This window comes from Syngnathoides biaculeatus, chromosome 3, assembly GCF_019802595.1.
Source record: "Syngnathoides biaculeatus isolate LvHL_M chromosome 3, ASM1980259v1, whole genome shotgun sequence".
Classification (NCBI taxonomy): domain Eukaryota; kingdom Metazoa; phylum Chordata; class Actinopteri; order Syngnathiformes; family Syngnathidae; genus Syngnathoides; species Syngnathoides biaculeatus.
The window spans coordinates 30,019,178-30,124,965 of record NC_084642.1 but is presented as its reverse complement, the minus strand read 5'-3'; the positions used below and the strand labels follow the sequence as shown (position 1 = coordinate 30,124,965).

The window sequence follows — 105,788 nt, the reverse complement described above, 5'->3', positions numbered from 1 at the left end:
AAAGGTGCTGTTGCTTTGGTCTACAATGTAGACTTTACATCCTTTATTTCTGAAAAGAAAATTCAATTTATTAATGTTGCACTTACCTAAAAGGAAAAGTTCAATGACAAAATATTAATTTTTCAATATGGGGTTGCCATGTTGATTCTCAATTTACAATAAGGTTCCCTGAAAAGCACTTTGAACATCTAAGTGTATTTAGTTACAGTTAAAATGTTTTCAAAGACCGTTTTTGGGTACTTTATCATTCTTTATTCCTGTAAAAGTGGGACAACAGGAAACGTGAGGGTGACCACAATAGTATCAAATATTGATTGTGCACTCGCATCCAAAGCCCTGCATCCAAGAGAGCAGGTGGAAAGGTAGTAAGGCTAGAAGTTTGGGAGCAGGGTTTAAATTATTCTACCACGGAGTAGATGGGAAGAGAAATGGAGTAAGGGTTATTTTAAAGGAAGAGCTGGCTAAGAATGTCTTGGAGGTGAGAAGAGTATCAGATCGAGTGATGAGACTAAAATTTGAAATTGAGGGTGTTATGTATAATGTGGTTAGCGGCTATGCACCACAGGTAGGATGTGACCAAGAGTTGAAAGAGAAATTCTGGAAGGAACTAGATGAAGTAGTTCTGAGCATCCCAGACAGCGAGAGAGTTGTGATTGGTGCAGATTGTAATGGACATATTGGTAAAGGAAATAGGGGCGATGAAGAAGTGATGGGTAAGTACGGCATCCAGGAAAGGAACTTTGAAGGGCAGATGGTGGTGGACTTTGCAAAAAGGATGGAGATGGCTGTAGTGAACACTTATTTCCAGAAGAGGGAGGAACATATAGTGACCTACAAGAGCGGAGGTAGAACCACGCAGGTAGATTATATTTTGTGCAGACGATGTAATCTGAAGGAGGTTACTGACTGTAAAGTAGTGGTAGGGGAGAGTGTAGCTCGACAGCATAGGATGGTAGTATGTAGGATGATTCTGGTGGTGGGTAGGAAGATTAAGAAGACAAAGGTAGAGGAGAGAACCATGTGGTGGAAGCTGAGAAAGGAAGAATGTTGTGCGGCCTTCCGGAAAGAGGTGAGACAGGCTCTCGATGGACAACCGAAGCTCCCGGAAGACTGGACGACGATAGCCAAGGTGATCAGAGAGACAGGCAGGAGAGTACTTGGTGTGTCATCTGGTAGGAAAGGGGAGAAGGAGACTTGGTGGTGGAACCCCAAAATACAGGGAGTCATACAAGGAAAGAGATTAGCGAAGAAGAAGTGGGATACTGAGAGGACTGAGGAGAGGCGAAAGGAGTACATCGAGATGCGACGTAGGGCAAAGGTAGAGGTGGCAAAGGCTAAACAAGAGGCATATGAAGACATGTACACCAGGTTGGACACGAAAGAAGGAGAAAAGGATCTCTACAGGTTGGCCAGACAGAGGGATAGAGATGGGAAGGATGTGCAGCAGGTAAGGGTGATTAAGGATAGAGATGGAAATGTGTTGACTGGTGCCGGTAGTGTACTAAATAGATGGAAAGAATACTTTGAGAAGTTGATGAATGAAGAAAATGAGAGAGAAGGAAGAGTTGAAGAGGCAAGAGTGAAGGACCAGGAAGTGGAAATGATTACTAAGGGGGAAGTCAGAAAGGCACTACAAAGGATGAAAAATGGAAAGGCAGTTGGTCCTGATGACATACCGGTAGAGGTATGGAAGCAATTTAGAGAGATGGCTGTGGAGTTTTTGACCAACTTATTCAACAGAATACTAGCGGGCGAAAAGATGCCTGAAGAATGGAGGAAAAGTGTTCTAGTTCCCATTTTTAAGAACAAAGGGGATGTTCAGAGCTGTGGGAACTATAGAGGAATAAAGTTGATGAGCCACACAATGAAGTTATGGGAAAGAGTAGTGGAGGCTAGACTCAGGACAGAAGTAAGTATCTGCGAGCAACAGTATGGTTTCATGCCTAGAAAGAGTACCACAGATGCATTATTTGCCTTGAGGATGCTCGTGGAAAAGTACAGAGAAGGTCAGAAGGAGCTACATTGTGTCTTTGTGGATCTAGAGAAAGCCTATGACAGAGTACCAAGAGAGGAACTGTGGTACTGCATGCGTAAGTCTGGTGTGGCAGAGAAGTATGTTAAAATAGTACAGGACATGTATGATGGTAGCAGAACAATGGTGAGGTGTGCCTTAGGTGTGACAGAGGAATTTAAGGTGGAGGTGGGACTGCATCAGGGATCAGCTCTGAGCCCCTTCCTGTTTGCAGTGGTAATGGATAGGCTGACAGATGAGGTTAGACTGGAATCCCCTTGGACCATGATGTTCGCAGATGATATTGTCATATGCAGTGAAAGCAGGGAGCATGCAGAGGAACAATTGGAAAGATGGAGACATGCACTGGAAAGGAGAGGAATGAAGATTAGCCGAAGTAAAACAGAATATATGTGCGTGAATGAGAAAAGTAGAGGGGGAAGAGTGAGGCTACAGGGAGAAGAGATAGCGAGGGTGGACGACTTCAAATACTTGGGGTCAACAATACAGAGCAATGGAGAGTGTGGTCAGGAAGTGAAGAAACGGGTCCAAGCAGGTTGGAACAGCTGGCGAAAGGTGTCTGGTGTGTTATGTGACAGAAGAGTGTCTGCTAGGATGAAGGGCAAAGTTTACAAAACAGCGGTGAGGCCGGCCATGATGTACGGATTAGAGACAGTGGCACTGAAGAAACAACAGGAAGCTGAACTGGAGGTGGCAGAAATGAAGATGTTGAGGTTCTCGCTCGGAGTGACCAGGTTGGATAGGATTAGAAATGAGCTCATTCGAGGGACGGCCAAAGCTGGATGTTTTGGAGACAAGATTCGAGAGAGCAGACTTCGATGGTTTGGACATGTTCAGAGGCGAGAGAGTGAGTATATTGGTAGAAGGATGCTGAGGATGGAGCTCCCAGGCAAAAGAGCGAGAGGAAGACCAAAGAGAAGGTTTATGGATGTGGTGAGGGAAGACATGAGGGCAGTTGGGGTTAGAGAGGAAGATGCAGGAGATAGGCTAAGATGGCAAAAGATGACACGCTGTGGCGACCCCTAACGGGACAAGCCGAAAGGAAAAGAAGAAGAAGAAGAAGACTCGCATCCAAAGCCCTGGAGCCTCACAAAAACTTAAACTAGAAACTGATAACATTGAATGTTTAATGTAACACTCCATTATGAATTGGGTGCCTTTCTGGGTTAATAGGATAACCAGTAAGCACGAGGCCACAGAGTGTGCCTGCGCTGTGGACTGGGCTGCCAGGGGTTAATACACGAAGAATGAAAAAGACCAATAGTGAAAGCAGTAAAAGTAAAATGAGGTGTGCACTGCTTGACATCTACGCGGTACAACTATTACTTCTACAAGTGAATGAATTCTCAAACGGCTTTTTAGAGCAGAAAGACGTGAAAATCCCATCCCAGAAATGAAAGTACAGAATTGCCTCATGAGCAACAGAGGGCGCTGCAGCCGGTCGTCACATTGCTGTTTTTCCTTCCTCGGTGACGTCTCGGCCCTGACAGCAAAGGAAAATGGCGTCCGACTCTTTCTGTAATCCTCCTCCTTTCCCTGCAAACGAGTCAGGAGACGGATTGACTGACTTGGCGTGTGGAGACAGCGACGAGGGAGAAGACATTTTTGTCAGCAATGTAAGTTTGCTTTTACTTTTCTACTTGCATTCTCCATTCCATGTTTGCGATGTAGCTTCTTTAGCTAGCAGGGAAATCACTCTGACTGAAACAAAAGAATGCTAGAAAATAGGGTTTCCATAAATGGAAGTTGTGGACTAAATCCAAGTTATATGATGCGCCTCGCTCTTAACTCAAGCTCGGAGTGAGTCGGCCAGCCGCTGGCCATTTGCTGTGCATCTGACAGTCTCAGAGGTGAACTTCACATAAAAGGATCGACCCATAACTTTGCTTAAGAGACCTGTGCAAGATATAATTTTATGCTATTGCTGACAGGACACGCAGACACAAACAACGTTTTGAGTAATGACCTGGTTACACTTTGAGTGTGGGCCAAGGTAAGCTTCTTGCTTCCAGATGTAAAAAGCAATTGTTCCTCACTGCCTCGTGAGCGCCATCATCTGGTAGTTTACATGCATGCTAACAACGTAACTAGTGTGTTCAAGTGTATTTCATTGGACAAGTCACACAAAAACATTTTCAGATCTTGGACCTCAGTCTACACCTAAGGCGCCCCCTCTTTTTAGGTTAGGATTTAAAATCTCTAAGTGCACCTTATGAACGAGAAAATATAATACATTATGAAAAAAAAAAAGGCAAAATCTGCGAATATGCGGGACGGTGAATGGTGAACAGCAAATGGGCAAGGGCACACTGTACAGTGCACACAAGTGCAGAGAACTCCCAGGTTCAGTCAGCAGCATTAGGCCCCCCAAAAATGGGTACCGATTTCCTACATTTCATAACTAGCGTTGGTAGTTTTTTTTTTTTATACACAAAATATTTTTACTCCGTCTCCAGTCCATGGTGACGCCATTTTCACGTCTGTTCTCGTTAATTCACACGCTCTTGTGTATAATGAGATAAAAATTCATGATTGTGTCTCGCCTTGCGAAACTTTGAAGTAATATACTTGATCACGAACAAGGCGGAGGTAGGACCCAGATAAAGGAAGGAGAGATGTAAGCAGGGATTTTAAGAAGGTTTATAGAGCTCGTGCACCTACGTCACCGAAATCACGTGACTAGTCATGTTGCCAGTAAAGTAAAACATTGTTCAGTCATAAGTACATTGAGACGAAACGAAAATACATCTCTCAGCGTTTTGTCCCATACCGTTAAATATTTAGAAAATGATAATAAACGAAGGTACGTGTAAAAATTAGAGACACTTGGCATAGAGGACCCATATTTAATGCCGAAGTCAATGTTTTCGCCGATAAGCAATTGGACCGTTAACCTGCTTCCGATTGTCTTGGACAACTGAATCTACACATGTATCTGGTGATTAAGACGTCGAGATTTACACAGAAGAGTTTGTAAGCATATAAAAGTCTGAAAGCATACAAATACATCGTTGCTGGATCTGTTCTCAATCAAGTATAAATCCCACATCGTGATGGAGCCACTCAGATTTTTTTCAATACAAATACCAATATTTAAAGCTCCACTGTCATGCCTATAAACGTTCTAAAATGTATATTGTAATGAAAAATACATATAACATTAGTCACTTCAATGTCTACGCGAAAAAATAAATATGAGCGGATAGCGTGTCATCCATCTGCAAAGTTGCGGAAGTCTCACTTGACATCGAAGTGGTAGCCACTCTGGTTCAATCCTGGCCCACCTATGTGGAGTTTGCATGTTCTCCCTCTGCCTGTGTGTGTTTTCTCTGGGATGTCCAGTCGGGCTTGATGACAGCTGGAATAGGTTCCAGCACTCCTGTGACCCTTGTGGGAACAAGCGATGAAGAAAATGGATGGATGAATGTAAATGGCAAAAAGCTGGGCTGATTAGGAGAGAAACTTGAACCTATTTTAAACGGATTTTGTTCATTGAAATCCTTACTTGTGATATTGTACCTGCTTAGACTGTGGACTACGTTATCATCTTCTGTGTTTGTTTTTTTTTTTGGTATGATAATAAATGAGCCTAGTATACGCAAAATAGTGACACACATCGTACTGCTGATAGTTCTTTATACAAGCACAGGCAGACCTATCGCGCTGTACAATGAACGGCTGGCAAGTCGCGTCACTATTTGCAGCGTTTGCATATTTTTAAAACAAGGCCGAAAACTTCGTATATACATTCAGGATATCGAAGCCTTTACTAGTTATCAGTTTATGACTAACTAAACCGAACAAAAACTTCCCAAATGCTTACCAGTCTTTGTTTCCAACACGAGCCATATGGTGCTCCCTGGGTTTGACTGCTACTTCATGGCCAGCCATTTCATCTCCATTCGAACGTGTGTACTGTCCAACTGGCTCAAATTGGTGACCTTTAACACCTTTTATGAAGCTCATATTCTTCACCGTCTTCATGGGACCCTTCAGAATAGTGTTCATCGCTTGAAATATCAGAAAATTGATTGTCGTTCTCACAATGTAATCCAATGGTCGCCATGTTGACACCTTTATTGATATATCGCTTCTAGTCGTCTAATTCTGCTGTGTTGCTGTGTTATTCTGGCGGATTAAGCAATGTGCAATCATTTGTTGCCAATAATCGAAAAATAGAAATGTTTTCTTCATAACGAATTTCAGATTCGAATTCTGAATAAAAAAAACTATAATATTAACAAAAAGGTGCATTGGGTGCTGACATACACTAAATACGCATTAGACTCATTTGAAAACAATACATATTAAAAGGAAAAAAAAGTCTGTCAGGGAGAGGTTTACCGAAGTTTCACGTGTGGCTGCAACACGCTTCCGTGTACGTTGGAGACGACTCCGTCTTTTTTTTTTTTTTAAACACATTGTTCTCAAATGTGCCAACTTGGCATTATAAATAGTTCTTGGGAATTTGAGACTGAAAAGAATAATTCCTACATGAAATGAAGTAATCACTACATAGTCGTGTGTATTTGGTTGGGCACCATCAATCACATTTAATTGCTGAAATCCTTCGATCTTTTCTTGTCTTTTCAGCTGGTATTCTATAGAATGACCTCTTCGTATATCTGTCTTGCCTGTTGTAACAACTAACAGCACAACAAGTCTTGGGCATTGTGAATATTCTGCTCCAGTTCAATGTCCCCCACACTGTCGAGCAGCTCTTTTTGACCGGCAATATGGCGCCATGAAAATGGTGACATCACGTGCATGAGGTCTATTGCCAGGCAGAGGTCAGACATTGGAAGGCAGTCCAACTGGGCAACGGGGGAAAAATCACAAGGCAAAAGGCTTGGTCCGAAAAACAAAACTAGCAAAAATCGGACATGGCAAACATGAAAACGTAACTTGAGTTGATATGGCTCAGTAACGCTATGATGTGGGATGAAGCAGGTACACAAGTTGACTCTCGTGAACACACATGCATATTCACTACATATCCATACGGCCATGCCACTGCCCGGTGCTGTCAAACACTTGACTTAACTGTGCTAGCTCACTGAGCACGGGGCCAAGGAGAACCACGCCACTGACACATTTATGACGTGGTGTAAAAATGTTAGGGTCGGTGGGAGTTTTTAGGGTTGTTTGGGAAATCTAAATCACAAGCTTTTTTTTTTTATGCTTTATGTAAAAGTCAAATAAATAACTCCCTGAAGTTTATATATATATTTTTTTTTAATAATTTAAAAAAATTATTTCAAAAAAAGGCCTGTGCCATATCTGTCAAAATGCAATATATTGAATCTGATACTAGTCCCTGCTGATAATCTATCCGTACTCTGAGCCAGTCTCAACTCCTTATTTCAGCTTCAATTGTTTTCTGTGCTTCATAAAAGTGAATTTTTATTTTTTTTTATGGATAGAGTAAGTCAGTGAGTAAAGGAGTGTCTCAGACTGCGCGAGGAGAGGATCTCCCCTGTGGCGATGCGAGCAGCCGGACGAGCACCCAATCCAATGGCGTCCACTCTGACGATGACAATGACCTCTTTGCCGGTGAGCTCTCACTATCCTTAACCAGGTAGAATTTTTCAGTGGTACTCTTTAGGAAAAACTGGTATCTTGTGAGGTCATACGACACATTTCATTGCATATCTTAAAGGGACATGTTTCTGATTTCACAAATTAAAACTGTGACAAGGCTGATGCAATTAGACTTTTTCAATTAGTCTATTTTGTTTAACAGTCAAGCATAAGGTAAAGAGACACATGCATGTCATCCAAGCTACTTAAGAGATGGTGCAAGGACAACAGAACAAAACTGAGGTGTCTGAACCTATGGGAGCTGCACAAAAGATGGCTGGATTATGGCTACATTGGAGATAGATTTGGGATGTTTTGTTGAAAGAGGTGAGGAGACAAAAATAGTCATATCACATTTTAGAATAATCTCTGTATACGTTGCTAATTCCCTTGATTTTGATTTACGTAAAATAAATGCAATTCAGACACAATCACTCTCTTGAGATTAAGTTTTTTAATAATTTCAGTGGATTCACTGGCGACATAGTCATTTTGTCATGAGTCCCATCATGCTTGGGACTTTTCTCGGAGGGCCTTTATGACTGAATCCTTAAACAGAAATGATCACCACACATAATCACGTATTTTCCACACTGTAAGGCACACCCAAGAGCCTATAATTTCCCCAAAAAACAATGGTTTAGATTATATTATATAATATATGAATCAATATTTAGCCGCAACAGGTCTTGCAACTACAGTAAGCAGCCGACGATTCCATTTTCCCCTGTAGAAGAAGTAGCACGCGTTGCAAGATGGGATATATGACTGCGAGAAGCGTGCCATTTGATTTCCATTTGTGCACTTGTGTAAAGACTCCCAAAATGACTCCTATACTACTACACCAATACTACGTCACTGACTTTACCTCAGGAAAATAATGAAACTGTTTATTCATTTGGGAAATAAATGGAGTTGTAATCTATTAATAAAGTTTGGCTGACATTCCCTATAGCGCAGCTCCATCTAATGGATCCATAACGTAATCCCAGCCTCTACTGTAGCCTCTATTCTATGCCCGTTATAATGCGGTGCGCTTTATGTATGGAAAAGGTTTTAAAATGAGCAATTCATTAGGGGTGTGCCTTGTAATCCAGTGCGCTTTTTAATGCAGAAACTACGGTCCATACACATGACAAATTTATGATTAACTAGTAGTAAAATCAGAAGCCTATAAAAACATTTTGTAACTACATTTCTTTGCAAAACAGTATTGGTAACAAAAATACTTGCAATATCTCCTTAAATTTGAACACTAGCAATTTTGAGTTGAATTGACGGGCCACATGAAATGATGTAGTGGGCCAGATCTGGCCCCCGGGCTACCAGTATGACATCTTTGAAACACTGTAGTGTACAATTAACTCCACCCGACTGACTTGTTGAATTGTACGAACATGTCAGCACTGCCGGTATGTGGGCGAATAAAGGTGTTCAGTTTTTAACTGTTCCAGTTTTAAGTCAAATCTGCACATATTGCAGGATTTGGATCAGTATACAAATCATCATGTCAATAGAGCACAATTGTTTTGTTATGTATATTTCTGTGACACAAGCATTGTTTTATTATTATTATTATTAATTATTTTTTATTTTGTGCTGTTTTCACTTATCTACTCCAGTTTACTTGGTGTTTTCCCCCTCATATTTGTATGTATTCTACCCTTCCTAAAAGTGCAGTTTGTAGTTCAGCACATAGCTAATTATCCAAGTCAGAAGCAAAATGTTCCTGCTTCAAGCTGTTTGTTGTAAATACCGTTTCAAGTTGCTACAGTGTCTTGAATAACAGCGCCACTATCTTTATTCTAAGTTAAAGTTATTGGCAATGTACAATGGAAAGTGCCACAGACGGGCTAATGTGCCATTAGCATCACCCGTGCGGTCATTGGAAAGCATCAAACTGTTTCTTAAGCATAAAACTGCAGTTGTTGTGGCGATTTGGCTTGTCCCATCAGTGGCTGCCAAAGCAAGTCACTCGGATGATTTGTTTGGCATAGTTTTTATGCCGATTGCTCCTCCCAGCGCAACCCAATCTTTTTTTTTTTTTTTTTTTTTTAAAAGCTATGGATCGGTATTTCGAGGACTGGCCAGGAATTGATCCCGCACCATAGAACATCACAAAGGACTCTCAGCCATATTATAGGGCTATGTTAGTCTGAAATCATGTTGTACCTATCCCACCTTGCCTGTGATGACAGTGCCGTCTATTCAGACGTGTTTGCTGTCGCATGACAGTGTGTGTGGTTGTTGTGCCACAGCAGCACATGCAGAATGAATGGGTTGGCACCTTGCCCTATGCTAAGTGCAGTGTGAAAAGGCCTTAAGGTGAACACACCAGGTGGGGCAGCACAGAAGTGTGGTAATGTGGTTGCACTCAATAGACCTTGTGTAAGATTCCTTTTCTTTCCACAGAGGCCCAGCTAAGCACAGACAAATCTGGCAGTTCTGCCCAGAAAACGCTCTCCAGCTCTTCTGGCTCACGTCCCACCATCTCATTTTCTCCGAGTCCTGCTGTCATGCCAGCCACTTCATTGGAACAGGTACAGCCCTGCAGGGTTGTGAACACAATTAATTGTTGACACAATTTCCTAGTCCCTCTCCATGGTTATGTACTTAAAACACTAAATGTGTTTGGAGAGCTGAAAACTGTTGTGTTGTCACCAATTACAGTTGGAGGAGCAAGAGGACAGAGATACTTTTGATGTGGATGTTGCTGTCACCAACCCAGAGAAAGTTGGTCTGTGTCTTTTTAGCATCTTATTCTCTTTCTGCATATTTAATGTAAAGTTTTACTTTGTATTTCTGTCTTTCCATCTTCCCAGGTGATGGCATGAATGCTTATGTGGCCTACAGAGTATCCACAAGGGTTTGTAATCTTGTATAACTACATCTGTGACTTACTGTAGAGTTTTTAATGACTTCATTTAGGTATCTTTTGTGTCACTCCAGACCTCCTTGCCAATGTTCAGGAATAAGACCTTCACTGTGAAGAGGCGCTTCAGTGACTTCCTGGGACTCTATGAGAAGCTATCAGTCAAACAGTCACTCAACGGCTGCATCATTCCACTGCCACCAGAGAAAAGTGTTGTTGGTTGGTCTAGAGCTGTCAAATGTTATGGATCATCCTTATTTTGTGATGCAATCACGGAACGGTAACTCGTTACTCCCATAACAGAATGTTTTGGATAATTATTTTTAAGAAAAACTGCATCAGTTAAGTTATTAACAGTTACCCATGGCACGTACATTGCTGTATTTGGAAACAAAGATGCCTCAGACACTGGCCACCACTAATTTCATCAACAAATTTGATGAAATAAACACTTTTGAAAAAAGTGCGTGTGGGGGTGGGCATGCATCCACATTGAACATTGTCCTTTGGGAGGTGCTCTGGGAGAATGGGGTACCGGACCCCCTGATTTGGCTGTTTGGTCTCTATGACTGATGTCAGAGTTTGTCTGCATTGCTGGTAGTAAATTGAGTCCATTTCCACGGAGGGACCTTTATGGACATAACTTCTACACACTGCCAAGGTTTTGAAAGAGTCTCCGGTTTGGTGACATCAGTATTACAGCCTTGAATTTTGAAGATGTGGTTCTTATGGCTTCATCTTCAACTCTCATGAGAACGCTTCGCAGTGACTGAAGCAGCAGGGATGAAAATCTGCACCTCCAAATTTGAGACCATGACCCTCTGTTAGAAAAGCATGAAGTTGTCATCTGGGTTCAGAAAAAGATCCTGCCTTAAGTGCACGAGTTAAAGTATCTCAGGGTCATGTTCACGAATGAAAGAAAAATGGCACGGGAGATCAATAGACAGATTGGTGCAGCGTCTGCAGTAATGCGGACTGTATTGGTCTGTCACAGTGAAATCTTAGCAGAGTCGATAGGCTAAGCTCTCAATTTAATGATTGAGCTATGTTCCAACACTTACTCATGGTCACAAGCTGTGGTTCGTGAGCTAAAGAACAAGATTGTAGACATGAGTTTGGTACGTAGGGTGTCTGTACTCTCCCTTAGAGAGAAGGTGAGAAGCTTAGTCATCTGGGAGGGGCTCAGAGTTGAGCCGCAGCTCCTACACATTGAGAAGAGCAAGAGGAAGTGGCTTTTACATGGATGGGTGGATGCCCCCTGGAGTTGGGACTTGACTCAGGACTTGATCGACTTGTGACTTGCCAAGCAATGACTTGGTCCATATCTCAGGTACAAGAGATGGATTCCACAAAATAAAAACCTAAACTGTTAGTTCTTCAACAATCCAATGAGCTCTATCAGAAATCTTGATTGGTGACAAAATAGAGTCCATCTTTCTATCCATTTTGTGAGTCGGTTATCCTCACAATCGCCAGAGTCTATTCCAGCTATCCTCGGGCAGGAGGCTTGGCACACCCTGAACTGGTTGCCAGACAATCGCAAGAAAAATACAGGCCAGAGTTTCAATTCTGGCTTTCTCAAACATTTCGATTCAGGCGGCAACTGTCGCCTATTACAATGTTGATGCAACAAATATTGAAGTCATACTTTATTAACTACCATGATTATACCTTAATGGTCATGTGGTCCAATTGAAGAGTATGCAGAATTCTTTTTATCCAATGACGTACTGCAAAAACATGTGGTAATGTTCTATGGCAGATTTTGAAAAATATGGAAACTCCGAAAAAATGTTCTGGAATTGTGTGAATTTCGATAGGTTGGTCGCCCTGGCCGTCCAACAGACCATTCTGTTCACTACTGCAGTAGGTTGCTGAATTTGTATCAATTTCGTTCATCCTTTATTTCCCTTAAATGAGCGTCTTCGATGTCCACCTTTATCAGGGATCCCAGATGGTTAGGGTTAGGGTTTTTTTTTTTCTAGGCAACAATTTTAAGTTTGCTAATTCACTGCCAGCCTTCCCAGTTGACATACAAATTGTCACATTTGACATACAGGGATTATGTCTCTGTTAGTGCCAGTAAAATCCTCCTGTGTCCAGTACCCAATGTTGCAGTTACAAGGACCCCATTTGGAAAATGGAATTGTTTAAAGTTGCAGTTTATTAAAAAAAAAAAACCTCAAGTATCACACAGCCATAAGTGTTCAGACCCTCTGCTTATTATTTACTAGGTGCAACCCATTTGTGCTAACACGTCTGTCTTTTTGGGAAATATAAATAATAAGTATTTCACACCCGGATTTGTGGATCCTCAGTCATTCCTGATCTCCACTTCTGGCAGGTTGGATGGTGAACATTGGTGGACAGCCATTTTCACGTTTCTCCAGAGATGGTCAATTGGATTTAAGCCAGAGTTCTGGATGGGCCATTCTAAGACCAGTCACAAGTTGTTCTAAAGCCACTCCTTTATTGTGTTTATTGTTGTGTGCTTAGGGTCATTGTCTTGTTGGAAGGAGAGCTTTTGGCCTAGTTTGAGGTCCTAAGCACTTTAGAAAAAGTTTTCCTCCAAGATATCCTTGTACTTGGTTACTTGTGTCTGCAGCTGAAAAATGCCTCCACAGCCTGATGCTGTCACCACCATGCTTCACTGTAGGAACTGTATTGTACAGGTGATGAGCAGCGCCTGATTTTCTCCACACATAGGGCTTAGAATTAAGGTCTTTTTCTTATCTTGGTCTCATCAGACTAGAGAATCCTATTTCTCACCATCTTGGAGTCCTTTAAGTGTTTTTTTTTTTTTTTTTTTTTTTTTTTTTTGCCAATTCCATGCTGGCTTTCATGTCTTGCACTGATGAGATGCTTCCTTCCTCTGTCATAAAGCCTGACTGGTGGAGTGATGGTTGATTTACTATATCTTTTTCCCATCTCCCAGCTGCATCTCTGAGGCTCAGCTACAGTGATCTTTGGGTTTTTATTCACCCCTCTCACCAGGGCTCTTCTCCCCCAATACTCAGTTTGTTCTGGACGGACAGCTGTTGGAAGGGTTCTGGTTGTCCCAAACGTCTTCCATTTAAGGATTATGGAGGCCACTGCTCTTAGGAACCTTAAGTGCTTCAGAATTTTTTTGGTAACATTGGTCAAATATGTGTCTTGCCACAATTCTGTCTCAGCGCTTTACACAGTTCCTATGACTTCATGATTCTCATTTGATCTGACTTGTGCTTTGAGCTCTAAGGGTCTTATATACAGTGCCATCAAAATGTATTTGCCCCCTTCCTGTTTTTTTTTTTTGCATATATATCACACATAGGTTTCAAATCATCAAATCAATTTTAATATCACTGAGACAATCCAGGAAAATACAAAATGCAGTTTTCAAATGACAATTAAATTTTTAAAGGCACCCAAAAAATCTACACCTTTCTGACCCTCTGTGAAAATGTGATTGCCCCCTCGTTAAATCAAACTAACAAACCAAAAATTTGGGGAAAGTGAGTTCAATTTCATAAGCTACACCCAAACCTGATCACCACCATACTTGTTGATTCGAGAAATCTCTTAAATAGAATCTGTTAGAGAACGTGAAGTATGCTACAAGCACTCAAGAACCACTGTATCATACCAATTCAACAAGAAATGAGGAAAAAAAGTGATTGAAATCCAACAGTCTGAATAAGTTTATGAAGCCATTTCCAAGGCTTTGTGGCTCCAACAAACCACTGTCAGAGCCATTATCCACAATTGGAGAAAACTGGGAACACTGGCAAGCGTTCTCAGGAGTAGACGACCAACTAAAATTACTCCCAAGAGTACGACAATGACTGTTCCAAGAGGTCACAAAAGAACCTCGAACAACATCTAAAAACCTGCAGGCCTCGCTGGCCTCATTTAAGGTTAGTGTTCATGACTACCATAAGAAAGATCCATGGGAGAGTTCCCAGGCAAAGCCCCCTGCTGTCAGGAAAGAATACAAAAGCTTGTCCCACATTTGCTAAAAAGCCTCTTGATGATCCTCAAGACTTGGAGAAACATTCTCTGGACAGAGCAGTCAAAATTTTGGAATGTGTGCGGCCAGTTACATCTGTTGTAAAAATGGCAGAGCATTTGATAAAAAGAACATTATGCCAACAGTGAAGCATGGTGGTGGCAATGTGATAGTCTTGGGCTGCTCTGTTGCCTCAGGATCCGGACAATTTGGTGCGATTGATGGAACAATGAATTCTGCTGAGTACCTGTAAATCCTGAAGGAGAACGTCCAGCCATCAGTTCGTTCGGGCCCTCAACTTCAAGCACTCTTAGATCATGCTGCAGGACAATGATCCAAAGCACACTAGCAAGTCCACCTCTAAATGGCTCACACAAAAAAAAGTAAAATTTGAGATTTTGGAGTGGCCAAGTCAAAACCCGGATTTAAATCCAATTGAGATGCTCTGGTGTGATTTTTAAATGCGCAGCTCATGCTTGAAAACCCTCTAATATGGCAGAGTTGAAACAATTATGAAAAGAAGAGTAGGAGAAAATTTCTCCAGAGCCATGTGAAATCTTCATCACCAATTATTGCAAACAAACCTGTTATTCGTGTCTGGGGGTAATTACATTTTCACAGAGGGTCAAGAAGGTTTGGATTTTTTTTGTGCCTTAATAAATTGAATTGTCATTTGAAAATTTTGTATTTCCTTGGGTTGTCTCTGAGTGATATTAAAATTGGTTAAATGATCTGAAACCTTTGTTTGATAGATATGGCAGTGTTCAAAATAATACCAGTCCAATGTGACTAACCAGATGAAGCCACGTTTTCTGTATGTTTTTATTGCTACTTGCCAAACAAGTTACCGTCGGTTCAGTACATTCTCCGAAAACCAACAAGACCCAGCATTCATGATATACACACTCTTAAAGGCTATGCAATTGGACTTTTTTTTAAGGGGGTGTGTTAAAAATAAATAGCAGCATTGCCGTTGACTTAAACTCAAAACTATTTGGACAAACTTTTTTTGTTTCTGTGATTTACCAATCTGTTGAATCATTAATATTTAGTTGTATGACCACTTTTTTTTTTTTTTTTTTTTTTAATAAGAGCTTCACATCTTTGTGACATGGAGTCAACCAACTTGGGACCTTTCAGGTGTTATTCCACTCCAAGATTCCTTAATGACATTCCACAACTCATTTACATTTCTTGGATTTTCTTTAGAAAAAACATTTTTGTGGCACCCCACAAGTTCTCGATTCGATTAAATTCACTGGATTGGGCTGGCCACTGCATGACATTATCTTTGTTGGTTTGTAACCAAGACTTTGCATGTTGAATAGTGTGTTTGGGGTCATTGTCTTCTTGAAACGCCCATTTCAAGGGCATGTCCTCTTCAGCAAAAGGCAACATGACCTCTTCAAGTATTTTGACATATGTAAATCGATCATTGATCCCTAGTATCCTATAAATGGTCCCAATACCATAGTAGGAGAAACATGACCATATCATGATGCTTGCACCACCTTGCTTCACTGTCTTCACTGTGTACTGTGGCTTGAATTCAGACTTACGAGGTCATCTCACAAATGCAGCCCCTGTAACCAAAAAGAACAACTTTACTCTCATCAGTCCACAAAAAGTGTCTCCATTTCTCTTTAGGGCAGTTGATCTGTTGTTTGGCAAATTGTAGGCTCTTCTGCACATGCCATTTTTTAACACAGGGACTTTGCGGAGGCTTTTTATAAATAGCTTAACGCAGAAGTCTGATCATCTTGGAGCTGATCATTAGCTGAGCCTTTGCCATTCTGGTTATTCCGTTATGTATTTTGTTTATTTTTTTAATTAGTATTCTTTTTCTTGAGTCACATTTTTGGTATAGAGAATTTATTCATGTGCAGTATTAAGACCTGTATATATCGGTGTTTATTTCATTTAGCGGCTAATATATTGGATATTGTCCTTTTTTTTTCTCTTCCAATATCAGCATCGACATCTAAAATCACATATCATTCTGGCACCTTATTTACGCTATAATGCCAAAAGTATTAGATCACCTCCCTTGATCCACTTATATGTTAACAAGTAATATTAAGATTTAAGTTATATTGCTCGCACGGTGGTTGACTGGTTAGCACATTCACTTCCCAGATCTGAGGATCCAGGTTCGAATCCAGCTTTTCCCTGCGTGCAATTTGCATGTTATCCTCATGTCTATCTGGGTTGTCTCCTGTTTTTCCGGTTTTCTCCAACGTTCCAAAAACATGCATGGTTAATTTAAGACTAAATTGCCCATAGTGCATAGGATGGGTTGTTATTATGTGCCCAGTGATTTGGCTGGCGACAAGTTCTGTCGCCTCGTGGTGCTCAACTCCAATACATCCCTTGGGGGGATAAACGGTATGGGTGATGCTGGTCTAACCTTTGCAGCTGTAATAGCTTTAATTATTGTGGGAAGACTTTCAACAAGGTTTAGGAGTGGGTTCATGGAAATGTTTGTGAATTCTTCCAGGACCGTACTTGTGAAGTCACACTGCTGTTGGACAAGAAGGTCTGCCTCACTGTCTACTTGAAGTCAACCCTAAGGTGCTCTATTGGGATGAGGGTAGAGTTTGTGTGGGCCAGACAAGTTCATCAATACTAAATGTTCTCATCCATATCTTTATGGACCTTGCTTTGTGCACTGGTGCACAGACATTTTGGAACAGGATTGGGTAATCCCCCAAAACTTTGGCCATCCAAAATCTCTCTGTATGCTAATGTATTATATAATTAGAATTATACTATTATATAATAGTTCCTTACACTGGAGCTCAAGGACTCACATTTTGACATTTCAAACTTTGTGGGAACAATTTGCTAATGGTCCTTTCCTGTTCCACTATGACTATACATCAGTGCACAAATCACAGTTAACAATGACATAGATGAGAAATTTTGATATGGATGAACTTGACTGCCCTGTGCAATCCTGACCTTAACCCTATAGAACATTTTTGGATGCACTTATAGGGAAAAAAAACTAATTCCCATAAGCACACTCCTAAACCTTGTGGAAAACCTTCCCAGAAGAGTTTCAGATGTTATAAATGCAGAAGTTGGACCAGTGTCATTAATCCCCATGGATTAAGAACAGGAAGCTCCTTAAATTTGTGTCTGAGTCAAGGCAGGTGAATACTCTTGACTATATATTTCACATTAATTTTTTTCTTTGTCGTCAATGCTGGGTTCCCCATATCATTTAGTAAACAACACTTTTCATATGATAGATTTTAAAATTAAAATATGAAATGTTAAAATCAAGTTATTTAGCCTTTTAAAACATCCCAGCCAAATGTAGGAATATGAAAGCTAACCATAGTTGGTGTAACCAGTTTGGCTTGTACCTTCAATTGACTGAGAATTCCACTAACAGGAATGACCAAAGTGAAAGTGGGAATGGATGATCCATCGTCAGTGGAATTTGTGGAGAGACGAAGAGCCGCTCTAGAGAGGCAAGACGCAGCAGCATTTTTTGTATAGTGCTTTTAAAGAGATGCTAGTTAGCATATAAATGTGTGCTCTCTGTGGTTTATTCATTTTCACACGTGTGCGCGCGTGCCTGTCTATATAAATATATAAATGTATTTTTTGCAGGTATCTGCAGAGAGTTGTGTCTCACCATTTGCTGATACAAGATCCTGATGTGCGAGAATTCTTAGAAAGAGAAGATGTGGGGGATTCTCTGGCAGTTTTTTTTTAATGGTGGAATTTGAATCAAAATGGTAAATCTGAGTGCTTGTCTTTTCAGTTACCCAGAGCATCAAACACTCAGGCACTGAGTGGCGCTGGCTTTCTTAAAATGATCAATAAGGCATCGGAAGCTGTCAACAAGATGACCATCAAGATGAACGAGTCTGACACTGTAAGAGCATGTGGCTTGGAGATGTGAATAGCTTTATTTAGAGATGAAAGCACCAAGAAACTTGACTTGTGATCTTAAAACAATGTTAGAATCCACAAGTGATGGATTACTTAGTTACTGGAATTAGTAAAAGCAGATTTTTTTTCCATATAGCACTTCCTGAATCAGTAAATTGTGCACGTTTCAAATGGAGTGGTTGGTGATACGTACACTGTCACGCATTCCTTCAGGAGTATACTATGCCCTACACTAAAAATGTATTACGAATATAAAAGAGGTTGGGCATGCTGTGCTCCAATGTACAAACACCTGCAGATTGTGACAACTTTAACAGAGACCAATAGGAGCCCATTTAATGTTCTATGCATCTAGATGACAGAACCCTCAAAAAGGAATAGGGTCTTACAAGGCCAGTGCATTTTGGAGTGTTTGTCAAGAACACTTTTGCTACAATAAACCAGCAGGAATCCTTATCTATATATTTTGTATAAACACTTAGTCTGTTCAAGGTTGTGGGGAGCTGGACCCTATCCTAGCTGACTTTAGGGAAACTACAGCTTTGATTGGTTGTTAAGTCAATCACAAGGCATATAGTCACAGACAGCTATTCACAATCACATTCACGCCACCATTAAGATTTAGCTGAATCTACGCCCTCTGCATGGAAGTCAGGCAAACGAACTAAAACTTTTTTTTGTCACGCCTCTAAATCACAGCAAAATATGACTACAGTAATCTAGCAATGCATTCTTTACCTTGGTGTATAAAAAGGCTATCTGTAATTTTTCACACAGTAGGTTGTCTAATAAGTGCGTTGAATGGCAGTAACGACAGGAAGCAAGACGGAGTTTTGTATTATGTATGTTTTTTGCTTGCCTAAGTCTGTCACCTTCCTCCCATTCCAAAAACAGGTTTATTGAAGATTCAAAATTCTCCATAGGTGTGAATAGTTGTATACCTTCATGTCCCCTGTCCTCGGCTGGTCACCAATTAGAGTTGTGCCCCACCTCTTGCCTAGTCTGCTGAGATAGGCCCACAGATGAACACTATTGAGGATATACGGTTTAGAAAATAGATACTGTATATGGACATAAGTAGCATATCAATTTTGAGTAAGATGGGACTGGAAGTGTATACTTAATTTGAAATTGTTTTGCATCCACTAAACAATGATGGTCATTTTTATAAGAGATTCATTTATGGTTGGTTGGAATGCTTGAGACTTGAGGCGTCTCCTTTCTTTTCAGTGGTTTGAAGATAAGTTGCAGGACGTGGAGAATGAAGAGCAGCAGTTGAGGAAGCTTCATGCTGTGGTAGACTCGTTGGTCAATCACAGGAAGGGTGAGTCACATCTCCATTTCTTGTCGGGAATTTAAGAAAAGGGTCAAGAGTTTAATTTTTTTTTTTATATATATATATATAAAGTGTGCCCAGATGTTTCACATAAGTCATGAGAATAACACTATGTTCTCACCTACCAACACCAGAGCTATGCGGAAACACAGCAGTATTTGCCAAAAGTATGGCCATGCTGGGGAACTCTGAAGACAACACTGCTCTGTCCAGGGCACTGTCCCAGCTGGCAGAGGTAGAGGACAAGATGGAGCAGCTGCACCAGGAGCAGGCCTCCAGTGACTTCTTCATCTTTGCCGAGGTCCTGGCTGACTACATCCGTTTGCTGGGTGCTGTGAGGGTAAGACAATTGTGCAATGTGTAAACATGGATCTTTTTACACTGAGACAATGTGAATCCCAGAATGCACATGTCTGGAAACAATGAGTCCCAAACATGGAACCATTAGTCCAATGTTCCCTCAAATGTTTTGTCTGAGCAAACACACTAAGCCCCCGAGCAATCACTTTGACCACGATGAGCGACATCAGTCGTGTTATCCATTAAAGTTACATGGCTTATTAAAAGAATCAGCATTTACATTCCCGACATAACATTTTTATTAAGAACAATTTTATTTAGGTATTTGCAAACATATTTTCTTCTAATTCCACACAAAAATACATTGCTAACCAAACAAAGCCAAAAATAAACCATTTGAAAGCCCGCTTCCAAATTTATTTCACTTATTTTTTCATATCCTCATCCATTTTTGTCGGTGTAAAACTGAATTATTGCTTGCACAATATATTTTGCAGTGACAAGGTGACAGCTGAATTATGTTCCCAAATAGTTTAGATTTTTTTGCTACCTGTATTTAAAATACAGAATTAGTTTTTTGTGCAGTGTATTCTGTGCTTTCATCAATTGTCACCCTCTGCCAAGATGGAACTTTAACATTACTAATTGATCGATTACATTGACTGATTGAATTAAAAAATTCAAAGGCATAGCTTTTACTGCATTAGCTTTCTGGTATACTCAGATATTTTGCCATGTGATAGTGAATTTGTTAAACTGACAGCAGAGATATTTTCCTGTTGGTGGCTAGCAGAATATTGTCAAGAATTTTAACTTGTTCTGGGTTTGATTTGTTTACGTACATTGTCCGCTAGTTCCTTTTCTCTTTAGCGCTCTCAACAATGAAGTACCAATGCCAGTTTCCAACTGACAGATGCGTATAATTCTAATTGCTTTCAAATGACAAACGCGACGATTGATGTAGCCCATCTTTCATCCCATCCACATGTTTCCTTTTGTAAACTTTTACTACTTGGGCTTCGCACCACATTTTTCAGACCAGACCTTTCAAGCTTGAAAAAGAAAATCTGGTTCTGCTTTTTCTTCTATTTGGACACACTCCAGCAGTCATTGCATCTTAAAATAGGAGCATTTATTTTTTTACTTCTTTACTTTCACAACAAGGGTAAACAAGTAGTGTCTCGCTCATTTTTGTTTTACGATGCCCAGACCGCTTTGTTAACTTAACACGGCTTGTGAGTGGTGCATAAGGGCACGGTTATTGTAAACTTTGGCTGCATAGGTACATAAGTGAATTGGATGTAGCCAGTCATCCCTGTTGTGTGACTCGTCCAATTAATTACACTTGAACACACTTGTTACGTTGTTAGCATGCATGTTAGCATGCATTTTAATGTTTATGTAAGCTACCATATTATGAGGCCCCATAGCTCAGTGGTTAGAGCATTGGTCTGGTAAACCAGGGGTCATGAGTTCGTATCTCACTGGAGCCTCAACTCCACAAGTGGGGTTGCGTGAGGAAGGGCATCTGGTGTAAAAGAAAAATGTGCCAAACAAATATGAGCGTTCATCTGAGATGTCCCCACTTCGAGCCGTCACCTTATCTTGGTGATGATCCTATTAGCTAAGTTGTCTGGGGCTTCATGCCCCTGGTAGGGTCACCCACAGCAAACAGGTCCTAGGTGAGGGAGCAGACAAAGTACGACTCCAAAACCCCTATGATGACTCCAAAAATAGGATCTTGGTTTCCCTTGCCCTGCCGGACTCCCAATTTACCAGTCGATCTACGAGCCAGGCCTGGAGGTTGGACTCGAAGGCGGTGCACCCATGGGGCACAGCCTGAAAGGGTAACCATCTCACCATCTTTGAGAGGGGCCATAGGGGTCGGGTGGAATGTGAGCTGGGCGGTGGCCAAAGGCGGGGACCTTAGTGATCCAATCCTCGGCTACAGAAACTAGCTTTAGGGACATGGAATGTCACCTCTTTAGCAGGGAAGGAGCCCAAGGTGTGTGAGGTTCCGACTAGATATAGTCAAACTCGCCTCTCTGGCACCACTCCTCTTGAGAGGGGTTGGACTCTGTTCCACTCTGGAGTTGCCCACGGGAAGAGACGCTGAGCAGGTGTGGGTATACTTATTGGTGAGTCTGGGTGCTATGAGGTGGGCTCTTCGATCTCTGGGGTTGAGGTCACCGAGGTGGTTAAAAACCTCCTTGTTGGCAGGGCCCCGGTGTGGATGACATTCACCCGGAGTTCCTGAAGGCTCTGGATGTTGTGGGGCTGTCCTGGTTGACACGCCTCTACAACATTGCATGGACATTAGGGACAATGCCTGAATTGGGAGACTGGGGGGGTGTTCCCCCTTTTCAAGAAAGGTGACCGGAGGGTGTGTTCCAACTATAGAGGATCACACTCCTCAGCCTCCCTGGTAAGGTTTATTCATGGGTACTGGAAAGGAGGGTCCGTTGGGAAGTCGAGTCTCGGATTCAGGAGGAGCAATGTGGTTTTCCTCCTGTCCGTGGAACTGTGGACCAGCTCTACACCCTCGGCAGGACAATTGCATTTTACATCTGTAAGCAAAAGAAACTTAGATTGCCCCATCCTCTTAACAGTGTAGCCAGGTCATTACTCAAAATGTTGTTCACACTCACATGTGTTCAAACATGCGCTTTATACGCTATTTACATTCCCCCAGCACGCTGGGAGTGCCACAAATCATGCTGGGAGAATGTAAATAGCATTTAAAGTGCATCTTTTGTGTCAATTATTTCTGTAGTCATTCTTTTGTTTTATTATTTGCTAGTTATGCTATTCTCTTTGCTGTGGTATGATAATTTTAGTTTTGATGTTACACTGAGTTTGAACATGTACTGGCATGCATGTTATCAACATAAACAGTGTTTTCAAGTCTACTTCAGTGGACAAGTCATGCAACAATATTTATAGATATTGGAACTCATTGTGCACATTAGGTGTGCTGCCAATCTTGCAGAACATTTAAGACTTAAGTGGATTCAATGGTTGAAAAAAATGTTTTTTCTTTTTGTGGAGAATGCAGAATGTCTGTGCACAGAGGCCATATCAACAATGCAGAATTGCACACGCCCGCAGCTTAGAGGCAACATTGGATGAATCCCTGTAAGTTTTCATCAAGGAATACAAATACAGCATTACTCCACTTTTGTTGCTTTACGGTCCAGATTTTTATTTGTGCATTTTAGGACAATATTTTTGTGTTACTCATTGCTCTTGCTCTCTCAATGTATTATTATGTTTCGGCCTGGGATGGTAGCACATTTTGTTTGGATGATACATTTTCCCCAAAAGTATCACGATAAACGGTATCGTGGTTTTTTAGCTTTTTTGTGTCATTGATTCAAATCAAATTTATTTATGTACTGCATTTCATATACTAGGTAACTCAATGTGTGTTACACGATTAAAAGAATTTGGATACAAAAATAAAACATTTAAAATGGGAAAAAAAACAATAAAAATGACTATAAATGAAAAATAGTTATTAAGAACAGTTTACAGTGCAAGAAATTACAAGTACAAACACTCTCAAAAGTATGAGAAATTATTTTCAACCTGGATTTAAAAACATTCACACTAGGGGCTGACATCGCTTCTGATGGCAACTTATTCCATGTGTGAGCAGCATAATAGCTAAATGCTGCTTCACCATATTTGCTTTTGACTCTACACTCCATTATTTGACCTGAGTCAGTTGATGTCAGACTCCTACTGGGTTTATTCTCCATTAGCATTTCTTTCATCTATTTGGGACTTAAACCATTTTGTCATTTATAGACGAGTAACAAAACTTTAAGATCTATTCTAAAGATGACTGGAAGCCAGTGCAAGGACTTTAGGATTGGCGTTATATGCTCTGACCTCTTTGTTCCGGTCAGAACCCGAGCTGCAGCATTCAGAATAAGCTGCCGCTGTTTAGTGCTCTTTTTGGGGAGCAAAGTCAGAAGACCATTACAGTAGTCAAGTCTACTTGAGCTAAAAGCATGGTTGAGCTTTTCCTCGTCTGCTAAAGTATTGCAGCTATACACATACTTGCCTTCAATTTAGCTGTGTTTTTCAAATGGTAAAAGGCACATTTTGTGATTGATTTGAAATGACTGTTGAAAATCAAGTCAGAATCTATCAGAACACTGTTTCGGACTTGGTCTGTTTTTTTTTTTTTTTTTTTTTTTCAAGATATTGAGTGCAGGTATTTACTAACTGCAATCCCTCTTTCTTTATTGCCCAAAACAAATATCTGTTTTCTTGGGGTTTAGTTGAAGAAAATTTTGGGTCATGCAGTTACTTATCTGCTTTAGACAGTGACACAACACCTCAATTAAACTGTAGTCATCTCGGGACACTGATAGAAATAACTGTGTCATCTGCATAGCTATGATGGTCAAAAATAAAGTTTTGAAATATTTTAACCAAGGGTAGCATATACAAGCTGAACTGATATTATTATGCACAATAGTTAAATGACATCAAATTAACTTTCTAAAGAATATTGAACATTGACACTGTAATGTAGAACAAATAAAGTAACTTGACTAAATAAACGTAACTAAATTAGGCTCAGGATCTCTTCATAAAAGCTACAGTAGAACAAATTAAATACTTGCCATATCGTTATAGCAGGGGTCAGAAACCTTTTTGACTGAGTGAGCCATAAATGCTAAATATTTTAAAATGTATTTTCAAAAGAGCCATACAGTATTTTAAAAACTAAATACAGGTGTATTTGCACATTTATGTACAATCAACAATTTTAGAGTACAATAAGTCTCTGAATTCTTTTAAATATTGTTACGCTGTTGCTAACGAATGATGACAAAAGTACTTCTTTCCATGAATGCGACTTGTAGTGCTGCCTTGTTTTGGTTTCATGCATCGTTATATTAAGCTTTGTGCATTGAGACTTCCATCCGTTAATTGTGTACGTAATTTGCCATCATGCTGGTACGACGGTGAACAGTTCTTGCCGACAAAGGCGTGTCTTTTATTCGTTTGATTATCTTGTCTTGCAATGCAAAGTTGTCAAAATATTTGGCAACATCAATTACGAATGCTTTGGCATACTCTTTCTTATGTGAATGTAGACACACAGCAGAACCCTATCTTTCTCCACAAAGGTTGTCCATTCTAAACTTTGGTACACCTCATCTTTTTTTCTTTGACCGACCTTTGTCAAAAACGTTTCCGTAATTAGTTGTTTGGACCCGATGGACAATCCACCCTTTTGCACCTGCGCACATCAACTGCCTGCCACAGCTAACTAAGGCAACCCCACTCGGACAAACTATCTCTACGTCATTTGCGTTGCCTGCACGACCGAAATCACATGTACAGTATGTCGTTATTAGGGCTCTGCGAGCAATATGCAACCATCAAAAGAGCCAGGTACGGCTCATGAGCCATAGGTTCGCGACCCCTGAGTTGTATATGGCATCATTCACCCACTAATGACACTGCAAAGATATCTTACACCCTGCCAAATTTGAATTTAAAAAAAAAAACACCATGTACAGTCCTCACCCAAAGTATTACAGCAAGGTCTTTTTTTGTTTTTGTTGTATGCTGGAGACAGTTGTGCTTTGGATCAAAAGATGAATAAGACAAAAGTTTGGAATTCCATCTTTTATTTCATGGTGTTTACATCTGGATTAAACCTGGACTGAGCAAATTTCATTTGAACCCACCCATTTTTCAAGTGAGAAAAAGTTTTGGAATGGATATGGTTAAATGAACTTGGTGAATACCATTTAATCTTTACATTTGTGCCATAACCCTTACTTAAAATAACTATCAATCCATTTACTTCACCAGATTGTTGCATTCTTCATTTGAAATGTCTCTTTCAGTTCATGTTTTCTGGAGGTTTCTCCCTTCAGTCTTCTTTTCAGGAGATAAAATCCTGTATTGGGTTAAGGTTTGGTGCTTGACTTAACCATTCTAATTCTTGACCATTTAGCAATCCATATGCATATGCTCTCCTTACAGATATAAATATAGTAGACAGTGAATGGGAAGTGTTTGTTGAAGCTACGATTCACAGTGACTGGTCAATGCCTTAAAAGAGTAAAGAAATGCATAATTTCACTATTGCCACACTATTTTTATTTTCCTTTGTAAAGAGTGTATTTTTGCTGTTAATTCTTTAATTTACACAAATAATAGCTTTGATGTGGTAAGCGTGCAGTGCAATGTGGGTCATTCCGCCACATGCAGTCATAAATTGGTCATGGAGGTTAAGGACTGTCTCACTGAAGGATTCACGATACCTTATATAATATTTACAATGAAAAGTGAGAAATTTAAACTTCATTGTATTCCGAACGGCGGCATGGTAGATCAGCTGGTAAAGTGTTGGCCTCACAGCTCTGAGGACCCGGGTTCAATCTCTGCCCACCTTTGTGGAGTTTGCATGTTCTCCCCATGCCTGCTTGGGTTTTCTCCGGGCACTCCGGTTTCCTCCCACATCACATAAACATGCTACATTAATTAGACACTCTAAATTGCCCCTACATGTGATTGTGCGTGCAGCTGTTATCTGTCTCCATGTGACCTGCGATTGGCTGGCAACCAGTGCAGGGTGTCCCCCGCCTCCTGCCCGTTGAAGGTTGGGATAGGCTCCAGCACTCCCTGCGACCCTCGTGAGGATAAGCGGCAAAGAATATGGATGGGTGGTTGTATTCCGAACTGTGAGCTGGTTTAATGCCCTGCACAGCTAACATCACCTCACGTGCTTTTCACCCCCTAAAATCACCCAGGTTTGCCTGTTAAACACTTGTGTAAATTTGTCACTTTTTCTTGCTCTTCACCTCAAAATTACAGTGGTACATTTTTTTTTTTTTCTATTCCAGCTTATCAAGTTTTGGGAGGCTTTCCTTCCTGAAGCAAAGGCAATTGCTTAACAAATGAGGAGAGACACTTTTTACAACCCATCTGCCTTTTCTGAACATTTTACCTCAACCACCAACTGCGAGAGGAACATTTTGAAACAAAAAAAGATTTTCGGCCAATTGCGGTTGAGTTCTGGATTCTGAAATCTTGTACAGTTATTTCATATTGATGCACCGCATACATCCTTCTTTATATTCCCTATGACAGTGTGTGTGTGTGTGTGTGTTGTGTGTGTGTGTGTGTGTGTGGTGTGTGTGTGTGTGTGGTGTGTGTGTGTGTGTGTGTGTGTGTGCGTGCGTGCGTGTGCGTGTGCCCCCTTGATATCAAACCCCCACTTTCTGTTTTCAGAAATGCACGCACACACAAAGTTGCCTTCATGGGGCACAATTGGCATCAATCTATCTCTGTCAGTTGAGTCTTTTGAGAAGTCTACCGGGAATAGTGTGTTTGTTTATGTTTAGGAACTGAATGTACTGTGTTGTCAGTCAATTCTGCACTAGGTTGCTGCTTTAACACTAAAATGTAAGTTATTAGTTCATGTTGACCTAACTGTAACTCGTGTGGCGTACATTACCAAGTGATGGGTACAGTTTAGCTAAAGCTTTTTTGGGGGGCAGTAGATAAGTGATATTCCTGCCACTTGGCAGCTGCTGTCCTGAGAATTGAAGAAGTGGTTAAAAAAAGTGATCAATAAAACAGCCCTGTGTATATCCACAGGGCTGTTTTGACCAGCGTATGCGGGCGTGGCAGCGATGGCAGGAGGCCCAGAGTACACTCCAGAAGAAGAGAGAGTTGGAGGCCAAGCTGCTGTGGGCCAATAAGCCGGACAAACTGCAGCAGGCGAAAGAGGAGATCGCCGAGGTAATACGCATGCGCCACTTGGCACGCCCTTTTCTGTTATTTTTGATGATGATGTACTAACACCTTGGCAAAATTGTGCTCCTTGTGTTCTAAAGTAACTACTATCATATGTAACATTTACTGTACATGCTATGTTTGATTGTTTACTTAACGTTCAGTAAGTTCATACTATGTTGTTTGTACGTGTGCAGTGGGAGGCTAAAGTTACACAGTACGAGAGAGATTTTGACAGAGTTGGCATGACAGTTCGCAAGGAGGTTCTCAGGTTTGAGGTGAGTTTTTGCTTCATGAATGTACATAGCTTTCTTGTGTACCCGATTGCCGGCAATGTCGAAATTGAAATTTTTAATTTGCAAGAAAGACAAAAAATAATATCATATTTGTATTTTTAGAAAGAAAAAGCCAAGGACTTGAAGAGCCAGATTATCAAATATTTGGAATCAGTGCTTCAGTCCCAGCAAAGGGTAACGACATTAGTCCTTGTTCATAAATTGGTCAAATTTATATGACTGCATTTTACTTTCATGTCGTTGGCAGTTGTGTTTTTTTGATTGATGATAATTTTTTTAGTCTTGTCATTCTTCTCATCCTTTTTCTATTCCAGCTTATCAAGTTTTGGGAGGCTTTCCTTCCTGAAGCAAAGGCAATAGCTTAACAAATGAGGAGAGACACTTTTTACAACCCATCTGCCTTTTCTGAACACTTGACCTCTACCACCAACTGTGAGAGGAACATTTTGAAACAAAAAAAAGACTTTCGTCCAATTGCGCTTTAGTTCTGGATTCTGAAATCTTGTACAGTTATTTGATACTGATGCACTGCATACATCCTTGTTTATATTCCCTATGATAGAATGCAATGAATGTTATTCGGGACAAATTAGCCAGAAAGTAGAATTTTGTTTTTTTTTTTTTTTTTAAAAAAAAAAAAATCAGGGTTGAGGGAGCATATACAATGTATTTTTTCCTGGTTGAAACCATGCAAAAGTTTACACTAAGGTACAGACCTAGCGTAACACTTTATAGTTTACTTTTGAGGTCAGACATTCCAGCGTACTCATGGATGGATGTCAGATTGTTTTGATGCAATTAAATGCATTACACGGGTAGAAAATCATTTCTTTTGAAATACATTGCCACTATTATTGACAAGAATCTTCAGTAAAAAATCCTAGTGCATTCTTACGCTGTATCGTGCGCTACGTATAACAACTTTAAATGTGATAATAACAGGGTGACAAGCTTGTCAATGTAGTTACCATTATGAACAGCAAATTTCTTTAGGTTTTAAAGGCACACTACTTTTTTTGCATTATGATGATGAATTCTGAGTCATTATCCTTTTTAACAGTTGTCACTCTCTTTTTTTGTCAGCAATTCAAGTCATTTGAAGCTGGTGCAAAGGCTGCTAAATTAGTGCCGAGCAACATACACAATTTATACAATGTATCATCCAGCCAAAATTGCTTGATTTTAGACAAAAGAAAAAAAGCATTGATCAAAGCATTAAAGTTAGTTTTGTTTTTTCATTTGTGGGTTTAGTTTTTCTGTCATATTTCCATAAAAATGTGATTAACTTTGGTAACCAATTTACATTACTGCACACATATTCTTGGAAATGTTATTTTGGTTGATATGGATAAATAAATGTTTTGTTTACACTTTGTAAGTTGTTTTTCCTTTTTACTAGATACTTTGCACAAATAAAATTTCAATAAAGTTGCGACATTCTGTTAAAGGGAACTCTACTATGCAAGGCCATTTATTAACACCCCCCAGAAACACCGCCGGGTCCGAGCTCATAAGTGATGGATCGATGAAAAGTGTTCTGTGGTCCTCCGAGTCCAGTTATCAAATTGTTTTGGGAAATCGTGGATTTTGTGTCCTCTGGCCCAAAGAGGAAAAGAACCATTTGGACTTTAATGGATTAAAAACTTCAACAGCCAACATCTGTGATGGTATGAGCCTGTGTTAGTGCCAATGGCATAGGTAATTTACACATCTGTGAACGTCCCAACTTCATTGGTATTGGGTTTATAGATACCTTAATCTAACTGGATAATTTTTTTTTTGTTAGTTTTAATTTGGCAGCACTTTTTCCTGACAGAGTTACCATTCTGTATGAATTGTGTGAGTAATCATTTGTCTATGTATTGGCTGCCAACCAATCCGAGGTGTACCCTGCCTCTCATTCGGGGTAGGTGCCAGTTCACCTGCAAGCACAATGACAAGTTTAAATGAATGGCTGACGGATATTATGAATTGTTTTGTTTTTTTTCGTTGCTGATGTTTAAATGATTACATATAGATCTCTTGGGGTATAGGTCCACCAAGAACCAGAATACTTGATTGCACATTACTGCCAAAGTTAAACAACAGAGCAGCTCCTAAAGCCATCCATTTTCTTTCATTTATCTGGAGCCAGGTCACAGGGGTACCAACCTAAGCAGAGAAGCCCAGACTTTTTCCCCCAGGAACTTCATCCAGCTCTTCCAAGGCGCGAATGTAAGCAGAGGAGCAAGGACCTCGTAAACTTCAGGGAGAAATGAGATGGGTGGGATGTGTCCGGAACACCTCACCAGGGAGGCCTCCGAGAGTTATGCCAAACATATCCCCGAGTCACTTCATTTCGCTCCTCTTGATGCGGAGGAGCGGTGACTCCACTTTAACCCCTTCCAGATGCACGAGCAGTTAAGGCCTTACATAACCCCTCCCCATTAGGCAAGAAAAGGGATTCAAAACCCAATGTTTTTTTTCCCAAATACTAAAATTGATGCCACTTTGAATTATGTTCTAGCTTGGTCTGTCCAAAATGGTGCTTGTTTGCAATAGAAAGATATTACAAATCTTGGTAGTTATTAAACATATGTTAGTTATTTGATGAAGGATATCTTAGCCTATCAGTTGTTCTGGTTTTGTTTGTGTGTGGTCTTTCCTGCTGTCATCCATGCTATATGAGATACATTAACTCAAAACTAAACAGGTAAGGAACTGTGACTTTGAATGCTGAGTCAGCGCCCTTGGCAAATAGTACCTGTGTATACAGTACATTAGTCTATTTCAGGCCAACGTGGAAGTTCTAGGGTTTGATCAAGAAACCTGAGTCAAAGCTATGCCCAAATCACATGTATTTTCTCAAGTCAGGTTACGTTGGGTTATTTATATTTCCTTTGCGCCCCTTTAACCACTTGACCTCAAACAGTCGGTGAAAAGTGGACGGTTTTTTTTTTTTTTTTTTTGGGAGCAAAGTCAAATATTACTCCATAAGGTTTGGAGCGGCTACATTACTACATGCCTCCTCCATATCTTTCTGTCAGCTTGTCATGTTAGGGGCATGCTTTTTACACCGGATGCCCTTCCTGACACATCAAGTAAATATGTGCCACCAGGATTTGAATTAAAAATACCACTGAAAATTGTAGGTTGTGAAATTCACATTATTTCAAAGTGATCACATTTTCAATAGCTGTATTTCAGTTTAGCTTTTCAATGTTAACAAATTCACAATATAAAAAATCAACCTTTAAAGGAGAAGTCCGGTCATTTGGATTGATAATGTATTCAATAAATCATGTCATATGTACTGTACTTGGAAATTTGAGGTTAATCCTCAATCATTTAATGGTGTTTTAAAAAGATTTTTTATCAGCAATTACGAATTTTCATGGGTGCCGCCATTCTGGTGAGTCACATGACCTACGTGCACGGATGTGACGTATTATTTTTACGTGCCACAACTAAGGCTCGCTTACGTTGGTAAACAATTATGGCCAGCACTGATTTCTCGGATTTAGCCTCATCTGATGAAGAAATAGCAGTATCGGTTGATCGGGAAGATGGAGGAATAAATCCATAGAGATTTGAACCTGCGGCTGTAAATGTTGAATATTTGGATGGTTCTTTGGACGGGAATGACAAGAGTTTGACTATGCGGAGGCCGACGCGCTGGACACACCATCCAACCATCCTATCAATTTTGGAGTGTGTTAAGGCCAGCCAGCGGAGAGGACAGCACTCATGGCCATGAAGGATGGTAGAACCATCAGTGAAAGGCAGGTGTTATAGAGCTTGTGCATCTACGCCACTGAAATTACTTGACTGGCCATATTGCCGGTGAAACAAAGCATTGTTCATTGCTAAGTCCGTTGAGACGAAACGAAAATATGTCTTACAGCACGATGTCCAGAGTTTTGTCCGATAAACATTTAGAAGGTGATAATAAACAGAGGTATGCGTAAAAATGAGAGACGCTTCGCATAGAGGACCCATAATTAATGCCGAAGTCAATGTTTTCGGCGATAAGAAATTGGACTGTTAATTTGCTTCCGATTGTCTTGGATATACACGTGTATCTGGTAAGTTGTCAAGATTTACAAAGAAAAGTTTGAAAGCGTATAAAAGTCTTGACCCATACAAATACTTGAATAAATCCGACATAGTGACGGGTTGACGGCTTCTGAATGTGGAAGCGTATTCGGCTACACGTTAACCTTTGCCAGAATCCAGCGATCGTTTCAGTTAGTATTCAATACATAAACCAATATTTAAATAAATGACCCCTGGTTTTACACAAACAAAATTCATTAACGATGATTGGGAAAAAAAGGATGGGGAGTCGGCTCATCTGCACACGGAAGCGTATTGTGGCCACATGCACACACACACACCTCTAAACCTCTCTGTGACAGATGTTTTTTTTTTGTTTTTTTCAAGTCGCATTGTTCTCAAATGAGTCAATTTGGCATTATAAATACTTTGTAATTTGAGATTAAGAATAATTCTTACATGCAATGAAGTGATCGCTACATAGGCGTGTGTATTTGGTTGGGTACCAGCAATCACGTTTAATTGTTGAAATCCATTGATCTTTTCTGGTCTTTTCAGATGGTATGCTATAGAATGATATATTTGAATATCTGTCTCGTCTGTTGTGACAACCAACAGGACAACAGGTCTCAGGTATTGTAAATATTCTCCTCCGGTTCAATGTCTCCCACAATGTCGAGCAGCTGTTTTACTGGCAATATGGTGGCGTGAAAATGTTGACGTCACGTGCATGAGCTCTATATTGTGGGAAAGGTTGATTTAGCCAACAGGCAGGCTGGCTGATAATTAAATGATCTTTGGCTTGGTGCAAGTTTATACTGCCTCCACAATAGTGACACGGTAGCTCAGCTGGTAAAGCGTTGCCCTTACAGTTCTGAGGACCTGGGTTTGATTTTTGTGGGGTTTTATTTTATTTTTTGTGTGTGGAGTTTTGTGGTTGTGTGTGCGTGTTGAAGACTATTTTACTTTTATTGCACTTTCATTATTTGTTTAAATGTGACCTTATACATTTAATCAACGGATAAAGTGTTGCCCATTTGCTAATCAGACAAGGATGTGTTGTGGAGCTGGTGGTTGTCCTTGATCTTTGTACGCAGAAAACCGGTTGGCGCCATCCTCCTCTCCCAGGCGTTGCTGTAGAGACAAACGACACCAGATAAGGAGCGGAAAGTTACCATCCCACCCCAGGACCAGACTTTGGGGGGGGGGGGGTAGCCACCTTTACCATGGACCCATACATATAAAAACCTTGTGTTACTGGGCAGCTTTTGTCTTCTTCTTTGGCTATCCTGCCAGAAGACGCACATCTCGTGTGCGGCAGATACCTAGATAAGACCCGGACGTCTGTACTACACATTCCTTTGTAATGAATCCATTTGCTGTTAACTTTTTCTAATCATTGGTCATATCTTCCTCGACTCGTGAACACGTGTAGGGTCCAAACTCGCAAATCCCTGCAATGTGTGTGTGTGTGTGTGTAGAATTATGGCGTTTGCATGTTCTCCCCGTGCCTGCGTAGGTTTTCTGCGGTCACTCCAGTTTCCGCTCTTTAAATGATTCTTTTTCTTACTGGTCAGAACATGCCACCAAACATTCCGCAAATTATTTCTATCCGAATTATGGCAAAATTTCGCAATACAGTAAGGCATTTTACCATGTCCGATTGTGGTGGTACCACATGTGAAGACGCTACAAACCGGCTATAATTTCTTTGTTGCTGCACATAATACGTCGTAGCCGCGCAAGTAGGTCATGTGACTTGCCAAAATGGCGGTACCCGTGAAAAGTTGTAGTTGCCTATAAAAATCTTCTCAAAACACCATTAAATGATAGAGGATTAATTTCAAATTTTCACAGTACAGTACATACGACATGACCTCTTCGATAAATTGTTAATCCAAACGACCGGAGTTCTCCTTTAAAAGTTCAGACGCAAGATTTTCAAACTGGCTACAATAGTCACGTGACATCACATACTAAAGAAAGCCTAACTGGATTGGCTGGGTGTTGGGTTCTTACCCGAAGCAACCGTGCCTTCTTAACACAGAATTTAGACTGAATTTCAGACAGCAATTTGTCGCCAGTTGAATCTCAGGTCAGTGAAAATATTGCGTTTGAATTTTTTTACATGGCGAATTTGTTAACATTGAAAAGTTAAACTGAAATACAGTACAACTATTGAAAATGTGATCACCTTGAAATAACAATGTCAATTTTACAACATTAAATTTTCTGTGGGATTTTTAATTAAAATCATGGTGGCAAATATTTACTTCCATAGCCCCACTCGACTTTGAGAACTCATAACACTGACGAGTCATTTATTAAACCCACAATAATATATCTGTGTTATTGGAGGAGAGGTGCAGTATATTCCACTCCGTGTGTACTGTACTGACTGGTCACGATTGTGTGACCTGGAAGTGTGCGTGTGGAAGCGGGCGGTGCCGTTCTTCTACATCCGGTGTGTTCAAACCTAGCACCAGGCAGCAGCCGACTGAAAAAGAAGAAGAAGAAGAAGAAGAACGGAGAGGGCTGCCACCATGAAACATCCCTAAAGATAGAAAGCCTAAAGTCAAGACTCAGCCTAACATTGCGAGTCTAGCGGTAACACACCCAGGGCGCGGGTCCTTATCATGTGGATGTAGCCCAGCGAAGGTGAGTCTGTTGTGAGTGTTCGCGATCAGACACAAATCCGGAATTTGTGTGGGCTTCTGCTTGTTAGCTCCTGTTTTCATAGCTGACGGGGCTAATTTCCTTGTTGTGCTGCGTCCAGTTGTCACTCAGCCATCACTAGCTGTTAGCAAAAGGGGCTTATTCGATTGTTTTTCCTAAACCGCGTGTGCTAATAGACGTGACTTAAAATGTGTGCGGTTCCCCATATTTCCAGTTTTTCAGTCAATATTTCCAGGACACCTGGCTGGCTGTTGTGGCTAACGTTAGCTTTGCGGCAGGTTTGTCAGGTTTTCTGCTGCCTGGCGAACTCCGCTAATTGTGTGTTCGTCCACCAATGGATGTGACCACCACGCGATAGAGCTTGGACTCCCTCGGCTGGCCTGCCGACTTGCTTTGTTCACGAAACATTTGGCAATGTTTTTAACTCTCTTCAGACCTTGTCTCGTTACCACTTATTTGAAGATTAACCTTCGGTGTTTCAACAAAGCGCTACACCTCCAAGTGTTGTCTCGGTCGGTTTGTCCGTACATTGCAAAGACAGGATAGCACACAGTTTCATTCGGTCACACCAAGGTCTCTGCTTTTTGTGGAGTTGAATAGTTCCGACGGTTCGAATTTTCGTGGTTCTCTAATGAAAATACTAATGTCAATGAACAGCTCACCTCCCAGTTAAACTTTTACAAATCGATAGTCACCATTAACCATAATGATACACAGTATTTCCTCTTACGCAGACTTATTGGAGATAAGATACCCCGTGGTTTACAACTAAAGTGATAGAATTGGAGCTCACCTAAAACAAGATTTCCATTTCCACTCAGTTATACTGGCAATGGTTGCTGAGGCTGTCACAGCAGGAGCGTGAACTATTGGCAGCCCCCCTCTCAGGCTGCTCTTTCCACTGAAGGTTAACTCACGTCACTCGCAGCCTTTATTTCTCTGTGACAATCAAATGATGCAAATATTCCGTTCCTAGCTCCTGTTTGTCATTGAAGGCGTTCAAGATTAGGTATACTTTCGTGTAGGATTTTACTGGAGTATAAATTATGCTAATAAATTACCAATATTGATGCTGTAACCTTTTTTTTTCTGGCATTTAATTTTTCCTTCACCAAAAAAACAAAAAACTGGAATTAATCTGTTCCACAGTCAAACTGGATTTTTAAATTCATTTATGTATTTTCTCTTTACAATAATTATCACGTTCTTAATGACCATAAAAGTGTAATGTTAAAACAATACAACAGTGTCTGAATGATGACAAATGAGGAAAATATCATAAATTGTGTAACTCAGGCACCTGATGTCACCCTCCTCCCTTTTTGTTTGATATATTGTCACAAGTGCAAAAGGATACCTTTTTAATAATCAAGAAAATGCCATTTTGTTCAGTAATAATGTTAGCTGTCCCCTTCACTCTTTGAGTAGCCCTAGCCATTTTGACATTAAATGCGGATGATATTATTGGTGATGTGTGGCGAGATCATGATTTACACAGGAATAAGAATTTTCCGCTGATCGGCGGATTTCCGACTTTTTCAGACCAAAATGACCATTCTCGAGATAAGCGCAAATCCGTTGAGAAAATTTCAGGGGGGTAGGGTATTGTGCGCCTGCCTCTCGGTAGTGGGCTCCGAGCTGCAAGTTCAGCTTAGTGCTAGCACAAGCACGACTACCATAGGCCGTTCTAACTTGGTCGGTAGTGTAAATATTTTCATTTTGCGACATAAACATTAAAACTTGTTTGCGGCAGATTATTCGATTGAACAACAGAGTTATACAGTATAACGATCCAATCGTGTTAGTGGTTAATCGAGTTTTACTATTACCATGTACATGTGTCCTCGGTTCTCAGAAATCGCAGTGTAACTTGTTTCTTAGCCAAGTAATGGTGTGTGGGACTTAGCGCGAACTGAGCGACGGTGTGTTCCAAGTTTTACGATGGCGAAAGTGTTGGAAAAAAAGGATGAAGATTGAGCGAGGGCAATTGACAAGGATGCTGGAATCAAAAACTGTTTTAGATGGGCATGGCTGGAAAATATCAGTGACATATGTAAATTATTGTATATAAACTATTCATTGAAATACTAAAAACTTTTAATTGATTAAATTCTTGAAGAAAAATATGGATAAAGCAGCCTACAGCACATATGTGGTAAGGTATTTTTTATTCATATTGTTCTAAAAACTTGTGCTTCATCTCTACACTATACTAATTCTATGAATATCTGACTGCATATGAAAAAGAAAATGTAATGGTGGATCCATATTAAACAGTGAAAGAGATTGAAAATTCATTCTGAAGTTTGGCAAATGGTGAAACTCTATGTAATGTGCTTCAAATAAGTACAATAATTCAAGCATTAAAGAAATGAAACTGATATTTCAATTTTTCCTGTACTGGTAGGGAAATTTTTTCCACAAATTCAGTTAAATTCAGTTTTGAAATTAATGGTTTTGGGGCTAACAAATTGCTAAAATCGCTTAGCTCCGGTGGCTTCACCCCCTTGGCCCACGACGGGGCGCTGCCCCCACACTCCAGGCTACTTTTCAGACTTTTTTCTCATTTGGCATTCTCGTTCCTGTCTACAGCATCATGCAGCTTGTTCCATCTGCCCCCCAAAAAAGAAAGAACAACTGATTTGTGATCTCTAATCGAGTGTGTATATATTTTTTTAATCATGATGTTTTTATTGGTACTTGTGGTATTGTAATTTTGTGGGAATTTAAGTAAATAAGTAAACAAATTATGTATAACTATACAAAAGAAAATACTACATTGGGTGTAAGGATGAGCATTGAGAACCGATTGGAACCTGGATCAACATTCCAGTTCTTCCAGAATCATTAAAATAAAAAATGAAAAAATTGGTTCCCTATTTCAATGCCTCCAGCCCTATGACACTGAAGGAGGAAGTGGTAAAAAAAGATCTGAAAATCAACAAAGAACATGTATGAAGATGTGCCTGTGCCAACCGAACAAAAGTCTTAAAATGAATGACTAGCATTATATTGTGCAAAATGAGGCTTTTAAAACCCGTAGAAGTTCGACGTGCTCACTCCCGGTCCAAGCCTCAGCACACGAGTTAAACATTGTGCTGTCCTCTTGGACTGATGATTGTACCATTCATTTTAGTCTTCAAGCCACTATAAGGCTTGATGATAACCACAAAAATAAATTATACTGTAAATATCCATCTGTCTGAGAAAGTTGCGTTCCTAACTTAACATTGCGTTAAAACTTCACCAAAAGTCAAACTAGCAACTTTGCATCACAATGAATTGGGCCAATATTCATAAAAATCCATGAAAGAAAGTCACATCCATCCTCATGAGAGTTGTAGGAGTGCTGGAGCCAATCCCTGCTGTCATCGGGCAGGAGGCGGGATACACCCTGAACTAGTTTCCAGCCAATTGCAGGGCACATACAAACAAACAACAATTCACATTCACACCTAGGGGCAATTCAGAAGTCCAGTTAATGTTGCATGTTTTTTGGGGAGATGTGGGAGGAAACTGGAGTTGCCTGGAGAAAACCCAAGCATGCACGGGGAAAACATGCAAACGCCGCACAGCTGGGGCCGGGATTTGAACCCCAGTTCTCAGAACTGTGAAGCAAGTTTGGCACACACCAGTTTCACTGGTTTCTCTTGGCAGCAGTGTTGTTGTACCACCCTTTTCAGATTTCTCAGGAGATATTAATCATATTCAAGTCTGGTCTCTGGCTGGGTCACTCAAGGACATTCAGAGTAGTCTAGAAGTCACTTTATACAAATAATCGGCTTTGTGTTTCGGGTCGTTGCTTAAAGATGAAGTCGCAGTCCCAGACTGAGGTAAAGACTGCGCTTAATGGAGGTTATCATCCAGGAAATGTTCAGTCATTGCATATGTTTTCCCCTCAAACCTAACTAGTCTCTAGTTACAGCTGAGTCGTAGAGCAGGGGCAATGTTTGTTTTTTGTTTTGACATGGCTGAGATGGCGAAAATGGTCCCAAGTTGTGTCAAGTGTCAGAGCATTTTTCTTTATTCAATGCTAGAAAGTGTGTTGCTTGCAAGCTTTGCAACAGCGAGATAAATGGCATGGCACGGAAGCACCACGGCGATGACACCGCTTGAAATAAAAACACGTTTTTGTTTTACTCTGCTGCCAGGTCAGCTTTGCAAATAAGAATCTGTTATTAATTGCCTTACCTAGAAAAATAATTTAAAAAAAATTTGGGCTGCACAATTAAAAAGAGTTTGGGTTGCACAAATATGACAAAAATAATAATCATGATTTGTCTTTATCAATATTGTCATCATGAGTATTCTTCATGTTTGGGAAGAATATTTATTTTTAATGCATCCAGTTTTCAGGACAAAAATAATCTCTAAACCATAATAAATAAGGGATAAAGAGAAAAAAATCCATCGAAATAAAACATTTTCCAAGGCCCAACTGACTAAAAGTGGAATCATAAATTGCAACCTAATGGAAGCAGATGCCAGCAAGTCAATAGGTTGCTCAATATGAAAATCCCTTTTAGTTCACAGTGAATTGTGTCCATTGTTCTGCTGACCAGTCATGGCCCCTGTTAGGGTTGTTAGTAAACTGATTTCCCAGTGTATTTACTCAGCGTTTTTCACTACATCAGGCAAGCCTCAAGTTGCAGTAAGGCAGACGCTACAATGATTAATAGTATGCATTACGGAAACAGTTCACCAACATGCTTCAAAGGCCAACTTCAAAATAAAAGCCTCATACATTAATACTGTAGAATGGACATCAATGCCCTTTTAAGCTTTTATTTTAACAGCAAGTTGGCACCAGGGCATCTGTTGCTGTAATGCTTGTTCTCAGTATGAACAGTCGTTCTGCGGGCTATCTTAATTTAAACTTTTTGAGTGCAGGCTGGCCTAACCACAGTCATTGCACTTACTGTTGTATTTAATGCCACATAGGAGAAACAATTGTGTGAAGCGATCACATTCCCTTTTTGGCTGTTTTTTCACATGGCTGAACAGTTGTTACCCACCTCACTCTTAATGTATAGCTTCTCGTTTAAAGTGCTATGAATTAAAACTGATGTCTATCCATTTCTTTATTGTACTTGCTTCTGTACGCATGATTCACTTTCCCAATGCTACCAAGAGTGTCCGAGTGTCCCCTTTTATGACTTCTATTTCACAAGACCGATATAACTCAAATCTGTATGAGTATTTGGTAAAATACTCTGTAGTCTCTATAAGTTACTTGTTTATGCACTGGTGACGTTATACTTTGAAAACTAACAAAAGAGAACCTCATTACCTATACTCGTATGGTTGACTTGCATACAGGAAGGGGGGGAAAGTGGTTTACTGTCTGCCGTTTGTTGAAGGTCAAGACTGCTGTACTGAGGACCCTTTGTGGTGTAAAGACTATAATTACTATTAAACCATGCTCTTGTTGATTCAGAAACTTTTATATATCCAAAGGTGGTTTCTCCCCCAAAACCATGCCCAAAGTGATGTTGGAAAAAAAATCTGGGGAATCGCTTCCTTAAATCCACTGAATATTTTTGACGACAACCACATAGTTTTTATTTGCTTGCTTTTTTGAGGTTGACCTAATTAAAACCATAAGTATAAGCTCGTTAGCATGCAGTTAGTGCAATAAAGAAATGAAACAAAGACTGGAGGCGGAGTCTGACTGAGGCTAGGCTGCAGCCTCTGTGCACATGGACTTATGTGGAATTTAATTTAGAAATTAAAAACAATTCGATCTTCTCAAACATTTTTTTTAAAACACAAAATAAGATGAAGAAGGACGCTGGTGTTTACAACTTGTGTGTAAAACTTCTTTGGCAATGCTGCTTTAAGTTTCTTTCATTGAAAATTGTTTCTCTGCTTGCATCAAGCCCAGCCAATGTCACATGCCCGATAGCCATCTACCCCACCGTGATTGGTCAGCTTTACAGCTCCACACACAACACTGTAAAAGTGCCATCCTTATAAAACTCAAGGGCCACACTACCATTATACTTTCATACTAAGGTGGGGGCCACAAAATGTATTGCAGGCCATGAATGGCCTGCAGGCCGCCAGTTTGAGACCCCTGATGTAAACTAACATTCCCAACAACATTTATTGTATTGTCATATGTATTGTAACAGTATTGTACCAGGAAGCCATTGTAATGCTTACACTCAAGGCCCACAGAAATAGAAAGTAGTCATTCATATTAAAATGCACCTGCATGTTTCCATACATGTCAAAATATTATCTTTGAAACATCTTGTAGTCTTTCCTTCTAGCTTTACATCATTGTGTCATGTAAATGAGGACGGCCCAGTTTGCTCCATGTGACCTCAACTCAGTGCCTGATCTGGGAGTGACTTAGCTTGGTATCTTAGCCTGGCAGTGCACTCTGATCAGTGTCCGTGAAGCTTTCTATACTTTTTCAGAAAGAGAATTATTCTATTTACCAATAGGTAGGTGCTGCACAGTTAGTCAAACTTTAATCGGGATCAAGATTTTGGCTACCACATTTAAATAAGCCTGATTGTTGCCGATTATTTTCTTTAGGTTTATTTTTTCACATTTAAAATGCGGGTCCTGCTGCTTATGCTTCAAATGCAACAATGCCCGCAACCTAGTTAGCTTTCCACAAGGGGGCGAAAATATTTAAAGTTTAATTGATCACCGACAACGCACGACATGACCTACTTTAAAAAAAGGAAAATTAAAACGGCATCCATCCATTTTCCGAGCTCCTTATCGTCACATTGATTTCCAAATATACAAGTCTCTTATTTTGCAGATGGGCCTCTCAGCTTATGCTGGCTGAGAGGCAACGTGTCATGTTAACATTCTATCAACAATCATTGCAGTGACAGTCATTAATTGTGGGTCATGACCAAAAGAACAAGATCCTGGATACAAGCAGACGAAATGAGTTTCCTTCGCATCTCCCTTTAAGATATGGTGAGAATTTAGATCATCTGGGAGGGATGCAGATTAGAGCTGTTGCTCCTCCGCATTGAAAGGAGCCAAATGAGATGGCTCTGGCATCTGTTTAGGATATCTCTTGGATGCTTTCCTGATGAGGTGATACGTTCATCTCCCACTGGAAGGAGACCCCGGGGACAACCCAGGACACACTGGAGGGACTACGTCTCAGCTGGCTTGGGAACACCTCGGGATCCCTCCGGAATAGCTGGAAGAAGTGGCTGGGCAAAGGGAAGTCTGGGTAAACCTGCTAAAACTACTTCCCCCGTGACTTGATCTCGGATAAGGGGTAGAAGATGTTGTAGCCAAGTACGACGGTCGTTATTCCGTAGCGAGGTCCAGAAAGTGATCCCCATCGGCCGGGGCGCTCCACAGTTGTTCCACCGTCAATGTGGTTGTTTTTTGAGCACAGTTGAAGAGATGACTCGTATCGTGGGCGATGACTCATATCGTGGGGGGTGATGTCACACAATAGGGATTTATCAACGATGTTGTTGTCGAGTTGATCTCGATAGTTGTTGAGCACCAGCCTGAACATAGTTGTATGAATGGTCAGCGGTAGAAGATGTGTGGATTTAGCGGCTGCCTTCACCTTCTCACTTGGCCTCAGTGCAATGAAAGAATGCCAGGTGGAAATAGAGAGGGAAAGCAAAACTGTGGAGTTCTTTGGAGTTTGTGACTGTGGTCAAGGAGGACAGAAACGTACCATCCTTTACAATTCATTATATTGACGATAGGGTTTTCCAAATGAAAAGTCGGTGTTTAGATCTTAATGTGACTGTATTAGCTTCCATTAAAATGCACTTTGTAATAGCTCATTTATTCAGTTAAGCCCTGGTAAAGTGCAAATTTCCGGGGTCCATTTGTATCTCATTGTTGCAGTGTTTATCATTTCTGATTTGAAGGTTCAATTTGCAATGAAAACTATGACTTATTGTTTGTTGGGATGTGGTGCAATAATAGATGATTCCCTAACTAATAATTAAATAATTAGGACTAGCAATCATGATGACAGTATTGATCAAAATATAATTTTGGCCTTAATCGTGCAGCCCTACAATGGGTATGTAATAGAACTTCTTTTCCAGTGACGCATTTTATACTTGAGCTTATCCTCATGCGGCCTTGTCTCATTTTGTATTTATTGAATGAACACTTACATTGCACTTGGATTTTATTTCCAGTGATTCCTGAGTTCAGGCATGTCGAAACATGGCGTTGCAATGATGCAATATAACTGGAAGAACAAAAGTTGAAAAAAAAAAAAAACATTTTTACCAAACTTCCCCACTTGTGTAACTTGCACCGATAAAGCAGATTCACCACCAGTATGTCATTACAATGTTTTGCAGCTATTTGTGGAGAGGACATTTTTCGTGGAAAAAAAAAGGCTCTGATTTCACTGTTTTATATTATTAGAGCTTGTCAATTTGTGTGTTTTTTTTTTTTTATATTTAACATTTTAAATACACTTTTGGCACCTTGGTCAGCAATCACGTACAGTAATTATTAATTGATTTGTTTTCTTCCTCAATTAGGGTGTTTACCGTTAAAGTGAAGCCAATCTGCAGATAAAAAATGATACACCCACGTTTGACGAAATCTTTTGTCAAAATACAGTAAAGATTAAATACAAAGAGGAATGATTTTATGATGTACACTATAATGCTGTTTGGAAGACACTGATGGCAGATTGGGTAAAGATTAAAATGACATTTTCAGTTTTTCAACGGTGCACAGTACAATTTCTTTTGTATGGTTTATTTAGTTGGAAAATATTTAACAAATATAAATATTAATTATTTTTAAATTTAGTGAAATCATTATTGCATCTGCCCAATATTATTCTTTAATTCATTTTATTAGATTTTTAGGACCGGATGTTTGAAATTATTTGGAATCCTTGATGAACATGCAGGGTCTCGCATGTTTGGATTTGTAGTTATTTTTTATTTTTTAAACATCAGAGCAATAAATAAGTCAACATGAGCATGGAAGAAGTCAATGTGTGTAATTTTATTGTAGTCATCTGTTTGATGTTTGGATATGTGTGGTTTGGTCATTGTCAGTCCAGCTCTAATCCTTTTTTTTTTAATGGGGCAGTGTATTTTCCTAATGATAGTTTACACAGCAGGATGCACTCCAGCTTGCCAGCAGTTTTTACTGTCACCCTATTTTATAGCCATTAAGTATGGCTCCTACATTTTTGTAGAGTAATAGTAAATAGTGCATGGTCCCCTTTAAGAGCAATTGAGCTGTCTTTGATGTTGAAAACTGTGCAGGCAATATTGAGCATGAGTCAGCCGGATGCACGCACGCATGTTTACACACACACGTCTGGAGCACCATGAGCAGGAATTACATTATCATCAACCTTCTAGACAGGTTGACATGAAGGCTTTTTTTGGTGGAAGTAATAACATGTACTGTAGTAATCTCAGATTTACATTATATCAACATTTAGTGTGCTAGAAACAAACAGTGGATGATGTTCGAATTTGCTTAATGATTGGCTTTTTTTTGTTTTGGTTTTTTTTGTGCGTCCCAATGGTCTCATTTAATCCAGAATGTGCATGTTTGTGGTATGTACTTGTACACTAGATATGAACAGACTAGCTTCCATCAATGTCCTTGGAGTGCACAGCTTTTATAGAATTGTTTGCATAATATTCCCCACAAACATGGTCCATTTGGCCAAGGTTGTGGGCGGAAGATAATCTTGATAGTCAACTGTTGACTCTCTTTCTTGCAGTCATCTCAGCGGCACTTTGACTGTAAACTATCATGTCCTGATCACGCATTGTCCTCTTGTAAACACAGATTTTGGGGGGAAAAATCCCACTGCAAAACATTGATAATGCTGGCTTTACAAAGAAATTCAAGTTGAAGTACTAAGGGTTTCATGATCACCAAACTGTTGGAAGGATGGGAAATAATTTCCCTTGCATATTATGAAAAAATATGGTTTCCCTTCATTTGTCTGTGTGACAAATATCCAAAATGAAAACAAATATTATGTCTGCATGAAACTGATAGCGTAGTATATTTATTTTGTAATTCCTGGAAAACCCCTAGTTTCACACATTATTCTCGCCATTGTAGTGCTAGCCACAAGTACATGAGGTGCCCCTCATACAACATGTATTTTAATCATGGTCTAGAATAATTACAACAGCAAAAAGGCAGGTTGCATTCAATGATCATATATGAACCTGTTGGACCAAGGTGACTTCAGCTGTTGTCAAAATTTGCACCAGTAGACAAAAAAAAAAAAAAGACACTATAAATAACAGACATGTCAAGCTATACATAATACACATTGATGTAAATTTATTTTTAATGGGACCTGAGAATATCGCTCTTTATATTCAGTAATGTTTCCTGATCACATTAAGCGAGATCTCTTGTCATTGAATATTCGTGTTTTTTTTAGTTGCATTTTGTCATCATTTTAATCTTTTGTCTGTCTTCTGTGTCAGGGTTTCCACCTTCCTCTCTCCTGGGGCACATTTTGAGGACAGAAGAGTGTCCAAACCAGCTTTTGTCTTATGAGTGTGTGTGTGTGCTAGCGAGGCACTGCCAGTGACCAGGGCTGTGGCTGTGGTGGGCCCAGCCCAGAGGTCTTTGTGCACATCATTCCTGGCCCTGGTTGACCTGTGCTGCTCACACCATGGATCCACAGAGGGACAAATATGGGGAGCGGCCTGCGAGGAACACGAAGGTTTCCCAGGGAAGTCGCTCGTCTCGACCGTCAGGCTCCTCTAGTTCTTCTGGTGTTCTCATGGTGGGCCCAAATTTTCGTGTTGGCAAGAAGATTGGCTGTGGAAACTTTGGTGAATTAAAGCTAGGTAAGTGGATAAAAGGGGCAGTAGCAATCTCTGATGTTTTTTAATTGATAATACATGTAGAAGCACCAGATACAGTATGAACCAACAGTCTTTTCTGGTCTTCATGTTTATGTCTGAAGATGTAAAACAGGTTTAACAAATTTTATATGCTGTGTGGATATTCCAGGTGTGGTCAATTTCATTTTATACAAGACATGCAGCAGAACTTTAATTATTACCATTCTTTCTTTATGTGGACATGGATACTTTCTTTTCCCTATAATGCAGCAAAGCAGAATATATGAATCAAATATGATATTTGATTGAATTACAAAATTATTTTCATTGTAATCCATTGCATTACTGGGACAAAATGTGTAATTAAATTGCATTTGCTTTTGGAAGTTTCCATTACTACAATTTTAGCTACATTTGTGTGGTGGTGATGTTTTTCCTCCCCCCTTTTACTGCATCACTTCCTCATCCTGAAACTAATGCTAGTCTCCACCATGAAATATTTTTCCAAATATGATCTCAACCCTAATTGGGCTTAGAGTTTGAAAAGGTTAGATTCTTTGTTACATTTTTGAACAAAATAAAGGGCACAGGTTTCTGAACAGTGTCCTCTTTATAATTTTGCATTTTTTTTTTTTTTTGTGGAATATTGATTGACGTATTGTCTAAATTGTGCACTTTTGTCATTAGGTCGAGGTGGTATGGTATTATTTTTAACATTTCAACAAATTGTATGGGTTTATTATATGTGGAAAGAACATATGTAGTTAATTCTGACTATCAATAGTTTTTAATTCCACTTTATTGGGGGGACATCCAAGGGATCTCTTGATCCATACAGTCAACATTAAAGGTCAAGTGTCGTCATATGGATGATTTTTGGTATATTATTAATGAAAAACGCACAGCCAATATGGTCCCATGTGTTTTTTCATCACAAAACGTGATTTTGACGTATACAGCTTTGTGTAACTCCCGCCATGAAAATCGTCTCAGGGATTTGTTGTCTAGAATAAGCAGGAAGTGACGTAAAGGACAGCGGCTCCCCCTCGTGGATTCGTTTGTTTCCATTAGTTTTACCTCCGGGAAGGGAGCTCGTTGTTCTTTTGTGTTAGCCAAAATGCCGGTTCCCTGCATTCCTGGACATTGCTTGAACACTCGGTAGAACGGAATTACCCTTCATAAGTTTGAAAGAGACCCTGTTCGTTGTGAAAAAATTGATTGCACGGGTGCAGAGGACGAGAGCTTCGTGGGTTCCAAATAACAGGTAGGTGTGTATACAACTCTTAAAAAAAAAAAAAAAAAAAAAAAAAGTTTGGGGCAGACCACGTAATCGGTCTATCTCATAACGTAGCAAAAGATCCGTGTATGAAATGGGTCGATGTGCGCGTCGCCCAGCCAACAATGTCTCGATAGTGTTCATCACGTACTGCGGTGACTTTGAACATACCCCTAAAAGCAACATAGCTCAGCTCCACCTCCTTCTTATATTCCACCACAGGGCCTAAACTCAGCCACACCGGCTGAGGCGCCGCGTTCAGCGGTCACAGCTTCTGTGAAGGCTGCGCGTCGGGCTTTGCGACAGGGGCGGCTCTGAAGAAGAATGCGTTACTCTGTTGCGTGCACGCATAAAGCGCCCCGGCTCGACTGCGAGCACCCCCCTAAAGTAGCACCGCTCGACTCTGTCATAAACCACACGGGCCGGCTGAGCTGAGCCATCGCAGGAGTGGATCGGACGGGATGTGGTTTGGCCGTGATCGAATATCATCTGAATATGGCTTGCAACAATAGTGTAATATTGCCCTGAGGGCTCAACAATAGTGTAATATTTCCCCGGTAACTTCACTCGGTTGTGTGGTGTTGTCCTTTTCGAAAAGAGCTTTGGTGTCAGAAGGGGCGTCCGAAAAATGCGAATATCTCTGTTGTTCGGCTTCCATAGTAGCAGGCACTGCGCGTTTTCAACGGCGGAAGTGACAATGACGTCAAGGACAGAGGACGCGACTAATATGCCGACCACTTGGATGTGGAGGGACACTCAATTGCGCAACTTTGTGCATGGACGATGCGCTCTCCTCTCCCTTTTTTTTCCTGTAGACATTGAAGTGAATACTGTTTTATGTATTTTTCATTACAATATCTATTTTAGAATGTTTATAGGGATGTCAGATGCCACTTTAAATACCCGTAATGAAAATGTAATCAAATGTAATAAGGTATATTATTTTGAGACGGTAATTGAAATTGCTGCTGTTGCATTTTCAATAGGGTAACTTGTAATCAACTGCGTTTCAAAAGTAGTCTCCTCAAATGTTTTGTTCGCATGTAATAAGGTATATTATTTTGAGACGGTAATTGAAATTGCTGCTGTTGCATTTTCAATAGGGTAACTTGTAATCAACTGCGTTTCAAAAGTAGTCTCCTCAAATGTTTTGTTCGCATGAAAATATAAACAAAATAGCATGGCAAACTATGCTTCTGGTGTCAGCGTGATTTTTGAGTTTGTTTTTTTTTTTCCCCCTCTTTCAGGTAAAAATCTCTACACCAATGAGTATGTAGCTATTAAACTGGTAAGTTAACATTCTCTCTCCTCTTGAAACTTAACTTCTAGGTTTAAATGGTTGTAAATAAAACACAGCTTCGTCATGTTCTGGTGAACATCTCACCACCAGTAGTGATAATTAGCAAGTATTAGTACTGGAAAGTTCATTAGTGGAAAAGCAAAGTCATCCTTTCTCCTGCTCCACCTTAGGTACTTGGTCACACAAATACTGTTGCTAATTTTAGACTGCCATTGTTGCAAGACAGGAAACATATTTCATTAGACAAAGGGACAGGTTAATATATACACAGATGTTGCCAGCCTGCATGTTTAGTGACCGGTATTGTCATATGCAAGAAAAAACGGAGGTGGTATGGTAGGTAAGCTGTTATGAACCCTCATTGCAGGCAAACTGACTCATGTCTCTACTGTATTATTCCAGTCTGGCTGAAGAAACATTGTTATTGTTCTGCTCACCTAGTGAAGCAATTGCAGCTACATATTGCGCAGTGTGTTGTCTTTTGAAACATAAATGAACAGTCAAATCCTGTTTTGGTAGACAAAATCTGACGCTTTATTGGTCAATTGTCAGATTAATTAAAAATCTTTGTTCACAAAAGCATTTGAAGCACAAATTATAAAATAAAATGTTTTTTTTTTTTTATAGACAGGTTTAGTTGGTGCAGTTTCTGATGTTGAGTATTTATACTGACGGTATATTTTGCAGATTATCTTTTAAGTCAATTTGATCGTCGTATATTATAATCTTAACCTCCATTTTGTGTCAGATCAAACACATACTCCAGTCACGCTGGACACACGGTCACCCAACTGTCCTGTATCAGGCTAAAGTATGGTCGCCCTTCTCCAGCTGCTGGCCCGCACTCTCACCTTTTTGCTGTCCTGCACATTTACTATAGATTTATTTTGATTATACAATGAAGTAGTAAATCTATATTGAAAATAAATATTAATGGGGGAACAAAAGTCGTAATACCAAAAGGAGAGTCCGAGTTGTCAAATTTCCTTTACTGGTATAATTCCTGTAGTTTGAGAGTCTCTGTCCTGCCACACTGAGCAATATACAGTGTTTGTTTGAAACACTTCTGGTTGATGATTTAACAAAGTCAAGAAAAAAATTTTGTTTCAGTCTGGGTACTTCTTTACTGAGCAGATAAAAAAAAAAAAGTGTTTGTACAGTCACATTAAATCACAAGTATATCAAGTGTTGTACTGTTTTTTTTTTTTTCATTAAATTACTTTATACTCCTAATTCTTTTCTTGCTTTTGTACAGTTTTATTATTCAGTGTGGCCTAAATAATATATTGATACATGCAAGTCAGGTGCCTGTCTGCAAAATTCGCGGATTTGAACGCAAAATATGCCATTTACGTGAATAGTATAGAGTCGATACGTTTATCCTGGGTGGGGTCCCTGTTGTCATCCTTTGTTTCGTACTCCTTAAGTGCTGGCAGTTAGATTAATTCTGCACCGCCACCATCCACACGTAATTTTTTAATATTACTTTACAACGGACGAAAAATTTTAGTGCAATAGCCAGTGGTTCTGCCTGTGTGCTTGGGATGTTTTGTGATTAAGTCGCAGGAGATAATGACACCAGAAAAAAACACTTCCGCTGCTTCTGTTAAGAGGTAACGGTAATTTTACGCCGTTATAATTATCAAAATGCCTTTTTTTTACAGAACTTATTTAGTGAGTCAACATTTTACTGCCTTTAGTGTTTTTTTGTCTGTATGTAGAATTATGCCAGGTGTTGGTGATAAAAGCAACAAAAGCGAGCGAGATACATGAGGTATTCCCTCCAGTCAAATTATCCAAGTGTGCTTATGTTCTATACGTATTGCCGAGTGTGAGTCAGCCCTTAATGCCCATTTCCAGGTAGATCTTTTGAAAATATATTTCTTGGTTAGTTTCTTTTATATGTGGCTGTCTATTTGTTTTGCATTGTCTCAGAATTGCTGTTACTATGTCTTTTGTTTTTGCACAGGAACCAGTGAAGTCAAGGGCACCGCAGTTGCATTTAGAGTACCGGTTCTACAAAACACTGGGAACTACAGGTAAGGTCACAGTGACATATACTTGGCTTGTGTTTTGGTGTCACTGGTTTATTTTTCATCACTTGTTGAGCTCATTGTATCATTTACACAGATGGTGATTACCCTTAATTCAATGTTGCGCTATTTTAAACAGGTTTAGCATCTTATCTTTGTCTTCAGGAATCTGTGTGTATTGCAGTATACCCTCGTGTGCCTAATGAATGTCTTTGGCGCAACATAGACAGCAGATGAGTAGACCCAAAAACAAAAAAAGATGGAATCCTATCAGGCCTTTTTGGCCTGTGGGACTCCTGAGGCAGCTGATAAGTACCGGCTGGCCAAGCGGAATGCAGCATTGGTGGTCATTGAGGCAAAAACCCGGGCGTGGCAGGAGGGAGAAGCAGTGCACCGTCACTGTTGCGGAAAGTCTCTGGTGTGAGGCATTGTAGCAAAAGCTATCTTTTATTTGGATTAACTCTCACGGGGGATCCAACGATTATAACTCCATTGTAGTTGGGTAAGGTGAAAAGCTATTTGGAGAGTCACTTTTACACGTCCCCCTGGCGCTTGAAATTACCTTCTGTCATGAACCCCCACCCCCCAGCCCCCGCTTTGGAAAACACTGCTTTTACCCAACAAATTTTAAAATCTGCCTTGATTTAGTCACACTGATAAATGATGCCATCTTTTAAAGTTAACCAAAATGTACAAGTGTATTTTAGTTTTGGGACATTGCATGATAGCTATAACGCAGGAGTCTCAAACTGACTTTACCTTGGGGCCGCTAGAGCCTCGGTGCACATGCACGTGCCCACAATTTACGTTAGAAATGTTATAAAAATCCAATCTTCTCAAATGGCTTTTTAATTTTCTTAACCCAAAAAAACAGATAATTAAGCTGGTGTAAAAAAAAAAAAAAGTTGTGTGCAAAACTAATAAAACACTTCATGGGAACACTGCTGTAACGTTCACTCAATGAAAAAATTTGTTTTCAAAACACGACATAGGCATTTTTTCAGATTTATGAAACTCGCGCCAAAATTATCCAGCTCCGAATGGTAGTTATCGGGATACTCTGATTTTTGTTAAAAGTGCGACATATCGTTCTATATCAGCCAAGGAAGATCGCGTTTTATTTAAAAATGCAACATATTGAGATCTTATTTAGAGCAAAATGCGACACAATTTCGTTCAATCAGCGTGCGCTGCTGAAGCAAGCAGCATCCAATCAGAATTCGTCTAGAGGGAAGTTCCAGTATCTTCCACATCATCATCCAAAATGGCTGCGCCCACGTTTGAGAGAGATGCTAATGCCGAGTTTGATTTTACAGCTATAAATAAAATCAAAAGAAAGCAGACTCGAGTCAGATTTCAAACAGTGAATTTGTGAGTTTGAAACTGATTTCATTTTGGAGATGTGTGTATGAGATTGACTACCTATTTTTTTTCTGCTGGTATCCCTCGCAACCCATATTAACCTTGGTAGACTGGTTTGAAGCAGTTTACTTTCTTAATGATCTCACATCAACTTATAAACAAAATTAATCAACTGAGTGACACAATGCCTGCAGATGTCAGATTGCAGAATCGCATACAGATACACAAAATTACAATGATGTAAACTCAGCCTTTCCAAGACCTCATACTGAACAAGCAGTTTCCAAATAAATGAAAAACACCTTTTTAAAAGAAATTCCCATTTTTTCATCTCCTTTTTCAACATCTGACATTAGTGAGCTAATTGTGAAAATTGTGACTGGTGACTGATACCCAACTTTCTAAATGTGGTGGTCAGGGTCTTAAATATTATTTTAAAATGCTTGAAATGTTGAAAGGCAAATAGTTTTCATGATTGCCTATCAAAAGCTACTGATTTAAAAAAAAAAAAAAAAAAAATACAGCTGCTCCTGAAGGTTTAAGTCGAAATTTGGATATGTCTCACTTTGCCAAGAATAGAATGTTTGGATATGTCTCATTTTGGAGAAAAAATGAAATTTGTCATCAAAAAAACTCGGTGAATATTAAAGCCAATATTTTTTTGTAGTATGGTGTCTAGTTACTTTTTAGCATCTCTTTCCATCCCCCAATAGTTAGAAACATAAATTGAGTTCGTTTTCACTTCAATACCAAGCCCTTTTCTCAAAATGAAAAAAACGGATGTCTCATTTTGAAAACAAACTCTTCAAATGTTTTTCTACTTTCATCAACCCTGGTTGTTGTCACGCCCCCAAGAGCCATACACCTCTCTGTGATTGGTAGATACGTCAGATCTGAATACAACATTGCAAAAGTGGCATTCATATAAAATTTGAGGGCCGCACTAACAAACTTTCATAGTAAGGTGGGGTCCACAAAATATCTTGGAGGCCGCAAATGCCCCGTGGACCACCAGTGTGAGACTCCTAAGTTTTTTTGGATTACTTATTTTAAAGACTCAAATGGACCCACTGGTGAAAAGCAGGGTCCGAAAGTAACTCTCAGCAATTGCCAAATGCGAGTACATTTTCCGAATGGCGTGTACATCTCAGGGCTATCTCCCACATGGTGAGTTCGTTTGTACCCGTTTACACGTGCCATACAAGATGTAGAGACTTTTAGCAGGAGGCACACTGCCGCCCACAAGAGTCCCAGCCCATGAACAAACTAAAGTTCATTGTGCACAAATAACTCTTATGAGAAAACTCTCTAAACTCGGCATCAAAGACACATTTAGTGGACACTGTGGTATGGACAAATCAGCCATCTATTTTCTGAGCCCCTTATCCTCACAAGGGTCACAGGAGTGCTGGAGCCTATCCCAGCTATCCTTGGGCAGGATGTGGGGTACGCCCCAAACTGGTTGCCAGCCAATTGTAGGGCACATATAAACAAACAACCATTCATGCTCACATTCATACATACAGGGAATGTAAAGTCGTCAATTAGCCTAGCATGCAAGTTTTTGTGATGTAGGAGGAAATCGGCATGCCCAAAGCAAACCTGCGCATGACTGGCATGTGCCAGGACTATGATTCCTCTCAGGCTGTTATACTGTGGTGCAAGGATTGTGTCAGGAGCTAGAGCAAGACTGTATGAAAGCCAGTGGTGTCGATAGACGTCCTTCAACATGGGGCTTCGGCGCCCCTAAAGGATTCTTAAAATTGTGTGGGGGGTGGGGTTAACACCCAAATCCCCCCCCCCCCCCCATCCCACCCTAATATACCAGTCACAGGCAAAAAAAGTTAATTTCAGATAAGGTGACTTTTTTTTTCTTTTTAAACGAACATTTTAGGTAGACGTGTTTCAAAATGTTGTCATTGAGTATTTAAAGACAAGGGTTTAATGGTTTGGGTTTCTTTTAATCTGGTCCCACAACTATCTCTCTGTAAAAGATTAAAGCTCTGCTGCCTCATTCCTTTTCCTGTGACGCCTCTGAAAAATCATGTAATATTAACTTTGCTTTTATAGAAAATGTTTGGGAAGTCCCAGCTTTTAAAGGTTGGGTGGAAAGTCATTTTTTTGTATTTTATAAAAGTCTGAAAATCCACTTTCAATTGATATACTTTCATCCAAATATCGTGTTGGAACAGGAAATCAGGGATATTCTTTTACGTCCTGCAACTCGTAGTGTATATTCTCTGTTTTGTAAAGACGACAGCTTGAAAAGGGCAAGTGCGGAAATTATTAAATATTTAGTGTCTCCCTTAGTACTAATCTGACTCACGTCTTCTCCAGATGGGCTAATGTGACATCATTGGAGCACTTCAATCCCCACTATCAATGCTGTTGTCATAGTGCCTGTGGATTTTTCAGAATTAATGTGCATTGACTCATGTCCAATCAGGTGTTGTTTTCTATCTGTGACCAACTGTCATTGGATACTAATGAGAATTATTCAGTCAGGGATTGTGCAAGGCCTTTTGAAATGTGAATCGTATCTGTCCATACAATCTGTAAGAAGTAATTTTGCTAAAGTGTTTTTTGAAGAGTGCGCAATTTCAGTATACTGTATATCAGTGGTACCGTGAGACCGAGCAAGGCTTTCCCTGCTGGCTTGAAACGGTACCAGAAACACTGACCTACATTTATAACTTAAAGCTACAATCCACCAAAAAAATGTTTGTTTTTCAAGCCAATACTAGAAGGGATAACACAATGCCAATCAAGCCATTCAGCTCCTCTAACCTCTTGCTGTATTTGTCAGTCTTTTTTTACATTTTATTTACATATATGTATATGTGTGTGTGTGTGTGTGTGTGTGTGTGTATACACAGTGAAGAAAATAAATATTTGAACACCCTGCTATATTGCAAGTTCTCCCACTTAGAAATCATAGAGGGGTCTGAAATTTTCATCGTAAGTGCATGTCCACTGTGAGAGACATAATCTAAAAAGAAAACTCCAGAAATTACACTGTATGATTTTGTTTCACTATTTATTTGTGTGATACAGCTGCAAATAAGAATTTGAACACCTGTGTATTAGCTAGAATTCTAACCCTCAAAGACCTGTTAGTCCGCCTTTAAAAGTCCACCTCCACTTCATGTATTATCCTGAATCAGATGCACCTGTGTGAGGTCGTAAGCTGCATAAAGACACCTGTCCACCCCATACAATCAGTAAGACTCGAACTTGTAACATGGACAAGACCAAAGAGCTATCTAAAGACATCAGAGACAAAATTGTAAATCTCCACACAGCTGGAAAGGGCTCCGGAGAAATAGCCAAGCAGCTTGGTGAAACAAGGTCCACTGTTGGAGCAATCATTAGAAAATGGAAGAAGCTAGATCCTGTGATCAGCCCAGGACTACACGACATGACTTGGTCAATGACCTGAAAAGAGCTGGGACCACCGTTTCCAAGGTGACAGTTGGTAATACACTAAAACGTCATGGTTTGAAATCATGCATGCACAGAACGTTCCCCCTGCTTAAACCAGCACATGTCTAAGACCATTTTAAGTTTGCCAATGACCATTTGGATTATACAGAGGAGTCATGGGAGAACGTTTTGTGGTCAGATGAGACCAAAATGGAACTTTTTGGTCATAATTCCACTAACCGTGTTTGGAGGAAGATGAATGAAGAGTTCCATCCCAAGAACACCATCCCTACTGTGAAGCATGGTGTGGGAGCATCGTGCTTTGGGAGTGTTTTTCTGCACACGGAACAGGACGACTGCACTGTATTAAGGAGAGGATGACCACAGCCATGTATAGTGAGATTTTGGGGAACAACCTCTTTCCCTCAGTCAGAGCATTAAAGATGGGTCATGGCTGGGTCTTTCAACATTACAATGACCCGAAGCACACAGCCAGGAAAACCAAGGAGTGGCTCCGTAAGAAGCATATCAAAGTTCTGGCTTGACCTACCCAGTCTCCAGACCTAAACCCAATAGAAACTTTTTGGAGGGAGCTGAAACTCCGTGTTACTCAGCGACACCCCAGAAACCTGTCTGATCTAGAGAAGATCTGTGTGGAGGAGTGGGACAAAATCCCTCCTGCTGTGTGTGCTAACTTGGTGAACAACTACAGGAAACATTTGATCTCTGTAATTGTAAACAAAGGCTACTGTACCAAATATTAACATTGGAGTACACAGGTGTTCAAATACTTATTTGCAGTTGTATCACACAAATCATTAAAAAAAATCATACATTGTGATTTCTGGATTTTTCTTTTAAGATTATCTCTCTCACAGTGGACATGCACCCACAATGAAAATTTCAGACCCCTCCATGATTTCTAAGTGGGAGAACTTGAATGGCTTGATTGCCATTGTGTCATCCCTTCTCGTATTGGCTTGAAAAACGTAAAAAATTTTTGGTGGATATATATATAAAAAGGGAACACACAGTAGAGTGACCTTAAGGGGCACAATCATTCACATATTGAGGCTACAGTGAGGTTCTTTTGTTCTAATGCAGAATTCAAAATAAGCGTGTGTGGGGGTGGGAGTTTACATACTATAAATGTACAGTAATAGTACAGTGTATCCTTGCCCATTCGCGGCCCTGCATATCTGCGGGTTTTGTTCTCCCAAGTTTATTTTATTTCAATTTAACACATTTTCACGATCATAGAGGTCTTAAATTGTCTTCACAATAGACAAGGCACGACGTTAGAAATGGCACCTTTTAATGTGACGGACCTTAAGTGAAGAGTTCCAACATCAACAAAGTACAGTTAAACACACTGGTTACACTGTTAGCATGCACGCCAGCAAATGTTTTAGCATGTACGTAAGCTACCATATGATGGCGGCATTGAGGAACAATTGCAATTTTACATTTGTAAACAGAAAAAGCTTACATTGCCCCACACACTGCCTGTATAGGCAGGTCATTACTGATCGTATTATACACATTCACGGCGTCACATTGAAACTGAAATTATCACACCACAGCAAACAGAATAGCATAACTAGCAAATAAAGTAAAAGAATGACTCGAGAAATAATTGAGACAAAACATGCACATTAAAGGTTATTTACATCCAGCATTTCTTGTCATTATTTGTTTTATTATTTGCTAGTTATACTCCTTTTTGCTGTTAGTTTTTTTTCCATTGTATATTCTGTCTGTTGCAGTGTCAATTAAATCTTCTCAGGGCCTGTAGAACCGAGGGGTATATTTTTAACAGATCACTTTTTTCAAACAAGCCCAGCTAGGGTCACAGTGGAGTAAGTACTTTTCCATCCTCTGCTTAGATGATCAGGAATTAGGAATCAGTTTTTTGCAAATAATAATAATGAAAATAGCTTATTTAGTTGGAGTTGGTAATGCCACACATTGTTGTATTGGGTTTTTGTTTATTATTTTTATAAAATTGTGATGGGATAGTAGTGGAATTCAGGGGTGGATTAAGTCACTTAAGTCCCAACTGAAGGCACAGGGTCAAAATAGACCTCCCGCCACTGGTGTAAACACTTTTTCCGAAAGGCCCCACAGGCAACACCAAACTGGTCCAGATGCCAAGAGACCCCGCTATTCAAACACAGGCATGCAGACAAAGGACCACACCAAAAAATTCAAAAGGGGGAAAAAAAAGTCAATGTTGGGTTGAAAATGAATACATAATTTCAAAATCGAATTTCTATGTGCCCTGTGATTGGATGGCAACCTGTTTAGGGTGTAACCCGCCTCCTGCCTGGAGTTAGCTGGGATAGGCTCCACCATTCCTGCAGCCTTTGTGAGGATGAGTGACTCAAAAAATGGATAGAGGGATGAAATTCTTTGATCCCAAGGCACCACAACAAACCTGCTAAGAGAGTACTGCCCACCAAAACTCATACACCATGCAAGGACTGCATTAATCGGAGAGGCAGCACAAAGATCAAAATTAACTAACACTGGGGGAGCTCCAGAGCTCACCAGCAGAGGGTTGACTGTCTATCCATAGGACCACAAGAGCCGGCCGGTACAGTCCAGAAAGTTGGGCTTTTTAGGAGTGATCTGAAAAAAGACGACGTTTTAAGATTGGTTAAAGGCATGTGGCAGAATCCTAAATGGTATGGCGGAAAGGACTCTGCCAAGATGAGACTAAAACCAGTCCATTCGGCCATCAAAGAAAACTATGGCTGGTGTATACCCAACACATATCATCACTCCAAGAAACCACCCCTATCGGGAAACAAGGTAATAGCAGTATTATTCTGTGGATAAGTTTATCAACAGGAGTCAGAGGAAATTTGGTCAGAGTAGAGGGGAACAATGTTTGTGCTAAGTAGGTATATAGTCTGTTATATTCTTGAGCATAACCTATACCAATCCGTAAGTGACCGTCAAACTTGAAGAAGCTAGAGGTTTTCCCTCGAGGGATGGGCAAGCTCATAAGAGACTTCAAAAATGACTCAGAGCTGTGATTTCCACAAAGGTGGCTGTACAATTTTGATGCCTTTATTTTTTAGAAATTATTTATATACTGCTCATTTCACTTCAATATTTATTCGACTATTTTGTTCAGATATATCAAATGCAGAAAACAAAAAAAAAAATTGAGGTTGCAATGTATAAAATATGTACTACACTAGGGGGGGTGAATAATTTTGCAAGGAATTGTATACTGGATCAAAACATCATTATATCATCCAAGGTATTTATTCAAGACTAAGAAAAACACATGAACTATTAATTTTCTTCTTTTATTAAAAATGTAGTCATGCTATTGTCTCATAAGATTTGAGTCTTCGTGCACTATCTCAGTAAATAAAGGAGGCACTGGGTTTTCTTTTGTGGGTAATAATGGGTCTACTCTCCTAATTTTTCCATTATATTCACTTGAATGACCAGTCGTCCATTTATTTACACCATCTCCAAACTGACACATTTCAGGCCTCCCACAGACGTGAGGTGCCTTTTCTACAATTAGCAACCCACAGCAATAGATATTGATTTCCAGAATTACAGGATGGAGCATGCCCTGTCCATATGCTGGCAAGAGCACGTAATACGACCTCCTTTATTGCCGCAAAGCTTGCTGGGAGGATGTAAAGAGCGTTTCAAGCACCTGTTTTTTGTTAATTACTTCTGCTGTTGTTGTATTTGTTCAATTATTTGCCAGTTATGATATGTCTGTTTTGGTGTGATAATTTTAGTTTTGATGTGACACCGTGACTGTGAACATCTAGAGGAATGATTACTCACAGTATGTGGGGCAATGTAACCTGCTTCTGCTTACAAGTGTAAAATTGCAATTGTTCCTCACTGCCTTGTAAGCGTGATCATATTGTAGCTTACAGGCTGAAATACATGTTAGCATGCATGCTAACAATGTGAGCTTTGCGTTCAGGTTTACTTCATTTGTCAAGTCATTGGTCAGATTTTGGAACTCATTGTGAAATTAAGATGTGCTGTCCATTTTGGAGAAAATTTGAGACTTCCAAGTATGCCTTATGATTGCAAAACTATGGTACATATCATCCATAGGTGTTTTAATACAGCATCCATTATTCATAGATTTTCTTTATTTGCACCTTTTTTTGTGCCTTAATAAATTGAATTGTCATTTGAAAACTTCATTTTGTATTTCTTTGGGTTGTCTGAGTGATATTAGAATTAGTTTAGTTTAATGATTTGAAACCTTTGTTCTTCACATAAAAAGGCAATTTTAGTAATTGATTTGATATGACTATTGAAGGTCAGAACACCAAAGTTTGACCTGGTCTTTGTTTTTTAAAGATAGTGACTCCAGGTATTTATGAACACCAATTCTTTTTTCTTTATTGCCAAAAACAATTCTCACTTTTGTTACGGGTAGTTGAAGGAAATTGTTGTCTCATCCAGTTATCTGCTTTAAACTGGCACAACACCTCAATTGCACTATAGTCATCTGGAGACACTGCTGCATGCGTCATCTGCGTAACTATGATAGTCAAAACTAAGCAAATAGAGTGTAAGTATTGTTGAGGTTCTTACTGAGGACTTCAGAAAACTGTTGCTGTCTACCCCTGATTGACTCTTGGTTAAAATTACAAAGAAACTGCCTGTAGAGGTCGTAGTCAAGTTGAAGTTTAGTTTTTCTCCACTTACGTTCTGCTTTCATACACTTTGATTTAGAACTCTTGACCGTCATTGTGCTCTTTCATGGTGTTTTAGACACCTTAAGATGGTCTTAGTTTTAACAGGAGTGACAGCATTCATGGCATTTCAGATTTTCAGGGAGAAATTGTCCAAAGTTCAACTGTCTCAGCATTCACAGTTTGTGGCACAACTACACTCTCCATAAATGTATTGCTAGTCCTATCATTTATTTACCTTTTATTAATACACATTGAGGTAGACTGAACTTTTGGAAGAATCTGTAGTTACAAAAATATATATAAAAATGGTCAGAAATAGCCATATCCTTAATATCAATTGATAGAATTTCGACATCCTTTGAGATGAGCAGTTTTAAGATGTGTCCTTGAGTGTGAGTTAGACTGTGTGTAGTATGGGCAAGAGTTCTTTGGGGTTTTTTTTTTTTTTCATATTGTCAACATGAATGTTAATCTCCCCTTATGAGAAAATAGTTGTAGTCGCATTCATAAATTATTACAATAATAATCTTTGAATCACCTTTAACTTATTCTGACCTTCTCTGTGGCTTTCTAACATCAAGGCAAACAATGCATCAGTGGTACTCTTTCTAGGCATGAAACCTGACTGTTGCTCACAAATACTTCTGTCTGGAGTCTAGCCTCCAGTTCTCTTTTCCATAACGTCACTGTGTGGCTCATCAACTTAATTCCCAATAGTTCCCACAGTTAAGCCCATTACCTTTATTTTTAAAAATGTGCACCAGCACATATTTCCTCTATTCCTAAGGCATCTTCTCACTCGCTAGAATTCTGTTGAACAAGTCAAAAACTCCACAGCCACCTCTCCAAAATGCTTCCATGTGTCCATAGGTAGGTCATCAGGACCAATTACCTGTCCATTTTTCATCATCATTTTTTCATCATTAGCCATTTTTAAAAAAAGGAATCATAAAAATTTTAATAAATAATTAAATAACTTTTCATTTCGCACTTTTCCGTAATCATACCCAAAAAATTGCCAATCATATTCCGGTCAAACTGCGGTCAACTAACATGACTAATTGACTAACAACTCTTTCTTGTTCTACAGGTTACGTGCATACAAATAACTTTCAGACATAAATGAGATACAAGGAATTTTATTTTTATTGGTAACTGAATCTAATAAACATTAAGAATGACAGATTTGTTATAAAAATAAATAGGTTTCTCAATCCTCTTCTATATTCTTGACTGTAGAAAGTAACATCCCTGTTCAACAGTTTTTGCATGATTCCTGGCATAAAGATTCTCGTGTTTTTATGCCTGCTGAAGCCACGTTCTACGTCTATGCAGTTGCAACAAACTTGTGATCAGCTGTCTGCTGATGCTTCATAAAGTCATCCAACTTCAGCGCCACCGATTATTTTACACAGAACATTTTTTTTCCACTGTCAATACAACATCGGCAGAAAAAAGTCGAGTCCCTCAATTTGAGCCACTTGAATTTAGAAAACCATTCCTGGCGAATCTTTCTCCTTTGCCCTGCAGTGACAGGAAGTATATTTTCCGACAGCAGACAAAGTTGTGTTGGGGGTCTTTCCCACCTAAAGGGCATCCGTCAAAGTTGGCAGCTGAAAAGATGCATTTATACCACTACCATCCATTGTTTTTCAGAAGATAATCCCAAAGGCTTATAAATTTTCTGTAGCATGAACCAATGGTGAGAAAGCGTGGGTTTGACGTGGAATCTGGATGCAATTGTCTCCGATGTAAAGAATTATTCGCTCAACTTCTGGTATACCTTCCGACAAAACTTTCATCACGCTAAAGCCAGGAATCCAATACAAATTCTTGTAATATACATAAAAGTATATAACAGTACATAATCGTATGCTAGGAAAAGCAGCCAATTTACATGTTCACCAATTTTTTTCACCATTCTAGAACTTTACTCACCAGACTCAGTATGTGTTCGCATGTGGCGAATTGGCAAGTGGGTAGCGAGGGCCCTGCTTTCTAACTTCCTCCTAAGTAATCATTGACACTTCCTGGACCACCACACTTGCCTTTTACTCCTTCCCAGATTCTTCACTCATCAACTCTTCAAAGTATTTTTCCATCCAGCTACCACACTACTGGCACAGCACTTGCATCTCTATCTTCCATCAGCCTAACCTGCTGCACTTCCTACCCATCTCTCACCCTCTGTCTGAGCAACCTGTAGAGGTCCTTTTCACCTTTAGTGTCCAGCCTAGCATACATGTCCTCACATGCCTCTTTTTTAGCCTTCACCACGTCTACTATTCCCCTACATCACATCTCCCGTGTATTTCTCTCTCCTCTCCTCAGTCCTCTATCTTTCACTTCTTCACTAACCTCCTTCCTTTTATGATTTCCTGTACTTTGAGGTTGTACCTCCAAGTCTCCTCCCCCCACCTACCAGAAGATACACCCAAGTACTCTTCTTCTCCCTGTCGCTCTGATCACCTTGTCTGTAGTATTCCAGTCTTCTGGAAGATCCTCTTGTCAACTGAGAACCTCTCTCATCTGCTTTCTCAGCTTCCACCACATAGTTCTGTGCTCTATCTTTGTCATCTTAATCTTCCCCCTCACCACCAGTCATCCTACACACCACCATCCTGTGTTGTCTAGCAACACTCTCCCCTACCACTCTCTTGCAGCCCGTAACCTCCTTCAGGTTACATCGTCTGCACAAAATAATCCACCTGTGTTTTTAACTCGACTTTTTTAGGTTACCCTTTGTTTCTTCCTTTTGTGGGGGGAAAAGTGTTCACTACAGGCATATCCATCCTTTATGCAAAGGCCACCATCCTTCCCTCGGTTCCTTTCCTGGATGTCGTACATACCCATCACTTCTTCATCACCCGTTTCCTTCACCAACATGCCCTTTACAATCTGAACCAATCACAACTCTCTCTGTCTAGGATGCTCAGAACTACTTAATCTCTTGCAAAATTTCTCTTTCACCTCTAGGTCACATCCTTCCTGTCGGGCATAGCTGCTACTCACATTATAGATAGATTCAAGTTTCAGCCTCATCACGCAATCTGATACTCTTTTCACCTCGAAGATATTTTTAGCTAACTCATCCTTTAAAATAACCCCAACTACATTTCTCTTCCATTAACACCATGGTAAAATAATTTTAACCCAGTCACTAAACTTCTAGTCTTACTGCCTTTCCACCTGTTCTTCTGGAGACACATTATATCAACCTTTTTCCTAATCATCATATCAACCAACTCTAAAGGTTTTCCTGTCATAGTCCCAACATTCAAAGTCTCCACACTCAGTTGTAGGATCTGTGCTTTTCACTTCTCTTTCTGCCGAAGAACCCACTTTCCACCTCTTCTTCATCTTTGACCCTCGGTAGCTGAATTTCCACTGGCACACTCAAACGGTGCCGATGGCGGTCGTTTTTAACCCGGGCCCAACTGATCTGGAATGGGACTCTTTCGATTAATGCTCATATTTGTTTGGCAAAGTTTTAAGACTGATGCCCTTTCTGACACAATCCTCTACATTTACTTAGCATATGGACTGGCCTACAGAATGCACTGGCTTGTACCCCCCATAGGGCCGCATTGATTGAACCCTGCTGCTCATTGACTAAATCCATCCATACATTTTCTTCACCACTTATCCTTACTAGGGTCACAGGTTTCCTACAGGCTATCACCGCTACCTCTGGGCAGGAGGCGGGCTAGACCCCGAAGTGCTTCCCAGCCTTCTCCCCGCTGTCCAATAAAGTTCCTAGAATCAGGATGAAAGGGGAAAAAAAAGTAGTGAATCATTTGGGGACGACTGGTTGGTGGTCTGTCTATCTAGTGTTTCCCCTGCTTTTTCCCCAAATATCAGCAGCGATTGAGGCTACAGCTGACCCATCCATCTGCCCATCCGTTTTCTGTTGTGCTCATGAAGGGTGAGGTGGAGCCTATGCCAATTGTTTTTCATCAAGAGGCAGAAAACACCCTAGACAGGTTGCCAGCTAATCGCAGCGCCTGCTCATTTACTCATAACCCTAATTATAGTATGTAGAAAATGGATGAATGCATAGGCAGCACAGTGGTGCAGCGTTACGAGTGTCAGCAACCAGTTCAGGGTGTACCCCGTCTCCTGCCTGACGACCACTCGGATTGGCTCAAGTACTCCCGGGACCCTTGTGAGGATAAGCGGCTCAGAAAATGGATGTATGGATGGATGCATATATGCATTGCACTTGTGTGGTGTTGTCATGAGTTGATACCTTTCATCTGATTGAACATTGTGCATGAAATGTACTATAGAAATAAATTTCACTTGCTTTGCGTTTGTCCGATGTTTTCTATCCCATGCTACTGCTGTTTTTTTTTCTTTGACTTTTGACCATCAGATATTTACAGTACTGCATCAAAAGACAAAAAAATATAATACTACCAAATAAAAATAAAGTTACTTTTGGATTCAGATATACTGTGCACGATGGCATCGCAGAGTAAATCTTTTTTGCAGAGCGGGTCGGCAAATTATTATATTAAATCCGATCACCATAAAATGCCAAGTACCAGCCAATTCCGATCAGGTTGATTAAAATCGCCGTAAAGTTTAACTATAATTACTTTGACTGCTAACCGTGCATTATGCAGACAAGTTCACACGCATGAAATAGTTGTTTATTGCTATTACAGCCAATAGACTGAACGACCTACGGACTAATTATGTTTTTAGATTGTATTCTAGCAATGCACAATTATGTTGACATTTCTAAAGCGGGCTACCAATGTGTCTTATATGCTCTGATTTGTTTGTTTTTGCATCTGTTTTAGCTGAAGGTGTGCCCCAAGTGTTTTACTTTGGACCCTGTGGAAAATACAATGCCATGGTTCTGGAGCTCCTGGGCCCAAGTCTAGAGGACCTATTTGACCTCTGTGACAGAACCTTTTCATTGAAGACTGTCCTAATGATTGCCATCCAGTTGGTGAGTTATTCCCAATTTCATAACATCAGTAGAATTGTTCAAAAACTCTTTACAGTATGATCTGGCATTTAACCCTATTGGAGTCTCACATACGGAACTGAAAAACTTTAGAAGTCTAACCCTTTTGTCACTGAAGAAATTTCCCCTTAATGAACAATAGGGGATGGTAGATTTCATCAAGAATTTGTTCTTTTTATGTTGATTCAAAAAGATGGGAAATGTAATCTAGTTTTATATGAAATGCTGATTTTTTTTTTTTTTTTTTTTTATTTTATTTTTTTTTCCCCTCCTGCCAAGTGTTTTGGTAAACTTTAGTCTTTATTCTTTTTGCTTCGTTTCCTTCCTCTGTTGTTACATTGCAACATTTATCCCTGTTCTACAGATTTCTCGAATGGAGTACGTGCATTCCAAAAACCTCATCTATAGAGATGTAAAACCTGAAAATTTTCTCATTGGGCGGCAAGGGAATAAAAAGGAGCACATTATCCACATTATTGACTTTGGCTTGGCCAAAGAGTACATCGACCCCGAGACCAAAAAACATATTCCATACCGGGAGCATAAGAGCTTGACTGGCACTGCCCGCTACATGTCCATCAACACGCATTTAGGGAAAGGTATGCTATCATAGCTTTTATGTTTATTTTGGGATGAAGTCATCCAAAGTGTTTTATGTTAGTTGGTTTGGCTTTGGAAACCTGTTTATCAGCGAAAGCTATTAAATCCTTTTTGATGTAGAGCAAAGCCGACGAGATGACCTGGAGGCTTTAGGTCACATGTTCATGTATTTTCTGCGTGGGAGTTTGCCATGGCAAGGACTCAAGGTAACATATAAAATCTTTCATTTTGTTTTTATAGTTTATGTAAGTGTTTTACATTTATTCATCTGACAAAATCATATTGTAAATACTAGAGCTATGTCGACATGGAGAATGTTAAGAGGTTCTGTTAGAATACAGTTAGGATTCACATTTTGAAAACACGTAATCCACATCCTGAATTGCCCCAAACACTGTCTCAGCAAATTAATCAAGTATTGGGATACATAATTTCTTCTCAATCTTAAGTCTTGATCAGTTTGTGAAAGTTGATGCTTTTTACTGCATTAAAAATTAGTGGAAGGCCCATGAATGTTTGGAGGGATGTGATGTGACCCCTTTGAGGTAAACTTGAAAAGAACTTCCAGAAAGAATGGAGAAAAATTCCAACTGATAATAGTGGAAACTGTCAGAGCTGATCTATATATAATTGTCTTGATCTAGCTGGTTTACCATTTAACAATTATTTATCTGCAGTAGTCAGAATTGTTTGTCACATGTGTGTGTTGGCTCTTCTGCAGGCTGACACATTGAAAGAGCGATACCAGAAAATTGGAGACACTAAACGGAACACTCCAATTGAGGTCCTTTGTGAGAACTTCCCAGGTATTCCGCTGAGGTTATCAGTAGAATACTAATTGAATATTGAATGGGTATTTCAATTATTCAGCATAATTGTTTTGGAAATGTTATATATAAACATCATATAGGTCACCAAAAGCACTGTTGCATGTTCTCTTACCCATCTTATTTTAAATTCATCTTGTATTTTTTCATTCAGAGGAGATGGCTACCTACCTGCGATATGTAAGACGTTTAGACTTCTTTGAAAAGCCTGACTATGAATATTTAAGGACTTTATTCACTGAACTATTTGAGCGCAAAGGATACACTTTCGACTACACGTACGATTGGGTTGGCAGGCAGATAGTAAGTAACACGTGTCAAATGTGAACTAAGAAATATTAAGTCTGACTCATGTTTGAGTTGTTGTTGTTCCCTCTAGCCTACACCAGTGGGATCTGTCCATATAGACTCTGGGGCATCTGCAGTCACAAGAGAGAGCCATCCTCACAGAGACCGGACCTCAGCACACCCGCCAATGAGGAATCAGGTAATGAAAGCTTTCTTTTCTGGGACTATGTAGGTGTAATAAGTTACTGTACTGTACACAAGGCTACAGCAATCTCCATTTAGAAAATACGATTGTATGATGAAAGGTTGGAAGTTTGTCCTTTTAATGCAAAATCACCATTTACGTTGAGACATTACCGTCTCAATTGTATGTGTAGACGAAACCTTTAAAAAATGTGGGTGGATATTTAGTGATTGTCTTTTTAATTTGTTCATTGACAGAGGACAATTTTAGACACGCTAACTCACAGGTGTAAAACTCAAGGCATGGGGGCCAGATCCGGCCTGTCATATGGTTTTATGTGGCCCGCAAAGGCAAATCATATGTCAACCTCAATCATTCTTGTTAGAATTTGTACCAAAATAAAATGAACAATTAAAGATGTTTGTTTCAGTCATAATGGCCGTCTGAGGGAAACTCCAACTACAATGTGGCCCGCAACAAAAAAAAATTGACACCCCTCCTCTAAGTGCACATCTGTTTCAGTTCTATGGTTGCTCGCTTTGGTTTCACTCTTTTTGTTGTTCTCCAATTTTCATGGTGCTCTGCCTGAACCTAGCCTAGCACATTCAAATACCAATAATTCTTAATGTAATTAGTCCATCACCCTTCCCTCTCCCATTGAACTTCCTACCCCACTTCTCTTCCCGTCATTTGGGGTCCCCGGCTCCTGAGCAGACAGCAGTCTCTGATCGACGAGGAGCATGGGAAGTGCAGCCCACTCGCCAAGCAAACTCCTCCTACCTGACCTCGCATCTAGCAGCGGACAGGCATGGGGGCTCAGTGCAGGTATACACCCCTCACGTGATAAGCCAGTCACCCTGTTGATACCAAACTGGGGATGGAGGTTGATCTATCAGCACAGTTTCCAATAAAATTTGTCACACATATAGCTGAACAGAATTCAAATCATTTTGAATTTAATTTCAATGAAAATGTTCCTGCTTTGAAAAAAAATTAGCTGTGGGTGTGAATGTGAGTTCAAATTGTAGTTTATACACCGGTTGAAGTAAGTATCGAACACTCACTAAATATATTTGTGAAGGTGTTTTTGACATGATGTCTTCATCAGATGTTGGGAGCAACCCAAGTCACCCATACATACAAATATAGTAGAACAAATAAGATCAGAAATTAAGTTGCATGCAATATGAAATAACACAGAAAATATATTGTGCATATCAATAAAGTGAGGTGCAAAAAAGGCATGGAAAGCCAAGACAACAACTAAAATCTATCAATAATCAAATGGGGGTCCAGCCCCTTGTCAGTGCAAATTCAAATCATCTTGTTTAGTCCTAACTGATGGTGTACAAAAAGATATAATTGCCCAGGTGTGAGTCAAGACAAATCACACACACTGATAAGTGCAGAAAGGTGTCTCAAGACTATCGCAAACGGTTCGTTGCAAATAATACTAATGGCATTGGTTACAAGCGCATATCTATGCTTCTGAATGTTCCAGGGAGCACGGTTGGGCTGATTTTCAGCAAGTAGTACTGGTGAACTTCAGATTGTTAAAGGAAGGATGAATGCACAAATGTACCGAGACATTCTTGACCAAAATCTGCTGTCATCTTTGATGATAAACATGAAAAAAGGGTGGACATTTCAGCAGGGTAATGATTCAGAACATAGTGCCAAGGAAAGTCTCAAATGGTTAAAAAAAAATAATAATAAATAAAACTGCCTGACTTGACCTGACCTTGACCTGACTTGAATACAATCAAAAATCGATGGGAAAAAATTAAACACAAGGTCCAAGCCCACGGAACCATGGAACATGTATCGATTACTTGGATTGTTCCCAACATCTGGTGATATTTTCCTGTCAAGAGCGCCTTTGGAAGTACTGTTTATGTCGTGAGAAAAATGGTGATGTGTTAATTACTTGTTTCAGCCGCTGTATGTGCCCTGCAACTGGCTTGCGACCACATCAGGTTGTACCCCACCTCTCGCCCACAGTCGCCCGCCACATGCCCCAGTATGTGTGCGGCTCTCGTGAAGATAGGTGGTTCGGAAAATGGATGAGCGATTCTGGTTTGCCATGTCATTTTGAATCAATTTCAGAGAGACTATCTTAATGTAGGACAATTTTACATATTTAATTCTAATTAAGTGAAACAAAGTTGCCACTCACAATCGATCGCAAATAATGTGCTCTTACTGTGTTTGTCATTCTAAATTGTCTGATTCCTTAGATTGCCCAATATAGTAGATGAGATGTATGGAACAGATCTATGATCCTGCTCTTCCAAACAATTGTACCTCTGGCTGATCAATGTTTATTTAACATATTTTCTCTTCACCCCACCATATGAATGTCCTCACTGTCACCCATATTGCAGACAGTGATGATGCCATGTTGCAGGAGATTTTGCTCTCAGGTCTTACTCAGAATCAGCTTTAATGGCCAAGTGTGTAAAAACACGAGGAATTTTTCTTCTGCAGTTGGTGCTGGGCTGGTACAACATTCAGAACAAGGAACAACAAACAAGAGACATTTGTCTTTATATGAACTATTCCTTATAAGACATGCAAGATGTAAAATCTATACAAATAAGTGTGTTAAGAGTATCAGTTGTGCAAAGGGAGCAATTTAAAATGATGAATCTTGCGGTCTATGAAATATATATAAATTACTAATACAAATACTGATTGGACCAGCAGGATCTGAGTGAGTGTCCTAACATGGCACAAGGCAGAAAAAAGAAGGTTCGCTGATCAAGAATTTAATGAATTTAATGCCTGATGGAAAAAACTGTTCGAATGCCTGCTACTTTTGACTTTCATTGATCTGTAGCACTTTCCCGACGGAAGGAGCTGGAAGAGTCTGTGGCCTGGAAGTGAAGGGTCCGAAAGGGTCCTGCCTGCTCTGGACCTAGTTCGCGTTGCGTGCAAGTCCTCGATAGTGGGTAGCGTGGTGCCCCCAATCCGTTCAATTGTCTTGTCTGTCCGTTGCAGTCTGAGTTTGTCCTTTTTTCTGGCGACCCCAAATCAGACTTTGATGGAGGTACACAGGACTGATTGGATAACCGCTGTGTAGAACTGTCTCAGCAGCTCTTGTGACAGGCCGTGCTTCCTCAGAAGCCGCAAGAAGTGCATCCTTTGCTGGGCTTTTTTGAGGATGGACTTGATGTTTGTCTCCCACTTCAGGTCCTCTGAAACTGTAATTCTCAAGAACTTGAAGGTCTCGACGGTTGACACAAGACAGTTGGACAGCGTCAGGGGCAGCTGTGGTGAAGGATGCCTCTTGATGTCCACAATCATACACTCATCGTGGCATCTTTCCATGCCTCTTGAAAAAAAAGAAGTTTCTTGCATGGCATGTTGACCTGGATTAGTGCACGTACTTACTGTAAATCTGAAATTGTCTTGAAGAGCAGCATCCTTGGCCCAGTTCAGTGGGAGCTTAAATGCTGATCAGAATCCATTAAGGAGTACTTGGTTGACCTCAGATTTGTGCAGATTTCAACTAAATTTTGCCATCTGAAACTCTTGAGTTATTTCAGGATCACACTATTACCATCTTGTTTACATTTAACCATTCTTAATGACCAAGTGGAAAATATGATGGTATAATTAACACTTTTTCAGTGCACTTTAATTATTAACAAGGAGGAAATAATGTCATGTCACTGATTCACTGCGCAATTTTTTTTTTTTCCTCTGAAAATACAAGATGATGATGATAAGCACTCATATAATGTAAAACATTGGGAAGCTTAGCAGGCTGGAGACAGCAAGAGTTGAATGTTCAAAATAATATTAGTCCAATGTGACTAACCAAATTAATCTATGTTTTCAGTATACTTTTTATTGCTAAATGTCAAACAAGTTACCAGTAGGTGCAGTAGATTCTTAGAAAATTAACAGGACCCAGCATTCATGATGTACACTCTCTTAAGGCTGTGTAATGGGTTAATTTGTTGAAAGGGGTGTGTTTGGGGGAAGAAAAAAATGTGTGGCATGCAATCTGTGAGATCATTAATTTTATGAAAAACGTGTGAATCAGGTGTCCCCTATATTAGGATGAAGCCAGCACCAAGCAATTTAGCACCATCTATTTGGGATTGTACTAAAAAGGTCACAATTCGTGGCCACCAACATTCTATCCAATCTGTGACCACAGAATTTGCTTTCATTTGCTTACATTCTACTGGTCACCACTCATCTGTATCGCTTCATCTCTGATTGCACAAAGAGTGCAGATGACTTACATAATGGTTAAGAAGGGCTAAAGCAGGTCCGTCTTCACTGCGGGGCATGCCTGACGCACCTGACCGATGCCTCTGGTATGAGTGGGGTTTTTTTTTTTTTGCATCTTTTTTTAGGGTGAGCCCAGTCTTCTTGAGTTAAACATATTTTAGCCACTTGTGTATTTACATAATCTTTTGGACACTACTGAAATTTTCCAATGGATCTAAAAGTACATTGTCTTTGAATATTGTGAAATATAATAACAAATAGAATTACAAAAAAAATCTGTGTAAGCACATCAGTTTGTCAAAGACACATCATGCAGTTGTCTAAAGAATTTCTTACCAGTTGAAGAAGCATATTAAGATATATAGTTCAGTTAAATTCAAACAATACAGTACACAAGAAGGTTTTTGTGATTTTGAAAAATTTTTAAAACAGGAGAGACATTGTAAAAGAAGTCAAAATACTAAGAGGTACTGTAAATGTTCATTCACATAGTGAGGGACCCCTGAGTGACAGTGCCTGTTGTCATGATTAAGAACCACTCCTGAAACTGAAACTTTTGCTGATGTCACCCCAGCCACTCTATTTAATACTGTCCATTCATGTAGCATGCCGTCTGTTATTGATACGCAGCTTTCTCTTTGTTACTCTGAGACTGACACGTGTCCATACAGGGATGGTGGTGCATTGTTTTTACTCACTGGATTCACTTCTGTCTTCACACTGATGCTGGCAAATATGTTTACTTGTAGTTGTGATGGACAGCACAAGTGGACTGATGTGATCTGAGAATGTGTGTTTGTGCTACAGGTGGTCAGCTCAACCAACGGGGAGCTGAATGCTGACGACCCGCTCGCAGCTCATTCCAACGCGCCGATTACCGCCCAGCCAGAGGTGGAAGTGGTGGACGAGGCCAAGTATGTGTTATGCAGCCGCAGCTCATCCATCTCTTCCATGTCCCTATGCTGCCTCCTCTTTTTCCTGCTCTTCCTCTTTACCTCTTTTTGTGCTGTGGGATTGTGCGACCTTCCATCTTTTATCTCATTTGACTGTGTGGGTTGCTCATCTTGACTACTTGTTTGTCCATCTGATTGTCATGTGATTCAACTCATGCGAAGGCTGAGGTTTTAGTTTTGAGCCCCGACCAATCACACTGGTGTTTTGCGCCTTTAGCCCGCTCGAATGACACCATTAGGTATGATTCACTGCCTTATGTGTAAAAAGTGCTTCTTCTCCTCACATGGCAGAGCTAACTAAGTGGCAATTCCAATATACTGTTGCTTATGTATTAAGTCAGAATATAAACATAAATGTAACCATCTTGATGATGATGTTAATTGACCCTAACTTCCAATCTCCTCCAAAATACACCTCATTGTGGGGCTTTGGTAAAATGCTATTTATGATTGAAACTCACAGAAAAAGAATACTCATTTCTACACTGGCACATATGGCAGCGCGGTGGACGGCTCGTAAACACATCTACCTCACAATTTTTTGGACCTGGATTCAGATCCAGCCCCACCTTTCTGGAGTTTGGATGTTCTCCCCATGCCTGCGGGGGTTTTATCCTGGTATTCCGGTTTTATTTTACATCCCAAAAACACGCATAGTAGGTTAATTGAAGACTCGTCAATGTGAACGTGAGTGCAAAGGCGTCTTTGTTTATACGTGCCCTGTAATTATCTGGGAACCAGTTTAGAGTGTACCACCACCTCTCACCCAAAGACTTTTGGGACAGGTTCCAACATACCTGCGACCCTCATGAAGATGATATGGATGGACATATTAGAGCCACACTTTCATAACCCATTGATTCTCAACTGATGGATCGGAATGTCAAAGTAGGCAGTTTTGTTTGTGTAGAAACCAGATACAGTTTCGCGGGGTCCTCTGTTCTGACAGTAGCGTACATATGACATTTTGAAGTTATAGACTGCATGCATAATCATCTTTATCCTGTACAAGGGGCATTCCCAGTTACCACCATAGGCACTTTGGTGGGATTGTTTTACATCTTCCCACCTCCCCCCCCAAAAAAAAAAAAAATTGTGTAATTATGACTTCCTATGTTAGCATTTGTTAGTGATCAAGTATGGTGCGTACAAATTGAGATTCCATTGCCACTATACGAAGAGGCCAATATTTATTGTCAGGTCAGACTTGCCTTTTATTTTGAAAACATTTTGACAGACATGCTTCAAAAATGTCATTACTTGGCATGTAAACGTAACTTCTGGTAGGAAATTTAATCAGCCTCTAATATAAAAAGGTGCCTTTTTTAAGTCCTTGGTAAGAGAACTTGCAACAGTATTTTTGGTGACCTATAGATATGAATTCTGCATCCTTCACAGTGCCAAAACATTTATTTTTGTACACGGAGATGCCAAGATACTTTGAACATGCATGTTTAGCTATACATCATAATGACAACACATAATTCCAAGCATTGTTCCCTTTCTTTCTGACTGTATTTCTCTGATTGGCTGGCAACCAGTTCGGTGTTTACCCCGCCTCCTGCCCAATGATAGCTGGGATAGGCTCCAGCATTCCTGCGATCAAAGCGGCTCAGAAAATGGATGGATGTATTTCAATGTTGATTCTCGTCCATAAAAATCCAACACAGTACTTTGGCATGTTGCTTTATTGATCATTTCCTTATATGATAGTGCGACTTAGACTTCCTTTTAACTATTGTGCATGTAGTCTTGGCATTCCACCAAAATTCACCGAGATGGAGTGCTTATGTTTGTAAGTTAATAACAGCACTAAAGACATGATTCACCACAGGAGTGGTCGAAAATATTTTCAAGGAAAGTTTTCATGGTGTATTGAAACCTTGATAGTCAAAACCGACTGAATGAATCCAGCTGCGGAAGCGCCATGTACATTTCAGATTTGAAATGTCCAATGCGGCTTCCTTCTCCACCGCTGGGTGTGTAGGTGGTATGGTGAAAGCTGCATCAACTGCATAATCAGGGTGACATCTTGGCAGCTCGACAGAGCGTAAACTGCCAGAGAATTCAACACGACGAGGAACTGCGTGTGTTGTGTGAGAGACAGTCGTCTCCTCATCCATTCTTTGTCAACAAATCAGCAGACTGCAATGCGTCTGGCTTGTATCGCGTAAATCCTCTGTGTGCTAAATACCGCATGTAGACTTTGAGGATTTGCAACTGGTCAAGAACATGCAACAGTCTAGTTCCTCGCAACCCCATGCCCCCACCCCCACCAACAAATCTCCACACTGTGTCTGTGTATTACTGTGTGCATCTACGTGTGTTGCACATGCTCTGTCCTTGTCATTCTAGTCTTTCTGTATTAATCTATCTTTTGTCTTTGTACTCTTTGTTCTTCCTTCTGAAGCTGCGTGAAAATGCTCAACCTGTGGTGAGTCCCTCTCTGCTCGTCCACCTCAGACTCATGGGACAGGGAGTGGATCAGCCTAAGATGGATATAAACCCACATGTAGGGTTTATAGTTTATCAAAGCGGGCACCATGTCAAACTAAGGACTGACAACTTTTAAAGCAGCCGAAGAAATGATCGTGGTCCTGTTTGTAAGATTTGGCTCCAGATTAAAGGAGTCCTGTCATAACAAGGCTCGAATTAATGGGTTTCTCATTGCACGTTGCGAGTTAACATTTCCATTTGGCGACTCAAAAACCGCATTGACTAGCAAAACTGCAAATCCACAGTTTTACCACGGCTACGGTCGCGGAGATGGACGCACGCTGGGGCGTTAGTGACAGAACGCTTAAATCGTCAATGCGTGAGAAGTTATGGAGCATGTGGATGTGAAGCTATTAGTTTAAAAGAGTTGCAAGGGATGCCAAATTGAGGGGGGGGGGGGATAAATGGCAAAAGTGTGGACGCATGACATGGAGGTGCAAGGCAACTCATTTGTTGTAAAACTGAGCTTTCTCTGTTATGCCGTAGCGCCGGACCTGAGAGACAGAGGGGAAATTAACATCAGTCTACCTTTGTAACATAGCGAAAACCTTGCGGAGCGTCTCTGTTTATTATGAATGTGTGGCTTAGGTCATTACGAAGCTGACAAGTAGCAGTGTTAGCAACCATGATGTTCCTTTCAGGCCTGTAACCTACCTTCTGGTGATCATCGCTAAATGGTTTCGAGTCAGGTAGCTAAAAAACGTGAAAGTAACAATCAAATGAATCATAACAGGATTTTGGTGATCTTTAGTTTTCTTCAAATTGAACACTTTGAAAACTATTACTGTAGTCCAAAGATTTTTTTTGTCTTATTTCTTGTCAGCTGGTCTGAGCTCATAAATGCTCTGTATTATGTCACTAAATGTTAGCTGCTTAAGTAAAATGCACAAAGGCTGTTCATTCTTTTTAAATAGTCTTTCACGCAAAATATGAATTTCAGAAATAAGTGATTATATGAAAAAGAAACAAAGTAGACATACATTGTGTAAAGCGCTTTGTTCATTTGTATTCATAGTTGCGCATTCACCGATAAAAAGGTTTCTCCAAATACTCAATTGTTCCATATTATTTTAAGTTAGGCACTGTACTTCGAGCTTGGTTAGCTGCAGCTCCCCTGTTATATTGTCCTACTGTATCAAAGCGTTGGTCCGGGTCCCTGTGCGATTAACTTGCCAAAAATGGCTCCGCAAAATTAGAAAGTTGCTCCTCAAATGAAGAAACGATGAGCAAAACTGCACCTCAAAGAATTGTCTTTTCGAGTCTTGCATGATCTACGGCACTGGCGTCAAAATTGTGTTCCGGGGGCCAAATCTGGACCCCCACATCAATTTATGTGGAGCGTAAAAGCATACAATAAGGAAAATAATTATTTGAACACCCTGCAATTTTTTTGTCTTGGCCCTTGCCTTAATTTTTGGTGGGTTGTTTTTGACAGCCTTCCTGAGAATCTGATAGCAATGAAATATAGCCAGTACCAACTTGATACAGATGCCTGGTATACTTGCTGTAGTTCATGGTCATCGTGGCCCTCTGTGGGAAACCATAACTGATGTGGCCCACAACAAAAAAATGTCGCCTTGCAATTTTGTGTCCACTCCTCCTGATGCCTTCCCTCTAACACAATTTGTAGTTTGTATTTTTTCATGAACATTGTTTCAAACATTGATGGGTTTTGATTGTATTTTGGCTAAATGTCCATTTTCATGTGTGTCTGTGGGCAGGTGCTGCTGCTTCTTCAAGCGAAAACGGAAGAAGAACACGCCGCGCCACAAATGATCATCAAGCAATGCATTGCGATAACTGAAATCAGTGAGGTTCCACTCAGAATCCAAGCAGGGGGGAAAGAAGAGCTCTCGATTGCAATGTTTTCTGAAAGGACCGGTATAAAAAAAAAAAAGGGAGTTTTTGTTCAATTTTTTGGACACTTTGTCATTTGCTGGGAATCTTTTTGTTTTTTTCCCCTCCAGGATGTGTGAGATAACGTTCTGTTGGAACTTTTGCAACGCATCATTTTGCTGAAGATGCATTTTTCTCTTTTCTGCATCTTTTTTTTTTTTTTTTCCCTCCCGTGGTTTTTGATTTGTTGGTTTTACTGGCTCGATGGTATCTTCATTTCCCCGTCAACTAACCCTCTTTGATTTTGGGTATTCCTGATGTTGGACAATGTAGACCATGACACAGGGCAAGAGCCTAAAACCGCTTAGATTAGCTTGTGCACTTTTTGCCTCCAAAGAGGTGTACCGTGGGACCAGTGAGCACAGGAGACTACAGACACACGCACACACACACAACTCCTACACTGTGTTCTCAGAGGAGGATCTCTTCTCGACACACTACAATCCCTCCAGACTCTTGTCCTGTTTTATGATCTCTCCGAGTTGGACTGGAAGAAGAAACTATTTATGATATTTATCTCTTGGTTGCCACCAGTTTTCTTACTAATTCAACATACACGCTGAATGTATGGACGGAAAAAGTAAATGACTTGGGAGCATTTATGAAATTTGTCCTGTGCATTGGAATGAAAGAGACCAATGTTTGTTTAAGGTGAGACCAAATTTAATGTGGGGGGGTTGACGTGATTTGCTTAAGATGGCAAATAATAGACTCTACAGCAGGAGTTGCTTTGGAGCTTCTCAACACTACTGTTCACTGCCTTAACCCCAAACAACCACCTCACTTTACTGGTGTAGTAAAGAAGGCATCTTGATCAGATGGTTGTTAGATCTGCATCAGTTTGTGGGGTTAAATGATTTATAAAGCAACAAAAAACATAAAAAGCCCAAAGTTATGTTCCAATAAATGGAAGGTCCAGCCTGATGCCTCGCACACGCACTGCAAGGCAATCCTCGATGATCCTGACTGTCAACATGGAGATGATTCAATTCTGACTTCACGTCACAGAGGGCTGCCTTGAAACAATATCCTCAGTATGTCACCTTGCCTATCCTCCTAACAGTTTTTATTTTTTTAATTTCATGTCTTGCTAATGTGAACTTTTTTAAATGCAAATTGTTTGTTTAATCCAAATAGCCATGGCTTTATGAGTAAGAAAAAGAGTAGCAATGTGGGGAAAAAGAAGAAAAAAAAAAAAGCTTGAGACCATGACTGCACTACTACATTTGTTGACCGCAGCTTTCCTACTTTGTTGATTCTTTAAATGATATGTTTTAGGTTAGGTGTGTCTGCCTCATGTGCCAGCCCTCTGCCAGAGGTGCAGGGGAATATACCCCCACCCCCCTTCCTCCTGCCCACTCCTTTTTGTGTGTGTGTGTGTGTGTGTGTGTGTGTGTGCGCGCGCGCGCGCCCCATATCTCACCCTTCTCCATACACACACAAGCATGCACACATACATCCTCATGAATCCACTCTCACTTGAGGGCGGGACGTGGAGTTAAGTGGACCTGCGCCTGCATCTTTTTTTTTTTAAAATATAATGTAGATGTCGATCAATATCTCACTGAATCCATATGCTTGTTGCTTGTATTTACACTGTACAGCTTTTGGTTTGTTCTTAGCCCTCACTAGTCAGGTGAGGCCTGAGTTGTTATTGAAAGTACTTGAATATGAGCATCTATGTGACCTTTTCTGATAGTTTGTCATCAATATGATAGTAAATGAGGGGAATGGTGGGAAAATAGGCTACTTGAATGACAGGTATTCAACCCTTTGAGACATCATTGTGGCTCTTCGCTGCTGGACAGGTCATAGTGAGATGGATATCCAGATTAAAATAGCCTTTCATATTTCCCCAGAATTCCCCGAGTGCCATTCCTGAGACTACTATAAGTCCATGCCTTTGACCTGTGCCAGGGAAGTTGAATGTTTTTTTTCCATTTTTGTTTTACACTTGCATTGCGTCCTTGATATTAAAAGGTGTTCACCATCATTAAAATAAAATAATAATAATTCGTAGTGCACGGTGGCTGAATCAGGTTAACAGGAATTGTTGGAAGAGAGCCAGGAAACGTTGTCGTCACATCTCCAGAAGTGAGCTTTGCAGCTTTGTGTCTCTTCCTGTTACGTTGACAGATGTTCATTTCCTTTGCGACTGTTTGGGTGGTATGTGCATGGCTTATCCAGGGCAGATGGCGCTCTATCTCCCCTGGAACATGTCTGTTGTCGCCTCTGTGAGACGTTATGGCTTTCGGTCACCTATATGAATATGAAAAAAGACATTCCATTCACTTTCCAGCCAATTCTCCTCAAGCCCACCTGGATTTTTTTTTTTTTTTTGGTTACATCGGACTTCCAAGTGGTGTGTGACATCCAGGAGTGTAGTGTCAAAGAGGAGGAAAACAGGCTTACGACGCTTCAATTGGGTATGATGGGCTTCATACTTTTTGGGTTCTCTGGCACTTTTCCTCGTTGCTGTACTGTAGAATTGTCTTGGATTTACTGTAATTTTCTTTAAAGAAGAGGGTGACATTTACTGCAATGTTGTGATGCTTATTTGTAAATTGTACAGACTTCACAATTGTCTTGGTTGTTTTTGTTGGGATTCCTTAAAGCTGTATGTTGGGGTTGTTTTTGTTTATGCCCCCCACCCCAACCCCCGCACACACACACACCATTCAGACTATTTTCTTCTCAACACATTTTCCCCCCAGAGCTATGATAAAGGCAAATCTTAACTAAATCTATAGTGTTGAAATATGAATGTCACTTCAACAATGTATTTTGAGTTAGTCAAGGGCTTCAAGAGTGAAGGACCCACATTCCTGATTCCCCCCTTTTCTTTTTTTTGTAATTAGAAAAAGCCTGAGATCATTTTTTTAATAAGTTGCCTATTGTTCCCTCCTTGGATTCATGTTATTTTGTCCTTAATGAAAAAAAATCACTTTTTATTCCCTCCATGCCTAAAGGGAAGTCCCGTTCGCACCCTTTTTTATGTAAAATAAAATATTTCTCCCCTTTTGTTTGTTTTGTTTTTTCTGGTGCATTATACACCTGCTTTAAATGGTTTATGAGTTGAATGTACAGTACTTGAGTTTTTAGTTAATTTTAAATTTACAGATGAAAATAGTGAATTAGCTGAAGTAAAATAGAATATATGTGCATGAATGAGAGGGGTGGGGGAGGAAGAGTGAAGGTCCATGGAGAAGAGAGAGCGAGGGTGGACGACTTCAAATATTTAGGGTCCACAATCCAGAGCAATGGTGAGTCTGTTAAGGAAGTGAAGAAATGGGTCCAAGAGGGATTGAACAGTTGGCGGAAGCAGTCTGATGTTCTATGTGACAGAAGAGTCTCTGCTACGACGAAGGGCAAAGTTTACAAAACAGTGGTGAGGCCAGCCATGATGTGCGGATTAGAGACGGTGGCACTGAAGAAACAACAAGAAGCAGAACTGGAGGTGGCAGAAATGAAGATGTTGAGGTTCTCGCTCGGATTGACCAGGTTGGATAGGATTAGAAATGAGCTCATTCGAGGGACAGCCAAAGTTGGATGTTTTGGAGACAAGATTCGAGAGAGCAGACTTCGATGGTTTGGACATCTTCAGAGGCGAGAGAGTGAGTATATTGGCAGAAGGATGCTGAGGATGGAGCTGTCAGGCAAAAGAGCGAGAGGAAGACCAAAGAGAAGGTTTATGGATGTGGTGAGGGAAGACATGAGGGCAGTTGGGGTTAGAGAGGAAGATGCAGGAGATAGGCTAAGATGGCAAAAGATGACACGCTGTGGCGACCCCTAACGGGACAAGCCGAAAGGAAAAGAACAAGATGAATATAGTATATATATATATATTTCCATCCATCCATTTTCTTTGCTGCTTATCTTAACAAGTGACGGAGGGAGTGCTGGAGCCTATCCCAGCTGTCAACGCGCAGGAGGCGGGGTACACCCTGAACTGGTTGCCAGCCAATCGCAGGGGATATCAAGACAGACAACAGTCACACTCACAATCACACCAAGGGACAATTTAGAGTGTCCAATTAATGTTGCATGTTTTGCGTATGTGGGAGGAAACCGAAGTGCCCGGAATAAACCCACGCAGGCACGGGGAGAAAATGCAAACTCCGGGCGGGCGGGTCCAGGATGAAACACGGGACCTCAAAATTGTGAGGCCAACGCTTCATCACCTGAAACTTTATAGCGTTTTTTCCATCATGTTTCATAAGGCTTTAAATTTAGATGAGGCAATTCATCCGAGAAGACTGAGCAAATTTATCTATTAGTCGCTTTTGCTGTTTTATTGTAACTTGACTTGTTTGACAACCTGAACAATTTTTGTGTAAATAGTATTAATACCTTTTTTTTTTTTTTTTTTTTTTTAAATCTGTGTTCAAATTTCTTCTCAAACATTATAAGATCACGTATTGAAATATCCGTGGAGACGTTACCTGCTATGATCCCCGCCTACCCCAACGGGGCGCTGTTCTTTTTATTTCCTCCTTGCTGGAAGGGTTGTGGTGGTTAACGCAGCATAAACCTCCGGGTCAGCGTTGCGCTTGTCCTCTTTAACGGCCCCAAATCAAGATGGTGGGTATCGTCTACGCCGGGATCTTCCACTTCGTAACAATCTCTATCAATCTTCACCCTTGGAGAGCTCAGTCAGCGGTGGAAAACATCGTTTAGCGTATAAACAATACCAGCAACTTCACCCGATATTATATTTTTAGAGCACTGCAGAAACCCACGGAGTATTAAACGACAAATTGAATGAATTCACCCTCACAGGGAAACGTTTGAGTCACTACCGGCGTTAAGTTATAATTCCTCTCTGATACAACGTCAACACTGGTTTCGCTGAAACGCCATGTTTGGTTCAGTCGATTTCCATCAACCATTCAGCATTGGGGGAAAGGAATTGGGCATAAGAGCCCGATGACGTCTGTGCGCTCGTGGCTACTCATCCCCGTCATTGTTTTGTGTTTTTTGGGTGTCTTCAGGGACGAGTCAGAACGAAGACCGTGAAGAAGGCCGCCAGGGTCATCATCGAGAAGTACTACACCCGTCTGGGCAATGACTTCCACACCAACAAGAGGTTGTGCGAAGAGATCGCCATCATCCCCAGCAAGCCCCTTCGCAACAAAATCGCTGGGTCAGTTGGATGCATGCTTTCCTCTGTGAGCAAAGAAATGGCTGTCATTAGTTTGTTTACTGAATTATGCGTGGGAGCTGTCATTTTATTTGACAGGGAACCTGTCACGTTGTTGTTTTTACCTGATGTGGAATACAGCACATAAACGGACATCATTTTGTATGTTAATAAATGAGGATGGGTGGAAGAGTGGATGACTGGTTAGCATATCTGCCTTACAGTTTTTAAATGATGATTTTTCTCCAATGAGCCCGTTTGGGTTGTTTTGTGTTTCAGTTACGTGACACACTTAATGAAGCGCATCCAGCGTAGTCCAGTGCGTGGCATCTCCATCAAGCTGCAGGAGGAGGAGAGGGAGAGGAGGGACAACTATGTGCCTGAGGTCCCACTTTTCATTCCAAGCTCGCTCGACTTTAATGTTCAGCAATTTAGTTGATCGCTTGTGTGTAATCCTCCTTCAGATCTCGGCTCTGGACCAGGAGGTCATCGAGGTGGACCCAGAGACCAAAGACATGCTCAAGCTGATGGTAAGCCCGTAGTCTTACAGTCCACAGTGTTGAATTGGAATGGATTTGGACTCTGTGATGTTCATGTTGTCTCTTTCCCCCGCCAGGAGTTTGGTAATATTTCCAAGCTTCAAGTGACTCAGCCCATTGTTGGCATGAACTTCAAAACCCCCCGAGGATTGTAGACTTTTATTTCTTTTCCTAATAAAGACATGTCAGTGATGAGGGACAATCATTCTTTTGTAGCCTTTTCTTTTACAACACAAAGATGATGGTGGTGGTCCAGAAGAAGAAGCGAGTGGTCCTGAAAATAGTTATTCCCCAAAATTAACATTTCTACTGACTACTAGACTTTAGCTCAATTTTCTGGACCTGATTGGAATTGGCCGAAATCGGTCAGTGGCATTTTATGCTGTTCAGTTTTGTCATAATTTGCCGATCTGATCGGCGTAGACGTTTACTTTGTCTCAACGTCATTCAAAAGCTATTTTATATAGTAATTATATATATATATATATTTTTTTGTCTTTTGACATAGTACTGTAAATATGTGACGGCCAATAGTTATTTAAAAAAAAAAAACGTCGGCTGCAGGGGAGAGAGAAGACAGCTGAGACAGACGACCGTCTTTGCATTCATGATTGCAAGATGTCAGACTAGTGCAGTAAAATTGTGTATTTCGATGCCGTTGCATGCCAATTTTTACGATCATTGGGCTTTGTCTTGGCAAATCAAATGTGACCGGACACTCATTAGCGTGAAGATGACAACACGAGTGGAAGAAAAAAAAAAAGGGTCAACCAAAGTTTTGTGGTCAGATGAGACCAAAATGGAATTTTTGGGTCATAATTCCACTAACTGTGTTTGGAGGAAGATGAATGACAAGTTCCATCCCAAGAACACCATCCCTACGGTGAAGCATGGGGTGGGCGCATCGTGCTTTGGGAGTGTTTTTCTGCACATGGGACAGGACGATTGCACTGTATTAAGGAGAAGATGACGATGTATTGGTAGATTTTGGCGAACAACCTCTTTCCGTCAGGTAGAGCATTGAAGATGGGTCGTGGCTGGGTCTTTCAACGCTACAATGACCGAAGCACACAGCCAGGAAAACCAAGAAGTGGCTCCGTAAGAAGCATATCAAGGTTCAGCGTGGCCTAGCCAGTCTCCAGACCTAAACCAAATAGAAAATCTTTGTAGGGAGATGAAACGCTGTGTTTCTCAGCGACAGCCCAGAAACCTGTCTGATCTAGAGAAGATCTGTGTGGAGGAGTGGGACAAAATCCCTCCTGCGCTGTGTGCTAACTTGGTGAACAACTACAGGAAACGTTTGACCTCTGTAATTGCAAACAAAGGCTATTGTACCAAATATTAACATTGGTTTTCTCAGGTGTTCAAATACTTGTTTGCAACTGTATCACACCAAAAAAAAATGTTAAAAAAAAAAGTCATACATTATGATTTCTGCATTTTTCTTTTTAGATTATCTCTCTCACAGTGGACATGCACCTACGATGAAAATTTCAGACCCCTCCGTGATTTCTAAGTGGGAGAATTTGCAATACGGCAGGGTGTTCGAATACCTATTTTCTTCACGATAGATACAGTACATCTGGATCTGGGCCCTTGTCAATTGGGAGCGAATAGAGTTGTTAACTAACTGTACCCATTAATGGCTGACCCTCAGTAAGGTCAGGACCCCCAGCATATGAATTTCACATTGCATTAATTGCGTCAAGGAGAATATATTGGCACATGGGACCGTCGCAGTTTACAATAAAAGCAATGAGAGAACATTCAAATTATCGTACCCTTGGTACTGTATAAATGTCTCCATCGAATGCATTTTATTTATTTTTCAAGTTTCGTTGTGAAAATTGGTATCCATCTACAAATGCTTCACTGTTTTTTTTTTTTTTGAGGGGGGGGGGCTTTAAATAACATTAAAGGCTTTTGATTTTGATTTGACTCGAGTTATTCATTGTTATCCACTCTGTTGAAGAGCAAATAAATTTAAATAGACCCAAGTGAAGCTAAAACTGTTTTTAAAAAGTGATTTCATATAAGGGGGAAAAAAACTGCTGGCCCCATGTGTAAAGGTACAGACCCTCAAATCTAATTACTGGTCAGGCCAGTTAGAGCAAATACAGAAGTTTTTTCTACAACTGACAATGAGTCTTTCACGTCTGGGTCTAGATACTTTGACGCACTCTTTCTTTGGAGAGTTCTTTGAATTCAGAAAAAAAAAGACGTCTTTTGAGCATGAATGGCCTTTTTAAGGTCAAGTCACTACATTTCAATTGAATTCAAGTCTGGACTATGACAAGACCACTTGGTTGGGCATGGGTATATAATAAAGAGCAGTTAATGACGGGAATATTATTAGAGGTGTGAATAATTTAATAGAGAGTCAAGCTTTTAAACCTGACAACTTGTATAGGAAAAAAACCCTCTTGGATTCAGATATCCTGTGCATGACGCGGAGTAAATGTCTTTCTGGGAGCCGAAGAATGACATCATTGATTGGACCGACAAATTTTGACACCAAAACCTCTTCTTGTTAGGGGCCAACACAACGCCTCATCTTTTTCCATGAAAGCCAATATTTATCCTGCATCTTGCTCTCTTAACACCACGTGCCCTCATGTCTTCCCTCACAACATCCATCAACCTTCTCTTTGGTCTTCCTCTCACTCTTTTGCCTCGCAGCTCCATCCTCAGCACCCTTCTACCAATGTATTCACGCTCTCGCTGTCTGGGATGCTCAGAACTACTTCATCTAGTCGCTTCCAGAATTTCTCTTTCATCTCTGGGTCACATCCTACCTGTGGGGCATAGCCGCTAACCACATTATACATAACACTCCTAATTTCAAATTTCATCATCGTCACTCGATCTGATACTCTTTTCATCTCCAAGACATTCTTAACCAACTCTTTCTTTAAAATAAATTCTCTTCCCATCTACTCCATGGTAGAATAATTTAAACCCTGCGCCTAAATTTCTAGCCTTACTACCTTTCCACCTGCTCTCTTGGATGCAGAATATATCAACCTTTCTCCTCATCATCATGTCAACCAACTCCTGAGCTTTTCCTGTCAGAGTCCACACATTCAAAGTTCCTACACTCAGTTGTAGACTCTGTGCATTCCTCTTTTTCTTCTGACGATGGATCCAGTTTCCTCTTCTTCTTTGTCTTCGACCCACAGTAGCTGATTTTCCACCAACGCCCTGCAGGTTAACGGTGCCGGGGGCGAGCGTTGTTAATCCGGGCCACGACCGATCCAGTATGGGATTCTTTAGATGAACGCTCGTATCTGTTTGGGACAGTTTTACGCAGGATGCCGTTCCTGACGCCACCTTCTGCATTTATCCGGTGTAATGGTCTGAGCGCTCCCCGTGCCGAAAAGTGTCCTTGTGATTAATGCACATGAGTTACTAACAGGGGAACTCTGGGCACGTGGCAGACACTTACTGGGAAATCCCCCGGTCTCATAATTCCCCTTCTTCTACATCGAGGGATCTAACATACATTATATCCTAACCCTAACCTAACCTTAAAACAAAAGTTGATAAAAAGATAGACATATGTTTGTTTGCTGTGTTTGTCTTTCTGAGAAGTCCAAAGCAAACAAGAACACTCGGCAACAAGTTGTCGAACGGCACACGTTGAAGCATGGACGGGGATGTTTCTGACTGGACGGAAGTTTACGAAATATACGTGCATGCGTATTAATATACGCACATGAGAGACTTTTCTGCACCGGGAGGGCACAGACCGGAACACCGGGCTTGGTTCCGGCCTACAGCGTGCACTGGCTTGTGCCCACATAGGGGTGCATTATGACACCACGAGCAAGCAGCAAAAAAAAAAAAAAAAAAAAAAAAAAAAAAAAAAAAAAAAAAAAGCCAAATTATCAGGCAATCCGATTAGATTGATGTAACGTCTAATAAATAAAAGCTGGAATTCTAACCTTTAGTCTCTTATCTGTTGCTCTGAAACCCAAATCTCTTCACTATACAACAAAAACAGAGGAATTGAATTTACCGTTGTAATTATTTTGCAAGTGACTGTATATACAATGCTACAAAAAATTTTTGTTTTTTAAGTTTATTTGTATGGAACAAATGTGATTGATTCAAAAAAAAAAGTGGTCGATCCATCCATCCATTTTCTTTGCTGCTTATCCTCACGAGGGTCGCAGGGAGTGGTGGAGCCTACCCCAGTTGTCAATGGGCAGGAGGCGGGGTACCCTGAACTGGTCGCCAGCCAATCGCGGGGGACATAGAGATAGACAACAGCCGCACTCACAATCACACCTTGGGGCAATTTAAAGTACCCAATTAACCTTGCATGTTTTGGGGATGTGGGAGGAAACCGGAGTGGCAGGAGAAAACCCAGGGTGGCATAGGGAGAACATGCAAACTTTGCACAGGCAAGGCTGAGATTTGAACCCCAGTCCTCAGAACCACGAGGCGAAGACTGGTCAAGAATAGATGGTGGCTGACACCCTGCACCCCAGTGAACTTTGCTCACAGGAAGGCAAAACAGGCCTTCACAAACATTGGGCTCTGCCCGCTGGCGTTAACTGAAGCAACAGATGGCTGGCCAGGAGACAGACATTTTTGTTTTGACGCTGTGACGCGAAGTGGATTACCAGCAAGAACATCATAGGAAAGACTGGACAGCTGTTGGTGGCATTGTTGCTCTAAATCAATTAATGGCCACCCCCAGACAGACCCTCAGCCAAGGTGTGCCCTGGGCAGCCTGGTCGGGACAACAAATGAGTTGAGGGCAACCTCTACAGGCGATGGTGCACCACTGCAGATGTGCTTCCTCCTCCACAATACCAGATGGATTTAATGGGAATTTAATAAGAGGCGGCACAACTGGTTAGAGCTTTAGCCTCACAGATCTGAGCTCAAATGCCAGCCACACCTGTGTGGAATTTGCACGTTCTCCCCGTGGCTGCGTGGGTTTTCTCTGGGCACTCTGGTTTCCTCCCACATCCCCAAAAACAGGCAACATTAATTGGACACTCTAAATCGCCCCTAGCTGTGAATGCGAATGCGGTTGTGTGTTTCTATGCCCCCCGTGATTGGCTGGCAACCAATTCAGGGCGTACCCCGGCTCCTGCCCAGTGACAGCTGGGACAGGCTCCACCACTCCCGCAAACCTTGTGAGGATAAGCAGCACAGAAAACATGTAAATAACACTAAATGATCGCCACCAGTTGACTGGATTGCTGCAAACTTTGTCTGTAGTTGAATGTGTCAGTGGGTTGCAAACACTACTTAATGCTGGGGGGGAAATCTCATCTTAAATCCGGTACAGCAATTGATACTTTATATCAAGATAGTGTTCCTACGTCATAAAATGACGTGATTTTTGTTGACGTCGCCATATTACCGGTCAAAGAAAGCATTGTTGACAGCTATTTCCATTGACACCATTGCAAGACACCCAGAATTTTGTCCAATACCGGTAAACATTAAGGTGATAAACAAAGGCACGTGTAAAAATGAGAGACACTTGGCATAGAGGACACACATTTAATGCCAAAGTCGATATTTTCGTTGATAAGAAAGTGGACTCCCAACCCGCTTCTGCTTGTCTTGGACAACTGGATCTACACATGGATCTGGTGAGTAAGTCGTCCAGATTTCCACAGAAGACTTTGAAAGCATATAAAAGTCTGGACGTATACAAACACTTTGTTGCTGGATCGGTTCAAGAATAAATCCCACATAGTGATGGAGCCAATTTTTTTTTTTCTCAATACAAATACCAATATTTAAAATGACCCCTGGTTTTACACAAACTTGCATTCATTATGATTGGAAACAAAAAAAAATTGCCTCTGTACACTGAAGCATATTGCTGCCACACACCTGTGAGTTTTTTTTTTTTTTTTAAATATGCATTGTTCTCAAATGAGTCCATTTGGCGTTATAAATACTTCTTGGTAATTAGAGATTGAGAAGAATGATTCCTACCTGAAGTGATCACTACATAGTCATGTGTATTTGGTTGGGCACAATCCATGTTTAATTGCCAAAATCCAATCTTTTTATCTTGTATTCTATAGAATTATCTATTTGAAGAAATGTCTCGACTGTTGTGACAACCAACAGCACATCAGGTCTCGGGTATTGTAAATATTCTCCTCTGATTCAATGTCTCCAACGATATGGCGCTGTGAAAATGGTGACATCACGTGCACAAGCTCTATAAACACTGGTTTAAATTCTCAAATTAAACCTAAAATGACCAGTAACAAATCAATGAGGCGGGTTCTGGCGTCCCATTTTATTTGAAAAGGTAGCAACAAAATTACTACAACAACCCCTCTTTTGTTCCTTTTCAACTATAAAGGCAAGCGCCAGTTTTTTTTTTGTTGGTGTGTGTGTTTTGTCCATCTTCCTTCTCTCCCTGGGCTAGCTTGTGCCGCTGTCTCCTCCCACCGGCCAGTCCAACCGAAAAGGTTCCATCTCACCCCGACCCACTGATCCTTGCACGAGCTGCAATCCACACTTCGTGAAGCTCGAGCATCACAGATAAGGACAGAGGCAGAACACACGCGTACCCTCTGTACATCTGGCGAGCGTCTATTCCCCACCTGAATCCACCTCGTTGGATTGTCAACACTTGGAAGTCCAACTGCAGTCTACTTAAAGTAGAGATTGATGCATATTTGGGTTAACAAGAACAGGAATCCCCACTAGATGCATCACCATTCCACACTCATTGGCTGAGTTTGCTACACTAGTATTTGTCATTTTTGTCTTGCATTGCTCTTTTGTTGTAGATTCTAGTTTGACATCCAAGAGCCCCACCTGATGGACTGAGCGAAAATTAAGTCACCCAAACGAGATCACGCGATATAGTACTCAGAGTAACTCAATTACATCACACATGCGGACAACTACACAGAGATTTACAGCTTGTTTTTTTTGTCTCGCTGAAGTCAAAGAAGACTAAACCTCTGCTATCGGGTCAGTCAGGATCACCCAAATTATCTCATTTTGTTAAATGCCACAATCAATTTTTATTTTAAGTAACAGGTTTACAAACACTTCTCTAGTATCAAATAGCATTTTCTTTAACTATATGACTTGGTCAAATGTTTTGGGTAAACTTCCACAAGCTTCTTACAGTACTTTACTAGAATCCTGACAGAACTGGTGCAACTGAGTCCGGTGTCTGCTGCCTTGTTTGTTACACTCTTTCCAAATCTGCCAATTTTTTTTTTTTTTTTTTTTTTTTTTTGAGATGGGATTCAGATCAGGGCTCTGTGATGGAGTCCAAAAACATTGACTTTGGTATCCTCAAGCCATTTAAGCATTTAGGCAGTATGCTTAGACAGGTTTTTTCTTATTTGAGTTGAGAAGGAACCCCCCCCACACACACACACACACACACACACAATTTGTAAACTTCTGGCTTTAACTGAGAACATGCAGTCTCCACACAGGCAGAGATCCGAAACTTAGTCATAAAATCATTTTCCACAAGGGATGTTTGATCATTTCGCTAGGTGAATGTGAACTGTTGTTTCACTGTCCCCTGCGATTGGCTAGCAACCACTTTGGAAACTACCCCCACCTCCTGCCTGAAGATGGCTGGGATAGGCTTCGGCACCCCCGTGACCCTTGTGAGGATAAGTGGCTCAGATAAATGGATGGACTGATAAATACAGGCAAGTTGACATAACACCAGAAAGCAGTGATTTACAGAGGACAATTAGAGCACAAAGCCAGAGGTAAATGCCTGGCAAAAATGTAAATTGGATCGCATGGAATGTGCCCCCCCCCCGCATCAAACAGCTGCTTGTTCACTGCTGGCCCCATGGAAGAACTCAAGGAGCAACAAACCTGAATGGGGCTGAATCAGCACACACAGGAGTTTGATGGGAAATTATTACGCACACAGTAAGTGTTATATACTGAAATATACCAAGTGCAAGTTCTTCAGTAAAACCCATAACGCCACGGAAGGCATTGTTAAGGAACACTATAGTTTGACTGCAAACTGTTGAATAGATTTATCCCAACATCTAACTTTAAAGTAAGTGGCAAACTCGAAAACAAACTTTCATGCAGGTCTTTAAGATAGCTGGCATCAACTAAGGTGGTGTGAGGAGCTATTTGCGGCATTTAATAGTACAGACTGCAGTTTAATGCTTAAACACCTTTATTGTGCCCATTCTGAACAAACTCCACAACCGTAGGCAGCAAACTTTGCAGATTACAATGAGGTAGACTTTGCAAACTGTAAAAAGCAGCTGGGCAAAAGAACTGGAGAGCAAGGAACAAAAGTCCTTGGCACAGAGATTACGCAAACATGTCCAACCGCAACAGGAAGGCAAACAAGGTCGACAAAGTGTGTCTGCGCGTGCATGCGTTTGGGGAGTCTATTCAAGGTCTGGGTGGACTAGTTGAACAGCAAATTGGAAGTTCTTACATTCGTCAGGAAGCAAGCAGCTCTACTCAACATGGCTGCATCCCCCCCTGCAATATATTGCAAATACTGACTGCCACCTCTCCACAAGTGCAAATTAAAAAAAAAGTGCAAACAAAAACATTCAGTCAAGATCCAGTTAGAAACAATGGCTGGCCAGTTGAAGCAGTATCCAGCATGACCGGAACACAAACAATTGCAACAAAGCAGGTTAGGTTCGACTTCCAAACTTTGCCCATCATGTTGAAATCTGGCAGGGCAAATTAAAAAAGCGGTCAGAAAAAAAATGGGCAAGGATCAGGAAATAAAAAGGGTTTTCTCCAAAACAGCCACCAGGTAGAATTCTGTTCAAATTTTTCATGTCATGACTTAAAACCGTTGTGTGTACAAATTAGTAAAAAATTGCGTAAAAGTCTGAAATGCGACTGGTTAAATGAAGCCCAACATTCAACTCCCAAAGTAAGAAACACCAGTCGGCTCGCACTGGGGAAAACACCAACTGGGTGAAGGGGCAGGGAGGGGAAAAACTAAAAATTTAAAGGCACTGTATGGCATTTGCCAATGAACAGCAATGAGACTTGCATGACTGCTCTTCACTATGCAACATGTAAACAAAAACAAAAAAAAGGGGGAAACAGAACGGGCATTTTCCTCACTTCCTAACCTTCTGCCAACTCACGTATCTGAGAAAACGCTGGAAAAGTGAAAGGTCCCTTGTCTCTCCCAACAAGGTCACTGTGCATAGTGCCAACTGTGAACAGCAAAAACAGAGCAAGTGCAAAAAGTGAACAATTCCAAGTGATCTAACCCCAGTGCCTGGTGGAGCGTCGCCACCCCTCACGCCGATGGCCGTCCGACACGTGCTCTCCTCTGCGCTGCAGCCGATCCCATAGGGGACACTTGCTGGAGGCCTCTTAGCTGGAGTCCCTGTTCTTTTGGTTGCGCATGAGAGGCCGGTGGTTGCTCAGGACATCCATGGAATGTTGCCAGTGCCAGCACGAGCGACAGTAGTATTTGAAGCACGCCTGGGTTACACAGAACAAAACTGGTATGAAGCTTCCTAATGGCACAAAAGCATTAAGTTTATTTTTGCCTCAATGCTGACCTGGTCTCTGCAGAAGAAAGGACCAGACTGGCGAAGGCAAACTTGACACATGGAGTCTTCCAGGTAAGGGTCAATCTGGACCTGATGAGAATGAGGAAGAAACAGTTTGGATTTGACTTCTGCTCCATTCTGACAAGTGCAGACCATTTTGGAGTACCTTCTTTGTAAACTTGGGGCTTTTGATCTCCACAAAGGCCGCGCAGACTGCTTTCAGGTAACTTCGCTGATTGTTAAAAGTCACGCGTCCAGAGCCTACACAGTACAAAATGTCACCATTGTGACAAATACAATTTGTTATTTTGCATTAAACCTACAAAAGACTTACTAATTGCAAATCCTCTATGCCCATGAATAGATGCACCGCATCCTTTTTTTTTTTGCTCAAAAGGTTTTAGATAAAGATGAACATTTGTTTACAGTAACTGTTTGAAAATGGAAAAAAAATGTCCGATTAACTTCTTTAATCAACTAGGCCATAGGTGTCAAACTCTTGCAGGCGGGCGAGGCAATTGCAAATTAATATTAGAGCTGGCCCGCCGGTATTACACACTTGTTTGGTTCCATATTAAAAAGTTCAACCTTGGCCCACGGCTTTGTTCAATTTAAAATTTTGGCCCACAGTGAATTTGAGTTTGACACCCCTGAACTAGGCCATCAAAAGCAACTAAGCCTCTATACACACAAACACAGAATAAATTGATAGGGGAAGTAGCAGAAATCACTGTTATGATACTTTCAAGACTTAATTTTCCACTAGTGGATTTTTAATAACCAAGCCTGATAAGGGTCTGTGCAGCTTGTGTGAATCAAGTGCAAACTTACACTGTTGGGTACGGCTTATCAGATTCCACAGTACATTGACCTCCACAGACATGCATGTTCTGAGACCCAGGAAGACATCTCAGAAATTTACATTTAGCTGCATGAGGGAGTCACAGACACTCTTGAGGGTTGTGGGATAGAGAATCCATACTCAAGGCCGACAGGAAGTAAAGGTAAGGAAGAAAATTTGGTATGTGCGGTCTTACCTATGGGATATTTGTGTTTGTCTGTGTCAATGCCCGCATACATGACACCCCCAAACAGGTCATTCATAATGCTGGCCAACGCTTCAGCGTTGAGCATCCCGTGCAGTGCGCCCACAAACACAGTCTTGCTGGGGTCCAAACGCTGAGCAGGGCAGCGCACATAGTTGCTGTCCGAAATGACCCAGGGAATAACCTGTACCTGAAGCCACACAAGAACACTTGGCAGTCATTTGGATTTTTTTTTTTAAAGGCTACAAGCAGTTTTACGGGAGACCACAATTTTTAAGTTTAAAAAAATAAAAAGGCCCAAATGGCAACAAAACAGAGCGCACGCTGCCCGTTTGCCACTGACTAATTGAAACCGGATGTTTGCCATAATGTTGAACGAAAATGGGATGATCCAAAACTCAAAAGCCATTCCTGATAAAGGGAGTGAGCACCCTCATTCTCTCGTGTGAACAAGGTTTGTGGTTTACTGCATCAAATTAGACTTTTAGCCCACTTTAAAAAAAAAAAAAAGTTTGTACTCACATCCTTGCAACGCATTCGGCGACTGGACAATTTGAAGTAGTACTCCCTGCTATCCTCTGGGTGAAACGGGTCCTGAGAGCAGGCGTGGAGCAAGGCCCGCACAGATTTTTCATTCTCAAAAACTAGGTAGACATAGCCTACAAAGACAGTTAAACTTTAGTACGAGTCAATGCAAAATGACTACAGTGTATTTGGAACTCTTAAAAAGGTGACCATCACAAGGGAAGCATTCAAGAAAACCTCTGCATTGAAAGTTGGACTTTCCTGGAAAACCAATTAAAAATAAAAAGTTCTGCATTTCTCATTCTATATGGTACTAGGGCTGGGCGATCAATCAAAATGGAAGTTATTTTGGCTTCAAACGTTCAAAAAAGTAAAAATCAATTTTGCCAAGTGGTGCAGTGTGCATGTAAAACCACCCAGAATGCGCCAACGTTGCACAGTAGCATGCTTAGCTGCCCTCCTTGAGCATACTTTAAGCAAATTGACATCCCAGTTTGCCTTTGCCTTAAAGCAATGTCTGGGTATCTTAATCTCAAATGTGACGGTAGGTAGGGGGGGAAAAAAAAAAAAAAAAAAAAAGAAATGTTTAAGTTCTGAATGTTAAATGGGAATTACGTGAAACATTTTGTTGAATGCGTAATTGAGGATGAGTACGAAATTTTGGGGTGTAAAATGTGGAACTGTGGGAAATTTCATGAACTATACAAGCACAGTCATTTTTGGAGAGGCATGAGATGAAGAAAATAAAATTGCGCATAGTCCACCAGCCCTATCTTGACAGATTAATTTTTTTTTGCATAACCATTTCTCAAGCCTGAAGTCTCTTTTTTTTCCCCCGCAACTGAACAGGTCCAAGACACTTATTTAAATATTTACATCAAACTGTGCACTTTATTATTGACATGCAGTGTTCAACAATACTTGGCTACACCACCAGTGTAATGTATGACAAACTTTAAATTAGCACGCCTTGTGACAACCACTTGGCATTGAAGTCTGCTCCACTTACTCAACAACCCACCAGCATCCCAGTGTCCACCATAGTGCCATCCCAAAACCATTTAGGGGTGGGGGGGGGACCATACAAAATAAAGCCTACCCACTTGTCATTACCTTTGGCCACATTACCTTTGGGAGGGCAGCGAGGGTGCTTGCCATCCTTACCAGGCCACTCCACAGTCAGAGGACCGTAGCCACTGAAAGTGTTGATGAGTCCAGCTAAAGAGAAGATGACAGTGAGGAAGGACACTCAAAATTCCTTTGAATCAAGACCAGCATTACAAGTTTTACACCGGTGGTTGTTAACCTGTTTGAGGTACTGAATCCTGCAAGACGTGGATTTGAAAAATTGCAAAACCCTATGAAATGGGGAAAATGTTTTCTCCCCCTCAAAATGAACCATGTTCATTTGCAGGGAAAGCCACATATTGCACCAAATTGAAGAACACTAGATTAGAAAAAAAATACGTAAGTATAATAGTGTACTAGTATAATAAGTATCTACTTGATAGACTGACACAATCATCCAATTATATGCGAACTGAAAAAGAATTTAGGATGTCACAGTAGACATAACACCAGGAACAGAGTGTACAGTAAATTTAAAAAAAAAAAAAAAAAAAAAATTGCATTGTTGTGCTGACCCATAGGGATCTTTGCTAGGGCTACCATTGTTCAATGTGTATACATTTGATGTACAGGAATGCCTTGTTGTATCATGAGGGTCAGGTTCCGGACCAAACCTACAATATGAGCAATTTGAAGTAGTAACTACATTTTTTTTAATTATACATTTTAAAACTGAAGTTTAAGCTCCCTATATTTTCTCACAATTCTCACCTCACACAGACTGTAGGCCAGTCCCAGGTGCAGATAAGTACAGCGGTTTCATCAGAAATGTCCTAAGTTAAAATTTTGCCAATGAAATATGAGGATTCATCCAAAGTATTCCATACCGGGTCAGTTGTGGCACAGGTTGATTTCCGCTACCAGCGCAGTTAACTTACAGGGTGCATGTGGAAATTCATCTATTCTGATTTGGAAATGTTTGTGCAGCAGATGTAATTTTAAGGAGGTAAATAAGGTAGTACGTGGATAGCATAGAATGGGGGTGGGGAAGAGTAAGGACAGTAAAGTTTAAAAAAAAAAAAAAAAAAAAAATAAAAATCTGATAGTCTTGGGGAGTTTTTTTTTTTTTTTTGAACGAGGCAAGATGCTCTTGGTAGACAGGAGAAGCTTCCAGAAGACTCACTACAGCCATAGTGATCGGAGACAGGCAGGACAGTACTTTATCTTCTAGTAGGGAATGAGAAAAACCTAGTGGAACTTTAATGAACAGCAAATCATATGAGGAAGGATGTTACCCAAGAAGTGGGACACAGGACCAGTGAGAAGAGACAAGCAAGGTGAAGTTAGCGGTGGCAAAAGGCCAAACAAGGCATGACATCTATGTCAAGTTGGACACTAAAGAAGGCACGAAAAGATCCTGAGGAATGGAGGAAGAATGCTGGCCCCCATTTTATAGGACCAGCCTACTTAGCAAAAAGAATAAAGTTGAGCCACACATTGACGTGATGAGAAAGTAGTAGAGGCTAGACTAGGGACTAAAGTGACAAGCATGAAAAATTTGACCCAAAAAAAAAAAAAAAAAAAAAATCCCGTACAAACATTTACAGTGCTCATTTTAGATTAAAATTTACCCCTCATTTGTTTCGCCGCCCAATTTGAGGCAGGTCCATCTACACCTGATGCCTGCTTCAAAGTTTCTGCACAGACAACCAAATCTGAGGAAAGTGTGCCTTAGCCAAATCTGGACAAACCAACCAAAATCGCACCAAACAAACCGCTGTCAGCTTGGCACTTTTCTGGACATGACCCCCCCCCCCATACATAAATCTATGGATATCTACATATCGGTAACTAAAATATGGGCAGTGAACCCAGACTTTTTACCAATTACCAAAACTAGCCTTATTTCCAGGCGCTAGTACTTTTGGAGGTTGCCAATACCAGCCACTTAATAGTTTAAAAAAAAAAAAAAAAAAAAAAAAAGTTTAAAAGACAAAGTCCTCTTCGCCAAACGGTGACATTGTAGTGTGGGTTAAATTGTCGCGGTACTCGTATGTTATTGTGAGTACTCAAGTTTGAGTGCTTGCATTTGTCTGAAAAGTGGTACAGAACATCCTTTTCATGCAAAATTGTAAACAAGGGAAGGTTTCACTTTCAATTTAAAACCACTTAGTCTTAAATTACATTGTCATCTTTATTCAGACGAGAATTAAACGCTTTCAAAGAGTTAGTTTCAGTCACAACAAATGATTATTGATATCGGGGCAGAAAATTTGGGCATAATCTGACAAATCCTTACAAATCAGGACAAATTTAATTCATGCACGACTATCCAAAAGGTATGGATTCTGATGAAGGCACTCTGAAAATTTTTGTGATGTACTTATTCATTGTGTTCCTCAAGTCCACCTTTGAGGACTAAAACTGCTTGACACTAGTCGAAGTTGAATAAAACCACCAAAAACATGCACAGTTTAAGACAACAGAACTGTTTTAATATCTTAAAGCTAGCACTTGATGCACAAAAAAAGAAAAAAAAAAAAAACCAAACACATTGACAGGCTAGCGGGGCTGTTGTAACAAAATCCATGCTATCTTCCTCTGCAAAAGTCTAGTTTAACGGTGACCCGATTTGAGCAGAGAAGCCAACTATTCAACTCCAGTAAGAGTACGACCATCCAAAAATTTACCCGAGTAGGAAAGTACTCAATAGAAGAACCACAAGAGTAACATTCTTCCCTCCACAATTGGAGCATGATCATTAAAAAAAAAAAATGACATCTGCCACAATTTCCATTTCAAACATGCATCGGGCCTAACAAACTTTTGCTTTATTCACTTTAATTCCTGAAGAACCAGTTTGCGGACCAGGCAGTGATTGTGTGTATAAAATATCATATGCTAAGGCTAATTTTGCAAGCTCAAAACATCTGCAATTTATCGCATTGAGTTTTTTTTTTTATGTTTGACTAGGACTGAAATATTTTGAGCGGTCACAATTTTAAAGCTTTGCCAAAGCTGCCATGTTTCAGAGCCTTGAAAGTAAACACTTGCGCAGCTGGTGGCGGGACCTGTGAAGTTTATATTAGAATTATGTAGCCATTTTGGTTTTTCAGTAAAATGACATACAAAAATATGTCTGCGGTTGTCTACAAGTGATGGATCGAGATCAAAAGCAACTGAACATTTGCGTGTGTCCCGTTTTGTGGTTAGTGTTGATTCTAGTGACGGTCAAATCACAAATCTTAGGAGCTTGTGTCACTTTTCTAGAAGCAGAGTGTTTTGAAATGTGTCGAGCTTGAATCAAAACAATGTCGCATGACCAATGACGTTAGAAGCATCGCAAGTATCACTGTCATTCCTTGAAAGTGTTTCAGAGGTTTTTATTGGCTCGTGCCATAAATTTATTCTCTGGGTTGATCTGGAATGCATTTTAGAGTGCATCTGAGTATTTTAGTTATGACAATCATTTTGGAGCAATGAAGAATTAAGCGTAAAAAGCTTGTGGTTCCGAATTCCCGACAGATCGTTGCATGAATATGCACGTGTGTTCACGAGCGTCAGCTAGCATACCTGCCTCGTCCCATGTCATAGCGTTACTGAGCCACATTAAGTTATGTTTTCATGTTTTGCCAGGTCCGATTTTTGATGGGGTTTTTTGGACCGTCGCCCTGTTTGACTGCTTTCCCATGTTTGAACTCTACCTCTGGAAATAAAGCTTCCTAAAATACAAATGGCAGCAATGTGTTGGACAAAGTTTATTTAAAAAAAAAAAAAAAAAAAAAAAATTGGAAATGTAGGAATTCGGAATCAACTTTTTGGCTTTACCATGCAGACTTCTGAACTTTTATTAGTCATGGAAAAACCTGTGAGTACTTCAGTCTTGCCTTTAGAGGTTGCTGAGGCTTCAGTTCACACTGAATACATTTGAGCTCACTTAAGACCTCATGACAATCGTTTCAGACCATATTCTAGATTAAGAAAAAAAAATCGTCCTTGAATCAAATGTGTAACCACAAGTCATAAGTCTCATCAAAAAGTTACACCCTAAATCAAGATGGAGCACTGTAGTTTGGCGATTGTAAGTTAGTCCACCATCAGAAGCGGTGCAATTTTGAGTTTCAGAGTGCCAACTAAAGAGCTCAGTGTGTTGCTGACCCATTATTTTTATTGAGTACCAGGGTTTGAATCAAGCCTCGCCTGTGTTCTGAATGTTCTCTCAATCTACCCCGGTTGCCTCCCACAACCGAAAAACACACATGGTAGGTTAACTGAAGACAAATTGCCCATAGATGTGAATGTTTTGTACACCACGTTTTGCCCAAAGTCAGCTGGGATAGGCTTTAGCACCTGAGACCTTAATGAGGATAAGGAGCAAGACTAAGAAAGACTTAGTTACTAGACAAAGATATGCTTCGTGACTGGATTGTACATACATTTTTCGTTTTAGAAAACACCCACATAACATATGCACCAACTGCATTGATAAAATGTAAAGTCCAAATTTTAATATCCAAGTAAGTGCCCTGTTAACATTCTATGAAATTTGGGTACCTTAATTTTTCCAGTATATGAATTAGTGTTAGTGAAGCAGCCCGGTTCATGTGATTTGTGCATGGTAGTTACATCACAGTGGGTGGAGGAGTGACTCACTTTGTGGAACGTTTGTACGGGATTATAAAATGTCGGTGTGCGTTTTAATGACAAAAGTATAAGTGACCTGATAAGTCAGTATCTGTATGTTGACTGTTTTGCACTAAGTAGTGAAAGCTGTCATGTTGAAATCATAAAATTAGTGAGCAAAAAAATAAAGATCCTGTCATAAGATGCCTCCTTACATGAGTGATTCCCAACCTTAATTGAGCCAAGGCACATAAATAGTCAAAAAGTGGATACACAAGTCAATTATACACTTTCTGCCAACAAAGAGCATTTATTTGTTCTGGGTGTCTTTATAGGACACTGCCATAGATGAAAAAAGATACATTAGTTATAAATATTTTGACCAATTAAGTGTTAGTTCATAATTTCCTATGGCAAACCAGAATAGCTCTCATGGCATACTGGTTGCAAACTACTGTCTTAAATGTTTCTCCCTACCCTCTATACATATTCCTAGAACTGGCCCTGAAAGGAAGGGGAAAAAATGTTCCCATTATTCACCAGGATGGATTCCTAACATCTGTAATCTGTTCATCCAGTTGATGAAAAATTCCTATTAACTTTCATTGAGAAATCCTATAAATTGAGGATATGGAGATTTGTCCCTATATGCAGAGTGAAACCGCAACAGTCTTGGTAACCCTTATTCTCTATCCAGCATCTTAAACAAAATTTAACAATTCATGCATGCTATCAAGAGCCTACCTTCAGTGATATCCCAGGGTACACCACCAAGAAAGACCTTGCAGGAGTAAAGTGGATCCTTGTTGGTTCTGGGGGGCAGCTGACCACTCCAAGTGAAGGTTGCTTCATTTACAGCTTAGGAGCAAAGACACCCACAGCTTGTTGCAGTTTATAGTTTCCACCATCTGTTTTCAATGCACTTACCTGCAGCCTGTCTATGCAGACGGGCCTCCCTCTCAATGCTAAATGCTTCATCAGCCTGGTCCAACATGTCTGCAGGAGGCCACAGGGACCCAGTGCGCCAGCGGCGAGAAAGCGCAGAGGAGGCCGGGCTGGCGCTAGATGGCGGGGTGAGAGGGGAGCTTGTGTCCTGGGGGTCCAGACGAGAGCCCAGTCGCAGCAGGTCCTTCTGCATGTTTGATGCAAGGTAAGGCAGGGGAGGTGAAATCCGCAAAGAGGACTGAAAAAAAAAAAAAAAAAAGATCAGTTCAGCCATTCTTTGAAATGTAGTACACCAAATACATCTTTCTGCATTTTATTTCAATCTCTGTAAAGCTATTAAATCAGTTTAGTCGTGTTACAATAAATGGGAAAGAAAAAGTTATGGGAAGCACTGCTTCATTGTGAAATGTGCACCTAACACCGAGAACACAGACAATCAGCCTCTTTGTGGAAATTTTGCCCATTCCATTTCAACCATAAACGTCTTGTTTTATCTGAGGTGTGTCAAGGAGTGGATTAGTCCAGATTCGAACGTCTGAAACAGTTTGGCACCAACAGGCTTAACACTTTAATACTTACAACCAAAAGAAGTCGTATGTGGGGGAGAGCCAACTTCTCCCAAGTCATGACAGTGAAAATTAACACTTTGAAATGATTATAGCAAATCAAGAAGCACCCCGACTCAACAGGAAATTACTGAACAAGGACAATGGCATAATTCAAGGCTCTGGCAGTCTTTGGCAAACTGACGCAAAAGCCACGAATGTTTCTTTTGAGATCACTGTTGGAACAAAACCTGTGTGTGGTATTGATGGCAGACACCACACAGAATATAAACAAAACTTGCATGCCTTTTTTTGTGTGGAGTTAGAAAAGTTCATGTATGTGCCAGCTTTAACAGGTTAACAGAAGTGTGGCACCACGTACCAACATGTCACAAAGATGCTCAGAACCAGAGCTGAAGCCACTCAGCTCAGAGTCTTCAGGGCTGCTAGAACGAGATTCCAAAAAGCAGCTGGAGTCCAAACGGTTAGTCATGCGAGCGATGCCAGGGAACTTCTCCAGGATGTCAGCAGTCATACTCATAGACTCTCTGGGCAGGTAGGCTGGTGGTTTTCCAAGAACTCCACTAAAGGGACTGTTAAGGATGCCCAGCACTAGAGAAATACACAAGGCCAATTGATAATTGAGCAGGAAATGGGATGTCTGAACCTTGGGGAAGGCATTAATCCTTTCAGGCAGCATGTTTGACAAACGGACTGCAAATTGATTCAAAATAGATGGACACCAGCAAAGACACCAATCATTTAGGAGCATGTACATTAGCATCTCATTCCATTGTGCTAGCAGTCCATTTGTCAAAACAGTTGAAAATAGTTCTTAAAGAAAACCAAAGTCTTAGCTACCTCTTAAAGTATAAATTTAAAAAGACAGTAGTTTTAACACTGAATTACTTTCACTAGCATGCATGGGAGACATTTTAAATTACTAACACCTTTCTTTATATCACAGCCATGTTGCTAACATTGAGGTTCAGCAGACGGGGGGCACATTACAATGCAGGCCACAGTCAAGTGTCCCACTTTGTTGTAGGCCCAAGTTTAAACTTCTATAATGGAGTTATGTTGGGATAAGCACATGCCATTTCAGCACTATGAGCGGGTTAGAGCCAATGAGTCAAATACAGTGTTAAATCAGACATTCTTAGATTTCTGATTTGTGCAAATAAGCATAAACAGAAATTGTGCTTAGTCGAAAGGTGATCTAAAATTTAAAGATTACAGCTAGTCTATCAAGTTTCGCAGGAAATGAGGCTTTGAACGCTTCAACGAAACAAACCAGAAGTGCCACATCATCCTCTCTAATGCTACAGTTTGTGGCGACAATCTGCTCGTACAATCACATGTCAAGTGTAACACCAATTCTCCCAACTCCTGCTTGCACAATGTCAGGATTCGCTGTGACTGCCAGTTTCTCTGAACTGTAACCCGTAAACAAAACTTGGATAGTACTTACTTGAGGGTGAGCTCCCTTGACCCTGGGAGGGAGAAGAGAGTGGCTCTGTTTCCTGGCTGCTCCAAGGTCTGTCCCAGCCAGATAAACTGAGAGTCTGGAGGCCCAGACCCAGGTCTGCCACACTCTGTGGGAGCCGGGATGACTGCATTTCATGGGAGCCAGCCATGCCACCACAGTTTGCAAACAGCATCCTCCTGCTGCCCACTGCAGCCCGGTCTACCTCTTTACAGGTCAGAGGAAGAGAAGGAGCATGTTAGACAGCCACGAGAATCCCCTCACAGCCACAGCAGAGCGCATAGTCCATTTTCTACCCTACCCTGGATGACGGGGGAGCTAACCTGCTGCCTCTGCACCCCATGCATGTGCCATGCATCTCCATTTGCATGGCTGACCCACCTAGCAGCATGTGACATAGCTGCTGATGCACTCACTCTAATAATGACATCAGCTTCCCCCACCTCTCTGCTTTCTCCAAAAAAAAAAAAAAAAAAAAAAAAGCCTGTCTGAGCTGTGGGCTAGTTGGTACCCCTCTCTGATGGTGTAGAAGGCATTAGGCAGCAGCAGACCAACGTTGCTGCAGCTACCGCTTACTCTCTCAAGCCCATTTTCTGAGCCAGTTGACCGAGGCAACAAGGGAGGGGAAGGGAGCAAGAGCATGGTGGCATCATGACTCAGCAAGCTTTAAAAGTATTCAGACTTGAAGCCTGCTCAAAATCCAGAAGTTCCAAGTTTGACGAATATTTGTATTTACATAGGCAAGAAAAAAAAAAAAAAACTGCCTCACTCCAAGGAAACAGCTGACTGATCAGATGGTAGAAAGCAGAGCAATCTGCACCAGCTCCTCCCATTTCTCTCTCCTCCCTCCCCCACTGGAGAGGGTCCAAACACCAGCTACAGCCCTGATTCAGCAATTACCAAGGTGGGCTTTGGCTCCAGTCAGTTTTTCCCTTTTAGTTTTTAAACTTAGTTTGATGAATCTTAAATTACATAGTTATAACTAGTCTTAAATGCAAATTCTTAATTGAAAATTATACACGCCAAGAGGACAACACTTGAATAAAACTTCACAAATCTCACATTTGGTGATACCCCCACCCCGCAAAAAAAAAAAAAAAAAAAGTGCTGCAATGCTGTAAACCTGTGATGCAGCATGAATCAGCTACTGGCAATGATACCAAGTAATATGGTAACTCAAGACAAGTGTTAGCAGAGATGTGAAAAGCTTTCACTTAAAAACGTTTTGTCACAACGTGGAACTGTGACTCACACTAAACAGACATCTCAACTACTAACCTGCGCCTTTAACAACTAACAATACCAAACAATGCCATCAATAGAATCTACACCAGTTTCCCACTTTGAGCTATTTTACATAAACAACTGTCTCAATTAATTGACATAGGCACTTGGTGTGAAATGTGGGCCAGTTTGATTGGATGCAAAGTTAATATCACAGGAAGCCATGACATTCTCTCGTATAAATGGAAACTGGTTGATACATGGGTTTATTGTACCTTCTACCATGCAATTAAATTGTTCTACGAGTCACTCACTAAGTCATTAGCAGAGAGCCCAGCAAATGTATTTAAATTAAATGTGAGAGGGGAAATTGGGTGATTTCTCACAGCACCTCGTTTGTCACCAGACACCGATTGTCATTGAAGTAGCTGAAAAAAAGAGCTACGACACTGTGTACACAATTTTAAATATTACCCCATTTTATATACACATTTGTATAGTGACTTGTTTGAGTGTTTTTCATTTAACGCCCAAGGCATGAGCGTATATAAAAATATGAACATAAAGTGGGTAAAAATATCCAAAGTGCGCACAATTCAAAAGTGTAACATTTCGGGAACGTTTCAGGCCTACGGAAAGCTCCGAGCATAATTATCTACAAAAATAGCCGCCCGATTAGCCATCGCCTTTGTGTTGTTGAGCGCGTAAAAGGAGCCTTTACCACCCAGAAAGTCCGCCTTGCCCTTGCCGTTGTTGGGAGTGGTGCACACGCCGGTCAGATCCAGAGCGTTGCCCAGCATGGTGTTCATCCTGCGGAAGATGTCGGCGTTGCTACACGTCGACAAGGCCGGCGAGTCAGAGTCTGGGCTGTCGGGCCTGCGGGTGTCGTTTTTCTGTACCAAACAAAAGTAATATATTCATGTCGAATTCCAATACCCTCGGCGGAATGAGAGACGAAGCTTTAGAACATTATTAGAACGCTCACTGACGCTTTCAACCAGACGCATAGATGACAAAAGTTTTGGTGACACCAAAGCTCACCATTACGTTATTAAGACATTTGGGAGGGAAACACGTCGAGGTGACCATTTTCCATGGAATTTCACACTCACCAGAGAAAAGGCCATTGTGTGGACGGAGCTACACCAAAAGAATCACAAAGAACGATTGTTGGCCATCACGGGTCATCTTTATGAATGAGGGTGGGGTGGGGGCTACCTGCTAATTAGAGTCAACTTCGTGAACGTGCGCAACTAGCTAATGACTGAGCATCAAGGGACTCCGTCCGGTCACATGATCGCCCTCAAAGGCGCCACCGCGCAAATCAAATCACGTCAACAGCAAGGAACATTTTTACATTTGAAAAAAAGAAAGACGAACAAAATGCTGCCCTGGAATTATTATTATTGTTATTATTATTATTAGTAGTAGTAGTATTAACAACAACAAAGTATGTACCGTATGAATGTAGGAATATCCATCCATCCATTATCTTTGCCACTTATCCTCGCAGGGGTCGCAGGATGCATGAATTATTGAGCTTTTTATAACTTCTAAAATTTAAATTTCATTTAATGTCATCGTTTATTTTGAATCCCACCATGCTGCTCAAATCATGAAACAAACCTATCCTTCTTCTTCTTTTCCTTTCGGCTTGTCCCGTTAGGGGTCGCCACAGCGTGTCATCTTTTGCCATCTTAGCCTATCTCCTGCATCTTCCTCTCTAACCCCAACTGCCCTCATGTCATCCCTCACCACATCCATAAACCTTCTCTTTGGTCTTCCTCTCACCCTTTTGCCTGGCAGCTCCATCCTCAGCACCCTTCCACAATATACTCACTCTCTTGCCTCTGAACATGTCCAAACCATCGAAGTCTGCTCTCTCTAACCTTGTCTCCAAAACATCCAACTTCGGCTGTCCCTCTAATTAGCTCATTTCTAATCCTATCCAACCTGCTCACACCGAGCGAGAACCGCAACATCTTCATTTCTGCTACCTCCAGTTCTGCTTCCTGTTTCTTCAGTGCCACCGTCTCTAATCCGTACATCATGGCCGGTCTCACCACTGTTTTGTAACTTTGCCCTTCATCCGAGCAGAGACTTTTCTGTCACATAACACACCAACCAGACACCTTCCGCCAGCTGTTCCAACCTGCTTGGACCCGTTTCTTCACTTCCTTACCACACTCACCATTGCTCTGGATTGTTGACCCTAAATATTTGAAGTTGTCCACCCTCGCTATCTCTTCTCCTTGTAGCCTCACTCTTCCCCCTCCACTTTTCTCATTCACGCACATATATTTTGTTTTACTTCGGCTAATCTTCATTCCTCTCCTTTCCAGTGCATGTCTCCATCTTTCTAATTGTTCCTCTGCATGCTCCCTGCTTTCACTGCATATCACAATATCATCTGCGAACATCATGGTCCAAGGGGATTCCAGTCTAACCTCATCTGTCAGCCTATCCATTACCACTGCAAACAGGAAGGGGCTCAGAGCTGATCCCCGATGCAGTCCCACCTCCACCTTAAATTCCTCTGTCGCACCTAAGGCACACCTCACCATTGTTCTGCTGCCATCATACATGTCCTGTACTATTTTAACATACTTCTCTGCCACACCAGACTTACGCATGCAGTACCACAGTTCCTCTCTTGGTAATCTGTCGTAGGCTTTCTCTAGATCCACAAAGACACAATGTAGCTCCTTCTGACCTTCTCTGTACTTTCCACTAGCATCCTCAAGGCAAATAAGGCGTCTGTGGTACACTTTCTAGGCATGAAACCATGCTGTTGCTCGCAGATACTTACTTCTGTCCTGAGTCTAGCCTCCACTACTCTGTCCCATAACTTCATTGTGTGGCTCATCAACTTTATTCCTCGGTAGTTCCCACAGCTCTGAACATCCCCTTTGTTCTTAAAAATGGGAACTAGAACACTTTTCCTCCATTCTTCA

At 40.7% G+C, this 105,788-nt stretch overlaps 4 protein-coding genes across 8 annotated transcripts; 3 read left to right on the top strand and 1 right to left on the bottom strand.

The window, feature by feature from the left end:
- Window positions 1–3,336: 3,336 nt before the first annotated feature.
- LOC133498446 (sorting nexin-1-like) lies at window positions 3,337–29,456 on the top strand. 3 transcript variants are annotated; one of them, XM_061815270.1, is made up of 15 exons: window positions 3,439–3,648; window positions 7,456–7,585; window positions 10,025–10,152; window positions 10,283–10,349; window positions 10,435–10,478; window positions 10,562–10,703; window positions 17,873–17,951; window positions 18,094–18,169; window positions 18,248–18,361; window positions 19,609–19,702; window positions 19,849–20,054; window positions 27,650–27,793; window positions 27,985–28,065; window positions 28,186–28,257; window positions 28,398–29,456. In XM_061815270.1, the coding sequence occupies exons 1-15, from the start codon at window positions 3,532–3,534 to the stop codon at window positions 28,446–28,448; spliced, it is 1,545 nt and encodes a 514-aa protein (XP_061671254.1). In that variant the 5' UTR covers window positions 3,439–3,531; the 3' UTR covers window positions 28,449–29,456. The 3 variants fall into 3 exon arrangements, with proteins under 3 accessions (XP_061671256.1, XP_061671255.1, XP_061671254.1); XM_061815271.1 differs by lacking the exons at window positions 28,186–28,257; window positions 28,398–29,456 and adding an exon at window positions 23,070–23,149 and having other exon boundaries at window positions 3,433–3,648; XM_061815272.1 differs by lacking the exons at window positions 27,985–28,065; window positions 28,186–28,257; window positions 28,398–29,456 and adding an exon at window positions 23,063–23,149 and having other exon boundaries at window positions 3,337–3,648; window positions 27,650–27,788.
- Window positions 29,457–34,567: 5,111 nt separating this feature from the next.
- Window positions 34,568–79,179, top strand: csnk1g1 (casein kinase 1, gamma 1). Its single transcript, XM_061815268.1, has 13 exons — window positions 34,568–34,776; window positions 45,243–45,611; window positions 48,132–48,172; window positions 50,154–50,223; window positions 64,508–64,659; window positions 65,042–65,276; window positions 65,398–65,483; window positions 65,999–66,083; window positions 66,259–66,407; window positions 66,484–66,591; window positions 67,291–67,401; window positions 71,629–71,735; window positions 75,992–79,179. Exons 2-13 carry the CDS (start codon window positions 45,434–45,436, stop codon window positions 76,044–76,046), a joined length of 1,377 nt encoding a protein of 458 aa, XP_061671252.1. The 5' UTR covers window positions 34,568–34,776; window positions 45,243–45,433; the 3' UTR covers window positions 76,047–79,179.
- Window positions 79,180–80,596: 1,417 nt separating this feature from the next.
- LOC133497781 (small ribosomal subunit protein eS17-like) lies at window positions 80,597–82,050 on the top strand. Its single transcript, XM_061813947.1, has 5 exons — window positions 80,597–80,747; window positions 81,158–81,309; window positions 81,586–81,691; window positions 81,771–81,836; window positions 81,923–82,050. The coding sequence occupies exons 1-5, from the start codon at window positions 80,745–80,747 to the stop codon at window positions 81,998–82,000; spliced, it is 405 nt and encodes a 134-aa protein (XP_061669931.1). The 5' UTR covers window positions 80,597–80,744; the 3' UTR covers window positions 82,001–82,050.
- A 7,941-nt stretch (window positions 82,051–89,991) lies between these two features.
- LOC133498443 (cytoplasmic polyadenylation element-binding protein 1-like) lies at window positions 89,992–104,105 on the bottom strand. Of its 3 annotated transcripts, none has more exons than XM_061815264.1 (12): window positions 103,947–104,105; window positions 103,556–103,727; window positions 101,596–101,817; window positions 100,507–100,736; window positions 99,562–99,817; window positions 99,379–99,492; window positions 94,057–94,161; window positions 92,941–93,077; window positions 92,410–92,608; window positions 91,539–91,633; window positions 91,382–91,462; window positions 89,992–91,301 (listed from the first exon to the last, which is right to left on the bottom strand). In XM_061815264.1, exons 1-12 carry the CDS (start codon window positions 103,959–103,961, stop codon window positions 91,191–91,193), a joined length of 1,737 nt encoding a protein of 578 aa, XP_061671248.1. In that variant the 5' UTR covers window positions 103,962–104,105; the 3' UTR covers window positions 89,992–91,190. The 3 variants fall into 3 exon arrangements, with proteins under 3 accessions (XP_061671248.1, XP_061671250.1, XP_061671249.1); XM_061815266.1 differs by having other exon boundaries at window positions 94,072–94,161; XM_061815265.1 differs by having other exon boundaries at window positions 103,559–103,727.
- Between the last annotated feature and the right edge of the window lie 1,683 nt (window positions 104,106–105,788).

Coding starts and splice junctions, on each gene's coding strand:
- LOC133498446 (XM_061815270.1), top strand. CDS start 3,532: ATGGCGTCCGACTCTTTCTGTAATCCTCCTCCTTTCCCTGCAAACGAG. Junction 7,586..10,024: donor TGACAATGACCTCTTTGCCG/GTGAGCTCTCAC, acceptor TTCTTTCCACAG/AGGCCCAGCTAAGCACAGAC. Junction 18,362..19,608: donor AGATGAACGAGTCTGACACT/GTAAGAGCATGT, acceptor CTTTCTTTTCAG/TGGTTTGAAGATAAGTTGCA.
- csnk1g1 (XM_061815268.1), top strand. CDS start 45,434: ATGGATCCACAGAGGGACAAATATGGGGAGCGGCCTGCGAGGAACACG. Junction 65,277..65,397: donor CAACACGCATTTAGGGAAAG/GTATGCTATCAT, acceptor TTTTTGATGTAG/AGCAAAGCCGACGAGATGAC. Junction 67,402..71,628: donor GGCATGGGGGCTCAGTGCAG/GTATACACCCCT, acceptor TTTGTGCTACAG/GTGGTCAGCTCAACCAACGG.
- LOC133497781 (XM_061813947.1), top strand. Junction 81,692..81,770: donor GGGACAACTATGTGCCTGAG/GTCCCACTTTTC, acceptor ATCCTCCTTCAG/ATCTCGGCTCTGGACCAGGA. Junction 81,837..81,922: donor AAGACATGCTCAAGCTGATG/GTAAGCCCGTAG, acceptor TTCCCCCGCCAG/GAGTTTGGTAATATTTCCAA.
- LOC133498443 (XM_061815264.1), bottom strand. Junction 91,634..92,409: donor CAAACACAAATATCCCATAG/GTAAGACCGCAC, acceptor TGTACTGTGTAG/GCTCTGGACGCGTGACTTTT. Junction 91,463..91,538: donor GCCCCAAGTTTACAAAGAAG/GTACTCCAAAAT, acceptor CATTCTCATCAG/GTCCAGATTGACCCTTACCT.